Below are 121896 nucleotides of genomic sequence, written 5' to 3' on the forward strand. Positions count from 1 at the left end.
CATGTGAACAAGTGCAGCTAACGGTGAGAAGGCTGCAGAGCAGAAACCCACACAGCCCATCTGCTGCAGGAAGGAAGTGCTGGTTGGCTCTCAACAGCTTTTTATGAGTCCTAATAACCACTGAGAACAGATTCACATCTGCTGCTGTACACACTCATCAACTCCTCTCCCTCTCTGGTCTGGTTCACTTTACAGTTCACACTTGGTGTTGATGAGAGCCAACAAGTCCTCATAGAAAACTGACAAAAGGCTTCTTTGTCAGCGGCCTCCAAAACAACACATCTGAGTGTTTTCTGATCTGACGCCTCAGCGGTTCATGTCTGGTGAGGACGTGTCTGTTACACTATCTGGTTGGAGGAGCTCGTTCATGCAAACACATTCTTGTTCATGTTCAGCAACTCAAAGAGCTTTTTGATCAAATAGTCCAAGAAGTGAGGAGCTCCAGGAGCTAGACTCAGGAACTAAATCAGGAGCTTTAGTCTGTTCCTGTCAGCATTTTCACAGCACAAACAACTGTCAAATAAAGGCTTTAAACACAGAAGCTGTGCTGTGATGTCATCATTTACAGTTTAGATCAAATATTCAGCTTGAATGAAGAATGGTTTGATTTGTGTTCACCACCTGTTCAGAATATTAGAAAATGTTTCCTTCACACAGGAAATGACACCACCTTAAATATTCTGTGAGGTTACTCTGCAGAATAGTTTATAAATGTAATGTGTTCATATCATTTTCTGTGTTTTCTATAACTTTGTCATATCTTCACATTATTTAGGTGGAGGCCTCAGATCAGCCCTCTGGGTTTTCTGCCTCTTCCTGCACTGTTAATTATCATTTTTAAATTGTGCAAAATAAAACTGAAACGTCTCAAGAAAACACTGATATGAATCCAGGTGCGACGTTGAAGGTACAAATATAACATTCTCCTCTTTTTAATAACATCCACATCAAAGATGTTCAATGAAATGATTCACAGTTTGTCTCATCAAGAAAAGAAAAGGCACAAAAATGTTTTGAGGTTATTTTATTAAAACTGGGCATTGAATCAAAGAAAAAGACAAAGAGACAATCACAAAGAATAAAAGTACTACTGTTATTACTAATGAAAATAAGAATGAGAAAACGGAACTTTAGTTGTAAAACAGATTTTTCTAAATGTTCTGAACAGTCAATAAAACTGAGTTCAACATTTGGATGAAAAACAGGAAGTTAAGCTGAAAACATGAAGAAAATCAATAGAAATATTCAATGTTGTGTCTAAAATCAGCTTCATATTATAAAACTAGTGACAGGTGTTGTGGGTGTTCTCAGTCAGCCTGTTATCTTCTGATCACATCTCATTTGTGGATTCAGAGTGAATATCTTCTCCTCTCCACCCCAGCTGAGCTGCTGCTTAGAGGCTGTTTGAAGGGACCTGAGACGAGAGATGTGGAGCCCTCGTCTCAGGTCCCACCTGCTCTGAAAAATGTCCAAGCTGCCGTCGAGTCAAATCTGAAACAGGCTCAAAGCTCCAACACAAACAGACGACGTGTCACTCACAAAGGAAAAGACAGTCTGGATGAAGGCCCTTCCCTCGTCCAAGGCTTCATAAAATGACACGGGTCGGTCCAGTGAATTACAGAACCCAACCTGAGCTGAGGTGGAGGCTCAGGAGAGGGAAGCTGTCAGGTGCATTTTCATGGACAGTGAGACCAGTGATGAGGAATTTATGTGTGTGTGTGTGTGTGTATGTGTGGCACTTGTATCACTGTTATTTGGGCTGAACCTCTAACTCCCTCTGGACTGATTGCAGTGGATTCAGATCACCTGTTGCAGGTGTGAAGGCTCCTGATTAACGAGTGAGAGCAGCTTGGGTCGTTCCCCTCACAGCCAATCAGGGTGTGACGTTGCCCTTTTGTGAAGGCTTAAGAGAGGTGGGGGATGACACCCAGACCGGTCTGATCCTCCTTCTGGTTCTGTCCTGGACTCACTGCAGACCTCATCCAAACACACTGTCAGTCAGAACCTCTGCTCTGTTCAGGTTCTGTTCACATTTCTCTGCTGTCCTTCTTTTTTCTAGTTGAGGGAAATTGTGAGCGTTCTACATCCGAGTTGAGCGACCATCAAAAGTCAGTGCTCCACTCGGTCGCCTGCATCAGAGCCGAGCTTATTTGTGCAGTGTTGCTGCCTTTCATCAGCCTGGCGCCTGCAGGTTTCTTCTGTTGTTTGTCTGAACTGAACCCTTCATATCCGAGCCCCTCTTTACACCTTCACCAAGTCCCATTTCATTTCATCAGGGACTGAAGAGGCAGTAAAAGAAGTGTGTTTCAGTTTCATTGTCCCCTGAAGAGGCATTTTTTAATCATTACCAAGTATTAGTGACCTTTCCCCATAATTATATACACGACTCAACATGAGTCAGGGGTGTTGGGATATTTTACTGTTTCACTGGACTGTTTATTCTGTGACATATCTGAGTTTTTATTTTGTGTTTTGTGAAAATCTTTGGTCCCCAGAAATAATGCAATATTCCAGAATCCAGCTCTGGAAATATACTGTTGGTAAACTATATATACCTATATCCCAGCATCCCTCACTAATGTTGAGCAGTGTATATTTGTGGTTTAGGCTGTTTTCAGTCTTTTTCCTGCCAGTACCACCACAACACTTTTCTTCATCTGATCTGTATCATCAACATTTGTTCTCTCTGTAACCGGTGGGGGCTAGCGTTGTCTGCGTTGTGTTTTGATGAATAGGTCCAGACCAGGATATCTTTGGAGGAGATCTCTGTTTATTCTGACAACAGGTGAATAACAAAAATCAACTTCAGCTGCTACACAAATTAAATGATACAGAAACATTTCAGCATGTTCACGATAAGTTTAAGATGACAAACAAACTTGTAATAGTCCGGCTAACACACAGAAATGTCAGACAACAATGCAGCTCACCTCTCCTGTGAAGCACAACAGCACAAAGGGGAGAGGCTATCATGGGAAACATAATATATAGGGGGAGCCACTAAATGAACGTAGGGGTTCAGGACCTGAGTCTGAAACGTTCCTCATATCGACTCTGGAGGCCTCACATGTCAGCTGAACTATTAACTGTTAACTATTTACAGAGTTTGTTTCATTATAATACAACCAATTACATATAAATATGTCACTGTGTTACACATATTACCTGCTGTATAACTGACCTTGTTATATCTCCACATAATGACGTCATCAACATGTTCTCATAAAACTGGCTGAAATGATGATGCTGCTGTTTTTGGATCTTTTGATTTTGGATCAACAGAACCACTGAATGAGTGGGTTATGGGTTCTGTGACTACACACACACACACACACACACACACACACACACACACACACACACACACACACACACACACACAAACAACTTGTCAGTCGCATCAATTCAGTGTTTGTTTGTTTCTTTGAGAAGAGGAAGAGGATGAAGTGTCAGTCTGAGAGAATGGACTTCTCACATTCTGGACTACAGGGACCAGCTCTGGACTTCAGTTGGTGGACTGTCTCTTGTTTGCGAGGATCATCAGCAGAGAGAGTCCACAGCAGTACACCAGACTCTTCGCTATCAGCACTGTGTAGAGCACACAGAGCAGCATCACCTGGTACTGAGACGGCCCAGAAGCTTCTGGTGGAGTTGATGTTGGAAGAGCTGGAACCTCTGAAACAGAAGAGAGTCCAAAAGAAATGTCAGTCCTCTGCTCCTCTGCTCTCTTTGACAGTGTCTCCACATGAAGCTGAATCACTGCTGAACACAGTCACCAAGCCTTCATTACCTTGTTCTGTTTGGGCCTCCACTGTGCCCCCCTCGTGCTGGACGGAGCAGCGGTATTTATATGTATAGAGAGCGTCCCCGTCAACCAGCAAGATGGCGGCGGTGCGTCCCGACTCTCTGAGCTCCAGCTGCTCTCCCTCAGCAGGGAGCCACTTCTCCTCATTCTCCTTTCGTCTGTTCCAGGAGAACTGGACCAGAGGAGGAAACATGGCTGAGGCCACACACAGCAGGGAGCTGTTCCCCTCCAGGTGGGCTCTGGATGCTGCTGGGTACACGCTCACCACGGGCTTCACTACCTGCTCACCTGAAGTTTGACAGCAGCAACAAGCAGCACAGACACACATTGACACAGTCAACAGCAGCTTACAGCACTGCACTGCATTCAGTGTGATCCTGGAAACTACATGGACTCTGATCACTAAACTACTCATCAATACAGCACAAAGTCCAACACATAGACTGGATTCACCTGCTGCTGTTATTCAGAGTATTTAAGGCCTTTACACACCGGGGACGACACCGATAAACAGCACTAATATGAGAAATACTCGCCTGCGACTGGTTCAAAATATTCACACCAGCAGCAACGTGAATTTGTATATTATCACATTTATGTTAAAGTTTCCACACTTTGTCATATAATACAGACTGATGACGAACAGAAACAACCAACAGGTCCGCCATTCTCATCAGCTGTGACCTGACGTCCGTTTCCTACAACATGATTGGTTGATGTCGTCATTAGCGTCGCCTAAACTCAAAAAATTGACCTCGCTGTGAAAAAATGATGTCGCTTTTTGGCCGTAGTACTCGTGACATAAACATCAGTTCAAAATGAATCGCAGGAAATAAACTCCTCCAGTGTGTAAAGACCTTAATCTAAACAATCTGCAACAAATTGAATAGTCAATATTTTTAATATGAAGGAAATAATTGATAAAAAAGATGAAGATAAAGCCTACAGTATTAACTTCCATAATAAATTAGAGACTTGTGCATGTTATATATACATATTCTCTATAATACTATATTTATACACGCAAATTAAACATATATTCTATTCATGATGATTCATCATAAATTGAATATATTCTTAATGTTATTTGCTAAATATGAAATTGTGAATCTGTGATAATAAATATATTTTCTACTGTAATGTTTTTTTCTGTTAATTTTTATCTGGTCATATGTGTTTACCAGCGTATAATTAATCAGTGTGAAAAATAAAAATATTCATTACAATATTTTTCCTTTTCCTCATTTTTATATTTTCCATCATACGTACATTTCATACAAATTGAATGTATATCAGAGTCCTGCACGGGTCCAATTTTGGAAACCCGCACCCGCCCCGCCCGTCAATAAAGACACCCGTTACCCGACCCGTTATCCGTCATTACAGACATCCGACTCGGCCCTTGATGATGTATTGTCCACAATTTCATATTCTCCACTCACCAACTTCAATTTTATGTCGTCCATTTCGCTCAGCAGCTAACTGGCGCGGGCGGCTCAGTGGCCATGACGTTGTTTATTTAGCTGGAATAAGTCAAGTGTCACGCACACAATAAAATGATGAAAATATTTACCCGCCGCCCCGCCCGTGTTAGTTCAGTTCCGCCCGTGCCCATACCTGTTAATTTATACGAATATATTATTTAACCGTCAGAAACTGTTTTTGCGGGACTGTATATATAAATATATGGTGTCAAAGACAGTATATGATTTTTAATATACATTCATGTAGTAAATATACTATTCATGTAGTACAATATATGGTGGTAAAATTGTAAAAATGCTGTTGCTAAATGTATTTCATATGATGACGAATATTTTCCGTTATAACGTATATTTTCCAAAATATTTCCACGTATACAAAAATATATATTACAATTGTAAATATACTTGTATACACTACTAAATACGTTGTGTATCAAACTAATTACCATTTTAAAACAATTTTTACAATATTACACAAATATATATCCACCACCATATATAATTTAAAATATATTAAAATCAAATACCACACAAATAAAGAGCAGGTAAGAACCAACAAATAAGACACATTGACTGAGACGATCAAACACTGGAGATGTGCAACATTCATTAATCTGCATTTGAATGTGAATTTTCAAATCAACTGTGGAGGTCTCGACTGAATCTGTGAGAGTTTGAAGAATCCTGCTCATCTCTTCAATTCACTTTGATTAACTGAAGATTGAAAAAGTCGAGCGATGAACAGAGCAGGAAAATCCTCCACAATCATTCATGTAGAATTTAATTTCTTTCAGGAGAGAGAAGAAAACCAGCATGAAGTTTGACTGAACAGCAGCTGACGAGGAAACAGAACGGAGCTCCGACATCACTGCTGAGTTTCTCTCATTACTTTAAGATTAAGTGAACATGAGCGAGAACATGGACGCACAACAAACTTGAACAACTTGTCCAATAAAACTAGTGAAGGAAAATGAAAGTTGAGTCTTACCTGTTACATACAGTTTAGTTCCTGAGCCAAAGATGAGGTATCTGTTGGAGTCACTGGATCCTCCCACAGTGAAACACACTGTGACAAAAACCTGTCTGCTGTTGAATGTGTCAGCTGAGCTCAACCGGTCCAAATAATCCACCACCATCAGATTTCAGCTCCATCATGTGTTTCTCTAATCTTCACATATAGTTCACAGTGTATATAGAGATGATACAGATGTCTGTGTGTAACATCATGTAGAAACATCAGTGTGTTATTATAAAGACTCCTGTCAACATGCATACAATGATTCATATCATCATAATGTAAATATGATGCCAGTGAACAAGAAATGTAGACAAATCTGTTATATATACATACACACATATACAGTGTGTGTATAGACACAGTCATAGATAGATGTGTGTGTTTTCTGTAAATTAAAACTATGATGAAAAATATTCAAAATGACAAAATGCATTTCAGTTTCATCAGCTGATAAAAACTAAATAACAATGCGACAGAAGGACAAATGGACAGAAGAATGAATGAATGTATATTGAACAACAGAACAACCCCTGGATGATCCAGGGGTGTACCCTGGCCTTCGCCCTGTGAGAGCTGGATTTGGCCCCAGTAGCCCCGCAACCCCCCAAAAGGGGGGATGAAAGCGGCAACACCCCGCGACCCCAATAGGGACATAGCGGAAAGAAAATGAGATGAGATGAGAGATGAACAACAGATATATGACATATATAAGTTTCAACACGTGCTGGAAGGCTTTTATTGTGAAGGAGCTGCAGGAAGTTTAGATGAGCATTGTGAGGGAGGGATGGACTTTATTCCAGCAGCAAGTCAAAGAAGAAGAATCTTGCTGTGTTTAGGTTTCAAAGCAGCTCACTCTGCTGTGTTTTCATGTGTATAAAACAGTGTCATCAGTATAGAGGCGTACATTAATGCTGTCACACTGTTGGGGAGGATACATTCATATTAATATTGTTTATGTTGTAAAACATAAAATCTATAATTACACAGATTTGTCATGTATTTTATGAAATACACAAAAATGTCAATAAAATTTCAAACACAGACTAAAATTACATGTCTGATATAAAATAACATGACAAATATAAATGTAAATAACCATGAAAATGTTTCAAAATTAAATTATTTTTCCAAATGTATCATAAACATTAATTTTTATTTGACAGAATAAACTGTTACATTCAGGTTTAATACTGTAAGTATGTTTATAAAATATAGTCAAACTAGTTACAATTAACAGTAAAATGAGTCTTGGTTCTGTAGTTTTGCATAGATTAGTTTGTTAAATGGAAGATATTTTTTACATTATGGATATGAACTCATTAAAAACGTTAAATGTGGTTTTATGAACTTTCTAACAATGAATTTGGCAAAGTTAGAGACACCGCCTGACTGCGCTCCACCGTCTGCTCAGCTCTGATGAGCGTTCTCCTTCAGACGGTGACAACAAATAATGTAATTAACTAATAATAATAACTAATAATAAAGTAATAACAGCACCCTTCTGCAACTGTAAGCCTGATTACCAGAGTTTGAACAAATTTAAAGGTAGTTAAACTGTTTGTGGTCTTAATTAAACATTTAAAGGCTAAAAAACAAAAGACGATCTAATGTGAAATTTAAACTAAACTCTAAACTTTTTTTCTGTTGTTTTACAGTATTTTCTAGATGCCCTGGCTGCTGAAGTATTTCCTGTTGTTTTTATAGTTTTTACGGTGTATAAGCTGAATGATGAGGGGGCCCGATGCTGACCCTTGTGGAACACCACTGAGAGTTCATTATTGACTTTAACTTGCTGCGTCATGTTTGATGAAGACGAAACAGAAAAGTTCAAGTTGAACGTTCATAAAGAAGAATTTCATCACTAACTGCATCAGATGTTTGGTTCAGTTCTGAAACTACAGCAACAACTCTGTCTGCATTGTAGAGTCCACATTTAGTTTTCTTTACAAGGTGTGGATGAAAGTGAGTGATGCAGGGAGCTGATCTGAGGACAGTGGATGTGACTTGTTCTCTCTTTCAACCTGAATTCTGCAGAAGATGATGAAAACTAAAACACATGCAGACAAAAACAGTGTATTCAGCCACAGTGAGACCAAACAGACTGTTTGGACCATCATGGAGAAGAGGATTATACTGCATGAAGGCTTTGACAAGTTTCTTTGGATGTTGTGATGTTTTGTTCCACTGTAAGAAATAGACCACTACAATCTATTTAATTTGACTGAATCTGAGCTGATCATGCCTCGAAGGCTTTTACTGTGAAGGGGCTAAAGGAAGTGTTTGTGTTCAGAGTTCTGCCTTCAGCTTGTGACTGTGGCTGAGATGGAGGTGAAATATGTGAACCTGGGCTGTGGTTTACTGCTCTCTTCCTGTCACAAACACTGTTTGACATCTGTTCATCTGTTGGTTTTTGTTCAGGCTGCTCGGATCATTTCTCACTGTGGGCGACATGCTTATAACAGACGCAGTAGTAGGTGGCTGAATGGAGGAGCTTGATACCCATGATCGTCAACTCACAGCCGCGCAGCTTCCTCGAGGCTGAGAAATCAACCTGCTGAGGATGATTGTAGCGAGAATAAACTTTCCCATCCTTCAGATCAATACGTAGAATCACTGTGAGTGGTTCTGTTTCTGGCTTCTGGTACCAGTAGACCTGTTTTTTATCACACTGCTCAGTTCCTCCACAGCTCAAGATGACGTTTTCACCAACTCTCCTGGTCAGTGATAACTGGTCCTGAGTCAGCTGTGCTTCCATGGCAACCAGCGCTGCAGAGAAACAGACAGATAGATGAAGGTCAGTGTGACAGTGTTTGTTCCAGGTGGACTTTGTTGGCTCCTGATTGGCTGGAAACACTCACCTGAACACAGACAGCACAGAGCAGCAGCTGGGAGGAGAAGCATTTTGTGCAGTGGTGTTTCCTCTGGTGAACCTGGGGAGAAGTGGCGCTCTGATGCAGCTGAGGCCAAACGAGGACAAGCTGCCAGATCAGACGAGGGCCACGTGGTTCCTAACAGGTCCTCAGAGCTCCCATCAGCCCCTGCGGCCCACAGATAAGGCCGCTGTCTGACAAAAGGCCTTTTTCACAGCACACATTTTGACTTGTCATAGAAGGAGAAGCACAAGTGTTACTCATAACATTACAATGACTCAGCTCTGTTCAAGTGTCCCAGTCAGCCATGATGGTGTGACAGTGAGCCAACAGGAACAAAACCAGGACCCTGAAACTGAAGCAGCTAAATGGAATTCAGCCATCAGGATTTTATTGTTTACACCAGAAAAAGGCCTCATTTTAAAAAGATTTAACCCTCGTGCAGTCATAGTGGGTCATTTAGACCCAGTGAGCGTGGATTAAGAATTGCAACCATCGTGAATCCTTGATGGGTCAGAAATACCCCCCCTGCTCCGGATAGAAATTTTTAACCTTCGTGCTGTCAAAGCGGGGTCAATTAGACCCAGTGAGCGTGGATTAAGAATTGCAACCATCGTGAATCCTTGATGAGTGATTAAAATTAAAACTAAAATGTTATAAATAATAATAAAAAAATCCCAAACTTTATTTTTTGTCTCGTGTTTTTATTGTAAAGTTTATACAGAACTATGACCAATGACAATTGTAAGGGAAATTCTCCTTTGTGAGGTAGAGAGTTGCTAATTCTCTGAAGAACTTCAGAATCAGTATCATGAATCAGATCTCTTTAATACATGCAGCATGGAGAGCAGACCTGAAGTGTTCTCTCCCGTCTTCCAAATGTTTCTGACTTAAATACAAAACAGAGTGGGGGGTTACAACATTTCTTTCCAGAACAATGACCCCTTGATGTTTGGTGGATCGTCTCTTTCCCAGGACAGTGACCCTTTTGCTTCATTAGAATGTAAATGTCATCTACCATCTATCTTCCTATAACACCTCAGACGAGAGGCAATTGTCTCTCGTCTGACTCTATGACACTTACAGCAAAAGGGGTTTCTCCCCTTTTGTTCTCACATCCTGATATGGTGTTTACAGTATATTTCTTACTGAATGGAAAACTATTTAATTTCTCACACAAGCTACATTAATGTAGATAGATAGATAGATAGATAGATAGATAGATAGATAGATAGAGCGTGTCAATCAATCAATCTGTCTGAAAATTCTCAGCAGCACACTCAGCGCAGTATGGTAGCGAACAGCCTTTGCACATATATTTCTTACACCTGCAGCACAAGGTGTGCGTTTTGCTGTCCTTTTTCCATGGGCAAAACTGACACCTCTTCCTCGCCCCGGTCGGGTTATCTGCTCCTGATGCGGCTGCTGCGGTTACTGCTGCATTCCCTCCCTCATTGCGAGATCTAGATCTAGATCTAGATCTAGCCCTCTGAATGCCTCGGACAACTGCTGCTGATGCTTCTGTGCGCGGGAGACGCTCCCTCCTTTCAATCAACGGAGTCACCAGCGCCTTTCCCAGCTGCTCTAGGAACACCCATCTCTTGTTCCGCTTCTGACGCATCCAGTCAGGGTTTATTTCTCTCCATATCACAAAAGCATTGTAGGAGGAAACGTCGACAATGTTGTGGAAAATGACCAAGGGCCAGCGAGCCGTCATCCTTCTACAGCTGTAGGTTCCAATCACCTTGTCGAGGTTATCTACACCTCCTTTGTTGCGGTTGTCGTCTAGTATGATGACTGGCTTTCTGTCGTGGCGATTGCTGACTTCGGCCTCCGTGTCCTTTGTGCTCACCAGTAGCACGTTTTTGTTTTTCTTGGGCACATAAGAAACTGCAGCAGTGGTTGACGTGAAGGCAAATTTCAACGAGAACACCGCTCTTCCCTTTGGTGAGAGCAGCGCAAGTGGGAGCTCAGGTTTGTTCTTTCGAACGGTGCCAACCATGGTCATTTTCCGTTTCAGCAGCTGCTGTCCGAGTTCATAAGAGGTGAAGAAATTGTCACAGGTGACATTGCGATCCCTCAGTCCCTCCGTGACATCAAGCACAACTCGCATCCCCTGGTTCTTTTCCGGGCCTCCTCCTCCTCCTCCTCCTCCACCTGCAGCAGCGCTCCCGGTTGCGGTCTTCCTCCCGGTATACACTTGCATCTTCCAAGCGTAACTGGATTTAGCGTCACATGCCACCCATGATTTGATCCCATATTTTGCTGGCTTGCTGGGCATATACTGCCGAAAAGCGCAATGCCCTTTGAACGGAACCAGTTGTTCGTCCACCGTTATCTCCGGCCCGGGGTTGTAGAGGTATGGCAACCGCTCAACCCACGTGTCCCAGACCTCTCTTATGGCCGCCAGTTTGTCAGTGGCACGTCTCGCGGGTCTCAACTCACGGTCGTCGAATCTCAGCAGTCCGGCGGCGGAGGCGGCCGCGGCGACGGTGGCGGAGACTCAACGTCGCTTTCCCCCCTCCAGTCATTTCTACCCTGCTGCTGTTTATCGTATGGTATTGAGGACCATTTGATTTTGCCATGTTTTGAGAGAAAACTCTGTCTCTTCACTTGACTGCTTTCTTGTCCTCCTTGTCCCTCTCCTTCCCTTTCTCCTTCTTCTTCTTCTTCTTCTCCTCCTCCTCCTCCTCCTCCTCCTCCTCCTCCTCCTCCTTCTTCTTCTTCATCCCATTCTCCTTCTTCTTCACATTTCCCTTCTGCTTCTTCCCCTCCTCCTTCTTCTTCTTCCCCTTGTCCTCCACTTTCCTCTCCTCCAGAACATGACACATTGTGCTCGGGGTTACATTCCTCACCATCCTCTTCACATTTTCCTTCTGCTTCTTCCCATTCTCCTTCTTCTTCCCCTTGTCCTCCACTTTCCTCTCCTCCAGAACATGACACATTGTGCTCGGGGTTACATTCCTCACCATCCTCTTCACATTCTCCTTCTTCTTCCCATTCTCCTTCTTCTTCCCCCTGTCCTCCACTTTCCTCTCCTCCAGAACATGACACATTGTGCTCGGAGTTACATTCCTCACCATCCTCTTCACATTCTCCTTCTTCTTCCCATTCTCCTTCTTCTTCCCCTTGTCCTCCACTTTCCTCTCCTCCAGAACATGACACGTTGTGCTCGGGGTTACATTCCTCACCATCTTCTTCGTCAGACACGTCCTCTGCTTGTTCATCACATTTAAACCATCGTGGGATAAACATGGCATACTTTACTTTATCATCACCATCATCATCATCATCATCATCATCATCAGAGAATGCTGTTGTAGTTGTTGTTGTAATGCTGACAAGGACTGTTTGTAGTACAATTTTCCCCCATTGTTCTAACACTCCTTCAGGGTAGCCTGGTATTTTTCAATAGTTTTGTGGGATGCGATTCAACTTGCTATAAACTTGATCTATTCAGACACACACCACACTTTCATTATATCAAAAGTGGTAATTGTGGTAAGTAATGAAAAGAAAGGCACAATAAGGCGAGACATAGTTTTGTTTTTGTTTTTTTGAAAAAACTCTTTATCTAACACTTTATCTTTTACAGACACTTTTTTTTTGGGAAAAACTCTGGGAAACCTTTTTCATTCTTCATCCCTCACAGGATGGGCAGACAAATGTAAACGGACAAAAGGTTACACAGACAGTTTGAAACACAAAATATCAAGAGTGTGATATACAGGAGCTAGTACAGTCGGTGATTTTCAGCCCACATTCGTAATGTCCTCTAAACTCCACCAAATTTTTTCCTCAGCTTTCTTTGTGTCAGAGGTGGGATATGTAGAGTCAACAAGTCATCTCTGCTCCATGAATTTGTTCTGCCCTGTCACTGAACCAGATGCTCACCTTCCTGACTGACCAACTGTGCTGAGTGGACTTAACTGGTTTAGTGGAGGAGAAAACAGACACATGGCTTGGAGATGACTTTATGACTCCATAACTCGAACCTCTGCTGACTATCCAACCACACCTCAGTGTTTGCAACTGACAGAAGAATAGAGTCATTTTTATTTCATATGCATAGGGGAGCTTACTTGTGCCTCTGGAGCCCAGGTGCTGTCCTCATCATTCAGCCTCGCCGTGCGTTAGGCGTGGTAAGGCAAGGCAAATTTGTTTTGTATAGCACTTTATTTTTTACAAACACTTTGTCTCATTGGGGTTCAGACAGCATCCTAACCATTTTCTGCCCTTAGACCCACACATCAACTGAGGAAAAAACTCTGGGAAAACTTGTTCTTTTCTTTCTTTCTTTCTTTCTTTCTTTCTTCATCCCTCACAGGATGGGCAGACGTGCAGTGGACGTTGTAAACAGAGAAAACATTACACAGACAGTTTGAAACACAAAATGTCAAGAGTGTAATATACAGGTTGATTCTGGACAGCTCCAGGCCTGGACAGCTCCAGTGCTGAATCCGGCCCCCGGGGGACTTGAGGAGCCGTCCGCTGGAATCTTAGCTGCTCTCTGTAAAGATGGAAGTGTTAGAGGAGAGGAGAGGAGAGGAGCCCAGATTCCACTCTGTTCTTGTTAGAAGAGGAGAGGAGGGGAACAGGAACAGAGTGGAATCTGGGCTCCTCTCCTCTCTCCTCTTCAAACACTTCCATCTTCAGCTGGTAGTTTGCAACGTAGACTGGAGAGGCTAGTGGTTTGGTGTCTGTAGCTTCGACATCCTCAATCTTCTACCACCTCAGTCTTTTCCATGATTTATACTCACCGTTTTTGTTGCAAACTCACACAGCTGTAGTGTTCCTTTTTTGCCCTCCTTGGGCTCGTGTCTTCCAAGAGACGATGAGCTCTTTAGTCTTCTCTTTTCCGCCCTCTCCGGGGCCCGTGTCTTCGCAGAGAGGAGCGCTGATTCTGGACAGCTCCGGTGCTGAATCCGGCCCCCGGGGGACTTGAGGAGCCGTCCGCTGGAATCTTAGCTGCTTTCTGTAAAGATGGAAGTGTTAGAGGAGAGGAGAGGAGAGGAGCCCAGATTCCACTCTGTTCTTGTTAGAAGAGGAGAGGAGGGGAACAGGAACACAGTGGAATCTACCAGCTGAAGATGGAAGTGTTTGAAGAGGAGAGAGGAGAGGAGCCTAGATTCCACTCTGTTCTTGTTAGAAGAGGAGAGGAGGGGAACAGGAACAGAGTGGAATCTAGGCTCCTCTCCTCTCTCCTCTTCAAACACTTCCATCTTCAGCTGGTAGTTTGCAACGTAGACTGGAGAGGCTAGTGGTTTGGTGTCTGTAGCTTCGACGTCCTCAATCTTCTACCACCTCAGTCTTTTCCATGACTTATACTCACCGTTTTTGTTGCAAACTCACACAGCTGTAGTGTTCCTTTTTTGCCCTCCTTGGGCTCGTGTCTTCCAAGAGACGATGAGCTCTTTAGTCTTCTCTTTTCCGCCCTTTTCCGTGTCTTCGCAGAGAGGAGCGCTGATTCTGGACAGCTCCAGGGCTGAGTCCGGCCCCCGGGGGACTTGAGGAGCTGTCCGCTGGAATCTTAGCTGCTCTCTGTAAAGATGGAAGTGTTAAAGGAGAGGAGAGGAGAGGAGCCCAGATTCCACTCTGTTCTTGTTAGAAGAGGAGAGGAGGGGAACAGGAACAGAGTGGAATCTAGGCTCCTCTCCTCTCTCCTCTTCAAACACTTCCATCTTCAGCTGGTAGTTTGCAATCAGTGCAGCCTGTAGGAACGTGCCCGTGCCGCTTATCACAGACCTGACCGTCATTACGACCCCAGGCACCGCAGGGATTGGGTCGGACCTCAGCACTGCAATCTGACAAACCTAATGCGAACTGGATGACAAAGCGAGAAACTTGTTAGGTTTCCCAATTTAAAAGCCTTATGTTTGTGTCTGTATTTAACTGCACATGGGCAATTTCTGCCAGCTAAACTCCAATCGCAAAAAATAACGCCGGAGTGCTATTTTCCGATCGCAACCCTCGTATCGTGATATCAATTCTAAGCAAAAAAATCGTGATTCACATATTTTCCAGAATCGTGCAGCTCTAATTTATACTCACCGTTTTTGTTGCAAACTCACACAGCTGTAGTGTTCCTTTTTTGCCCTCCTTGGGCTCGTGTCTTCCAAGAGACGATGAGCTCTTTAGTCTTCTCTTTTCCGCCCTCTCCGGGGCCGTGTCTTCGCATAGAGGAGCGCTGATTCTGGACAGCTCCAGGGCTGAATCCGGCCCCCGGGGGACTTGAGGAGCTGTCTGCTGGAATCTTAGCTGCTCTCTGTAAAGATGGAAATGTTTAAAGAGAAGGAAGAGAGTAGAGGAGTCCAGATTCCACTGTGTTCCCGTTCCCCTCCTCTCCTCTCCTCTCCTCTCCTCTCCTCTCCTCTTCTAACAGGAACACAGTGGAATCTAGGCTCCTCTCCTCTCTCCTCTTCAAACACTTCCATCTTCAGCTGGTAGTTTGCAACGTAGACTGGAGAGGCTAGTGGTTTGGTGTCTGTAGCTTCGACGTCCTCAATCTTCTACCACCTCAGTCTTTTCCACGATTGATACTCACCGTTTTTGTTGCACACTCACACAGCTGTAGTGTTCCTTTTTTGCCCTCCTTGGGCTCGTGTCTTCCAAGAGATGATGAGCTCTTTAGTCTTCTCTTTTCCGCCCTCTCCGTGTGTTGCACTGCACTAAGGAAAGGAAAGGCATAATAAGGCAAAGCGTAGTTTTTTTGTATAGCACTTTATTTCTTTTTACAAAAATTTTGTCTCATTAGAAAGCATCATAACAATAGTATATTTTCTGCCCTTAGACCCACACATCAACAGAGGAAAAATCTTTGGGAAAACTTACTTTCTTTTTTTGCCTTCACTTTTTTCTCCCTCCATCCCTCACATGGAAGGGCAGTTGTGCAGTGGACACTGTAAACAGAAAAAAAGGGGGGGGAAAAAGAAAACGTTTGAAACACAAAATGTCAAGAGTATGTTATACAGGGGCTAGTACAGTCAGTGAGTCAACAAGTCATTCTGCTACATGAATTTGTTCTGCTCTGTCACTGAACCAGTTACATTTGTTCATTAGCTCACCTTCCAGCCGTAGTTCATCTTTCCTTCGACTGGCCAATGTCTTCACGGAGAGGAGCTCTTTAGTCTTCTCTTTGGATCTATTCCTCAGCTGGCTGTTTGAAACAGCAGTAGAGTCAGTGTTTTGCAGTCCTGCTGTCCTCAACGCTCCGCCACACTTTCCTCAGCTTTTAGGTGGGATATTTCTGTGCCATGTATTTGTTATGCTCTTACAAAAAAACAGCTAAGTCCAATCAGCACAGTTGTTCAGTCAGGAAGATGAGCTAATGAATTTGTGAATGCAACTGGTTCAGTGTAAGAGCATAACAAATATGTGGCACAGAGTTGACCCAACGACTTTACAAGTCAGTGGTAGGGGACAGTGGGGTAATTTGCGCGAACCCCATATCATCCATTTCACTCATCCTGCAAAGAACAGAGAGAAACATGACTTTAGGGATAATTTCATTTAAGTAAAAAAAAAAAAAGGTTTTTTTTTTTTAACTTCTGAAGTTAAATTTCTACGACCAATGTTTTTTCGATTACAGTTTAAACAATTATAGACATCTTTGAAAACAGTTCACACATATTTTTAGTGCTTTGCATGATTCTATGCAGTGGGGACAGGCATGCATGCCTGTCTCTCTCTCTCTCTCTCTCTCTGTGTGTGTGTGTGTGTGTGTGTGTGTGTGTGTGTGTGTGTGTGTGTGTGTGTGTGTGTGTGTGTGTGTGTGTGTGTGAGGCGGGGGAGGGGGGACACACTACAGGCACCAACAGCTCCGGTCGTTGTAAGAAGCGAGCGAGGAAGGGAAATGGGAAATGTGAAATATTTATTGTTATCAATGGCACAATTTATCCCAGTGTAGTTTCTCTAATGGAACAACTTATCTCCCACTGGGGGCAAGCTGTGGCGCAAAAGCACTTCTTTTTTTTTTTTCTTTTTTCTTAAGCTATATTTCTCAAACAGTTTAGTTTAAGATACAAAGGGATTTTTCCCAGGGATGCACAAGATCCAGAACTACTAAATGTACACATTTTAGTTGGAGGCATGCATCACAGTAACCCCCTTGCTTTAAAGGCACATATAGTAAAAAAGGAAAAAAAATAAAATAAAATAAAATACAAATATATAATATATATACTACTTACCCCACTCTCTCCTATGCAGTTCACATGGTCGGTGTCCTCACACCAAACTTTTCCTCTTTTTTCAGTGGATCCATTCTCCATACTGGCTGTCTGCACCTCTACAGCAGAAGAGTCACTCCACCAAACTTGTCCTCTTCTTTCTCTGGATCCATTCTCTGTACTGGCTGTCTGCACCTCTACAGCACAAGAGTCAGGGCAGGGGGGTTTTAAGCACTTTCTTCACGGACTGAGAGAGCAGAGTTATGCAGGCTCTTTTCTCCACCTACTCTCCTTTGCTCTGAGTAGTGCATCTGTGACACCTCCCCCGCCGAGGTAAAACGAGCCAATTCTCTCTCCACTACCATGGTTGGGTCTGGCCTCTTTCTCCCAGATGACAAAGACGTCTTCTCTGTTTTACCCCTGTTTCACTTTGGAATTCCTGTCTTGTTTTCTTATGTGGTGTGTAGGGCTGGGCGATATGGCCTCAAATCAATATCACGATATATTGAGCAACTCACCTCGATAACGATAAATGAACGATAAGTACAAAATCCCCCCCCGACGCCTAAAAAAAAGGTAGTGTCACTTGTAAACAAATAATAAATAATGTAATGAACAAAAATGTCAATAAAACACTGAAACTATTGCAAATAACACTGCCATGTGACAGGTGACAACTTTAAACTCTTTTAAACAAATAAGAGCACTGATGATTAAGAATAAGAGGGGCTTGAACAGGGCACTTCAAAAAGGAGCAGCAGACTTGGTATCCTGACCTGTTTACTCAGACTAGTGTTGTAGATGTGAATCTGACTCATGGTTGCATGTGGTCACTCTACTCTACACACTAGTGTTTACTCCAGGTTCTGCTAAGAAACACTAGCATGTTTACCATTTCAGGTTTCAGGCAGGATCTGAGGCATGTAACAATGTTTCCTCCAGAACTGAAAAAGCCACTTTTAAGATTCACCGTAGTTTCGTTTCCAGGTCAAACTCATTTACAATGGAGGTGCACGGGTCAACTTTTCTGTAGCATCAAAATCGCTATTTTTAAAACACTAAGAAGACTCGACACAACATGAAACTTTGCTCGTAGTATCACCAGGGTCCCTACACCTGAACACGAGCATTGAGAACATCGTTTGTGGACACAAAGTTTGCTAAAAAGAAGGTTTTTGAACAACTCACGTTAGCATTAGCAGTAGCAGTCCTGCCAGTCGCGATGCGCCGATCCCCGAGTGCGGCGTAACATGAAGGAGAAAGCTCCATGTTACATCGGGGATCGGGGATCGACGCATCTCGACTGGCAGGACGGCTAAGCTAACGTGAGTTGTTCAAAAACCTTCTTTTTAGCAAACTTTGTGCACACAAACGATGTTCTCAATGCTCGTGTTCATGTGTAGAGACCCTGGTGATGCTACGAGCAGAGTTTCATGTTGTGTCGAGTCTTCTTAGTGTTTTAAAAATAGCGATTTTGATGCTACAGAAAAGTTGACCCGTGCAGCTCCATTGTAAATGAGTTTGACCTGGAAACGAAACTACGGTGAATCTTAAAAGTGGCTTTTTCGTCGTAATTATGCTTTTACACAAAGGTTTGACTCGTGTTCATTCACAAAATGCCGAGGTTGAATTTTGGCAACAGTTACACATGAATATACCAGTAGCCTACCTACACACACACAGCCAAACAAGACAAAAACAACTTTTTTTTTTTTTTTTTTTACACACCGAATATACCGACATGGGCAAAATGACGTCGGTTATCGTCATAAATTTCGGTATCGGTAAATTTTCGGTTTATCGCCCAGGCCTAGTGGTGTGGTCTGTGTCTTTGTCCTAAACCTGGTATCCTGGCTGTCTGCGTTTGAGTCTCCCTTCTCCACACATCCTGACACTCTCCTTGCTCTGAGCAGTGCATTTTTGACCCCTTCCCCCTCCGAGGTAATGCGAGTCAGTGCTCTAAAACTACCATTTTTGAGTCTGGCCTCTTTCTCCCAGATGACAGAGCCATCTTCAGGACAAAAACTTACAACACAAGTTGGTTTGAAGGATTTGCATGTTACAAGTTGCATGTTGCATGTTATTATTATTATTATTATTATTATTGAGAACAAAAGATTAAAAACAAAAGGATACACAACTCAACACGTTTCAGGTTGCTTTGTTCATTTTTATTTTTTCAAGGAAGACCAAAAAAAATAATACAGCACTTCGTGTGCCACAGATTCATCGCTTTGTCTTTGTTCTCCAAAAAGGGCTTAGTGCTGGGGAAGACGCCGCTTGACCCACTTTAACCTGTGATGGAAACGGCCACAGCGAACAAAATGGGAGCTATAGTAAACCAGAACGTTGAAGTGAGGCCACTGACTGGAGGTAGTAAGAGAGAGCACATCTCTCCCACTTTAGCGTCTCTCCATTGGCTTCCTGTAGGATTTAGAATAGACTTCAAAATCCTTCTGCTGACTTATAAGGCTGTCAGTGACAAAGCTACATCTTATCTGAAAGACCTAATTTTCTGTGCAACCGGCTCTCTCCATGGGTCAGAGAGACAGACACTCTAACTAAATTTAAGTTCAGGCTTATAACCTTCCTCTATGACAGGGTTTATAGTTAGGGCTGGTTCAGGTAGCTCTGAACCATATACTGCTACAGGTCTAGACTGCTGGTGGGACACATCTGGTTACATAGAGCCCTGTCCTCTCTCCTCCTTTCATTTTGCAGAGTTAATGCAGAGTGAATTGTCATTATCATTATCTGCTGCACCTTGGAGTTTGGCCTCGGTCTCTCTCTCTCTCAATTCAATTCAATTCATTTTGCTTTATTGGCATGACTGTTACAAGAACTATGTTGCCAAAGCATCAAGAGTCAATGAAAACAAAACAAATACAACTCACAGAATCAAATATATACAAATATAATACAATAAAAAATAAAAATAAATAAAAAATATATATATTTATACTGTATACCTTATGTGTGTGTGTGTGTGTGTGTGTGTGTGTGTGTGTGTGTGTTGATGAAGTGCTGTCTCTCTCTTATACACAGATTGGGTGTCATTAGACAGTAAAAAAAAATATATATATATATATATATATATATATACAGTTCATATTAAATGATGATAATAATAATAATAATAATAATATATAAAATAAAGAAATGAAAAATAACAACAACAACAATATTATACCATAGCAGTAATGGTTGTGGTTAGCATTTGTGTGTTTCTCTAGTTTCATGGCAGAGTGTTACGTATTGCGCAGCTAATTTTACAAATGGTGGATCTTCTCCCAGACAGACTTTTAACAGCTCATCACATGTTTTTCCCTGATATGTTGGATCTGCTGCAGTGATCTGCTGTAGGAAAACCTCTCTCTCAGTTTGGTACAGGGGGCAGGAGAGGAGGAAATGGGCCTCAGTTTCTATTTCTCCTGAAGAGCAGTGTTTACAGATTCTTAATTCTCTGGGCTTCCACTCTTTCTTATGCCGACCTGTTTCAACCTGCAGCTGATGGTCGCTGAGTCTGTACATTGTTAGTGTTTGTCTTTGTTTGGGGTTTTGTATGCTGACCAGATATTGTGCTGGAGAATACTCTCTGTCCAGTGAGCGATAGCAGTCCAATTTATTGATGGATTTGATTTGATTTTTCCAATCGTCAATGTAAGTCTTTTTATTCTCTTTGTCTATAGATATCAGATGAGTTTTGGAGAGAGTCTGGAGGTCTTGGGTTTTGAGGTGGCAGGTTTCTCTGGTGTTTCTCAGAGGGTCTGTCTCTGGACAGAGGCTGTTACTGAGGAAGGCTCTGTGGTGATAGGAATCAGGATCAGCTTGTGCTAAGTGAACCTGGAACTTAATTGACCTTTTGATCATGTGTAGAGAGAGAGGAAAGTGTCCCAGCTCTGCTCTACATGCATGGTTTGGACAGTTTCTGTGGACCTTGAGGATTTCCTTGCAGAATTGGAGGTTAAGTTTCTCAGTGGGTGTTGTGTCCCATGAGGTGTGCCTCTGGGTCATCAGAGGGCCCCACACTTCACTTCCATACATCAGGATGGGTTTTATTACACTGTTAAATAGTTTTAGCCAAATTGTAACTGGAGGATTGAATTTATATAGTGAGCTTTTGATGCTATAGTAGGCCCTGCGTGCCTTTTCTGTGAGGGAGTTTATTGCTTTGTCAAAGCTGCCTGATGAACTGATGGTGATGCCCAGGTAATTATATTCCACTGTATGCTGAAGTGTGGTCCCTCTTACCCTGAAAACATGTTTGGACTCCTGTAACCTTGCCTTTTTCTGGAATACCATGACTTTGGTTTTGTCAAGGTTGATATCTACCGCCCAGTTTTGACAGAACGTCCCCAGCAGAGAGAGGTTCTGCTGTAGGCCCTGTTCTGTTGGGGACAGTAGAACCAGGTCATCTGCATACATGAGGAATGTGATGTCTTTGCCTTGTAGATGTAATCCTGGGCTTGAGGACTGTTCAAGAAGAGTGGCCAGTTTATTGATGTAAATGTTGAACAGAGTGGGAGACAGGTTGCAGCCCTGATGCACTCCTTTTCCTTGTTTGAAGAACTCTGTTCTTTTGTTTCCAATTTTAACACAGCACTGGTTGTCAGAATATTTGGATTTGATTAAATCATACATTTTACCCCCAATTCCATATTGGAGAAGTTGTAAAAATAACCCGTTGTGCCAAATTGTGTCAAAAGCCTTTTTTAGATCTACAAAACATGCAAATATCTTTCCTTTGTGTTTTCTGTGAACATGCTGTTGGATGAGTGTATGCAGAGTGTATATGTGGTCAGATGTTTGATGTTTGGGTAAAAAGCCAATTTGGCTTCTAGACAGAATATTATGTTCAGTGAGATAAGAGATTAATCTGGAGTTGAGGATGCTACAGAAGAGTTTACTCAGGTTGCTGTTAACACAGATGCCCCTGTAATTGCTGGGGTTATACCTGTCTCCATTTTTAAATACAGGAGAAATGAGACCTTTATTCCAAACACTGGGGTAATATCCAGAGGCCAACACCATGTTGAAGTGTTTTTGCACGGCAAGTTGGAGTTTTAAGTTACTGTGTTTCAGCATCTCTGAGTTAATGCTGTCTATACCGCAAGCTTTTCCATTTTTAAGGGTTTTGATTTTGTGCTGTATTTCTTTAATGGTGATGGGGTGGTCGAGGGCACATTGGTTGTCCTTCACTGTCCTTTCTAGTTCTTTCAGTCCGTCTATTGTTAAAATGTGGTTATGATTCAGACCCTGACACTCTGGATTTTTATAGAGGTCATCAAAGTAATCTTTCCAGATTTTGCCATTTTGAATTGGGTTGGTCTCTGTACGTGGGTTTCTGTTGATGTTTTTCCATAATTTCCAAAAGGTGTTGTCATTTATGGCTCTTTCAATTTTGTTGAGTTCTCTCTCCATATGATGCATTTTTTTCACACAGAGGAGTTTTTTGTATTCTTTCAGGGCTTGGACATATTCAAGCCGTCCTAACGGGTCATTTGGGTTCCTGTGTTTTCTGTTTGACAGTTTTCTCAGGTTCTGTCTGGATACAGCACATTCTTTATCGAACCAGCGCTCTTTTTGTTTCATGCTGGATTTTTTAGTTTGTGATATTTTTAATTTAGATTCTTTTGCCAAATGAGTAAATATTGTATTTAAGTGATGTGTGGCCAGATTTACATTTTCTCTTTCAGGCTGATATTGGGTGTTGAGAAAAATATCAATCATGTTGTGAATTTGAGCAGAGTCTAACGCAGCGGTATAGGCAGCAGTGCTCTCCTCTGTCCACTTGTATCTCCTCGGTAGAGGAAACAGCCTTGGCTCAGGATTTGGATTTATGGTGGTTGACAATGACTTTTTCAGAAATAAGGTGATCTGGCTATGGTCTGAAAAGGGCTGTAGTGGTGATACAGTGAATGCATTTATATATTGTGGTTCATTGTGTCTCCTCCTCAGCTCTGTCTCCTCCTCAGCTCTGTCTCTCCTCCTCAGCTCTGTCTCTCCTCAGCTCTGTCTCTCCTCCTCAGCTCTGTCTCTCCTCCTCAGCTCTGTCTCTCCTCAGCTATGTCTTTCCTCCTCAGCTCTGTCTCCTCCTCAGCTCTGTCTCTCCTCCTCAGCTCTGTCTCTCCTCCTCAGCTCTGTCTCTCCTCCTCAGCTCTGTCTCCTCCTCAGCTCTGTCTCTCCTCAGCTATGTCTCTCCTCCTCAGCTCTGTCTCTCCTCCTCATATATAGTGGATGAAACATAGGATGTGCTTCCCCTTCCCTTTTGACCATACTTATTCATGTGTTCAGCCAGGAAAGGATCAAACTGGGAAATGACCTCCAGAATGCCAAGAAAGTTACCATTGTGTGGTGATCCAATAAGTTCATCATCACCACGGAAAGGCAACCCCCTTTCACTTAAAAACTTAATGACAGCCACGACACGTTTCAGCACCTGGCGCCAGTAGCGCTTCTCTCCCTCCAGTTGTTGCACTAGTTGAGCGTTCACAGTCCCGCTCCCGCTGACAGATGAGCGCCGAAGCAATGCTAGCATACAACTACAATGCTCTGTGCTTTTCTCATGATCCCGCACACGTTCAGGGTGTTTCCAGTCAGAGAAGGCACTAACAAATTGATGTGTCTTTGTTGAAAAGAGCATGCAGGCAAAGCAATAAATGTTACCTGTAGATGGTGAATATGTCATCCAGTCACAGGAAACTCTTTCCCCATTTGGTAAACGGATCGTTCGTGAAGGAGCGCACTTTACCGCCCAAACCGCCGAGTTGAGGCCGGGTATTTGCTCGTTCTGTTATGAAACGCAGCAGGTCCACGATCGATTAGGACAGAGCGAGCATTTTCGTTAATTTCGCCCCACAATGCCGGATCCGACACCTGGTACATCCACTCATGCGAGCTGCCGGTGTAAGTACCGGATGTGCTCGGGCTGCCAGATCGGCTCACACCGGTGCTGTGACTGCAGCTAGCAACAGGCTGACACTCGCTTCCTCCGGCATCTTCCTCTAGCTCCGGGTTAGCTTGCAGGCAGTCCTCCGCCTCCACAGTGTCATCTTCGTCCTGATGTTCCTGACTCCGTTTGAAGAAAGTTTGGATGGATGGCACACTTCTCAAAAAAGTTGCCTCCCTCTCCTCCTTTCCTCTTACGTTTTCGCTTACTGCAACTGCTTCGTTCACTCATTTTTTTTTCTCCCACTACTTCCCCATGATCCGGTCTGTTCAGCACTGTCATTGATAGACAGTGGGTGTTCCCATGGTGTCCACACTGGCACTTGACCAATTAAATCATTGTCTTTAGTTTAAAAAAAAAAAAACAAGGGTGTTTTTTTATTGGTTATACATGGTGTCAATATCAGTGAGTAGAAGAGAAACACGCATTTCCATAGTTTTCCCTAAGTCTGGTTGGGCCCCAGGTTCACGTGGGCCCCAGGTGCACGTGGGCCCCAGGGCCTGTGCCCATAAAGCCCATTGGATAATCCGGCCTTGCAAGCCCCCGCCTGTCCCTCTTCCTCCTCATCTCCATCCCACACTCCAGCTAGCCACCATCTCATCGTTCATGGACCCCCAGCAACACTTCACTGTGATTTGCACAGCTAAGCTACACTGGGAGATAATCATACGCCTTACACATCTCTGGACCTGTACCTGGTATGTTACACCATGACTCCTCAAACAACTGAGACCTTTTCTTTTCGGTCACCTACATCATTGGTTTTCTCTTCTTGCCAAACATGAGGCTTAGATGGATTCCTTTCAAGAACTTTAACCTGCAAACCCAGCTCCCGCCCCACTAACACTACTGTTGCACTGTGCACAAGTGACTGTCAACCTTAACTTCAGACCATTGCTGAAGAGCAGTGAAGTTGAACAGTGTCTTATGTCCTTACTTATTAATTCAGAGCTCAATATTTGTTTCTTATATTTTGTTTCATTATTGTTTTTTCCCTAAAGAAGAGTTTTATAAACCTAGAAATATGGACTGTTAAAAGAATGTTCAAGTCCTTTTCTCTTGCGCTTTATTATATCATTGTGAGTGTCCATGTTATGATACAATATGTACACTACATGGGGTGGGCTTTGGCTCTGGAGCAAGAGGGGTTTATCGATGTGTCCTGTCATGCCATGTGTTACAGTGTCATTAAGCAAAACACTGAACCCCATGTTGCTCCTGATCAGCCAGTTCTTGCACAAATATTTTATCTAATTTAATTTATTCATTGTTTTCTTTTGTCAAATTGACTCAAGCTCTTCTGCATACAACACATTTCTGATGTTACAAATCTTAAAACCTGCCACTGATCCCGATACTGTGTTTTTACTTGATAATTGCACTTACCTGTTATCAAAATGTAGATTAACCTTAATCAAACTAATAACCATATTACTACATACAAAGGGATGACATACGTACATACTACTTACCTTTTTACATAGCTACAGTGCTTGAACCAGAAAAACATGATTTGTCTTAAATTTAATATAAGTGTCTTATACCTGTAGACACCCTATATAAAATGCTTTTGTGACTCAGGTAGAAAATTCGCAGTATTCACAGTTGTGCCCTCCACGTGCTGCATGCTCAGCCGTCCTAGTAGGGGATCCCTCAAAGACTTGGCCTACCTAAAGGTTTCTTCCTTTTCCTAATGAAGGTTAGTTAGTTAGTTTTTCCTGAAATGCTTTGCTGGTCGAAGCCTGATGATGCATTTAAGACTAAGTCATCTGTTGTAATACCTTGCTAATACCTGTTATTTGTTCCTTATAGTTTCTTTAATAAATGTATTGAAATGAAATTATATTTCTTACATAACAAGAATTACACAACAACATTTTTTAATTAATTTATATTTAAATTTAACTTGTCAGTCCCATTCAGAGTATTTGATTCACTCTCACTGACAACATCTCTTCATACTCCTGTTTGGTTCACAGCTAATATTCTATTTTTAATCCTTCATTCTCACCCAACTATTAGGAAGCTTCATTGTCTGCAGATGAGACTTCTAATAAATTCAAGCCACCAATTCAGGTTGGCCTTGCTTCTCAACAAACCCTAAATTATTTCACAGTTTTTAAATATTCTGGACATTATTCAAAGGTTTCACAGCCAGCAATGCGCATTTGGTAAGCGTGCGTGTAAGACATTTTATTCGATTTGTACTTTAAGTTAAGAAACATGACTTTGAACAGCCATTTCCTCCTGTTCATAACTTCTAATCCTTACATTAAGTAGCAAGACAATACAGACAGACAAGGCCTCTTTGAAATCACCAAATCCAGCAGTTTATATAGCAGTTTATGATTTGTGTGTTTTATTGTAATGGCTTGTGGCCTTCTTTGATGCCTTGATGCCATCCAAGGCCAAGCTGTTCCGGGTATTGGTCTGAAGCAACTTCTACAACAGGTGAAAACCTTGCCAGGATCATTTAGGACATTCGGTTGAGGCTGAATTTGCCAATATCGGGCCTCAGAGGTCAGGCATATGATGGAGCTTCAAATATGGCTGGAAAGTACTCAGGTGCACAGGCTGTTATTCAGCGAGCACAGCCACTAGCACCTTATATACACTGTGGAGCACACTGTGTCACTTTAGTCACACAACAAGCTTGCTCAGCCTCATGTGTTGTGCAAAATGCACTTGAGTGGATACATGACCTTGGCACATTTTTTGGGCAGTCTGGTAAGGTGAAAGACAAGTTTAAAGCCATTGTTGCAGCTGAAGGGGAAGGGCCAGCCCTGTCCATCAGGCCTTTGTGTCCCACAAGGTGGACTGTACGCTCACCTGCTTTCCGTGCTGTTCTCAGCCAATATGGGATGGTAAGTGCACTAGATGAGATGGCTGCAAGTCATTCTGAGTCTGCAAGCAGGGCAGAGGGCTTACGTGTTCGACTGCAACAGGGTAATGTTGTACTGGGACTTCTGCTTGCTTTAGATGTGATCAGTGAACTAGAGGTTCTAAACACATCTCTCCAGAAAAAGACTCAGACAATGGAGGGCATGCCCTCTGCAGTCTCCTTGGTCCAAGACAGCTTGAAATCCAAAAGAAACACAGAACACTTTGAGGCAGTCTTTAAGGAGGCAGAGGACAGGTGTGGCAATCTGTCTCTAGAGCCCATTGATCCACCCAGCACACATAGGCCCCCTAAAAGATATTCTGGACGGGCTCCTGCATACACACCTGGATCAGCTGTGGATTTTTACAGAGTAGAGTTCTACCGTGTCCTAGACACAGTAGATGCACAAATTACTGAGAGGTTTATGCAACCAGGCATTCAAACATTAAAAGAACTGGAAAAGTCACTCCTGACTCCCATTACAAATGATGCAGCAGTTCGCAAATATCCTGAACTGAAAGAGGAAGACTTGAGAGTCCAACTGGCCATGTTTAAAAACAAGTACAAGGTCAACACAACTGCAGATGCTGTGCATGCTTTGAAAGAAATGCCCCCTGAAGGCCGTGGCCTGTTTGATCAGGTATAGACACTAGTGAGATTGTTGATGGTGGTGCCCATATCATCTGGTGAGGCAGAGCGCAGTTTTAGTGGCTTACGCAGATTGAAAACATGGTTGCAATCAACCATGACTCAAAAACGACTCAATGGCATTGCTGTGTGCCATATTCACCAAGAGAGGCTTGACAGACTGGACAGACAAGAAATTGCCCAGCAGTGTGTTCAGGGTAATGAAAGGAGGAGAGATCATTTATGTCATTTAAAATGTGAATTTCATTTACAGTATACATACATACTTATTTTTATCTATGTAAATATGTATGTTGTCTACACTTCTGAGTTCATACACAACTGTTTAAATAAAACATATTTTGCATAAGGCATGAAGTTTTGGTGGGTGATTGGCATTCCAGACAAATAGCAGTTTCATCATGTATGGCTAGTGTTGATCAGGTAGGCCTTTGTTTAACAATGTTCATTGTTGTTTATCCAAGATTTCAAAAAAGAATTCTCCAATGGCTTTTTAAAGCAAACCATTGGCCCATAGGCTGTTACGAAAGTAACTACTTGAGCGCTAGTTAAAGCCCAAATTGTCCAAAACCCATTTTCCACGTTTTGGTACCATGTTCCTGCACTAATGAACCAGGTGGGGCTGCTGCAGCAAGTCAAAATGTCAGCGTGTGAAAGGCCATCACTGCTGCTGGTGGTCTGCTTTTAATGGAAGTTGGACATTTGAAATGAACAACATGTCAGCTGATTTTGTTGTCTAACAACATTTGTATGTTCATAACTCAGAAACTCAGCGATGGAAGAAGTAATTTGTTCCTTTGTGAACGTAAAAGTACTGATAGTATACTGTGAAAATACTCCACTACAAGTAAAAGTCCTGGTCTGAAAGTATCATCAGCAGAATTTACTTGACGTATGAAAAGTAAAAGTGCTCAGAAAACTGATGTTTGTGGATTAATATTACTGCTGCATTAATGTGTATGTTGCATTTTACTGCTGTAGATGTTTAAGGTGGAGCTCATTTAAGTCCTTTACATGCTGTTGGCTGGTTTAATCTACAGCAACATATTCTATAAAGAACATCATGTGTCAGTGTGGCTCTCCTGTGAGAACCACATATCTGTTTTCAGCTTTGTGACGATGCATTTTCAGCTGATCCAACAGGGTTTTAAAGAGTTTATTTAGCTGAAGAACATAAAGGAACACTTCATCTTTACAAATGTAAATGTAGTGGAGTAAAAGGTACAATAATAACACAAGCTGCCTACTTACTAATACACCTGGCTATACCATGACCTGGATGACTGAGAACCTTCATCAACAACTAACTGCCTTTTCACAGCACTGAGATCAGAGTTTCTGGGTCATGTTAAGATTCTTACAGTTGTTGGTTGCTTCAGAGAGCAGCCAAGCTGTTAGCTGTAGCCATGTTGCTGCAGTAACAGGCCTACCACAGGGAAACACTGGGAGGGGGTGAGAAGATGTCTGCAGGATTCTCACCTGTAGTCTTTGTACTGGGTCAGACTTCCTCCGTTGAAATAGCTAGGTGCTGCCTCATTGTTCATCATACTGAGGATCCTGTATGCGAAAGGAATATGGAAGAATAAAACAGGGAGGGATGATGATCACGGTCATATGCTGACTCTGCAGTTCCTCCACAGACTCACTTTATATTTGGGAACTTTCGTCGGAGTTCTTCCACAAACACGGGCAGGTTGTTGATCTTGTTCTTGTTGACGCACAGGGTGGTGACGCTGGGCATGTAGGGGAACTTGATGTGAGAGGTGTAGTTGTTACAGTCCAGGATCAGAGTGCTCAGCTTCTCCAGCTGACCCAGCAGAGCCGGGTTCCAATAGGGATTGAATGAAGGAGAACACAGCCAACTCAACCTGCTCACGTTTGTCACTGACCACATGAGCATCAATACACTGTGTAAATGTATGAACATGTGTGATTGACAAGGTGCTGCATTAAATGACATATGTGCAGCTAATCTAGTAATAATAAAGAAGAAGAAGCAGCAGAAGAAGAGACAGGTGCTGCCCATACCTACGCTCCTTCAAGGGCTGTGCTACTGGCTGTGAAGCATTGCACCTTCAAATACAACCATGTGTAGAGGAGTGTTGTTGTTATGGATATTGTTATGATTAGGGAAGAGTATCCCCAGTTCTCTGTCTATGTATGTACCCGTATCTGTTGTTGTATAGGCTTTGTTTTAATTTCCTTTTGATGATTGCTTTTATTTCTAGCATACATTGCATAGATTGATGGCTAATCAATGCAATGTATGCCTTTTTTGTTTTTATTTATTGAGCATACATTGCATAGATTGATGGCTAATCAATGCAATGTATGCCTTTTTTGTTTTACACGGGTTCTGTGGACAGCTATTTAATTTGTTACTTTACTTTACTTTGTTACTGTGGACTGTTATTTTGTTTGTCAAATAAATGAACACTGTGAGTATTTCATTTTTCTTTTTTGTGTGTGTATAATATATGACAGGCTACACATCACATTGACATAAAGCCTACATGAAGTGACACCAGAAACATGTGGCTGTTCCTAAATAAAGCGAAAACGTCAAAATTTTGGGGGAAAAAACCTTCTGTCGAACACTGATGTAAGAAACGTGTCTCTACAGAGCTGGATTAAGGAAGTGATTAGCCTAGCTTAGCATAAAGACTGGAAGTAGTTAGCCGACATCTTGTAGCTAGTTCTTCACTAACAACAGGAGCTCTTCTGTAGCATCTCTGGCTGCAGTGCAGGTTTCCACACATGATCAGTGAGCACAGACTGTGGCTTTGTTATCTGTTCGAGGCTTTTATAGATGAAAAGCCGAGTCAATAATCATGGTCAGTGATGAACGGGTGTAACTGGCCAGCCTCCAAACATCTAAACCCAAATTGGGAGAGCAAACCTAATCAGGATATCTGATCTTTCCCCAGAAAACATTTTATTTCTTTCATTCTAGTGAATTTATGGAGGTATTTTGTTGCAGTAATGTGGAGTCAGGAGGACTGGGTGGAGAAATGGGATTTTCAGAAGAATCTGGAGGGTTGGCAAGTAGCTACATCTACAAACACTGTATGAAAAGTAAATGAAGGAGAAAAACACAGTAATCAAAGACAGTGGATCCTGCAGGACCATTGTGTCCAAAAAACAGCAAACTAGATTTCATTAAAGTAGAAAAGCAGCCTGGACTGATCATACTGATGCTTCTCCTGACACCTTGGCAGCTAAATGAAGCTACTAACTAACAAAAGAACTAACATAAGTTCTGTCGGATGAATAAGAGTTAGGATCAATACCAGCGTATGAAGCACTGTTACAGCATCATGTCTGTCTGTCTGTCTGACCCTGTGCCAGGGAAGTTAATGCCAAGTTGTTTCATTAAGTTGTTTCTTATTGATTTGTTACCACACAAATCTCATCAGCCTCGCTTTTATCATGTCAGTAGAGATGTACTGTCCTTACACTCACTGACGTGTGTTTTCCACTGTCAAAAGTTCAGACTGTGTGACACTCAATCAGTGTGTGTCAGCTGGCCGCCCTGTTAAATGACATGGTCATTAGTGAGCTTTAGTCTGGGTCTCTATTTGTGTTTTTTATGCTAAATGAGGCTTATCATATCCTGACTCAAACAGACATGAGATCAATATCAATCGTCTCATCTTCCTCCCAGAAAGAAAGCGAATAAGCTCATTTCTCAAAAGGATTAAAGGTCCAGTGTGTAGGATTTAATGGCATCTTACTGTGAGGTTGCAGATTGCAACCAACTGAATACCCCTCCTCTCACCCCGGGACTTTGAACTATTATAAGTTGAGATAAAAACAAACACCAACAGCTTACATTCAATTTGAGACTGGTACATTTAATGATAACCTGGACATCAATAAGAGTACACATCATATTTCTCAGGGACATCAGAGTAACTCTTACCTCATACTATGGTGTCTATATGCTATCTTACACAGGCTAATGCTCAGCAATATAAGAAAAAAAGGGAAAAAAATACAGAAACAGAAAATAATGATGAACTCTGCAGTCACATGATGTGTTACGTCCCTGACAGCCCTCTTTATTCTGCATCTTATCATGGATTACACACTGAGAGACATTATCATTGAGGTTAAGATAGCGCTGCTCTTTATAGTTAAAAGCATTCTGAACACTGTTTAGCCCATGCCTTGCCCGTAGCCCCATGTCTGCAAACACTGTAATGCAAGTGAGTAGCTGCTAATGCACTTAACATGTTATCGATCAGCAAAGTACTCCATTCTGTTGAACACTGGTGGTGAATCATCAGTATGTAAATCTCAAAACCTAAAGGACCTCCTGACTGACGTTCCAAGAGCTGCTCTCATGAGTCATGCAAAGAACATTTTTTGGATAATTTACAGCAGAAACAAAACCATAACGTTGTGAAGCACTACAATATAAATCTGCAGCATACACACATCAGGGACATATCTGTTCAGTTTTAGTTAGACTTACCGAGCTGAGGAGGATCCGGTGTGTCTTTTCAGTGCATGCAAACCTCTGAGAAGTGCTTACAGCTCATATAAAAGGCTCTCTTTCATACCCCGGCTGTAGATCACATGATGGGGATAATCACATTGGCGCTGAACCTTGTGGTTCCCAAGACCCACTCGCCCCAGATCTGAACAACATTGATAGAGCTGAATTTATCCAAACGGGGACAGCAACAACACCGCAGGCTTATACCCAATGAAGTAATGTCAACTTTAAACAAGACGTGTGCCCAATGACAGAACATGGCATATTATATTATATAAACTGAATGAGCCGAACAGTATGCCTCTGGTAGAATACTGTGTGTCAGTTAGGCCGGGGTAATCTGATTAAACACAAATTAATTTAGGAATATGTACAATATAAATTAAAATATTAAAAGCCTTAAAGGAACAGTTCACCCAAACATTTTAATTCAGTCATTACTGTCACCAACTGACGCAGTGAATTCGAGGCTTTCGGGGCCCCTGGTGGTTGAGGGGGTCTGTGAGTATCTGGCCTCGGTCCTGTCTGAAATAATTATAAAAGATTCCGGTGAGCTTTACATACACAACAATACTTTCAGTGGTTAATTAGAATAAATGCAGTGTAAACATCGTCACTTGGTTGAGCAGGTTACTTTTCAGACACGATTGTCGCCAAGTTCATTATTAATGATATGAACAGTTCCATCAACGCTCCTATTGATCCTTAAAGGAAAGCTGTCAGTTATTGCAGTGTAAATGTCCTGAGGATCAGTCCTTGCTCCTGCAGCTCTGCAGTGGATCACTGCTACGTCCACTGCTGAGTTCAAGTTTTAACCGAACACACAAAGCGATGACCTCTGCTTGTCTTGCAGTCCCTGATTTGCCACTTTGCCCTCCTCCACACCAGAACACACTTTTTGTTCCCCTTCATTTTGGAGCGGGGGGGTGTCTTCCTCCAGTTAGTGTAGCTGACAGGCTCTCCGCCTGCCCACTCCCAACGTCCTCGGCCTTCTCTGTCGTTCAGGCCTGAAACAAGAGGAGAAGAATCAGTTGGTCACAGTAAAGAAGTTGTACTCACACAGTCCCACTACAGTGCGTTACAGTGTTGAATATTATAGATTCTCATGTTGACAAATAACTAAATTAAGTACTTTTACTCATTACTGCTTATTCATTGACATGATCCAAAAGCCAACTGTGAGTTAAAGCAGTATAAACATAACACAACTAATGAGCATTCACGTGGGTCACTCCCTAATAATTCAATCCAACAAGCATCATAGATACTGTTAATACTGACAAGACAGTCAGCCAGCTCATGTGGGATGGATTGAATGTGGATGTACATGTACATATGCAGAATATGTACAGAGTTGATATTTATCATCTAGGCTCTGACTGTGTCACTCCCCACAAGGAGACACTGACCTGGGCACAGCAGGGATCGGGGAGTGACGATGACGTCTCAGAGTCTACAGGTGGATGTTGGGGTGCAGGTGGAGTTTTTCAAATGTTACATTAACAGCAGCAGTAGCAGCAAGTGGTTCATGTCACCTATCATATCACACTGACCTTATAAAGAGGATCAGGTTTCATAAGTGAGGTGGGCTATTTTTGAAATGTTAAGCTTCTGTGCTTCAGTGCTCCACACCGGAGCCCCGCAGGGCTGTGTGCTCAGCCCCCTCCTGTTCACACTGTGCACTCCCAGACATCAGGAGAACTCTGAAGTATGCAGACATCTGCAAGTCATTTGCTTGGACAAAGTTACTTTTGGTTGAGCTACATGTTTAACAAGGCTTTATGTGAACAAATCCAGCAGATTAGTGTGTTCTGCCATCAGCTGGTAGCCACTCATTGTGTGCTGCTGCCTGGTAATAGTGACAGAAGCGTGGGTAGTTGGATTGATGACGTTAGACGGTGGCTCCACTTCCTGATTAAGGTTCCTTGTGGATTATTCCGATTTCAGAACTAGAGAATAAACTTGATATTCACCACATTTCAAATGATGAAGCTCTGTGTAACTAGCACAGTCAATCAAGGGCTGCATTTAATCATTACAGAGCAGTTACAATCATAAAACGTGAAAAATATATATAATTCTATGTTTTATAGGTATTCAAAATGAATTTTTAATCATCAGACGAGGAACAATAAATACCAATCACTCATAAAAGGGACAATATTACCATAACAATAATATTAATGAATCAACAGTAATTATAATAATGATTAAATCAATGACTGTTGATCCACTTCTGGTGACCATCTTGGTCCTCTGCACGTCCACTGAATGTATGTTCAGTGTCTGTGACAGAGGCCCTCACACGGAGTAAAGGCTTGTGTATTTTATATTCAGTTTTGTTCCAGTTGAAGTTGAAGTCTGCCTCTACTGTTGGAGCAGCTGAGAACTACACATTTCCTCCTGACATCTTTGTCTAAAGTAACATTACACAGATAGTGAAGGTAAAAGCAGAAAACTGTTCACTACTTTGGACAGCTCTCATACAAATGTGTAGAGAGATGCCACAGCAGTGACGGCCACTTGTATAACTCTGGTACTTTGAGAATAAAAGTTGATGGAGCGTCCCTTTAACATGAGGGACTCTGTTTTCCATAACAATTCATTAAAGGAATTTTAAATGATCTCCGAACCAGAATTCTTATTGCTGTCTTGCCTGTAATGAAATGTGGCGACTGACCTTTGACCTCAGCTCATCTAATAGGATCCACTCCTAAGTATACATGTGTTCTGGCATCATTTATTCCTGTTGTTGTTGATGTGTGAGGAGCCTTAACACCATACAGTGGTGCCGGGGTTCGGGATAGGTTGAGCATTTTTCAAATTTTTCTGTTTGTCCCAGTTGTTTAATATTGTTGTTTCACTTTAATGTTTGTTTGTTGTTTCTTTTTCTCCTCCCCTTGACTTTAAAAAGTGAGAACACACGTGCATCATCCCATCCACACTGGACATGTTATTTCTGAAAGAAAATAAAAATAATAAAAAATGAAGCTGAAAGATGTTGCAACAAATGATCCAGATAAATACCTATCCAAAATGGTTTTCTTCCACTAAAGTCCCACAGCCAGTCCATGTCTACTTTAGAGAGAACGCTTGCAAGCGTGCCTTTATATCTGAAATCAAGACGACAAGAGGGAAAGCTGTGTAATCAAAAGAATCATTCACAGTGCATATCATTCTGATGATATAGTTCTTATACATGACAGACAACTAATCAGAAGCATGTGTGTCCATTAAGTCTGTCTCAGTTTCTCAGGTTCTCTTCGAACACGCAGCTCCATGTTAACCTCACCTCTCCCTGCAGGCCCTGTTAGCTGTGCTCCATGTCACCTTGTGCTCCGTGCTGAGGGTGTAACAGTGGCCACGGTGAAAGGTCCAGCCCTGGGGACACGTCTGAGCACTCACCAACTGGGTTTCAGGAGAAAATGGGGACATATGGTGACATTTGTAGGCAAACATGATTGATTACAAATGAGTATTTAGGAAATCTTTAGAGACATCAGTGTTTTGTCTAAGAAAGACAAAAAGTCACTCCAAAAGTATCATCTACACATTTTTCACATGGAGCTCCACAGGGCTCTATCCTCCATCCACTACTTTTCAGTTTTTTAGGACAGTATTGATTTTTTTTATCACTCCTGGTGATCTGCGGCCCTTTACTCTGTTGAAAAACTACATTTCCAACATTCATTTATGAATGTTATTATCCTAGTCAGTGTTTTTTTTATCCGTTTGCTGAAAAAATAAATGTAAAGTATTTAAAAATGTGCTACTTTGGCTCTTATGCAACATGGAATCTGCAAAGTACCTTTTGACTAAAATCAATAATACACTATTGGAGGGAAGAGTAGGATGTATCGGAGTGGAAGTATCAAATGGGAAAAAATGGAAGTCCAAAACCTCAAAATTGAACTTGAGTAATACTCTTGAGTAAATGTACTTATTTACATCACATCACTGAATCATTTGAAGATGACGGTATTGCCGAGGTCAGACATTTTCTGTTCCCCAGAGATGCAAAGAAACTAGTGCATGCTAGTAGCAGGTGGAGTACCTGATCAGTTGGTGCCCAGGGTTTCCAGGACACACCGTTGCAGTGAAAGAGCTGATTGGTGGTCTGGTTGAAATGCAGGAGGCCGATCAGTTCTGGCACACAGGGCTTGGGCATGGTGTTGTCAGCTGTGGCCTATGGAGAATTCATTTGGTGTTGCTTTAACTGGAATGCATTATATTTATCCACAATAATGACCCATAAATCAATAACTAATAAGCAACAGAAAGTTTGGAACTTCTCTTAAAGAAGTGCTCGTGGCTGATCACAGAACTGAAGATCATGGCAAAAGAGAATTACTCTGTACTGACTCTATAGGACCAATAACACACTCACATGTCCTTTAGACTGTGAACTTTTTCGAGGTTTTGAGATCTTCCTTTGATGGTCCGACTTGGACCCAGTGAGTCCTGCTGACGCCTGCTGCTGTGCTCCCCTGCTCACCACACGGATGTTTGCCTTTCTGCCCTTCCTCGATGGCGAGGTGTCGTCTTCTACCTGCATCTGCATGATCCCATGATACTGGAATGAAAGAAACCACATAATTGAAGACATTTTGGACTTATAAGTTAAATGTATTATTATTATTATCATTTTTAAAAAGGTAACGTTAGTATCCACTGCTGCTGCTGTGTACCGTGTAAACGATGTCTGTCCCGTTGTGAAAAACTGATGAAGGTGCAATCTGAAAAATGAAACAGCACCAGATCAGAGATCATTTTAATCTGTGTGGAGGGTTTTAAGGGCAGAAGTTAAAATAAAAAAAAACATAAATAGATACTCATAAAATTATATAATAAAATGATTAAGCAAATGAACAAATTGATAATTATGTAATTTGCACTTGTCACAGTAGATATATATATATATATATATTGCTAATTAAATGAGACAATTCATATGTAAATGTTACATTTATTTGTGTATTTATTCTTTATTTATAGGCCTATGTTTATATCTATATGTTTACACATTTGTATATTACGTTATTCATCTGTAAATTAATTTATGTACAAGTGAATAACACAATATAGTTATTCATTTCTTTATGCAAATGTGAAAAACAGAAGATGGAAAGATCTTAATTTTTCATCTATTGATGAAAGTCCATGATAGCAGTGATAGACAGATGTGTCGGCCAATCACACACCAAGAATTTAAGGAGTAAGGACTGCCCTTTACCAAACAGGGTCCAATGACTTCCCAAATGGTTGTGTGGGAGTCCAGTCATCTGGTGGCGTCAGGTGAGCAACAAGTCAAGCTATGTGTAAACTAAAGTATATATCAATCAATAAATAAAATCAATGAATTGATAAAAATAAATGTGTGAATAAAGGAATAATATATTAAAATAAATGTATTTATTAAATATTCATTTGGGCATTTTATTTTATAAGAATATATTATCAAGCATTAAATTATGAAATTATTTATTCAGTCATTTATTTCAGCATTTATTTACATAATTATGTCTGCATTTATATATTTTGTTTTGGCCCATGAATCAGAAACAAAGCTGTGATGAAGGGGATATGTGAGCGTGAGTCCAATCCAGTGCTGATCTTCAAGAACAGGTACTCACAGACTTTGGGTTACCCCTCACTTTGAGTTTCTTCTTTGGGACAGGCCTGGAGACGCTGTCTCCACGGGTCCAGATGACTGAATCTGTGCCGAGGGGCAGTTTCTCTAGTTGGATGGATCCGTGCTGGGGGTACGTGTCTGACCGGATCTCTTTTCCTCCAAGAACAGGAGGCTCCCGGTCGTGGCTCAGCTGGCACCCTCCTGTGGTGGATGTGTTTTAACAGTCATTTCTTTGGGCAAATATCAACTCACTGGGTTTTTAATCCCAATAACTGGCGCCATCTTGTGATAAAAAACATTATTGTTTTTAAATTTCTATGCTATGGCAGGATTGTACATCACATACTGTACAGTAATTTGAATGTTTTTCTTTGGTAAGTTTCAATGCAAAAAGAGAGAAGTTTGCTTTTACCTCTTCCTCCCGTCTTCCCCCCGGACTCCCTGATGGTGACCTGAGCCGTGTGGATGCTGCTGATCACCGTGCCCTCAGGGGAGACCAGCAGCACTTCAAACATCTCCTCAGCCTCCTCCAGGTTATCCTGAATGATCTCAGCGTGCCAGCTCCTCTTTGACACTCCTGCACACACACACACACACACAAACATGTTTACACTCTGCCTTGTCTCGGAGGCATACTTCTGTGATTCAGCATTGCACAACATAAAGTTCGGTCACTGGTCAGACGGGACAAAAGCTTTTAGCCACATGGTGTGGCCTTCATCAGCAGATGACGTTTGGTTCTTCTCACATGACCTGACTGTGGAAGTGTGACTATATGAAAGCATGTGGTTGTATATGGAGGTGGTAACCCTGCCTGGATCAATGTCCTCCTTCATCTTTCTTTGGATGTTTACTGACTCCTGATCAATGACCTTTGACCTCTCCCCAGTGGATGCTGGGAGTGGCTTTAGTCTGCTATTCACAGACAGCTGATGTCTGATTCTGCTGTTCGTTTAGTCTCCTGTCTCCCGGGTGTACCAGCAGAGGAGGTTTTGGACGGTTTGTGGTGACTCCTTGTGAACTGAAGACGTCTCACTAGATGTTGACACAGTCCAGCCATGTAAGGAAGTCTCACAGTGGGACTTGGTGGCGCCCATCGGACCTGTTGTCCCTGTATTTATTCCCCTGCCTCACCGCTGTTCCTTTATGTTGTAATGTCAGAGTCAAAATGAAGATACTGGTCTGAGTCAGTGGGTTTTCTGTACACTGTAGTCACAACACCTTCACAAAAACACAGGTGTCACCATCCTCACCCTGTTCACCCAAGAACATGACATGTGGTATTGATATATATATGGTATCGATCACAATTAGACAAAAAGGACCCAAATTCAAGAAACCTGCTCTAGCACTAACAAAACATAAAATGAGCAGAATATGTCTTCTTCAACAAATTATAAAAAAATGTTCATCAATAATTTATAGAGCCCAAAGTGACGTCTTCTTCAGTCCAAACCTCAGAACTCATTATTCACTGTCATAACTGACCGAGAAAAGCAGCAAAGCCCCACATTTAACAGCACAATACACGCTTTTTACATTAATGACACATACCTGGATCAAACTGAATGAGGGAAGAAGGGCTTATGAGGAAATCTTTTCCAGCAGTCGCGGTCACCTCTTTTACCTGTGGTACAGAAACAGGAAGCAGAAACAGGTCCTATAATCTGCAAGGAAGAGGCCAAGTATCAGGTGACTGACGAGGGAACTGGTTTGAGTACCAACCTTCACAGTGATGTATGAAGACTCTGCCAGGTTTCCTCTCCTGATGATGTCCAGTGAGACGGTCCCCTGCTCCTCACACACAGAGTACTCAGGCTGAGACAGCTCCACGCTGGACCAGCTGAACTCAAGTCTGTAAAGACAAGGTCGAGCACAGTGAAGACCACACTTTTACTTCAGATGTGATCAAATCCAGTATTGTTGGTGTTGTTGTTACATGTGAGAGGGCCCAGTGTTCCCTAAAGGATCTGACACTGTGAACTCCAGGCTGTCTGACAGAGACTCCCTGTCAGGGTTGATGATGTAGACGACAGTCCTCTTGTTCAGCTCAGTCTGCAAGAAGCGCTGCGGCACAAAAGCACCTGCAGGAGCAAAGGAGAGACGTCATTTCTCATTCCAAGCTAAGCTGTGATCTAGATGGAAGCCAAATGTATTCTCCGACCTGTGGTCCCGTTCTCTAGGTAACCAAAGTAAGGCTGGCGAACGATGCAGAATATCAGCTCTTCCTCTCTGCTGTCGCTGTCCTGGGCCTTGAGCTCCCGAGATGACAGGAAGATTCCATATCGTCCGTCGCCTAAAAGCTCAGCTTTACAAAGAGGAAGCAGCTTCACAACCTCAGGAGGGGATTTATCCAAAGGCTTGATCTGAAATTATACACAGTTTGTTACTAAAAGAGATTGGTTCACATGAATATCTAATATAAGAAAGAAAGTTGTTGACTAATGAAATAACGTGACAGAGCCTATATGATAAACACACATTTAAAGGTCCAGTGTGGAGGATTTAGGGGCATCTAGCAGTGAGGTTGCAGACTGCAACCAACAAATTAAGTTGTGGAAGCTTACAGAAGATCATTTGTTTGCCTTTGTTTTCTCCCAAGAAGTTTTATTTAACAAGAGTGTTTTGGGCTCTGTTCAGTAAGAACGAGATGCTAACAGTACCGATATTTCAGTGGAAAAGCATGTGGACAGTGGAATGTTAAAGTCCTACTGGGCAAACTTAATTTCATCTTTGGCCATGCAAAATGAAGTTTGTAGCAGAAGTTAGCATGTTCAATGGACTACAAGGAACATTATACTGGTTATGACACAGTCTCGATATAATACTGATGCTTCTATATGACCTACATAAGTAAACAAGACCATCAGTGAGACAGTTGGCTGGTTTTATACAGTTATTCTCTCTGCCTGTCACCTGGTCACGTTCCCTGTGAAGTCAGATGAAATCATTAACATCATGCAGACTGGAAACGTTTAACCCTGGCCATTTAAAGGATGCAGAGCCCACAGGAGATTTTTATTTCTGACATCATATTTTGTGATTGTGGCTAATACTGCTAATACTAATTTTGTGACCCAGCTTTGACGTCTGCATCTGACTTTCAGTCTATCTATGCTGCAAAATAGTGATACCAAGAAGCTTCCTTCGGTTCATGTCCAACTGTTTGACTTCCTGGACAGAAAAATGGAGGCTAAGGCCCAGGTCAGGGGTTAAAGTTCGTCTTTGCTTTTGTTGTTTAACGGTGGTTGGCAAAATACTTTTCAGTGCATTACTGCTACCTTCTGGTTCGGAGGGTTAAAGTGGATGACATGAGAATTCAGCATTGTCACGTGTGACCAAGTGTCTGCTGTCTAGGGACTCTTCTGAACATTTGATTAAATACATTTCTAGAGGAATAAGGCAGCTAAAGGTAAAGAGGCATCACACCTGGGTACCCTAATGTCTTCTCATTGGCTAACAGACTTAGGATCCCTGGATTTGAGTTGTGCAGGTGTCAGGGTACATAATACAAGCTCTATCGGGCATGTCCAATTGTGACTTGCTGACGGTGCTGGGAGAGTCGTGACAAGACTCTAAACACACAAATACACCCTCCATCACATACCTGGATTGTGAAGAACACAGGTGCCGTATGTAAGCGCCCGTCCATCAGGAAACCCTGACTGGTGCTGTCAGAGGCAGTGAAGGCGAACCGGTCGATCTGTGACGGCCCTGCATCATGTTTATATGTTACCTCCAGCTCCTGGATGTTTCTCTGGGTGAAGTTTGAGCCAGCAGTTAGTGTGGCACCACCTAAAAGCAGCCTGCCATACTGCGGAGGCTGGAGGAGGACGAAGGTCAGGGCACCGGGTGGAGTGTCAGGATCAGACATGGCCAGGCAGTCTGGACCCAGGATCATGGAGGAGCCCTGTGGCACTGAGAGGCCCTTGTTGGAGGACAGAGACGGCAGGACGCGATCCACCATCTCCACCGTGATCTCAAAGCTGCCATTTCGGCTGGTCTTACCATTACTGACAACAAACCTGCCGAGGCATACAAGAGACTGGCTGTTAGGTGGTCTGAACACTGGTCACTGTAAGGAAAGCATGTTTCACACTTTAATCTGTACTCAACACTTTCACACAAAACAATATCAAATCTGTGTTAAGTCCAAAAATAAAATGAGAATCTCAGCTGCATTGTGAACTTGAGAAGTTGTAACTTGAACAAGTTTTACATTGGCTTCTACACTCACTGAAAGGTTTCTGTGGGTGTGCTGGCTCTGTTGTCGTGCACGTAAGCCACAACGTTGGCTGCAATGTCCATCTGGCTGAAGGTGGAGATGGCCAGTCCAGGGTGCTTGATGTACTCTATGTGTCCGTGAGGAGGAGGGTCGGTGATGACATACAGCAGCTCCTCAGGCTTGTCCGTGTGGTCGGTGGCTAACAGCACGTCTGTTGTGAGAACCACGCGGTCCCCACGGCTGACGTTCACTGGCTTCACAAAGACGGCAATATTTCCTGAAAAAACATGGAGGAGGAGGACATGTTTAAAGATTAAATCTGTGTGAAGTGACACGGGGAGACACGGCGTGGCCCGGCACTCCCAACGTGTCTGCCGGAGAATGTAAGAGTACCTTTCTCTAGATCTTTGACTGAGATGTGGAAGTGCTGCGGCGGTGATTGATTCTTCCCATCCAACAAGTGGAAGACAAAGAAGTCCTGTGTTTTAGCACCGTGGACGCCCGTGTGCACGTAGCGCAGAAGGTTCATGTCCACCTTCTCCTGCGTGCAGTTTCTCCCGGCTGTCAGCGTCACCCAGTCTTGACCCTCCTGAGACAGGACCAGTCACAGTGAGGAACACAACACCTCCCAGAGTCACCCCAGTGCTTACAGAGACAGTCTGCTGTAGTCCAAAATGACACAGCCTCAATGACAGGAGATATAATGTATGTCTTTAAGTTCTGTGGCACTGCACCAACCTTCAGCTGAAGTATCCCTTGTGCAGGAACACTCTGGAATATGTACATGACCTCTGAAGAAGGAGTGTCACTGTCCTGTGCGAACAGTGTGACGCTGGATATAAGCCTGGCCTCTCCCAGCTCCACCTCCAGCCCATTGTTCCTGAAGGACAGAAGATGGAGACAAGGTTCACGTTTATCTTCTACATTCAGTCGTGTGATGAACTGTCATGAAGGCGTCAGTCGGACCTGATGACGCGAGGCTCCTCGTCATTCACCGGCACCACTTCAACCATCACTTGTCTGTGGAGGTGGTGCCTGCCGTCAGTCAGCTGGATGGTAAAACTGTCCTCCGTGTTCTCTGAGTCATCGTGCACGTACATTAGATCCATACCTAGGTGTGTGGTTTTAGAAGATCAGTGTTCATGCACATCTTGGATTTCTATGTCATTCCGTCAGGTAGGAAATATCCATCAGAGTGCACCACTACTTATAAAAAACGCGGAGTTCGAAGGATGACAATGACTAAACTGTGACTAAAACTAATAAACATTCTAGTAAAGTTTAAGACTTATTAAAAAAGGTCTGCCAAACTGAACACTGATGTAAAATTACCATTTGTAAGATCTGTCATTGTGAAGTCGACCACCGGGGACTGAGCACCGGCCTCCCGTCTCCTGGCGGCCGGCTTTTCACCGCCGTGGTTGACGATGCTGCCGTGCTGCGGGGCTTTGACCACGCTGAAGCGCAGGATGTTCTTGGGGACATCCAGATCCATGGCGTGTAAAACTGACGAGTCCAGCTGCTTCATTTCTCCTTCACGGACCTCATCACAGAAGGACATCAGTGAGTATGGACCATGTCTTGTGTGCAGAATCTGATGGGAATGTTTCATTTTGGCGCTAAAACTTACTGTGATGTTGCGAGCCACAAACTCTGGGATCTCATCGTTGGTCGGGTTAATGATAATGTAGAAGGGGACATGGGCAGAGCTGTGTTTGCCGTCTGATACACAGAGCATGAACTGGTCAGCTGTGGGCTCCATCCTCTGGTGTCTGGACTGAACGTAGTTCACATGACCATCAATGATGTCTCTGTATGAAAAGGAGGCTAGGAACAAGGAAGAAAGTATAAATGATATTTTGGTCTCATATATCTGATAATAATAGTGTCTATCATAATGCTTACCTATGCTTATGCCTGTGTTGCTTTTCTCAAAGCCAGGACTGGGCAGGACATTTTCAATGTAGCCAAACTGTGGCGGAGAAATCAGACTGATCACCAGCTCGTTCAGGACCGTGTCCACATCAGAGGCCTTCAGGTGAGATGCAGTAATCGGGGCGGTCCCACCCTCATCCACCATGAAGATGTCTCCTACAGACAAGACATCAAGACATTAGAAATCCTTTGACGAATACAGGTACAGGTGTCAGACAGTTAAATTACTTCAACCTTTAAATTCTTTTCAGTTCATGCATTTCAGTGTGAGTGATTCTAGTTTTGAAAATGGCGGTTGTGTGTTTAAAATGTGTGTAATTTGCTTTGGGTAAGAAATCCTCCAATGTACACGCAAGATCAGCATATGAACTTTGTTTGTTTCATATAAAATATCTCCAGCCTGATCCTTTAAAAGTGATCTCAGTTAGGTGAAGTCCAAGAACAAAAACATTATGAAGTTCAGGCAACATCAAGAATGACTGGCTGCCTTTCATACCTACAGCAGAAACAGAGCAGCATTATCACACCGGTGTGTCCATCTGGTGAATTTAACTCTAATATCAACACTTATATATGAGGAAATATATGAGGCTTTTTTGTCCAAAACATGAAGCTAACAGAGGTTGACTGTGGGGACAGCTGTGTAGAAGTCTAGAGGAGATGATGGAGAAACACATTAAAACCCAACATATCTGTGTCGTGTGACTTCTGTTGAAGAAATGCCTCCAGAAAATGAAAGAACACACTTCAGAGAGGAGGTCAACCAATCATCTCCCATTGACTTAAGCACAGCTGTCACCACAGTCTGGCTGAAAAGGCATATTGCAGTGATAGAGGTGTTAGGTGCAAAGTCACAGTTGAGTGAGGGAAATGTTAAACCGACCCAGACAGTCCTGAGAAGAGTTCTAATGAACACATTAAGTGAAGACACCTGGAGGTCGACCCTGAGTGAGTACAAAGTGGTGAGTTACTTCCTTCTATTTGTCAGTGAAGCTCCAGCTCAGAGCTGCTCCTCTGGACACCAGCTGACTGCTTTAGAAATGGCCCACCTGTTGTAAGTGAGGGTGGCTGGCTGTCGACCGGGAACACTGTGACGTGGAGGTCGTACACAGGCAGGCTGTGCTGAGCCGTGCCTCTGGTCCTGCTGGGTTTTCCTCCACCACAGCATGCAGCAGACTTTTCCGTGTCTCCGTCAGAAATAACAAAGGTGATGGTGTCACGGCGAGGAGTGAGTCCAATCTCCAGCCCTGAACCACAGTTATATACAAAGCATTTAGAGACAGTCCTAACTGTACTCTACTATCCCCTCTTTTATACTTTATCAGTCTCCTTGGGGAAATTCAATGTTTTGAATTTAAATGTTTTGAGTGTGGCTATTCAGAACATCTTTAGTCACTTCAGCCCACCTGTGTGTTTGTAGGCGATGATCCCTGCAGTGATGTCGGCCTGGATGAAGCGATCGACGATGACACCGCTCCGGAGAACCACACCATGATACGGCTGCCGGGCGATCAGGAAGGTCAGGGTGCTGTTGTCGCTGTCTGCATCGGTGGCGTAGATAAACTCTGCTGTGATGACTATTTCCTGTCCCTCTGCACAGCTGAGAACCGGCTTCAAACCAGGAACCAGCACCGGGACCTCGTCGTTGACGGGTTTCACCTGGAGATGACGTGAAACAATGAATGGTTCATTTGATTTTCTGACGGCAAAGAAGGATCATGAGTGGACAGCATTCAGACGGTGCATTCCTAAAGGAAGCCCATTATTTTGTCAGATGAGAAGAATCACCTTCACTTGCAGGACAAAACTGACTGGATTGGTGCCATCTGTCGCAGTCAATTCAATGTTGTCCTCGACAGTCTCTGAGCTGTCGTGACTGTACCTGAATGACAAATGACAGACAGAATTATGATGTGCACTCTGATGTAATAAACAATCTGACCATGTGGAACATGCAGATGAGAGAATCTGATTACTCAGCTTCCTGCCACCATCTTGCTTTAAAACACTTCAGATAACAGCTGCTGACACTTGGCAACTATCAGGCTCATCTATCACATGATTGTTCTTATGAACACACAGATAAACTGATATTGGGATTTTCCACCTGGTGAATGATTATGGGAGATGGTAATATTCTTAATGTGGGACCTGAGCTCACATCAAGGTCTTCTTTCAAACACTTGATTGGATGATTGTGGTCTTTTACATTGATTTTTACAATCACTGCTTTCATCAATAACTTCTTTATTTGTGTACTTAATGAACTAATGATGTTAGTTTAAAGTGGTCCTAGTCTTTCTTTAACTTTCTTTGTGGCCCCTTTGGAGCAGAACTCCACAACAAGCTAAACTACACACACGTTTGACATAATGTGACTTTATTAAAGGTCCATATTGCAGAATATGAAAGTTCCTGTCTTTTTTTAATATAAAGCAGGTCTAGGTTCTACATAAATACTGTTAAAGTATCAAAACTTTAATCAACAGAGAAGTGTTCAGTACTTTTTAACAAGCTATCAGCTATATTCTGCCCTCTAGTGCTCATGTGGTTAGTTTTGTTGACAGTGTCAGAGAGCAGTATGTCTGTTCCTCTGCTTTTTGTTGAGGCTGTAGACGTGGTGTTGTACTGACCGGCATTTTAAAGGTGTTTCCATAAAGAAAAAAGAAAAAGCAAACGCAAACACCTATTATGTAGTGTTGTTAAGATGCAAAATGATACTAGGATCCCAAGTCCCCTTAATTTACTGAGTGAGCGGCCATGTATGAAATGATTTTTAAATCAGGTTTTTCCCCCCATTCATATTCAGAGCGTATTATTTAGGCGTCAATACCACATGAAATGGAGAAACAGTGAAGCAGGATATCTGACCTAACTTTAAGGCTTTTCAGGTCTTGCACAGTGAAAACGTGGCCTGGTTTGAGCGGGAGGCCGCCAAGCTGCAGAGCTCCATGCTGTGGGTCCCTCTGAAGCTCCACCCGCAGGACTTCTTCCATGGAGTCCACGTCTGACAGCAGCAGGTGCTCAGGGCCGAGCCAGCACTCCCCTCCCTCATCTACAGTCAGAGGGTTGGTAATGACCTGCAACAGAACAGATCAACACTTTTTCTATATATTCACATATCCACAAGGAAGGAATTAGTTAAGAATGATATAATTGTATTTTCCACCTGTGGTGGCTGGTTGTCCACTGGCACCACAGTGATGTTGAAGCAGATGCCAGTGACTGTTTTGCCCAGGTGGTTGGTCACAGAGAGGATCATTTGGATATACTGGGGGTAAGGGCCGATGTCCATGATGGGAGGCATGAAGGCGACTTTCATGAAGTTCACTGCATGCTGGACGCAAACCAAAAGGAAAACAATGGATATGTTGTGGATAAGCTAGTCTCACTGCATGGACCGCTAATGTATTCCTGAATAAAAAAAACAGAAAGAATCACCTGTGTGAAGAGCCTCAGGACTGGTGCATTGGAGTCTTTGGTGAATTTAGGTATGCTGTCGACTAAGAACAACCTCCCTGCGTCAGGACTGCTGCTCAGGAGGACGACAACACATTATTCAGACAACTGTTCCACTGTTTGGTGTCCACTGTGCTTTCTGAAGGTGAGGACATACTAACCTATGAGGACCGGAGTAGAAAGGTGGAGTGGTGACTGTGTATGTGAGCTCACTGTCTGGAGACTCCTGGTCTACAAAGTGAAGCTGTTGTCGTGTTATATGGAGCACCTCTGTTTCTTTGATCACAAGACATCGGCTGGACCCAGGGACCTCTTTAGGTGGTTGGTCTGGGACTGGCTCTATGTGAACCATCAACACCTGCACCACAAGGACACCAGCATAGATCAGATAGCAAGTACAGTTCTGTGTTGACATAATTCAAGTAGAACAATGAAACTCTACAACAGATGTTTCTCCCATTGATTCTCCCTTTTTGTTTTAGCGAGCTACCTTCAGTCAGTTAGTCTGTCGGCCTTCCACCACTTTGGTTCATATAATTTTTTCATTTTATTTCATACTTCTGGATGGATTTCCATGAAATGTGTTACTGACATATGTGGCCTGCAGATGTAAACCTCACTGTACTCGAAAAAGCCAGCTAGTGTAAACCTGTGTAGACGCTTAGAGGATTTGTTAATGATCACTCAGCATAAATTGAAATGGTGTCTTCTCATCTTGTCCTGTAGTGGCTCACTAAACAACAGTATTGTCAGGATGTGTTGTCGTTACCCACTTGAGTCTCAGACAGGTTGGGGGGGTCGTGGAAATCCGACAGCACCACCTCAAAGGAGTCATCAAACACCTCATTTCCTAGATGTCGATAGTAAACCATGGACTGAGACAGGTCTTTCTGCAGAAAGTGTCTGACAGGATAACCTGGATTCAAACCAACAGAAACATGATTTGGTTAAAAACACAACTGAGCTCCATGTTGGACAAAATAAAAGATAAAGTCCCTTCTTCTGACCTGTGAGCCCCGGTCCTGGGATTTTCATGACCTCTCCTGCCTGTGGGGGGCGGGTGATGTTAAAGAGGATGTAGTCGTCGCTGGAGTCCATGTCTGAGGCCTGGAGGATGGAGCCTCTCAGTAAAGCCATCTGGCCCTCTGACACCTCCAGCAGCATGTTGGTGATGAGGAACGGAGGGCTGTCGTCCTTCGGCAGGATCTTGATGGGGAACTTGTGTCGGGTCTGATGGTGGCCGTCAGTGATCCGGAAGATGATGAAGTCTTTGGTGGAGTCGCTGTCGTCGTGGTGATAGCGAACCACGCCTGCTTTGATGTCATTGACGGTGAACATGAAGCCCTTTCCACCTGGATTTGACGGTAACAATCAAAAACAAAAGTCATATTTCAAAAAAGCATTGTTTCTTCTTTTAATATACTGTGAAAGTTTGCATTTTGTTGTACGACCCTGTGATCTAGAATGCTAAAATAAATCAACCTTGATCCAGCTCGTGATAGATTTACATATTTGCAGTAAAGCCAGGCAGATTTAACCTAAAATGTATTATGATAGCTTAAAATGACCTAAACAGAGGTAAGCAGACAGAGTGTGTGCTTGTTGTGTCAGTACCTCTGACAGTGAGCCGTCCGTGCTGCAGGCCGTCCACAGTGATGATACGAACGGCGTTCAGGTTGTCGTTGTCCACGAGCTGGAGCTGCTCCCACATGATTGGCCTTGACTGACCCTCTAACAGACTGAGACCTGGGAGACAAATTGTTCATAGAGGGAAATATTTTGCTAAGTACACAGTAGATGCCAAGTCTCTTTCTGAAGGATACCTACAACACCAGAGAGTCAGATTTCTGGTGCAACTATGCGTGTATTTATGCACCAGACATAACTGCTATCTCATGGGATAGTTAACAATTAACAGACACATTAAAACATTAGCATTAATGTGCGTCGCATTTCTCTGCTTTTTGGTTTTCGTGCATTGTAGTGTGGTGATGATAGCATACCCATGTTCCAAGACACTCTGGGTGCATTCGTATCTGCGTTCCTCACGGACACGTGAACAGTCATTGATTGGCTCTTCTCAAAGAAAAAATCGTGAACCTCAAATTCCACCTGTATGGGAAGATTAGGAAGAGCTTCATAAACCACTGACAACACCAAGCTAACTGTTTTATGTACTGACTGTACAAAGTAAAAGAAGGAGTGCTACCTGGTAAGTTCGGCGCTGGCTGTGCGAGGAGTTTGGAGGTTGATACCCGATGAGCATGTCATTGAGATCGAGCCATGTAAAGGAGGAGACTGGGCGAGTGTGGTCGGACAGGTGGGTGATGAAGCCGTCTGCAGGGGGTTTGGTGATGTTGAAAACCAAAAGCTGTTTGAGAGTTTCCTCATCCTCAGCGTCTAGTGTAGCAGTGGAGAGTGGCGTGAGGATGAACTGGTCCACCTCCAGGATAAACATGGACATGAAGGACGGTTTGGGAGGCTGGTTGGGCATTGCACCGATTATCCGCACTGGAATCCAGGCCTGCTCAGACTGCACAGAGAAAACACAATGACCAGCATTTCCAGGTAAATTTCCCATGTTTTTGTCTATTTAGCATCTCTTCTTTAAAAATGGGCAGAGGTATGATGTCCATCTTTTATTTAGTGTCAAAATAAAGTCAATAAAAGAGCAAATGTGAAAAAAAGGGAAAATTTGTAAAAACAGGTCAAGACAGGGTAATTAAATAAATAGATGAGTAAATAACCAAATAATATCTACAACAGTATCTGATCACCGACACTAATACTCACAATTAAATACCAGTATTATGTGCTGCTATCCCGTACATGTTATAGCTGTAACTCAAAACTACTCAACAAAAGGCCAGTGGATCAAATATACTGCGGTAACACTCATTAGTACCATGTCTTGATACAGTATACTCACAGGTAGTAAAAAACAAAGAAATACAAAGTTGTTAGCATTAACACGGACAGATGACCTGATATATGCTGCCACTCCGGGTGTCCTTAAGGTCCAGTCTGATTGCGATGTAGTCTACGTCTGGCGATGGAGGGTCTATGTGCTGATACCTCAGCCCCGTCATTAGGAAGTCGTCACAGGGAATTTTGGTAAACTTCAGCAGCTTCAGACCCTTCAGGCAGTCCTCAGATCTACACATCGCTCTGGCTTTATTATCTAAAAAGTTACACAAGCATTGAGAGATTCACTTTTTGTCCTCTTGTTTTGCTTACTGAGTGTGACATCTAGATAATGTCATCGTTCTGTCACTAAAAGGACACTGCATTTTCATATCAACTCATCAGAATGTTGAATTAATAAACAGAAGAAGTATCTGCTGCTGCACCACCAGACTACAGAGCAGCTTCACTCCTCATCAATGAATGACTGGTTTATTTTTCTGACTTCATGATTATTTTTGATTCATCTGTATAGTCTAAGTTTTGTTGTGTTTGTGTGTCTGGTTTAGGGAATATACAGCAGAAATGTCATTCAATAATTTTGTGGTGCATAATGACAGTTAAATGAATCTTTAATCAGCTCTCAGCCACACATTTCCATAGTTTACCTAGCTGCTGACGTAAGTGGATGAAGCTCTCTGGCTCATCCCCTCTCTTCATGGCTTTCTCTGGCTCTCCGGTGACCAGTTGGCCGTGGGCTGGCAGGTGGGTGTCGTGGCCACTCAGATGGATGCTACACTCCAGGCTAGACCTCCTCTCATAGTGGAAGGACAGCACATTACCATCCACGACATCAGAGAGACCGTAGAACTCAGGAACCTCCAGGGATTTGGGCCCCAGCTTTATGATGCTGCATTCAGGTTCCATAATGTCCACATGGAGAGAAAACACCTCCATGTGTGTCTCTGTCTCTGTGAACCTGGTCAGAAAAGCACAAGACGATCATGCTCCCACAGAGAAAAAAGGAAATAAGCAGATTTCCCATTTGAAGTACATGCAGGTGTTGCACCTGTACAGTCGAAGCTTGACAGTGTCCTCCTTTAACAATGGACAGCCGTTGTGGACGTACTTCACCTCATCAGCCAGATAGTGGCAGTCAAATACCTGAACAAGTCAAGGGAGAGATCTTCATAATCAAACACAATGAGTGAGTTAGAATCACATGAACATTGCTCAGCTGACCTGATATGTGCTAAACATTAGTGGAACTAGTGTTAGTATCATCATAACTGACACACCAGCAGCACTTTAGGCTTTAGCAGCGTGAGCTAAGTGGGCTAAGCAATAATAATAGTGCTGTTAGTATTCACACAATAAACTGAATCTTCATGAATGAATGATACGTTGTACTGATCGCTCTGAGAAAGAGGATCATCCAGGTGGAAGTTAAACAAAAATATTTAATACTAACATTAGCCACCCAAAACTTCTGGTTTACCAAGTAAAGGTTGTAGCTGAACAACACCTGAGTGTTTTAAATTGAGTTAGGGTGCACTGCGTTACGTAACTTTTGGTTTAACTTTTAATGTGTAAGAGGAAGAATCTGATATTTCGTAAGTCCAGCTTTTTAAAACTTCAGCGTGCAGTGGTTTTATAGTAGTTTCCATTATATTCTGACTAGAAGCCAAAATCAGATTTTCAGTTAATCTTGATCAAAACTACTTCACTGTCACGTCTGTGTCTAGGCATGAAGAAACCACATGGTAACAAAGACCAGATACAAGATCAGATTTGAGATCAGATATAAGATCAGATTTAAACTACATTCAGTTTATCTGCAAAGGAACTAATAAATACCAAATCAAGAACTAACAGAAAGCTTTATTTAATTCAGAGGTCAGATGAACATGAAGTGTCTCATTTGTCCATAGGTAAGAACACAATTCCATATATTTGGAGAATAAAGTTTCCAACAATAAATGAAGAATGTGTCATAATGGAGCTTTTCCTTTGAAGGAAATCTCTATTTTCCCTGTAATCAGGACTAAATTACACAGTTGTTTCCAGGACACTTACCAGGAAATGACAGACCTGTAAATGATGTTTTTGCTGGAATGGTTATTATGATGAATGATGTGAGAACAGACAACTAAATAACTACTTACCAGTCTCATGTAGTTCCAACATACTACAACCATGAAGCCACACACTGACCAAGGACTGTTTCTGATGAACTCTGACCCTAGATGGTGCTACATTGACCAAAAACTAATTATTATGATCCTTATTGCATACATAAACTGGGCTGGCAGTGAGGACTTGGATCAGTGGCCACGGGGTATGTCATGAAATTAGATTTAAAGTCAGTTGGAAATGAATTGAACTGTGTGGTGTCAGTGGCTCGATTGTCTCCAACTTAACTCAAAACTGCTCAGGTATGTGAAAGGTGTAAATGATGTGTGGGCTTATCAATGGCAAAGGGAATGTTTTAAGTTTTTGTCTAGATTTTTTCTGCTTTAAGCATGAACAACAGCTCATACTGGACATTCAGCAGGTGACTGTATCTGTCAGCACAGTCATTAGAGAGGAGACAGCCTGTCTGACTGGGAAACAAAGGAGGAAGTATGGAAGTCCACCTTTTCTTCCCCAGAAATACCTTTTCTTTTCTTGACTGAATGCTAGGCTGCTCAGAAAATGAAAATAGATGTCCAGGCCACATGTGTATAAAATAAAAGTCAGCAGTAGAAGTCCTAAACATGGCTTTTCACACTACACTTGACCTAACCTAAACCCAGTGGACACAAAGCCTTTCTTTTCACGATCATATCACAAAGGTTTAGTCTTGACAGTAATGTATTTTGTAGGAGACTTGGTTATCCATCTGTTTTCCTATTAATACTCTATCAGTTTTATTAATGAACTGTTTCCCTATCCTGGCAACAAAAGTGCGATGAACATTTTTATGATTATGTTTACACAACTCAGATTACTTGATATAAATTAGGAAAAGATTGTGTATTTGGTTAAATATTGAAAAAAATGTAAATGCTAATTTGAAGCCTGAGATTAGACGTGTTGTTTCATTATTTCACCAAAATCACAATCAACCAAATACATTGGAAAAAAACTTTGCCAGGATAATATTCCTAAGTTTCCTAAATTTTGATTAAAATTGTGACACTTCACTTTTCACTTTTTTTTCTTTTTGGTGTTTGTTGTTGTAATACTCATTCCGGCCACAAGTGCAGGACTACCCCATGCTCTAAACAGGCCCAAAAGTACTCGTGTTTTCTTCCATGAGGGTTTCTAAAGATGCAGTATGTAAGAACTTTAGTGAAAAAATTTAAAAATCCACTAAAATGATCAACAAATTGTGAAGAAATAACAGTTTGCCGATTGTGTTGTCTATCTATTGGGTTGCATAGATATCTACTGATGTTAAGTTAGTCCAGCCAGCCCGGACCCATCCCGGTCCAAAGCTCCTGTGCTATATGTTTTGAGTATGAGTCAGCAGGCCAATTCTTACATACTGCGCCTTTAATTTCTCTCTGCACTCCAAACACAACATACATATATTGTGTGTTAGCATGTAATATACTATTGTCATGCCTTTCCTGAGCAGAAATGTATTTTATTGGAGAAATTAAAACTCACTTGGAAGAAAATATGATATTTTTTTTCGCTTGTTTGACAGACAGAATTGTAAATGTAATGGAATGTAATGTGTTTTTTCACCTGTTCTTTGGTCATACACACAGGAAAGACATTTAGAAAATCTATCACCAGAATTCTCTCTCCTGCCTCTCTGGGCCTCAACACAAGGTTTTCCATTCACCTCTGTATTTCTTGTTATCAATTTCATCTTTTAAATCATTGGCTCCTTCTGACAATTTCATTTGTTTTCGTCAGGTGTCATGTGCTTTGGTGGTGCTAGAGGTCCATACATCATACACTGAGGCGTACAGCTGTGGGATCTTTCGGGCCAGTTACATTTTGTAGCAACGTAAGCTGGAAATGGTGAAAAATAAATCAGAGCTTACAACCCAGCACCAAGCTCTTGTCATCATTACATCAACACTGATAATATATGACATAGTTTCTACATGTTAGCTGTCAAACAGTGCTATGGGAGCATAACTACTTGGTTTTACTCTGCATGGTTAAGTGCCTTCTGTGGTTTTCATGAGAAGAGGATCTTTCCATTACCTGAGGCAGGAGTTTTCCCACTCGCTGAGTGATGGGCTCATTTAACACCACCTCCACTTTGCATGCATCCTTCTGACGGGGAATATGGAATTGCAGGTCACCCTCCTGGAGGTAGGTCGACTGCCCTCGTTTCACCTTTAAACCCTTATTGACTTTCACAAGGGAACAGTGTGATGAATGGGTCATTGCCAGCAGAAGCACTGGAAACAAGGCCCAGGCCAGTGTTTGACCCCGTGAACCCATCACTGTCAGTCACAAGCCCACGTCCTGTAAGGTCTTCAAGGACCGGCTCCAAACAGAGGCAGGATCACTCTCAGAAACTCACTTCAGACGGGGACTTCAGCAGACCACGGGATGTCTTTCTCATGAGGAGAAGCTGCATTTTCCTCTGGTTGTCGGTTGATATTGTGTTTTTGAGCTTTTTACCAGGTCGCATGATCGGCCAGGAGCTGTAAAAGAAATGAAACAAGATTCTGATTGTGTCATTTACGGAAGCCCTAGAGGGCCATGCATTCATACATTTTATTTCCTCCGTTTTCCCGTGATAACGAGTTAATTTCATTTGTTTTCTTGAGATCTCGAGTTATTATCTTGAAATAACAACTACCGTTGATAACGGGATAATTTTTCTCGAGATCTCGAGATAACGAAGCTTTGTTTACCCGAGATAACGATAAAATTAATTTGAGATCTCGAGATAATGACTGCAATATGATAGGCCTGAGATTATGGAGACGCCCGGGACCTCGTAGCTGGTCAGCTATGTAGTTAACGACAACATCAGGCTCACTTAGATTGCGCCGCCGATATAGCTGAAGCCTTGCTAACCCTCTTTTTAGATTATGCACACTTATGTGTATATTATCTGTAATAGCAAGGCACAATGCTATTTCAGCCTGTGTCAGGCCTTGATGGAAAAGATATGTGACGTGGTGATCGATATGCTCCTGCTCCTCTGACATTGCTACACTGAATGATGTTTCCTGCAATGATTTAATATACTACACTATCGTTTTGTTTTCTCAAGATCTCGAGAAAATTATCCCGTTATCTCGGGAAAATGGCAGTTGTTATTTCGAGATAATAACTTGAGATCTCGAGAAAACAAATGAAATTAACTCGTTATCACGGGAAAACGGAGGAAATAAAATGTATGAATGCATGGCCCTTTAGGGCTTCCGTAGTCATTTCTTACTGGTACATAAAACAGTTTACTGTAATACTATCTGTCATATTATTCCTTTCTAACAGAAAAAACCAGTCAGTGCAAAACAAGTCTGATTTTCACACTCCTCTTAGCTCTATTTTGGTCTCCACCTTCTCCTGACAAAAATATCAGCTAAATGGTCCATAATGTTTACCAGCTAACTGCTAATGTTGTTGGTTCTTCTGCTTGGTGTTGAGCAGGTGGTGTAGTCTAGGTTTTAAGAGCCTTTTTGGAAAATATTGTGCACATATTTACATTCTGTCAGAGAATAAGATGAGAAGATTGACTAGAACGTGATTAGCCAAGCTTAACATTCCCACAGCAGGGGTCACAATTGGCCTGGCTCTGTCCAAAGTTCCCTTACCAACACCTCTACAGCTCACTAATTAACTCTGCCAAATCTATACACTTTTGTGGTGTTAGGTTAAGTTACATGCTGGAGCTATTTTTTGGCAAACAACAGTAGGGTGCAGTGACTGTGTTGCCTTGTGAAGCAGCTGCCAGGCTTTAAGCTCTGAGCTGGTGTCTGAACCACAGTGGTTTGGTCCAGTCAGTGTCCTCTGAGGAACTGCTGGCAGCGACGGGCGCTGTTGAGATGTGACAACCAGGGAGAGAACTGACTGCTCATTTGAAACCAACAAAAACAACAATGGTGGCACCTAGAGAAGTTAGCATAGCTGCTGCTGTAGCATCAGTTACATCAGAATTGGACAGTTTACAGTATTTTAATGAAAGAAGGACAAAGAACAGCACTGAAGGCTTTTCTCTATGGAAGACATGTTCGCTCTGGCTTGGCAAGAGTTTGATTTACCAACAGACTCCATTGGTAGCACTCTTCTACTGTTGATCTGACTGGTTAAAGTTAGCCTGTGATAGACAGATAGTTTCAACCAATCACCTGCCACCTTTTATTTTAAAGGCCTGCCCTTTTCCAAACAAAAAACAAAACCTGTGCTCCCTGAGTGTATTGGACAGATCTAACTAAAGCTGGAGGAGCTCCACAGAAGTGCTGGACGGAGGACTTCAATGTTGTCTGTCAAGAAATAAATCTAGCACATTACTCCTCATGAAACCAAGAACAAATCAGTGAGCTTTAGAGGTGCTGGTAGTTGTATTTCTAAACTTTGGACAGAGGTGGACTCGCTATTTTCACCCGCTTCCAGTATTTATGCTCAGCTAGCCCACCTGACTCCAGCTCTGTGCTTAACACACAGACATGAGACTGATATCAATCCTCTAATCTTACTCTTGTAATGAAGCCCAATAAGTGTACCTCCCAAATTATCGTTGTTTTTCTTCAATGTTATGTTATTGCAAATGCAAAACAGTAATAAGATAGCACTAGGCCCCGATCACACACATTCTCATCACGAAAGGCGCAACAGCTTCAAAAATGCATTTGAAAAGCTTGTCCTGGGCAAAAACAGTGTGGTAAAACTGTGGAGTGGGGCAGCATGCACAGCAGACCATCATATGCAGTTAATGGAAAAGGCAGTGGGACACCAAAAGTGGAACTCTGCACATAGTACCATAGAAAAACAGTGGTTAAGCTGTCAACACCTCTCTAGCACCATTGTGCTCTAACACCATTAGACAACCACCATTGCTGAGGAAAATGTATCTGACATAACAAAACAAAGGTCTAGCTGTTTTTAGGAATTTCAATGCAGATATCTTACACATTATACAGTACCTTTAAATACCGTGTTCTATAAGGGCAGCAGCCTCCATGAACAGATCTTTATCATGACTTCAAAGTTTTATACTTTTTGAGAAGCAGCCAATACCACAAGAAACAATATAATTAAACTACGAGGTCTACAAGCTGAAGCATGAGCGAGCAACAATATAACCCCCCACATACAGAAATACACCAACACTGCTGTTTAATGACGACGACCGGAAAGTACATTTACCGTTCATTGTTTTTGTAATTATATGACAGAGAACAGCAATAATGAGAGTTTTCAACCAGCTTCAGGCATGTTCCAGACCTCTATTCATAGACTCCGTGACTTGTTCTGTGCTCAGGGTGCCAGGAAACATGTTCATTATGTACAAATGTTGGCCCTCTCCTGAGGCTAAACAGCCTCTCTGGTAATAGCATGATGTTTCTCACTGACCTTTGACCTTTACAGAGTCACCTTTCTCCCTATTTAATCTGTGCTGGAGTTACCACAATTATTAAAGCAGCAGGGGACAAACATCCTATAAAACCATCTTTAAAACTTCCTTCAGAATAACCTCAGGGGTCTTATATCGCCCCCCTTCTTTTTCAGTCATGGCATGTTTTCATTTTATGTTCTGTTTCACTGTTGGCTCCTTGTACCTAGTTTCTCCTTCCTCCCCAGGGATCAATATAGTTTCATCTTACCTCCTCCTAGACCCCACTTAGGATGTGCGATGAGTTGTTTTGTATTTGAGAAAAAAGGCTTTAGATGTCACCCTGCCACATTCCTTCAACACTTCTCTGGGACACCTACTCAAGACCTCACACAGAAAGCACCTTGGACAGAAAAAGCACCTTATAATCAGCCGCTGCATTGGGGAACATGTTACAGCCTGTCCCCGTGAACAATGCTTGTGTCGAGGGGAGCTGGAAAATCATGTTCAAGGAGCTGAGTGCACAAACAAGATTCCAAATGGCCACAGCTCCCTTCACCCTCACCTCCACCTCCGACCCCATCAGGAGTGCTGGCCATGTACTGCATCTGTCAGTCCTAATTAAATATTCTGTCTCATTTAGTTGATTTTCATGTTTTTACTACAATTGTAGGATTACATGTTTCATTTCAAAAGCTGCTGTTCAGCTGAAAACAAGGCTGTTCACTTACAGGCCCTGAAGAGCAGAAACCTTGAATGAATGTGGTTGAAGCTGATAGCATAACTCTTACTTCAAATGATCCTGTGTGACCTTTAGTGTGCAATATATCCAAAGTGCCAACGTGTATATTGCATTGTACAGCAAGGATGATTCCATGTCCAGTTGGGGGCAGTGCAACAAGCTTCCACCTGATGACTGGCCTGATATTTACTCTCCTTTTCACTCTGTTTTTGTCTCCTCCAACTTCTAAGTGAAATATCTGGCTGCTTAATACTCCACTATGTTCATTATCTTAAATTGTCTGATATTTGGTGCTGGATGAGTAATGAACAGATATTTGTTGAAGCTTTAGGGATGACAACACCTGCCAGCTGGAAACATAGGTAATGAGAGAGATGAGGGGGTTGATCTTAAAGAGGCTACAGGGCACAGTAGAGCTGGGGGGATTATTCTCTGTGTGTTTGTCATGACTCACCTTTTTCACATTACACAGAGTTATTTAATCCAAAGTTGATATAAAGACACTGATCAGTACAGCTTTGAAAAAACTCTTCTCTGCACTGTGGCCTTGTGATCAGCATTACTTAGCATCACAGTTTGAACTGTGATTTAATCAATCAATTAAAAAGCAACTGAACTATCAACAAGTTTCCTGCAGAGGTCACTGGGACACTATCACAGGCCAAACTACGCGTAACGATGGCACTTTCTAGCCTTTAGCAGCGTTAGCTCAGTGGGCTAAGAAATATTAATAGCTAGTAGTATTCACTCAATAAAGTCGTTAACCTACTGTAGGTCTTCATTAATGAATGGTACACTGCACCAATCGCTCTGAGAAAGAGGGTTTGCGTCCTGTTACCACGGAAAATGCCTGTTACGGTTAATTTGCATGAGGTATCATATGACCAGCAATAAGGTTTATACTGGTTGAAAGTGTAGGAAGGATTACTAGAGTATGTTAACAGCAAGTATACATGATATTAGAAAAGTAAGTGGAGACCACTCTCCACAGTCTGCAGTGTACTTGTGGTCTCTGCCCTATAGTTCCAGTGCAGACAGTCTGACAACCAGAAGATAGTATGAACACCAATTTTAGACAAAAGTATTCTTTTTTTAGAAGAATCTTTATTCCTCACATACAACCACACAATGTACATCGCAGTGAAACTGGTGCTCTGCATTAAGCAGTGGGCAGTATGGCCCCGGGCGCTGTACACTCCCTGATTCCCAACCTGTGAGCTGGGCATCAACTGCATAATTAACCCAACATACATGTTTGGACGGTGTTTGAAACCATACAAGCACAGGAAGAACATGTAAACTCCACACAGAAAGACTGATGAATTGATGAAAATAATGGTGAAGCTCTTACAAGACCCTGCCTCCCCAGAGCCACAGAGGACATAATACAAATGCTTTAACAGGATGAGCCCTACTCCTCAGAGCGTGTGATCTTCAAGTGTAAACTTTGTGGAGCGGATGTGAATCAGCTGGAGAGAGTGGTACCATACCATGCAACGCTGATGTTGTGTTTAGGTTGGGATTAGGGAGTGCATGCTGAACTGCCAGAAGCCTTTGGGAATGTAAATGTAGTCTGTCATTAGACCTGCCGTCTCTGACACTCTCCTCCTGACTGACGTGTCCGTGGAGGAAACAGTTCACTCCTGACATGTGAGGATAATTTAAGGTGAGGTCGGTGGTGTTAGTCTGGCTAGGATCTGCACCCACAGTACGGAAATAACACGGCTTCCCTGGATGCATCGTGTTGACATTATTCTGTCGAGCGACTGTAACTCGAAGCTCTGCCAAAACAGGAAAAGGATCAACTACAAACAGGGCCAGGACCCTCAGAGTGCTCCAGGCAGCTTAACATCAGGACCTTTCCCAGCGCTCCCACCTCCCATCTGCAGCCTCCCCACTGGGACTCACACCAGTCCAACTCTCTAACAGGACAATTTACTGAGTGCCGTTAAACTGAGAGTAAATATCAGTGACAAGCTGTCATTTGGTGTGACACAATGTTGGACGGGCTGTTATCTGCTAAAATGTGATCTACTCTCACCTCGATTGGACTTTGGTTCGCTCTGCATGTAGTAACGTACCAAGCTGCATGCTATGTAGACCAGGAGGGAAGATGTTGAAGTGTTTCTTCTTCAGATGAATGTCTTGAAAAATAGAAACATGACTGATAGTTGTACATCTCATTCTAAACCCAGAGGCTTTAACATGCTCCCATTCAGCTACGAGAGCATCAGTGAGGTCCGACACTGATGTTGGGTGATACGGTCTGAGTCACAGTCGTTGTTCCAGAAAGTCAGTGTCTGGCTGGTACGTTCCCCGCTGGTTAGTGTATGTTAACCGTTAGCTCGAGAGCTACGTTACTTGGCCAACTAGCCTTGTAAGTAGATACTAAGTCACCAAGCTTTGCACCACCTGCATCACAAGCACATGCTGACAAACCTCTCTGTACCATGTTCTGCTGTGACCAGGCCTTAAAGCAGGCCAGTGTACCTTATAATGAACAGCAGTCACTGTTGCAAGAAGTGGAAAATGACAGGAGAGTGCTAAGTGCTAAAGTGCATACAGTTTTTCTAACCTTAGCTAACATTAGCCAACAAGAGCTAGTGATCAGACTTGCAAAATACAGAGTGTAGGAGCAAAACCCCTGAGGAAGAAGACGATGTACATGCTGGTGGCATCAGAGTGACCGTGAAACAACAGAGTTCTAATGAAAATCCTACTTTACAATCTGGGCATGTGACTTATTACAGATTAAAGGGGCATTTAACAGGCAGGAGGGTCCAACAGAAAATACTGTTAGTTTGCATTATGGGACATTTAGGCTCCAGTTGACCTATATTTGGGTCTGACCATTCTTTTCAAGAATAGGCCTCTTGTGAGTTTATGGAAGTGCAAAATGAAATCACTTTGGTTGTTTGTTACGAATTGAAAAATTTTTTAGGGGAAGATAGAGCACGAGCCATTAGATAAGTGTAGAAATAAATATAGGAGATTTTTTTCAAACATTTCTTCACCAAGCTTCTTTGAACTGAAAAATGTACTATGTCCATGCTGATGGAAAGTCAGGTGAAGTTTCGTAGTCCACAAAACATTTCTGGAGCTTCACAGTAAAACAGCGTTGCAGCCTTCTGCTAAACAACCGAAGTAGCTGGAGACAAAAAAAAAACAACAACCAAAAAACATCAAATGTCTCCATACAGCTCGTCTGCTGTAATCCAAGTCTCCAGAAGCCCCAAGAAACTTCACCTGACTTCCCATCAGCATGGAGGGAGGAGGTAATAACTGAACTGACATTTTTGGGTGAAACTTTTCTATAGATTAAAGATTTGACATACACCAGCTGGGAAAAACAGAACATGTGCTTTCTGTCTGTTTAGCCCATCTCCTCCTTGCAAAGATAACATACCACAAGCAAAAAATAATAATCAAACGTCATAAAGGTCAAAAGCATCTCATAACTCTGCCCTCATAATAAGTAACCCTTCCATAACCCAGCAGAATTCCATCCTGCCTCTCCCAAACCACGATCCAGTGATGAGCACAGAGCACACAGCTGTGAGGGAATGTGATGTGTCACATAACAAGTGGCTTCGCTTCACAGCTGGGAATGTCCGTTCCATCCATTCACAGCTACGGCTTCTTCTTCTAATCTTAATAATGACAGGGTCCTTAGCAGCCAGCAATTTTCAAAGAAACACAAGCCACCAGGGAAGAAGAAGAAGAAGAAGAAGAAGAAGAAGAAGAAGAAGGTATTCTGCTGGAAACATGAGTGGACAAACGTTGGCTGCCGTCCAGCAGCACAGTCCAGAATGTGCAACAGAAAGCTTTAAAAAAAGCTCCCAAATACTTCCTAACTGCTGGAAACAAGAGCTGAGTACGAGAGTGTAAGCTCTGTGCACCGGTGCATTATACAGAGCAGCAGCATTACAGAAAGAAGCATGTATGTACAGTTTGAAAATCATTAGATTTATGAACACTATGTAATGACTTTTAGTCTGCAGGAGTTCACTGAGGCACCAGTTGATGGGTATGCAGAGTGATGAATTCAGAAAACACTAAGAGATTCAGTATCAATAGTATAGTTTGGGAAGAGAGACAGACAGACAGACAGACAGACAGAGAGAATCAAAACAAAAGCTACCAAAAAAGGAGGGAGAAGAAGAAAAAACCTCTTATTATGCTCTTGAGGAAGAAAGGTAACCAGCGGAGATCTCCACATACATTTAGACATGTCCTTACCTGATCTGCTCACATCTGGCGCCTCTTCTTCTTCCTCCTCCTCTGCCTACCTGCCTGCTCCCCTCTGCTCTACACAGCAGCTAGCTCTGTTGATTGAGTCTTGCTCACTCCTCAGAGACAAACTCCACCCACAGGAGAGTGAGATGAGTAGAGAGGGAGAAGGAGGGAGGGACAGAGGGTGAGGGCAGGAAGCGCTGACTGAGGACGCCTTCCTCCTCTTGTTGCTGCTCTGGAATCAGTAATCGGAGTGGAAAAAAACCTAAAGACAAACACTGGGCTCTGAGATCAAAGACTGGTCCAAAGTGCCTGCTGGTTTAAGGAACAGCTTTGTCATTATTGAAGAGAAAGAAGCACAGATAAAAGGCTGAACAGTGCACTAATGTAAGGAAAACACCAAGAGAGCTGAGACTGACTTCATGTACTCTACACACACACACACACACACACACACACACACACACACACACACACTGTAAAGACAGAGCACTGGTGTTAGACTGAAAGACATGAAAAACACACAGATTTTGTGAAATCAGAATCCTAACTCATTTTAGATTTTCCTCTGATGTCCTGTAACTTCTTCAACACGTCCTCGTGTCTAAACAGCTGAACAGGTCGACTCCGATGACTCCCACAACAACACGAGCACTGCAGCGGACCAGACCTTCGTCGCACAATATGCTCGTTGTTTGGTCGGGTTTAATCAAGACAGTTTGTAGGTAAGGTTTAGGCACTGAAACTATTAGGTGAGGTTGAGGAAATGATTGTGGTTTGGGTTAAAATACCTGTTACTTATGTAACTTCAGTTGCAAATGTACCCATGTTACGCACTTAACCTCAGTTACGTAACTTAACTGGTTCAGTAAGTTAAACAAAATTATCGTTGACTTCCGCGGCTTGTTTGACCCAACCATCCATCTCCCACGCCCTCCCTGTACAGACTTGCTGCCCTTAATACTGCTTTGCCTGACTTCCTCATTTGCTGCCTTAATATTTACTATGGCCATTAGAGGTCACAAAAACAAAGAATGTAAAATTGGTCTGTGGCCATTTTTCTGATCAGGAAGGCCTGAACTTTTTAAAACTACGCTAATCAATATTTTTATATTTATAATGGATCAAATGACTATGCTAGTAGCTATCTAATCTTGGAACAGAGCCGGTCTCAACAGTATGTCGTGTGCCTTGCTTGATATTTCTAATTAAGTACAGTAGTTTTAGAAAAAGGATCGAATATCGATGTTTGTTCAATGTTCATATATTTATGCCCATTAAATTGGCTTTTTTTTGAAAGTATCCAATGAAAAAATCCCAACTCTTCCCTTCAGGACTTCCTCCAGAGCCGCTCCTCCACACACTGCCAGAATACACCAACACACACTGCCAGCTCTCTCTGGCCAGCGAGGAAATATGTGTGGACAGCTAGTTCACTCAGTTCAACAAGCTCTCTTAACTTTTTTAGACAAAAAATAAGCAAATGAAAGACTTTGTTAAATGCCACAGTAATATAAACTCAAGCAAACGACCGTCCTGAACAAACAGACATAATAACATACCCTCAGTTGATGATGACTTAAAACTTATATATGTGAGTCTGAGCTGACAACTACTCAGTGGAAAAAAGCAAATCGTCAGGCATTAATGGTTTATCTGTTGAATTTTACATACACTTTTGGGAACTTATTGAAAATCCTTTAATTAACATGTACAAAGAATGCATCAGTCAAGGGGAGATGGTGACTACAATGAAGTAAGGCATTATATCCCTTATTCCCAAACCTGATAAGGACCCCTTGTTAATAGATAACTGGCATCCCATCTCCCTTTTAACAATAGATTACATGATCTTGGCCTTAGTACAGACAGGCTAAAGAAAGGGCTTGTTTCTATCATTGCTGAAACTCAAACAGGATTTATGAAAAACCGACATTTGTAATATAAGACGTATCTTAGTTTTGCTGGATTATGCAGATGCAGTTAACTCCAGGCACTTATATTGTGTTTGGACTTTTGACACAGTCGAGCACACATTTCTTTTACAGCCTCTCGAAGCAATTTTTGGTAGAGAGTTAAAAATGTCCCAACTGGCAGATGACACCATGCTTTCTTTAAAGGACAAGAACCAGCTGGAAAACTCTATTAACTTCATCAACCAGTTCTCCAATGCTTCTGGCTTCAAACTGAGTCTGTCCAACTGCAAAATGTTATCTCTGCATGACTGTGATGATTCTGTAATTGGAAATATCCCAGTGAAGGACTCTGTTAAATATTTGGGGATATTTATAACTAAAAACCTCATAGCTGGACAACATTTAGATTTTTCAAACAGGATGAAAAAACCTAAGGCTATCTTTAATAATTGGCTTCAAAGGGATCTATCTATCCATGGTAGAGCTCACCTGTCCTAACCCTTTCTTTATTTGTAAATGATTTGACAACATCTGAAGCTTACCAAATTTTTCTAGATTTTATATGGAAAAATAAGTCACATAGGCTTAAAAAAACTATTCTCTCCTGTAGTAAAGCAGAAGGCAGTCTCCTGGATGTTGTTGATACTGTTAATACCTTTACTGGTTAAAAAGATGTCTTTAAAACTCCAATTCAATTTGGGATTTCATTCAAAATCACATTTTCAACTAAACTGGAGGTCTTTGAAATATCCCAAAGATTCTGGAGAGACCTAGAGTCTCATTGTTTTGAACCCACTAACGTTGCCTGCTCGCTTAACCTTAAATAATAATGTATTTGCTATAATAACCCAAATAATAGCAAGATTGAGAATGTGATCAATGTCAGCATAATTTATGCAAAATTATTTATTCATAAACAGAAATTCTCCACATCGCTTCCCAAATTCTCAGTTTTCTTTTAGAACCAATCTCACTACTTAAATCACTTAGGTTAGTAAAGAACATAAAATGCAATAAATGTATGAGTAATGTCGAAACCTTTTACCCTGAAACCTCTGACTAATGATATCTATATTAATATATATATGTACCCATCAGTCTGTCCCCTTACTTTATTGTTCTCTTTTGATTTGTATCTTACTTTATGTTTTGTACATATATTTATTTGTATTATCCTAACTTGATGTCCTCTGTGTAACCTTATTTTCACTTAAATTTGATCGTATGTGCTACTGTTTGATTTACCTGAACTCATTGTAAATTGTTCTCTCTTTGTTCTGTGTGTGTTTGTTTGTCTTTTTTGAATGGACCTGGATTCTAATAATAAAAAACCCTATCTATCTCTAATATTTATGTACTGTACTGACTGTAGTGTTGCAGGGAGCCAGTGGGGGTCAGTATTAGCCCGGGAAATAATATGACCACTACAAACACATGGAACCATCTGCCTGTGTAAGTGGAAAGTGCCAAACGTTTTTTCTGGAAATCACACTAAACATTTAAACAAGAAAACAATGCTGTCAGCCAGAAATGATAAAACACCCTCAACCGCAATGACAGTTTCATTTCAACCTTTGTGTAAGATTCTCAGACCCTCCCTCTGAGGGTGACATCCATGTACAAGGCTACACCATGGAACAAAGCCAGATATACAGCTCAGCAGACCGGGACTGTACTGCTGTTTGTTCAGCTTCCTATGGCGTTCTTGTGCGTGTATACACGCACAACAGCATGTGATGGACGCTGGCATGCACACACACGGTTACATTACTCAGGTTTTTATACATACTGAGGTGATGCAGGCCTGCTGGGAGGAGCAGCATTAACAAGGAATTACAACACTGACCCACAACGCACTGATTACTCTCTCATGCATACATCACTAAATTATTGCCCTGATATGATCCTTCCTACGGAGGCCCATTTCCTAAAGTGTCCGACAGGTATAAGAGCCATTGAAAGCAGTGGTTTAATTACAGCACCCCATCAGACCTGATACACACCAGGTCTGATGGGCCTGATAGGATACATATCATATACCCATTTAAAATATAACTTTATTACTGAACTCTTGGACTCGTGGAAATATTATTTTATCAATGGTTCCAGACATTTGAATGGAAAACAATCTATTCTTTTCAAAAAAAGAAGAAAAAAATAGACCTTCTGTTCACTATAGAGTGTCACATTTTTCAAATACAAATGTTTTTAGTTAACTTAAAGAGCCCTTGTCAACCTTTCAATTATCATCTATGACTGCTGCTGACTTATTCCTGAGAGGGGAGTAAATGATATCCTCATCCTCTTTCAGAATAAAGGCTTGACCTTTATCCCATACTGTGACTGTCTTTCAAATTCGTCCTTTCATTTCTGTCTCCTTTTATTTACTTATTCATATATTTATGTTGTGTGTGTGTTTTCTGGGTTTTTTGTGGTGTCTTGCTCTGTTTCCATCAGCCCTACCCTGTTCCCACTGTGTTTCCCAGCCTATCAGCTCCTTCCCTGCTCTCTTGTTTCCTCCAGAGCCGTTGAGTAGAGAGAGTCATGACAATGGAGGATCAAAATGCCGATCGTCACGTGATTTCAGATGGTTCCAGGAAGTTCTAAATGGGCAATTTACATCAGATTAGATTAGACTGGATAGACTTTATTCATCCCACAATGGGGAAATCCACTTGTTACAACAGAAAAAGAGTCAGACAAATACGCATACAAAAAACAAACAAGTGAGTGGAAAGTGATTGTTCAGGTAGTGCTTGAGTTAAGCAGTCTGATGGCTGTGGGGATGAATGATCTGCGGTAGCGCTCCTTCTTACACAGTGGGTGTAAGAAGGAGCTGCTGAAAGAGCTGCTCAAGGCTTCCACAGTCTGGTGCAGGGGGTGAGAGGTGTTGTCCATGATTGACGTCAGCTTGGCTAACATCCTCCTCTCACCCACCACCTCTATGGAATCCAGCGGACAGTCCAGGACAGAGCTGGTCGTCCTAACCAGTTTGTTTAGTCTCTTCCTGTCCCTGTCCATGCTGCTACCTCCCCAGCAGACCACTGCATAAAGGAGCGCTGATGCCACCACAGTGTCATGAAATGTTCGAAGTGATGTCCTCTGCACCCCAAAGGACCTCAGTCTCCTCAGCAGATGGAGGCGACTTTGGTCCTTCTTGTACATGGCATCCGTGTTGTCAGTCCAGTCCAGTTTGTTGTTAAGGTGAACACCCAGGTATTTGTATTTCGCCACCATCTCTATGTCCAAACCCTGGTGTTCACTGGTGTGATCTGTGGTGTCTTCCTCTGGAAGTTGATCACCCTTTGTTTTACTGGTGTTTATATGCAGGTGGTTGCATTCACACCAGTCAACAAAGTCGTTGACCCCCCTATATTCTTGTTCGTTCCCCTCAGACACACATCCAACAATAACTGTATCATCGGAGAACTTTTGGAGTTGCAGTTCACGGTGTTGTGCATGAAGTCCAATGTGTAGAGGGTGAAAAGGAAAGGAGAGAGCACCGTACCCTGAGGGGCCCCCGTACTGCATACTACCACATCTGAGACACATGCATGAACACAAAGAGACAGACGTACGATGTTCGGTTGTTGGTAGTTAATACATGATTTACTGATTGATTGATTTACTGGGCTGTAGTATTTACAGCTAACATCGGGGACTATTCAGAGGTTCTTAGATCTGCCATTGCTGTAAACTCATTCTCCTGCACCTGGTCCCCTTGTTAGTTAAGCTTGTATTAAAGTCCAGTCATTAGCTCAGTTAGTATATTCTGTTAACCTGTTCCTGCTGTTGATTCTGAATAAAATGTCCGCCATTGATCCGCCTGCCGGCTGTCTCCTGCATTTGGTCCACCCCCTTTGCACACTTTAACTTCTAATATTATTATTTACCATAAAAATAATACCCATTTTCTTCTGTAAAATTACAATTATTATAACACTTTATCTATTTTTCTTAAAGTATCAAAACATCTCAAAATATTTAAACTTTATTCTCAACTCTTTTTTTTTCTTTCCTTAAAGCAGTTCAAGTCACAGTGGAGTCTTTCCAGTCAGTGCTTCAGCGCTGTGGCTGCTTGTTGAGAGCAGTGCAGGACTGTGGCTCATTACAGTCCATGGTAGACTGTTTGTCAAAAGGAAGTAACATTCCTCAACTTCAGAATGGTACTGCTTCACTAAGTCCTGACAGCCCCTGTGGTTCTTGCATCCCCATTAGCACACAGACTGTTACAGCAGCTGCCAGGTGGAAGATTCAGCAGCACATTAATAGAAAAAGAGGTACATATACAGGATATTTCCCATAATTAAATAAATATAATCAGAATGGTCCGAGGATTCTGTCTGGGAGTTTTTGATGTGACGTTGGTCTTCCTCCTGCTGTGCTCCGTCACAGGCTTGCTGCTGATGGATCAGCGCAGAGATGCAGAGGACAACCAGGAGCACAACAAAGCCATTCTGGAAATGCTACATATAGATAAAGTGTCTGCGAGCCATCAGGCTAAGCCCCATCCCTACATGAAGAGGATCTATCAGCGCTTGGATGCACTGGAGGCTCAAGACTTTGGAAGTTCAGATGGAACGCTGGTGCAGAGTTATCGGAGTGTTGTTGGTAAGGATTTGAACTGAATTACCATCTTGTGTTAAAGCAGGAATCATCTTCATTTTACTGCTGTTTTTCAATTATTGCACACTTTTCAATAGTTTTATTAAAACCTATCTAATCATGTTGATTGCAATAAAACAATAAAAGAACTGGCTAGTTAGCCTAAACAGTGTTGCAGCGTTGACATCCTTGCATTGCTGTGACATCATGTTTTGGGTTTTGGCCAGATGTGTATAATGCTTATAGCGTACCAAATATGGCAACCAACAGTGTCCAAATGTAATACTCAATACTGTATACGAATAAACAGTAAACTATAAAACAACGTGCTTTAAAGCTGCATTTTTTGGCCACTCGGGGGCGGTAGAACGAGCTGTAAACACAACTGACATATTACTATCATATAAAGTTGATGTGGCTTACCTGTTAGCAAGCACACTCACATCCAACAGAAACACAAGAAAAGAAGTACTCATTTGAACTCATGCTATTATCCACCTAGTGAATGTTGGTCTGATATTCACTCTCCTTTTTTAGCTCTGTTTTGGTCTCCACCATCTTTGGAAAGAATATCTGCTCTGACAAAAATAGCTACAAAGTGTAGAGTGACCTTTTTCACTGAAGGTCAACTGCTGGGAGAAAAGGTTGATGAGAGCAGTGTGAGTGAACCAAAACTGTGAAGCTGTGGGTCACACAACCAAAATAAAGAGCTGAAAGAGACTGAAAAGCTAGTGTTGAGGGAACTGCAGAGTTGGTGAAGACAACTGATGTCTGGAATGTGAAAAATTCATTTAAAAATGTCAAACTTTATTGCATGTTTGAAAATCAATGTATCACTCAGGTCCACATGATGCTCCTCCAGGATGGATCTGGTTCAACGTGAGCAGCCTGAACCCCTCCATGCTGGGTGCAGAGCTGGTGCTGTTCAGGAAAACCCTCCACCCCCAGCCCATCAGTGTGACGGTCACCCTGCACAGCGTCACAGCTTCACAGGGAGCTCTGAAGGAAAGCCCTGCCCTGGAGGAGAGGTTGTTGACCCTGGACCAGCGTCCCTTGTCTGGATATGATGTGTTTGATGTGTCAGCTGTTCTGGCTCTGAGGCCTCTGGAGGTTGTGGGCTTTCAGCTGCGTTACACAGACGAGAGTGGGAGTCTGGTCCTTCATGAGGCCCTGACACAGAGTCTGTACTGTCTGAACAGAGGCTCTCTGAGTGAACCCTTACTGGTGCTGTACCAAACACAGCCTCTCCACACCTAACTCTGTCACTGGGACCACTATTCTATGGTGTTGTATTAAAACATATCTTATCAATTCTGTTAATCCACTCATATCGTGGATATAAGCAGAATGTTTCAGCACAAACATGGCGAAGAGGTGAGGACATAATGTAATAACAGCGTGACTGAAGTGTATAACATTGAGGCAGACAAAATGACTAAATTAAATCCACATATATAATCTCCTTGAGTCCCTTTTTTAAAACAGTTTTACTTTAGAGCCCTAGGAACTTGTAAAGGCTGTTAGTCATTACTGTGCAATCTTGGAATGTGAGCATTTCTTTCAGAAAACGTAGCCTCTTCAAGTCTGTTCATCGCTCATCATAAAAATGATTGTGTGTCTCGATTTTCATATCAGTGTAGTTCAGTTAGCTTCCTTGTTCATGCTCACAGGAGGAGGACAGCATCAGAATATTCAGACTGCTGCAGGACCACAAACACAGATGGCCCACCTGAATGTGTGAATAACAAATGAAGTTTTTTAAAGACTGAGTCTGTATAGGACACAAACATGTTTCAGTTTACAGTTTGCAACAACCACAAATGACAGTAACTAAAAAAGCTAAACTGTGATGCCCTTGTGTGACTAGTGTTTCACAGTGACTCATATTTTCATCCTCAGTTTAGAGCTGCTGTAAACGTTGTTTTATCTAACTTCCTGTCCGTTTTGCAGTTAGCAATCACCTCCCTCCTCTCTACATCACCGGACATAGCAGCAAACAGGAGGATCCTGCTCTCCGACAGGACTTTATGGAGTTCTCTGTCCTGATTGGATACATTTAATAATTTATTTTCTCTTTTACTGCAGCAGCAGCAGGAGGAGAGGCATGGCTTACCAACCGAACACTCTATAACAGTGATTACTGTTGGAATATAAAACTGTTTAATACTTATTTTAGTAAAAATACCTTAATTACAGCAGCTTGTACTTTCTATTTATTGAAAATAAAGGGTTTGAATTCTTCCTTGAAGGTTATGCAGCAGGTGTCAATCAAATCAAAGATGAATAAATACCGACAATATACTTTATTATCATGTCAAATTCTGACATTTATCACCTTTAAATGAAAGGGTTTGGTGGCTTGTCAGCAGCATGTTAGCTTGATGAGGATGATGATGATGATGATGATGATGATGATGATGATGATGGGGTTTCTTTAGTGGCTTAAAGAGGAGTTTGAATTCTACAGTTACATTCGAACAATATTGCACTTCTTATGTTTTAAGGGCTGGCTACATTTAGTCTTAAATTTAAATGTTGAAAATGAATTTCAATCTAAATTGAAATGAATTTCCCAGCAGAATTATCCTACATTACCCTATAACCCCTGACCACAGGTGGAGTGCTGCTCCACCTTCATTCTCCAAGTGAGGAAGTGAAGTGTTCACACTTTGTATCATCCTGTTGAATGTTAAAATGTTAAAGTGAAGAATGACTAAAACTGCTTAGTTTGTATGGTATGTTTTGAACAAAGGTTGGCATCTTCTGCGCAGCTCGTTACATTATGTGAGATGTAACGAGCTGGACACGTTCAGGACGGTCCTGTCATTTAGTGTGTGTGAGTGTGAGTGTGTGTGTGTGTGTGTGTGTGTGTGTGTGAGGGCCAAGGGGCTGCATTTTACTGACCAACACACTCAGAATGATGATAAAAAATATATCCCATGATAAGTCATGATTATGAGAGAAAAAGCCATAATCATGAGATCAAAGGTAGAAATAATGAGAAATGAAATAAAACAGTTGAAATTATTGAGGGAAAATCGTAAATAAGAAATAAAAAAATCAGAATTACATTCGAAATGGATCATAATTTCAGTCATACTTGTGACTTTTTAACTCATAAATTAGACCTCAAAGTTATGGTGAGACATAGTGTATAACATATATTTATCAAGGCTATTTGTATGTGTTTAACTGGGTCATTGTGCTGCTAGACAACAAGGTTCTAACTGCTTGTCCTCCTCACTGCAGGCCTACATCACCTCAGCCTGTATCTCACACTGCTATCATCATCAGCATCAATACACAGGAAATGCCCCATCATTCCTCTGATATGATTGGTTACAGTCTCAGTCAATTCAATCTCTCCCCAGCCAATCACTGACGACCACCCGCAGCAGCGGTCCCGCCCTCTGTAGGCGCTATTAGCCCGGCCGTCGGAGGAGACTCCAGATCTGCCGCTTTACTTCGGCGACATATTTCCAGCCGTCCGTGTGTGAGCGCGTGCTGCCCGGCTCCCAACATGCTCCTCGTGTGGGTGTGAAGCGGCTGTGCGGAACCTTCGAGGCGGACAGAGTGAGATGCATCCCCGGGGCGCTGAACCTGCTCCCTCCCGCACACAAAGCCTGTGAAGCAGGCCGTGTTTCTCCTCTCACAGCGCGCTGATGATGCTCAAACATGTCGGGGAATCATTACAAAGGCCACGAAGTCAGCTGCTGCATCAAATACTTCATTTTCGGATTCAACATCCTGTTCTGGGTAAGAGGCTTTTGTTCTTTGAACGCGGCCTCTGCTCCGCTACAGCTCGGTTATTATCCTGCCCACCCCGGCCAATAGGGAGGAAGGCCGCAGTCATCATCACATCTTATCATGGTGCCGTTATCGGCCCGGCTCATGTTCACAGTCGCGTCGATGCGTTCGTGTGTGTGTGTGTGTGTGATGGAGGTTAACCCGGTCCAGTCATGTCCGGATCAGAGCCGCTGCAGGTCGGCCGACAACCCAGAGCTAATCGGCTTTTTGTGAGAGAGAGAGAGAGAGAGAGAGAGAGCTGAGCCTCAGAGTCAGTCTGCAGGCTTATCATTCATATCACACACACACACACACACACACACACACACACACACACACACACACTGCACGGACAGCAGGACAAGGTGATGCAGCCATCACACAGTTTGCATTTACACTGATATATATGTATGTTATATATTTAGACATGACGTCATTTAGTTTCTTAAAAAGTGATGCCCTCCATGTAAAGTGCAGTGGTCCAGAGATGTGTGGTTATATACCGCTGCTGGTCATCTGTCAGTGCAGACAGGTTCAAGGTTCTGTAAGGTTCTGTAAGGTTCCGACACTGTGTCCACATCAAACTCAAGGTCCAGGATGAAGTTAATTGTCATCATGCAACAAAGGATTGTATAAAACATGATCTGTCTTAGTCCACAAAGCTTCACACACAAACAAAAACTGTACAGACTAACGACTGAATAAAAAATATGCATATAAAATAATCTACTCATGGTGGAGTGTTGAGGATGAGTTGAGGAGTGTCACAGTCTGAGGAGTGAAGCTGCTCTGTAGTCTGGTGGTACAGCAGCAGATACTTGTGTATCTGTTGTCAGTTGGCAGCAGGGTGAACACACTGTGGCTGGGTGGCTGTTGTCTTTAGTATCTTTGGGCTCTGTGCAGACATCTCACTTCACTGATGTCACCGATGCTCTGTAGATCAAATCAAATCAAATCAAATTTTATTTGTATAGCCCAAATTCACAAATCACAGTTTGCCTCAGAGGGCTTTACAATCTGTACAGAGACGACACCCTCTGTCCTTCGACCCTCGATTCGAGTGAGGAAAAACTTGCCCCAAAAAAAATGCGGAAGAAACCTCAGGGAGAGCCACAGAGGAGGGATCCCTCTCCCAGGACGGACAGACGTGCAATAGATGTCGCATGTACAGAACAGATCAACGAGATCACAATGTATTCGATTATAAGCGATGGTTGACAGGAGTGAAAGTACATAAAGATGTATTACAGCAATAATAATGAAATGCACATGGAAATGTGATTACTAGTGATAACAGTAGTAGTGATTAATGGTAAGGATGGTATGTAGCAATGCAGTACGATAATAGTAGTGGAACGTATGTAACAGAGATGTGACTAATATTAGCGACAGTAGTGGAAGTAGTAGATGGTACCAGTGATGTTCTGGTGGTTCTAATCACCCTCTGCCGTTTTGTGTGTTTTGTCCGAACAACAGGTCCAAACCCACAGATGATCAGCTCACTGCGATGTAAATGTAATGTCAGAAGTGTGATCACTTTTGTTCCTCCAATAACTAATCGATTAATGCAACAATAGTTTCAGCTTTAATGCATTAAAGAGAGACAGGGCTCAGTTGTAGCATTTTCCATGAATTCTAAATTAAATCATATTTTTTGAAGTTGAATGTAAAAACAGGCCGGTCTCATGTGTTAGAGAGTGTTTGATAAAAAGAGTTTAAAGCATTACTCCACCAAGTATTCCATATTCCATTGACCAGCGGACACATATCCATCAAAATACCAACGAGTCACTCTGCGCTGTCTCGTTTAAATGAACCTCCCACCTGTTTGTTCCCCTCCTCCCACCTGAGCACCTTGCACTCAGTGCTCGACACCAAATTACCACAGAAACAGAAAATAGTTCAAGAAGAGGAAGATACCGACCTGACAGAGCTCTGCGGGTCCTGGTTGTTGCCCTGTCATGCTTAAAAAATGCCTTCAATGATAAGGTGATGACAAAATAGTTGCCGGTTTGTTTTCTGTTGATCAAATCTCCGTCCTGCAACTCTACATCCAGTAGAAAGCTGTTATTTATTATAGGTACACGTGGAATTGTTTTGAAAGGTTATTCTTCTAGGAACAGTGACTCTGCGGTTCATAATGAGCACATCCCCATATCTCACATCAGAACAAGCTGGGGAAGTTTTCATACATGTGATGATATTCTTTAAAACAGTCCATCTGTCTGCTGCTCGTCTCGGGTTCGACAGGACTGGAGGACGTGTTGTAATGTTGAAAAGAACAAATATATATATTTAATACAGCTGTTACATGTCACCGAGGGAGCAGTAAAGGTCAGAGCAGAGCAGGCTGACCGTCCTGATCCAGCACCACGGGGTCATCAGTGGCCTCAGAGGACATTATTGTATCTCCTATTTATTTTGGCAACATGTCACTCTGCATCAGCACATCCTCGCCGTGATTTGACGTGACTTTGTTTTACTTGCAGCTGCTGGGCATGGCCTTGGTTGGAATTGGACTGTGGGCATGGAGTGAGAAGGTGAGTTATTATTAGTGATAATGGACAATGGATCCATTATCCACAATAATCTAAGATGCAATAATATAATTATAATAATAACTCTAATATCGTAAGAACTTTATATTAACAATGAATCACATGTGTAATGTGAAAGGTGTAACTTACAGTGACAAACCCAGAGAATGGTGGCTCACTCTGCAGTTCCCCTCAGATCTACACAGTGTTTTAGCCTCTTTCAGCTTGTTGTTTTGGTTTCATGTCCCGCAAACTCTGCTCTCATTAGCTTTTTACATCAAGTAGTAGCAGGCAAAGTCCATAGAAATCCACTGTATGCTCTGTAGAGCAGATAGAGAAACTTACCAACTACCTTGTGTACATCATGAATGTATCATGTGGACCTGACTGTGGCGGTGGCGCTCAGCCATGCCTCCAATTTTTTTCCTCAGTGGCCATGAACAGTGAAAACTTCCCCGGCAACACAAAAAGCATTTTCCCCATAGAGCTGTGTTCTAACAGAGGGGCCTGTTAAACTGGTGACAGGACACCCAGAACTGCTTTCTGTAATGAATTTGGATCTGTTGAGGTTTTAGACGACTCTCTTCGAGTCTATAAAAGCGATGTGATAATCTGTGACATCATCACAATGTAAAGTCTGTTCGTGGTATGATTTGTGGCTGCAGCAGCTGTACTTCCTCTCTGAGCTCTGTCCTTGCTGATGTCACTGTGACCGTTCTGAACGAGACGCAGCTGCTTGTCTCAGACTCACTGTGCTCCGTCTCTCCCCTCCAGGGGGTCCTGTCCAACATCTCGTCCATCACAGACCTGGGGGGTCTGGACCCAGTCTGGCTATTCATGGTGGTCGGGGGGGTCATGTTCATTCTGGGCTTCGCAGGATGCATCGGAGCACTCCGGGAAAACACGTTTCTGCTCAAGTTTGTATGTTCCAGACTTTACTGTGCACTTTACACAGTGCAGTGATGAGGAAGTATAGAAACGAGCTGCTTGTCAATCATTCTGTGTTTTTTTCTCTTGTCCTGTAGTTCTCTGTGTTTCTGGGCATCATCTTTTTCCTGGAGTTGACGACAGGAGTCCTGGCGTTTGTCTTTAAGGACTGGATTAAAGACCAGCTCAACCTGTTCATCAACAACAACATCCGGGCGTATCGAGACGACATCGACCTACAGAACCTAATCGACTTCACTCAGGAATATGTAAGTGAAAAACAGAGTTGTTAATTCATAGCTGAGCATGCAGACCTTGGTCATGATAGTCCACAAAATCATATTTAGACAAATTCTATATACAGACTTTGTTCGGAGCTTTCAGCTGTACCTCATAGTCTTATATGGAGTTTGCAATGGGCCAGTAGAAGCCTTGAACCGTGTTGTCCTCTCTGTGTGTCTGCAGTGGGAGTGCTGCGGAGCGTTCGGAGCAGACGACTGGAACCTGAACATCTATTTTAACTGCACTGACGGAAATCCCAGCCGGGAAAAGTGTGGAGTTCCCTTCTCCTGCTGCACCAAGGACCCAGCGGTACGACCCCCTCGCTCCCTTCACAGTTCACAAGACGCTCGTTCTGACTCGCCTTTGTACATTTTAACCCGTCCACATCATTTCTGATTAGTCAGATGTTCATGTGTAAATATAATGCTTGTGTCCTGAGAGGTATTTAAAGGCAACACAGCACAGTGTGCAGCTGAAGCAGATCCCTCCGTGTTAAGTAAAATTGTCTACGTATTAAAATCTTCACTGTGTAATTAATGAGACATGTTTGTGTTGTTAGTCAGCGTGTTATTGTTGTTTTATTACTGTTCCCAGGAGTAGGACACAAACTACAATGTCTTGTTTCTGTCTCCAGGAGGACGTAATAAACACTCAGTGTGGATACGACATCAGAGCTAAACCAGTAAGTAACATGCATCTACCTGACTCACTCTTAATTCATTTCATTTCCTCGTCCCAGTGCTCCCACACCTGCCCCGCTAGTTTTTAATTAAGACTCAGCCGGATCCAGGTTTCATTTCTGCTGATTTATTTTAGGTCTTGATTTAGTTCTAGTGATTTCAGGTGGATAAAAGCTGCTAATAGCCACACTTTATGTTCATGGAACAGTTCAGTCATCATCTCCTCCCTCCATGCTGATGGAAAGTCAGGTGAAGCTTCATAGTCCACAAAACACTTCTGGAGCTTCACAGTAAAACAGCTGTGCAGCATTCTGCTAAACAACTGAAGCAGCTGTCGAGACTGAAAATGAGTCCTCATAAAATGAGATTGTTTTGTGCTGGTGATGGTCACAGGACTCGGAGCAGAAGGACTACATCAACGTGAAAGGCTGCGTGCCGCAGTTTGAGAAGTGGCTGCAGGACAACCTCACCTTGGTGGCGGGGATCTTTATCGGAGTTGCACTACTGCAGGTCAGCTGCGTGCACGTGTTTCCCGTCAGGATGATCATCTCTTACATCCTACTTTGAAAATGTTTCCATTCAATGTTTTTCTCTCTGCCACAGATCTTTGGGATTTGTTTGGCCCAAAACTTAGTGAGTGACATCGAAGCTGTGCAGGCGAGCTGGTGAGAAAATGATCTTCACTTTCCTACTTCAGTTCAGTGTCTCATCACCTCATACAGACAGAAGTGTTTTTCTACCTTTGAAACACACTTCCGTTGATTTGCACCCATCTGTTTCTGCTGTTTCCATTTCACAACATGATGCATTTCTGCTCTGTCATAGTATAAATGCTGGAAGTGTCTCTCAGGCCGGTTCTAGATACATTATGCCAATATGAAAAAAAAAGTTCCAATTCAATTTGTTTTATACATTAAAAAAGTAGATGTATTTTAAAGATACACTAATAAGGAATGCTCTGGATTAGTGGTGGGCATCAACCTCAAGTTTAGATCAGGGTAGAGTTTGTGTTTTTTTGCGGTGCCGACGTGTGCTTTGGGAGGAGTAGCATGCGTTGAAGTTCCAAAAAGAGAAACGTGGTTCTTTAATCTGCTTCAGACTAAATACTCCAACATTGCTCCAGCGTTCTGAGGTAGACACTAGCCTTTAACCTCAGAGTGTGAAAGCATAAAGGTCAAGGAGCTTAACTACAAAATAAACAGTGAAGCTACGTATAAAAGACAAACGTACAGGTCCACAGTTTGAACTCGGTAACAATCCATCCTTGAACTTGAGTTTTGAACCTGCTTTTTACGTTGCTGGTGTTGAGAACGTCAGACGGGAAATGGTTACCAGGCTCCAGACTAACTCTTTACTCTGGTTGCACTACACTGGTTGCCTCACTTTTTTAGTTCACCACATAATTACGTGCACCCAATAACACATTTTCATTTAATTTCTTAACAAATGAAGGAGCAGATAAATGTTTTTCCTCATTTAAACCACAGCACATGAAACCGTGGCAGTAATATTTTTATACCTTTGTTTTGATCTGACCTGAATATCAAGTGCAAACAATGAAAATGTTCAGTCACACACAAATGCTCAGATTTTTGTGTGAACAAACAGTCCCAGCCGGGGTTAGCACACACACAGGCTTTAAGAGAGTTCCAGTTGTCGTGGGAACAAGTCCATCACAGATGAGGTTGATCCTCTGGGTCTTCACTTCCTCTGATGGTGGGAGGAGATGAAGACGTTCGCGTTGGTTCTTCAGTTTGTCATACTGATGTCAGCCTTAGTGAGGGAAACAGTTACTAGTTACTGGATGTAACTTTAGTTCTATGAGTACGCGTTTAGCCCTTTAACTGAAAGCGATCGGAGTCACAGTAAAGCACATTATTTTGAACGTGCTAAAAAACAACGAGTCTGAGTCTAAACACTGACATTGATGACGGTGCTACAAAATCCAGGTGGTAGTAGAACATGACACCGCTGACAGTGATGTAACAGGTGTACGGCCCACCCCTGCTCTGGACAGTCTGGATTATACGAGCATTTTGGCATTGGTCACCCACCCTGAGAGGACTTCACAGTGTTTTCTAAACCCTTAGACGCAAAAGTCATCAGAACATAATAACAGTAGCAGCACAGAACAAGTGGTTCAATCGTGTTTTAGCTTTAAAAGCAAGGCTCGATGAGTGAACGTTTGTACCTGCTCTGGACAGTAATGACAGATACGTTGGAGCTGTGCCTCAGTTCTATCTTGTTCCTACGTATGCATCTCGTGCACTCTAGTGGTTATATCTTGAGAGTGCACTAGTTATCTTATTTGCTGTCTTGTTAGCACTAGATTTGTGTCTTGTCACTAGCTATTAACCAGTTTGAACAAGATTAATGTTTTTTGTTTGTTCAAGATAAATGAAATGGAATCTTTTGATTCAGCAGCTTCAAGTTGAGGATGAAAACTCTGAAAACTAAAATGAATTCAAGATATACTGTCTCTGTAAAAGTGCAATTTTGGCACAAAGGGTCCAAAGACCTTGACGTGTTGCTGTTTTAAAACTGCAGAGACACAGTAAATACCTCGCTCCAGCTGTTAAAACACGACATATTGTCAACTTTTCATCAAACGTGTGTGTGTTCATTAAGAAGATGTTGCTGAGGGAAGTGAAGGGTTACTGAGCTTTACCATCATGATGCAGAAACTCACCTCACGCCTCATTCTTCCTCCTCCATGCTTCGTCAGGGTGCCCCCACCCCTCTCCATGCGTCGACTCCCACCACACTCCAGCAAGAAAGCATCGGCTTACTACTCATGAGACACACACACATCTGCTGTATGTGTGTTTGTAGCCGGTGGGTGTGATGGCTCCATTTGGTCATATGGTGTGTTGTCTTGTCATTGCTGTGAGTGGGTGGATGATCTCTGTTGTGTGGTGTTGTGTTCTGTTTAAGGTCCAGATCTGTAAACCTGCGGCTGTTGTGTGTTAATTCTACCCTCACTGTGGTCCATGGAGGCAGGGGGTGTGCCACTGGAGACTGTCATTTGTCAGTGTTAAATTATATCAATGATGAGTTGATATGATTTAAAGATCCAATGAAGTGGGCACTGTGAATTCCTGACCTCATGCTCAACATAGTCATCATTAACCTCTTCTATCAAATCTGACCACCTGCCTCCATCACTAACCGCCCTCACTGACCCGCTTCAACATCAGCAGAGCAATCATATCATTTCTTTTGACTTTTACAAAGAGCAGTTATAACTTCATTCATTCAATTTGCATTCATATTCTACATTCAGAAATGAATGAGACACATTAACCTTACCAATGTTAATGACTGAGTTTCTTTCTCTGTCTTTTAAAGGTGATTTAATGATTGACTCTTAAAAGTACCTTTTTTTAATTCCTACATCTGCCTCACCACAGGTGCATTACTGTAGTACGAAAGACTTCTTTTAAAATTCAAAGAGCCCCCCAAAACATTAAAGTGAAACTCGCGCCAAAATGCAACCTAGGCTTTTTTTGTGAAGGAACCCAAGCCAAACCTTCATGTAAAAGCATAATTATGACGAAAAAGCCACTTTTAAGATTTACCCTATTTTCGTTTTTGGGTCAAAATCATTTTCAATTGCGTGCTCGGAGCAACATTACGGCAGCATCAAACTCGCTATTTTTAAAACACTAAGAAGACTCGACACAACATGAAACTTTGCTCGTAGCATCACCAGGGTCTCTACACATGAACACGAGCATTGAGAACATTGTTCAGCAGGCAGAAGCACAACATTAGCATTTTAGCTAAGGCAGGACCATTTAGTACAGCATCACCAGGGAGTCCTGAGAATGAACTGCTGCACCATGTGAACATAGCTTTATCCCTTAAAAGCTGGAGAAGAGACAGACAGTCTGATGAGGATTGACTCCACAAAGGAGAAACTCTCAAGACCTCGTGGTTCAAACCAGTTGAGGAGGATGTCTGCTGTGTTGAGTTCACTCAGACTGAAGTGGAGATCTGGACTGATGGAGCTCTAAGTGTGACAGTGTGACTGCATGTTGATGGCCTTCCTACATGTTCCCACTGAGCTGTAGAGCTGGGGTGGTTTGCATTAACAAGCCTTGCAGTCTTGTGACTTAGACAACAATCCTCTCTTTCTTCCACTGTCCGTCACTGTGACTTTGTCCAACTGAAGATGTTTTTTCTATTCCCGTCTTTTCTCTGCTTCGACTCGTAATCCTTTTTCTCTTCTCTCTCCAGCCTTTAGTTTAGACCGCTGATCCTTTGCAGAAATCTTTGTTCCAACCAGACCTTAACTTGTCTCTCTGCTTTCTGTTGTGTCCTGTGCTTTTATTTTGAAAGTGTAACAGCACACACAAGCAGATGATTTATATCTCACTCTCACTCTCTCCTCCAGTTTCTTTACCTAAGGCTGAAGCAGCACTTCAGCTCTAACAGGTAATGTGTTCTTTTAAAGACGTTGAACTTTGCTGTATAAATCACACGCAGTGCTTTAAAGGATCTCATGAACATAGAGAGGAATGTTAATTAGATCTTGTCTCATTTGTTTTGGCAGCTCCAGGTCTTTGAATGCGTCTCCGTCGAGGAGCGTTCAGAGGACTCCGCTGATCACCTGCACTGTTGTGTTCACTGAACCAGCACCTTTTATCAAGGCACTAATATGTGAAATGCTCTGTATATAACACTGTGTGTGACTACTGTAAAAAGATCATTGTGGAAGAGGATGGTTAAACATGCACTACATACAGATCGTCACAGTGCTCCAGTTTTGATAGCTACATGTAGAAAGTAGGAGTTTTGATACATCTTTTTGATATTAGATCAGTATTTTTCACTGTGGACATAACGCTCCATCGCTGCACCCATCATGTAGGACTGTGAAATAGTCATGTACAAGAAACTGAGGATGTGCTTGTTTTAAAGTTCAGTGCTTGCTTTATGTACCTTTTTCACTGCTGGTGGTATGACGTCACAGGTAGGATATGTGCACTGCTTCAATAACACTTTAAGGACTTCTGTGTGTTACAGCAGATTCCAGGATTTCTTCAGCTACATAAGTCTCATGTAATCAATAACGGGAATTATTTTTGAGCTTTACATTAAAGGAACAGTTCACCCAGAAAGTAAAATCCAGTCATTATCTCCTCCCCTCCGTGCTGATGGAAAGTCAGGTGAAGTTTCGTAGTCCACAAAACATTTCTAAACAACTGAAGTAGCTGGAGACTTGTTTTAAAACGGGAAAAAAACAACCAAAAAACATCAAATGACTCAAGTCTCTGGAAGCCCTGAGATTTCAAATGGATCTAAGAAGATGCTATTAGAAGTAGAAGTAGATAATGACTCATTTTTGGGTGACCTGTTCCTTTAAACAGAGTTCTTGTTGCTAAAGCAATGACTTTAAAAGCTAACGGTCCCCCAGATACCAACTCATGCAGCATTAAAGAGGAAAGTGCTACACATGACTCCAGCTATCATAATGAGTTACTACTCAACAAATGGCCTCCTGGGAGGGATCACAGTTAATGTAGAGCTGGAGCACACTGACTCCCATTACTGACGCAGACTAGACAGGACTGTAGAGCTCCACTGTGTGCTACAGACCATGGTCGGCTGTGCCACTGAATCACATTTAAGTGTGGGTGTTGAACCTCATCACTAGTTTGGTATTGACTGAAGTGTGTCCGTTGCACTGGGCACTAAAACCAGGCACTAGTCGGATACTTTCAGCAGATACTGACTTGATTCTTGTACGGCAGCTTGAGTTTGATGTGAACTATGGCTTCTTTTGTTAAAGGATAGGTTCACATTTCTTAAAGTCTAACTCAATACAATAATACTAATTACCGAATCAGTTTTTGGTCCTCGTTCTGTATAACAATGCTGTCGAAGATGAAGCCAATATGAGGCTTCAACTATCTGAGCTTTCTGAGTTGGGGCACCAGTGATATTGGTGTCTGAACGGAGTCTGGAGTATACTTAAAGACACCCCAGCCACAGTCTGTTCACCCTGCTGCCATCTGACAACAGATACACAAGTATCTGCTGCTGTACCACCAGACTACAGAGCAGCTTCACTCCTCAGACTGTGACACTCCTCAACTCATTACCATGAAATGTATTTTTGTGACTTGATTATTATGTATTAGTTTGTCTAGTTTTGCAGAGCTTTGTGTCTTTAGCTCACAAAATTACTCATAATTTTACCTTTTTACAATCTTGTGTTGTATGATGACATTCCTCTTGGATCAAGCCAGTGTCTCTGCCCTGCAGTCAGGTGTAAGTTTACTGCTGGTGTTTTGTCACAGCAGCTAAAATAATCTTAACTGTGGAAGATAAACGTGTGATTTGGCTAACATGGATTGTCATGTTAGCTTCAGTTATACTTTCAGATACATTTCTATACAGAACGAGGACTAGACTTTGAGCTGACAGTGTGTTGTCTCACATGCTGTCAAAACAAATGCACACACTAACCAGATCAAGATCTTTATGACAGCAGGTAGCGGTGCTCATACCGTTCTGGTCCACAGGGGCCGCCAGAGCCAACAAAAATGAAAGCTCCGTGTTGCTGCTTTAATGTACATGTGGCATGTGCGTATTAAGATGGGCTTGAGAAATCTCAATTTATCCTTTAATGAAAAACATAAGTAGTATAGGTCTAATGTCCCGTCACATTATTTCCCACATAAAGAAGTCATTGTCAGTCCTGACAGTGTGGAAAGCTCTCCCCAATTATTCAGATTGTTGTAAACATTTTGTTTTAGGGGGTGAAACCACCTTCAGGTCCAGATACATATATGACTGACATGTACAGTATGTAGCTGTTTCCCCACTGTCAGTTCGTTTCCATTGTTGAGGAGGTTGTATTTTACTCACCAGGTTTCACAAACATGAGCCAAGAAACAAGTCATTTGCCCCGTGGATATAGTGGGAAGGGTATTTTTGAACATTTCTGCCCTTACTTGAATGAAAATCTGCCATGATTGTCCTTTACCACTTGTACTTTGATGCAGATCTGGTCAGTATACACAATAATGAATGAACAGAATCCTTAAATCCAGCCCAGAGATGAAATCTGGAATTTCAGTGTTAAGATGTTAACTTTTATGAGTATTTCTTTTGATGGTTCAAGGTGATTATCTGCTGAAAGCATGCGTCACTTGTTTTGTTTGTATTGACAGTATTTGATCAGTACAGTAAGTCTCTGCAGTCTGGACACACTGATACTGTGAGATACATTCTCAAAAGTTTGAAGCTACTGAAAAAGGGATCACTGTTTTTGATACTAAATATTTATTGTACATTTAATTTGGTTTTCTAACTGCTCCGGTGTGTCGGACAGCAAACATTCAGCACTAGCGAACCCAGTCGCTCCACAGATAGAGTGGATGTGTCAGGTGTAGGAGGCTGTCAAATGCCCTAATGAGCTGTTCTATGGTCCTACTGTATAGACTTGTCACTCATCACCACCTTTACCACTTCCAAGGATTGTGTAGATGGTCACATTATATCCCACAAACATTGTAATGTAACTACCTCCTAATTTCCTCATTTCATGTCCTGTTCAAATTGGACTGATTTTAATATTGAGTCAAATTAATTAATAAAGGTTACAAAAAACATGGATTAAAGTGGTTTTCTTTTTTTCTTTTGGTCCATATTTTTGGCACCAGGAGCTGACTGATTTGTTTATGCATGGCACTTCCCACACATCGTCTGTCAGTGTTCCTGGACATCTTTGCTGTCTGTCGCTACTGATATAAACCAGGATAACTCGTGTTTATTCCAGACGACTGGACTCAAGAAAACACTTGGAAACAGGACATGTTTCATGAAGTGGACATAAACATGAACATGTCTAAAAACACTGTTTATTATCAAATACAAACTACCACTCCAATGTTGGAAAAACTCTACAATTCAGTCCGTAAGTGCAAGCCAGAGTATCCAGCTAATGTATGTACAGCAGGTATTATTCAGGTTATGTGGTGAGTAAACACAGACTGCAGCTGAGCTCAAATTCATGTGAACAAAGTCAAATGTTCTATCCACATCCTGTCTGGACACAGTAAAGCACAAAGCTCTTTCTAAAGATGGCATACAGAGTCAGTGGAAAGATGTGAGTGGACTGTAATTGAGCCATGGTGGAGCGCATGGCACTTTTTAAAAGTGTTTCAAATCCAGCATTCTCAGGCTTTACCAAAGAACCTGAGTTCCTGCTGACAGGCATAGACGTGGTCGCAGTGTCTGTTGCTAGCTACATCACAGCCGATAAATTAAACCAAGCAGTTGTGGGCAAATTTATTTTAATAATGAAAGGCAAAAATTCAGTGAACACACCTTAACACCACTTCATACGGAACCCCCAAAGGGTCACAGCAAGGATTTTTTTAGAAATACTTCCTGTCACGCTGACAGAGACTTTTGTGTTTTACTGTTCAATCACCTCATAAAAAGAAGATAAGCGGGCTATTTCCTAGCTGTATGTCCTAGTAAAAAAAAACAGCCAGCCATGGAGCTGATGAGGCGGCTTGTGTGCCGTTGCACAGCCGGTAAACACACCGGCACTTTGGCTGTCCTCCCGCTGCGTCACCACCCAGCCTGTTTGCTCTACCTTACTTTCTTAACCTTAGGTATAGCAGACAGGCCGAGTGAAGAGTGGCTCTGGAGGACGAGAGACTCCAGAGCAGCAGAAGACCGGGGGACTGGCTGAAGAGCTTGGTGCGTCTGATAATAATAACGCGGCTCAGAAGTAGCTGAAGGGGAAAAAAAGTATATCGAGGAATGCAAAAGTATTTCTAAAAAAAAATTCTTACTGTGGCCCTTCTCACCGGAAGATATGCAAAAGAGCAAAGATTGTTTCAGTTTTTCCCAATGAAGAGGTCCTTCCTGCTTCTAATAAGTGCTGCATCGTAGACAACTGGACATGTTTCAGTTTCTTGAGACGTTTCGCCTCTCATCCAAGAGGCTTCTTCGTGTGTCAGCTAACCTCCACAACGACCCTCCAGTCAGCAGTCAGCATGGACGAGGAAAGACTCATTTACAAGGTTGATCCACACAGCAGCCTTTTTACACAGATATACTCAAAAAGGACGAGGTGCAAAGTAAATCTGGGAGCTGTTGGAGTTGAAAGTAAGTGAGCCTTCCTCAGCTAAATAAAAACAAGGCTGACAAAAGGTTATGAATGATTTAGACACAGCAGGTGATGAGCTGAGAGTCAGGGCAGCAACCCTTAATAAATGGAACCGTGTCAATTCTACGGTAACCTATGAAAACCTCTGTGATCTTCAGGATGCACCTCGGCCTCCAGACTATTTTCAGCCCGGAGCACGGCTCCAGTACGTTAACACGTTTAAATGTCGTGGTAGATTTTGGACAGTGTATATAATTAGTGCCACAGGAAGTAAAAAAAACAAAGAAGACAATAACAGCACTAAATATACACTATTTTGAAGACAAAAGTTTGACTGCATATTTAGCTAACGTTGGAAGCATGCTAGCTGTGTAACAGAGTGCATGCACAGAAAAAAAAACAGAATTTCAGGTCTCTTGTGCGTGTGAAGGCGTTTCTATCAAACTGTACAGAAATGTATTTCCTTCGTTGAACACTAAGGGGCGTACGTCCTTATATAATAATAATGGACAAAAAATAGTGTGTGGAAACGAGACGTTAAGCTTCGTGGGTTGTGCTGGAAAGAATTAAACATGATGATCTGAAAAAGGGACAACAACATCCATTTGACTTTTTATTGATGATGTAATAAGAGAGGACACTTCACTGATACTGTTGGAATAAAGACATCAGCCATCACCAGCTATCATCTTTTAATTATCTGCTGAGTTACAATCCTCCAAATGTACAACTCATGACATTTACAACAAACATTTAAGTTTATAGTATTTTTACGCAGTTACTATGGATACATCTCCACTGGCATGTGTCTTCAGAAGAGCACAAATCTGATAAATAACCATTCATACCTTTAAAAAAAGCGTGGGCCCAGACCGGCAGACACACCGTGGCATGTTAACAGAGTGTCGGTACAGTGTCGGACATGCTGAGATGAGCATGTGAGCAGAAATCCTTTGACTAGAATAACCAGCTGTCGTTCACACAGAGAGCCCCGTCTCCGCAGGGCGTGGTGCTGCTGTGGTGGTGGTCGGGGGTTTGAACAGCACGCGACTGTGTCTGCGTTCAGTTACCCGTTCTCACAAGAATTTAGACTTTGTTCCACACTGCCTTCCCCAGGTAGTACATTCACAACACACACATACAAACTGTACACACACGTAGGAATGATGGCTGCTTTATTTCAGACTGTAAAATGACACTCTGGCTTCCTGACGGAGCACAACAGCGCCCCGATAGGGCACTAACGTGTTACGATACGATCACGGAGTGAGTCTTGATCTTCGGCTGTAGTTCCTCAGTCTACTTTACTGATATTAGTCTCATTACTACTTTGATTTTAACTTATCTTGTTCTTGGCTGCTTTTGATAGTTTATTCAGTCATCTCCTGTCCATGCAAACGTTAAAAAGAATTCACCTTGTTAATGTTTTCTTGATATTTGTCCTCAGTGCAACAAAAAATCATTTCTTTCTGTCGAGAGTGTCAAACAGCGACAAACTGCGATGCATCGAGTGGACTGATGTTAAATAGGCAATCTTAGCACCCTATAAGATGAGGAAAAACTGCCAGGTGGGTGAAAGTAAGCGGCTGATCATGTCAAGACATGTCGCTAGAAAGGTGTCACCAGTAAAACCTTTGTTTCCATATGGTACTGGTGTGTGCTCCTCTCTTCTGCTGCTTGTTGTTTTTTAAGACATTGAAAACTTCAACTTTTCAGTGTAAAGCATAAAATCGCACCATTTCTCCTTTAATTACATTTGATCATCCACCTGCGCACCACGCCTTTTTGCACGACGCGCTTTTCCATTTCATTAGCTATTGCGTCTGTAGCAACAAGACTCAATCTGATTGGGACCTAATAAAAAAAGATTACTCTGACCAAGACAAGTCTCTGTATTTGAAGTCAATAGCAACCATGTGACAGATTTAGCAAGGAGCCCGTCTTGTTCACACTTTTCTTGTCCTTGTTCATCACATTTTTTTGTTACTTTGCACCCAGCTGACATTGTTTTTAGCCACCTTATCTGTTGGCAAGAAGACTGCCTATCATATGCTAAGTTTGTATTTACGACAATCTTCCTGTAATCTTTTTAAGGAGCTGTTTGTGAACTTCCATGATATGCAGTCTGATCGCTCTGGATCAGGTCTAACGGAGCTCCTACACAGGTTGAACATCTGTTTAAGGTTTAACTTATTAAGCATTGCAGTATATTTCCATTTGGATAGACATGCTATCAATTCCCTGTTTTGTACTTGACTTCATCTGCACTCGTCTTGGAGTTGAGCTGGACTCACATAGGTAGACTTGACTACAGCCCTGCTCTCCACTCTGTCTGCTTCACATAGTTCTTACATGGTTCTCTCTCAGCGATGGGTGGAGACTTGTGGTGCCTCTAACTTCACTGTACAGCTGTTGGAGCACGGGGGGAATGTGTGTCTGGACTGTTGGATTACAAATCTGATAAAATCTAATGGATCCAAGTCTTAAAGAATAAGTGCAAAAGAAGGAGTGTACAAGACTGGAGGTGTCAGTGGAGGAAGGCTGTACTTTGGAGTATGCAAGCGGTAGAGGGGTCAAATGAACACGGTCACACCTTCAACAGGACTAAAACATGCACAGTTTCTAGTCAATTTATACTCGAGCTACATGGGACACGACTGGGCACATCATGGATGGCTGCTTTTCTTAAAAATGAAAGAAAAATCACAACAGGAAGGGTTTTTTTTGTTCTTTTGTGCACATTTTTCACTGGTGGGTTACCGGCGGATGGTATCACAGCTATGGTCGTAAAAGAGTGTCGTCTCTTATCTATTGCGTTAGGCTGTTTATGGCGCCTCAGCTCCCGTGGAGCTACTTGTAGCAGAAGATGCATGCACAAGTAGAGGTGGGGACCAGGGTTAGACTGATGAGTCAGGTTGAGGAAAAACAAAAACTGATCGTAGTTAGTCGATGGCGTGTCCACCTTTAGGCAAAGCACTCCGCTGAGCATTTAAGGGGCGTCAGTCTGTAAAGCCTGAAATGAAACGTGCCTCACCCTGCCTTAAGGACGTGCTAACCCACCTAGATTAATCTCATTATATGGCTTTCAGAGGAGAGTTTTGGTGTCCCACAGAAGTTTAAAAACAGTTTCAGAGGCTTCAGAAGTATTTGATTCTGGGCGAATTCTTTTCATTCAAAATAAAACTGTAATTAGAAAATGCTCAGATTTAAAGATTTGTGTATCAGCAAAAAGTGTTGGTGTTCCAAGCCAACATCAGTCTAACCCAGGTGGAGGTGGGCGGGGCAGACGGTCGGGGGTAGAGACATGACGTATGTCTGGCTGGCAGTTAACGCGACATGGTACCTTGGCACATGACGATGGGGCACGGGAGAGCAGTCATGAGGTGTCATTGGGTGATTAGGTGGTCAGGCAGGCATTTGGGTGGATGGGTGTGGGTGGGGTTGGACACAGTCATTTAGCTCTGGGCAGTTAATCGCTGCTCTGTGAGCGACGCCTGGTGTGACACCGTTTTGTTTTCGTGAGCCCTCAGCTTGGACACCACGTCAATGAACGCCAGGCTCTGGACTTCTTTGTGGAGAGGCTCTAAAAACGAGGAGGAGGGGATCATCAGAATCTGGTAGTGGAGTAACAGCTCAGTACAACAACAGAGTGATTTTAAATCTGTTAAAGCATATGTAGGTCTCACCTGAGCCCATGACTGCACAGATGAGGATCATAGAGTTGTACTTGATCTCTGGGGCACTCCTCTCATCTGACAGCAGCTTGTGAAGCACTGACACCAGGCTGGCTCCAACAAAGTCTTTCTCAGCCGCAACTGAAATCCAGAAACAGTCCACAGAAAGAGTGAATGAACATGATGACATGATTTCGTTCTCTAGAGTATGTGCTAAGGAGAAAAAGAGCAGGTTTACTTGAGGATATAATAAATTATGCAGGCCTAAATGCATTCTGCTTCCATCCACAGAAGCTGCTGCACACAGTTCAGGTCTTTGTCTAGAACTAATTCAAACTATTCTTTTTTAATAAAAAAATAAGTAAGATCTCTTTTCTTTTAATGTGACTCAGACATTTAAGTTATGTATCACACAGGCTAATTTCTGATAAAGAGCTTTAAGAAATTACAGATCTTGAACAGTGCTAGAGGGCTCCATTTTGTTTCATATTGCATATTATCACTAACAATTAATACATGCTGTGGATTCAAAATGTGTCCTTAATTAAGAAAACAAAGTTATCTGACTGTTCAAACTCCTTCAGAGTTGGCAAAGTGTAAAAGTGTGTATCAGACAACTGAATCATGATTTGGATTTGTCCATTTTTGCTCTTACCCAAATCCAGCCCTGCTATGAGACCCAAAGCCACCAGTGCTTCATTCTGCATAATCATGTGCTCACTAGTTGCCATGGTAACTAAGTGCTTGACGCCTCCTCCCTGGATGACCGTTCTAACGACTTCCTGTAAGCCACAAAGAAAATCACTTAAACAAAGCAATCCTGGGTAACTTCAGACAAACACATGCCAGTAAATGACAGAAAACAGTGAATGTGTATCTTTTATATAAACAGTTCATGTCTTTGTCCTGACGCAAACATTCATCATGAACTGTTAATAAAGACCTGCAGTGTCGGACGTGTATGTGTAGCATGGTTTCTCACCTTGGACTTGCTGTGTCGGATGAGGGCCGACAGGAGCCTGTTGGACTCTCCCATCACTCCTGCGTGATCTTTGGCTTCACACCACTCCACTAGCCTCTCTACCAGTTTGCCATTGGTTCCCAGCTGGTCTGCAGCTTCAGCTGAACCAACACACATGAGAGCTGATGATGATGATTTTTAAGGTCATTTTTGCCAAAATATACCCAAGCTGCATTTCATTTGATTCAGTTTAATTTTTTCAAAAAGCTCAGATGAAAGTTTTCACTACTTTTCTTTTTAAGAAGAGGCACAGCAGCAGTTGACTGAACCTCATTTGGATCTCACTCTGATTATGAAGACTTTCTGTACATGAAACCATCTGTCCACTGTCAGGCCTTGAGCAGCAGTTACCATATTTGTGTGTCTTCATGACTCAGAACTGAAGCTCTTGTAGTCTGGACTGCTAAGCTCTTAATTATCAAACCAAAGCTAAAACAGAGCTGAGCTGAAAAGACTCATTATTGCTTGAAATTGGACCGGCTTCACAGTCAGTAATGTGCTGACAGGGTCCATTTGTTTGCTGTGAAGATTTTCATGCATTATGCGCAAAGATTAAAGTGAGAAAGATGATATGTCTACCTTGTGTATCGATGAGCATACGTAACGTTCCCAGGAGTTTAAACTGGACTGGAGGCATCTCTGATTGCAAAAACTTCAACACCACATCTGCTACTCCAGCTGACAGCATCTTGGATTTGTTTACCACTGGAGAGAGGAGAGCAGCAGACAGCAGATTAAAAAATTAAAAATACAAGCACACGATTTTCACCAATTATCAGACCATTCTCTGCATGTATTTTATGCTTCGTCATCTAGGCAACACATCTTTCATCTCTCTGACCAATTACTCATCTTCTCAACTGTTTGCTGGAGCATAATTGCAGTGAACTTTTAAAGTAAGTAAAACATGCTTTACAAGGAGGTAGAAATGTCTCCTAGTGGTAAAAATATTATAGTATGTTTTTAAAAACACAACAAAAACAGAATATTTCTACAGAACACATAAATCATAATATCTGATTATAAACTGTGATGTTATTTTATAAGAACTGATGCATCCATTTTTCCTTTATAATTAGAGGACATTGTTTAGAAAGTTTCATTCAGTTTTTTTTTGTATTGTGATAAATATCTCACCATGAACTACATATATGTGATGATATATGAGGTATTGATATTGTGTCATCCCTACTTATGACCCACTACAAGTGTGTGGCAGTGTCTGTATTGGCAGAGACCCTGCGCTCAGCTTGTATTTGCTGAGTATTTTGCTGTGTGTGGGATGTTTCTGGGTGTCAGCCTTTGGGTGGTGGTTTGTATTCCCAGCCAATAATGCAGCAACCAATGTTTTTTTCCCACCAGCACCAACAAGCACCCGTCTCCACCTCAAACAAGTGTGTGCTTCATAATAAAAACTTTAAATTACAAATCATCGGTGGCTTTTATTGTAAAGAAGTCATAGGAAGTGATAAGTATGTAACTGAATTAGCAGAGCCACTTTGTTAGCGGTGATTCTTCAACAGTACTCGGGGATCGAGACAAGCACGTCTCAAACCGAGTCGAGCCAGACTGGCAGTTGTATATTGAAAAACGCCACAGGTTACATTCTTTCCTCTGCTCTGTTTGTTTGACTGAGGGCAGGGTTGAGCCACCCACACACAGACACACACACACACCCACACACAGGGCAGAGAGGCCGAGAGGACAAAATATGTGCCTCAGCTGAGTTCAAACAAAATGGGGCTGTGCTGCAACGTGGACTGATTATTTGTGCTTTACAACATAACCACCATGAACCGATTACAAAATGAAGTCTTATTTCTCTGATTCACTGCTTTGTTCACACTAATGCAGCCCTCTCTTCATTCACTCTCTAGCTCGCTCTACCACCACTGCTCCCTCTCTCTTTCACCCACAGAGCAGGCGAGCAGAGGCCAACTCTGTATGGTGTGTTTACAAACAGGAACCAACGAATAGAGTCCCAAAGACACACCCTTCCCGGTGGACCTCATGGGATGTATTTCAGAAAAAAACTTGTACAGCAGTCAATTAGGAGAGACAAACACTTTTTTGATCCTGTCTGAATTATGCCATGAACTACACATAAGATGTTTGTCAATTTAAAAGATTATTTTCCAGTTTGTTGTTAATAAAGTAAATAATGTATTTGTCTCTTCATTTACTACCATATATATTTTTTCTGAAAAAAGGTCCCATGGTGTCCACCAGAGGGGCGTGACATTGGCTTTCTATTCTGCACAGTGTGCCTTTAAGAATAAAGGGAAAACAATTTGAAATATGGACTCAGTTGCCAGTTTAGTAGGTACAGCTAGCTAAAACTAATGCAGTCTATTATAGTAGTACAGCGAGGTGTTGCTGTTATTTTGTCTAATATACTTACCTGAACCTTACTGATATGAATGGGATGGACAAATTAATAGAAAACACCCTCTCTAAAACAGTTTCAACCTAAACTGAAAATTAAGACCTTACTAAGGTTTAGATTTAGACCAAACTAGTTTTAGCTCAGTGTACCTAAAAGTGTTTGTGCAATGTGCTTCTAAGAGAAAAGTTCCTTTTAAACACTGTAAGAGCATGTTCTCTTCATGTACTGTCAATAATGTACAGTATATGTGACAACAATTGCTGACTTAGACTAGAAATGATCGATATTTACAGATAGACAGTCATATCCACATCATACCAGCGTTTACGATGTATGTCACAGTATGTCTCAGACCTGAAGAGAATACACACAACAGGTGATGGGCAGTTTTTTTTCCTGTGTACTCTCTTTTTCTTTCTCTCCCTCCCACTTTCTCAATCTTTCAACGGGGGAAAGGAAAATCACGTCATCATATTCATCGTTAATTTTCAAAGTCAAACTCCATGTAAACAGATAGGGCAGGCAGGAGCTGTGCTGCAGCAGCAACGCTGCCTGAATGAACACAAACAAACACGAGTGAGCAGCAGCGGCTCTTGCAGCCGTCACACACTACACAAGCAGCCAGTGTGGCCAGCCTGTAGGTTTGACTGATGTAGCAGCTCACCGGGTATGGCCAGGTTCCGCAGGGCGCTCAGTGCGGCATGTTGAACAGTGACGTTGCCCTCTTCAACGTGCCGGTCCAGCAGCTCCAGAAGCTTCTGCACTATACCAGTGTCTACCATGTGGATGCAATTCCCATCTACACAGAAATAAATACAAGAGAAGGAGACACCACGATGTTGTGTTAGGTCTTACACTTCCATGACCCTGTAATGAATCCTGTCGTATATTAGATCAATAGAAGTGATGTCATCACTTTTACAAATACTTCTTTGAGGTTTAGTTATCCAACATCTACTGTATGTCCAAACTCTTTGGACCACTTTATTTTTGTCACTACACACTTCTCTCTCAGCTGAGACATAAATTAGATTAAAAAAGTGTATTGTTATTAGGGTTCAAGCCTGAAGGACTACTCATTTGCCAAAGACACACAGTAAGTCCAAGTGACTTAACATTTAACACACCAGTCCAGGTGATGGAACTTTACAAAAAATCCTCTTGGAGCATATAGGTCCACCATATTGGATGTGTGCTAATTAGCATTAGCTAAAAGTCATCTACTTTTTCAAATTTGACTCAATTGACACCAAATTTGGTGTACAGCATTGTGGGACAAAGATATACAATTCAATTACAAATGAGTAAGATCAGTTGAGAAACATCAATATCTATCAATCAAAGTACCTTCACAAAAGGTGTGGCTTAGAATAAATTGGCCATAACTCATGAAGCATTGGTCCTGTCATCATCAAACTTGATACATATGTTCATGCTGTGGATGGGAATAGGTCGCAAAAAGCATTTCTAGCACAACCCATAGGGGGTGCCACAAATACCAAAATCGCATATCTCAAAATCTGCGCCACTTAGTTTGGTTTGCATACTCCAGTTGTGATTATTAACCAGAATCTGAATTACCATATTGATTCGTGCAAGAGGGCATGGCCTATCACCTAATAAACAATAAATTGGTTACACCATCATAAAATTTGAAACATTAACATGAACATTTGAAACCAACTCATTGCTTTTGGTTTTAATTTCAGCAGATTGGGTGTCTTGAGCATAAAACAGCTTGAATAGTCACCTGCAGCTATATTTTTCCTTTGTTGTACACTATTGTTATTTGCTGCTGCGATGTCCTGCTTTACAAGCAGGGGCGATAAACGTTTTGGTTGGTAACTTTCCTCTGGGAGCTCATCTTACTACAATGTGTAGTAAAACTTACCGTTGCGGGCAAAATTAGCAATGGCCAAAGCCCCAGCGAGCTGCAGCTGATGGTTATGAGATGGAATCCAGGACAAGACCCTCTGGAAGACGCTGCCCTTTCCTCCCTCAAACAGCTTCTGCATGGACTCATCTACACAACAGAGGAGAGACAGGTTACTGGACAATTCTACTCAGTATGTCACTGACAGCAGTCAGTAAGCCTTGATGAATAACTTCACGGATACACAGGGGTGTGCCATCTGGCCAAAAAACATTACAAACCATTAACCTGCATCTTCGATCCATAATTCATTTTATGATCTTTATGTCAATTTTGAAATGTCTTGAAGACTAATGCCTGACTTGACATATCTTAATTATTGTATTAAATATAGTGTTGATGAAGGTTCTCAGTCATCCAGGTCATGGTAAATCTAAGTGCTGTATCGTAGGCAACTGGACGTGTTTCAGTTTCTTGAAGACGTTTCACCTCTCATCCAAGAGGCTTCTTCAGTTCTAACTAACTGGAGGGGAGCTGCAGGCTTTTAAACTCTGTGTGGGAGTGTCCTTACAGAGTCGTTAAGGACACGTGTGAGCTCTGAGTTTCAGAGTCGTTAGGGTCACTTGTGGGTCATTGACCCAACCGGCCTTCATGTGGCTTGCTTGGGCTAGGTGAGCCCAGGTGTGAATGGTTGTTAAGCTGTCTGGGGAGGGACCTAAGTACTGCATTGTAGGTGGGTGATAAGTAATGTCTTAGGCCACCTCCTCTGTTCAAAGACTGTCATTCCAGTTTGACATAGATTGATTCTTTTTCTCCTCTTTCAAACCATCTGTCTTCTCTGGACAAGATGTTTACATTGTTGTCCTCAAAGGAATGATTTTTCTCCTTCAGATGTAAGTGGACAGCAGAGTCTTGACCTGAGGAGTTGGCCCTCCTGTGTTGTGCCATCCGTTTATGGAGGGGTGGTTTTGTCTCCCCAGAGTACAAATCTGTGCAGTCCTGGCTGCAGTGGACGGTCTCTACCTGTCTCAGCCCGATAGAACCCTAAACCATTGGGCTGGTCATTTTTGGCCAAGATAATAAAATTATGTTGGCAATCATTCTCTGCAAGGCCATACAACAATGACAGCAATCATATCACATCCATACAGGGTTAGTAGTATATACAGCTGTTTTTTTAAACACGCACTGCTATCGGATCGGTACTCAGAATCAGCCGATACCCAAAGCCCAGGTATCAGAATTGGTATCAGGAAGGAAAAAATGGTATCAGGACATCTCTAATGAAAATAATCTTGGGTTGCAGCCCCAGATTGTTGGTAGTCCAGCATTGTCAGGTGATCTGACAGACTCACAAAAGAGAAAAATATCATGTAATCTCAATTTTGCATTAGATGATGGTTTTAACAGCACACTATAGTCAGTGCCTGCATATGATGAGAGCAGACAGAATACTGTCGACCGTCTTTAAGTGGACTTATTGAGCACTAATGGAACATGCTGACAAATCGTTGCTTAATCACTCATTAGATGTACAGTATGAACGGTTGAATAATGTTGTTTCAACATACAAGAATCAAGATGAACATCTGTAAGACTGGCTACACTGACTCCACTAAGTGTATATTTATAACACACCATGTTCAAGTCTATTCCACTGCAATAAAATATTTTCATAAAGGCTGAATTATTAATCGTCAAACCGCAGCGCTGGACAGAAGGCCGTGTGCTCTTATATTTATAGTCACACAGTATGTGTGTGGGTTATATTTTCTGGCCATAAATGAAGTCAGTTTGGGGATAATCTTCTCCACTGATGACCATTTGGCTGTAGGATCTGTGCTGCTACAGTAATCTGACAGTTTGAACAAAGTATGAATTTTTAATTACTGTTACACAACATTTCTTTTTAAGTTTGAAAATGGGTGCCTGTTCATACAGTATGCCCTGGAACTGGATTAATATGTGTTTTTGAACCCTAATCCACATCTTCTTGTAGCTGAAAAGACTGTTAAATGTTGTCCAACAGAACATGTTGATCCTGTGAGGATTGTGGTAGAAATGGTGTTATCAGGCGTTAAACATTGGCCCCACGTACTGGACAAGCCCTGAGGTGTTTACCTCCAAGCAGCAGGAGAACCATGAGGTCAGAGGCAGTCTTGAGCTGGGCGATGTCCTCCTCCCTCTCTCCATCTACAGTCTGAGCCACCACCTCCAGGAGACACTCCACCAAGCCCGCCTCCACCAGCTGCAGCTTTATCACATCTGGCAGGAGGATGAGACAGAACCACAGTGAGCAGTTAGGTGTGAAACACACTGCTGCTGCAATGCAGTGCTGCATACGATATTCATCATGTGATATGCTTAGCACACATGGTACTCGTCACAGCCCCGCATAACAGCAGCACATAAACATTAATAATATAATGTTTCACTATACAACATTCTATTATTAGAGTTTATGTGTTATGTGCTGTAAATCACTAAACTGTTACCATCGTCACATAAACTGATGATGTACATCCATGCCTGACAGGTCGAGTCTGTCCAGTTGTTAGCCACTTTCAGAGGCCAAGTTTGGCCAAAACTGCTAGTTTGTAAAATGAACCATCTACATAGATTAAGCAATCCAACCGGTCGACCTCTAGTGGATACAGAACAAGGTTTCTCTAGAGTAGACTTAAGTAGGACGTTGTCCTGGAGACTGACAATGTGGGAGCACCCAGTGTGCCTGGAATGATCATAACAACAGGCATTAAGATGCTCTCTGCTGTTGAAACACACACGCACAGACACACAGACACACAAGCACGCACACACACACACTGACATGTTTGATAAAGAGCAGCTGAGCGAATGCAGGAGCCGTCTGCCATGACTGTGCAGTTAGCAGCTAGCCTGGAACGCATGACTCACACTTGGAGGATAATTTACTACAGAGTAGGTGGACATCAGATCTTCATCTAAAGGCAGGAGAGAACACCGCAGTCTCTCACTATTTGGTGATTTGAATCTTTGGACTTCCCATACAGAAGACAAGGCATTTTGCAGAACTTAATAATGATTAAAAAATAATAATAATAATAAAAAAGAAAATACCATTTTCTGCAAGTGGAGCCAGAACCTCAAAGATCATCTCCTTCTTCTCGTGCTCTGTCTGCTTCTGGAAAAGACGAACCAGCTCCTCAGCGATATTGGTGGAGGCAAACTGCTCTTTGCTGGACTCTGAAAATACCAGAGGAATATCACAGGCATGTCATGAAGGAGAAGAATTCCTCTCTTCTAAATGGACATCTTTTGTGCAGTCCATTAAGATAATGACTACATTTTCATCATGTGTCAAAGCATTTCTAGTCCCTGCAGGAGGAATTATGAATCATGTTTCATTTGAAAGATTAACTTAAATCTGCTTTTACAGTCAGAACTTGCGTCTTCTGACCGAAGACCGAAGTGAAGTCTAGTTTTTGAATGTTACATTTATTCAGGTGTGCTGAATTAACACTTGTTAACCATAACACCATAATCTGATGTTGTTAGATGTTGATCATGTAATCAACATGTCTGGTCACTGTGCACTTAATTTGACCCTCATTGTGAATTTATATAGTTCAAATTCTTCCGCAACTTATCTAAATTGCTTTGTCATTTTTACTACACTCCCTGTAGTGTATTGTACACCCATGTTCGTATAAGTATTGTAAAGCAAAGTGACAAACAGTAAATGATGGTACATCAAGTTTAAGAGATCCAGGTAGGATGTCGATGATGCAGTCTACCATGTTGGAACGGTTGGAAGGTTTGTCAGCCTGACTGAACAGGTATCTTTACTTACCAAGCTCAGCCAAATTCCCAAAGGCAATTAGACACATTTCTGTCAGGGCTGTGTTGTGGGAATGGATACCTAGCAGCTTCACCAGAGTGGGAATCACACCCATATTTATCAGCTGGGCTTGTAAGGAATCTGCAAAAAACAAAGACACAGAAACACTTAGTGTCAGCCAGCTGTCCTAAACAGAAGGTAAAGCTGAGGAGACCGAGAGACAAACACATAGGACATTTGATTTTTACATGAAAGCTCATTTGTTAAACTTAAACAGTGAGCAGGGGACCTTAAAGCAGGACTATGCCAGTTTTTTTTCATCATTCCTTCCTTGAAATGAAAATATAAATGAACTGGTAACAGAACAAACCATTGTTCAATGTAATACACTGTGGAGTTTTTTAACTACATCCTTAAAGCCTGGTCACACCAGAGTGGTACAGCAGGATTAATCTAGCAAGCTAACCCAGAGATTCTGAACTGATCTGTGAACTCCACCCTGGTATTGTTCACCATTATACACTATTTCATTCAATAAAAATTACTGACGATGGGAAAAAAAAGCTCTCTAAGCAAACAAGCTTGCTGCAATCGGTTAGCAAACTTGTTAGCTGAGCTTGGCAGCTAACCGGACAATAGGTTCAAAGTTTATTCAAACATATTTGTAAAATTGACTCCTGTCTCATAAATGTCTGCAAACCATTTATTTTTTGTGGAACAGTATATACAACTAAAAAAAGAGGAGGTTTTAAATAAAAGTGAAGGGGGACACACAGCTGATAAACTATGATAGCTTCCTCCATTTTGGATTATCCTGCTCACCATCCCCTCAAACATCAACATGGTCAATGCGACATGCTAGGTGCAAAATTGAACTTGACATGAGAATAGTTAGCAAATTTACTTTAGCCCCAGTTGGAATCCACTAATCGCAGCGATTCTAATGAAATGAACATAATTCACTGCTAAATTTGCCATTTAAAGAGCTGGTGTGACCCAGTCTTTGCTCAGAACAAGGTCGAGGCCCCACTGTATGTATGACATTAGGGTGAGTTGGAAACAGTTCCAGAACCTTAAAAGAAGTGTAGATGCATCTGCCATTTGGTGACAAGAAGTGGTAGAGCTATTAGATACATCTGGAGATCGTAAAACAAATGTACTTTGATTTATTTTGTATTCAAAAACCAGAGTGAATGAATCAGTGGTGGAGGGAGAGTGGATAAATGAGCAGAACAGAGGAGGGAAAGAAGGAAAAAGTCTGGTTGAAACAATACTCAAAAATATCATTACTGGATGTCAGTCAGAACCAACAGTACCAGAACCAGCTAAACCCTTAAAACCATGTAACAGTAAGTAGAGAAAGCCAAGAAAACAGACACTGTATGTGCTATTAGACATCAATAAATCATTATGTACATTCATTCAGCCTCTACGGAATTTTTATATTGTGTGCCATAAAACAAGAATGGAAAATTTGATGGATGGCTTGATGACACACAGCAGTACGAGAGTGCTCTACTTCCAGTGCAGTTTTTTGGAAAGGCAAGAGGTGAAGAGGCAGAGAAAACACAAAAGTCGTTATAACTCCACTGCAGTACTTTGTATTTCTACTAACTGATACAACTGTTTCCTGTTGTACAGATCTTAAGATATTGTTTTTGCTCACTTCTCATATTGTATAATCAGACAATATTTACATCGAAATATATCAGTTTGGCTTGTTGAGTAAAAAGACTTTGCAGTACAGAAGAACACACACTGGTATGATTTACACAATGTCGTCTCTAGTTCATATCTTAATCACAATTCTTTAAAAATGCGAATTAAACAGATTCCGACCCAAAATGTTTACGTTAAAATATAAATATTGACCAAAATATTTTTAAACTCTCTAATATCTTTAAGGATCCTCATCAGAGACTGTGTGTGCTGTGAATATTTTCTAAAGAGACTCCATTAAACCGATGCAGCAGATTTAGTGTTAGTACGTGTTGAGTTGTATCAACATTAGCTGGATATGAAGAGTCAGCATGATGAAAGCTGCTGAAAGCTGCAGAAAGCCATAAAAAATCATCCGTTCTGTTAGCGCAACCAACAATCCCATCACCCAGCCAAACAGACGAAAACCATCGTCCAGCGCCAAGAGACACCTTGGCAGGAGTTCTGACTCTGTCAGATCACATACTTGCTGCTCTCAACAAGCCTTGTTATCATAAAAGACACAAACTGTAGCATAGCCCAGAAAAAAAGAAGGGACACAGTGGAGAGGATGTTCACCAGTCTCACCTTTTTGGGAAAAACATCAGTCAAGCCACTTCGTAGTAAAAACAACAGTAAGTTAATAAACAGTAGTGCAGATACATTATAAAGATAGACACATATGGAAGAGAAAGCATATTTCATGTGAAGCAGGCTGAACAGCAACCTTTTGAAAGATGGGAGCAAAAACTATTTAATCTTCTTACAATAAAATGATGGTTTCTTTGGTTGAAAATCTGTACAAAGCTAAGAAGATAAGGCTTACTTTGACTTAACTTAACACTAGATCGTTATCAGACAGTCACAAATGTTCCTAAAGGAATAGTTCAACATTTTGGGAGATGAGCATAATCAATTTTTTTTAATAATGGATGAAAAGATATCAATCTCATGTCAATGGTAAGTGCAGAGCTGGAGCAAGAATGTGGTTAGCCTAGCTTAGCATAAGGAGTGAGACAGCTAGCCTGACAAAGTTCAAATAATAACACTTAAAGCTCACTGTGTAACACACTGTCTCTTCTTTGTGTTGTTTAATCCAACACAGAAGTGCTGCAACGGTCTACAGCCATGCAAAAAGCTCTTAAGAACAGTTCAGCTAACTGCAAGTGTTGAGTGTTAGCGCAGCAGTGCGTTGGTTTGTGACAACACTACATTCTCGCAGTCAATGCTGACATGTTATTGCATGTTTATCAGATAATGTTTCCTATGGTCGCCACCTTAGTTTAGAGTGTTAGCATGCTGACATTTGCTAATTAGCACTAAACATATAGTACAGTTAAAGCCAACAGGAATGTTATTACATTGGCAGGTATGACGTAGTTTTGTACGCTAAACAGAAGTTAGCATAGAGTTAAAATAGTTTACCACTTACGTCCATTTGTAAAGACGGACTAGTGAGTAGATGAGTCTGTGTTTGGAGCGATGACGTTTAATGTTCCCGACAACCTCTGCAGTCTCATTTAGAAACTTGTTAGCAGCCGCCACTTTTAAGAAACATTAACGCTTTATGATTTACGTGTGACGTATATACTGATGTATTTTATGTCGTAGAACAATATGTGAAAAAGATTATATGTTTTTGTTAACAACAGACTTCATTTCAGGCATCTGACCAAAACCCATTCAGAAAAAACATTGACTTTGGGATGAGGGAACCATCAGTGACTGCAAAACTGCTTACTTATTTACAGGTTTTGGGAGACCTTGACCTAAAATGAAAAGTCTAGGGATTGCCAAACCTTTTACAATTCAACCTAAAGAGAACATGAATCTATGTACCAGATGTCATGGCAATCTAAACAATAGCGATTCAAACTTGATGGTGGAGCTATAGGAAAAGTTGACCATGAATTTCTGTGCAAAAGTTTGCGCCAATTATCTTGTAGATTTCTAAATATTCCACTGGAGAAGTGACAACCTTGCCTTGTTGGTGGTGCCACACGAAAAATCAGGGTATACCGAAATGATTATAGTTGTCCGAAGACCATGAATGTCATGGCCATCCATCCATCCATCCATCCATCCATTCATTCATCCATCCATCCATCCCTGAGATATTGTAGTCTGGACCAAAGTCATGTTGCTAGCATGCTACAAAGCAAGGAGAGGCGCTAACTAATGACTATGCTCTACCTGCAGTCTATTAACAATACAACTTAAACAACTGCAGGGTAGAGGGATAGAGGGTACTGCTATTATGACAGCTGACTCTCAGCAAATAATAATTACTGCAGATTACCTCTGAGGTGAAGCTGGAAAAGCAACAGAGAGCATGATGAAGGATCAGGAGAAAGGTCAGTCCAAGAAAGAAAAGCACAGAATCTTCTGGTTCACTTCAACCCTACCGCCTTATGACAAAAAATTATGTGACATCGTCTGTGTGTAAGAAAGAGAACACCCGCTGATTAGTTGAGATTAGTCAACAGTTGTTCTTGGGGGGAAGATGGTCATTACCATTATCATTGCTATAGTTCATCAGCATGCCACAAAAGACAGTCAAGAGCTTCTCATTTTCCGGCTCAGTATTTTGGTAGAGGGATTTAATGTGTTCAGCTACTATCTGAGCCCCTCCTGCCAGGTCAACTGCACTCCTGCCCTCATCTGCAAAACAAAGAGGCCAGGACACAAATCAACCACAAAGCAACGGAATAAAAGTAAAGAAAACAAAAATAACCACAACCTGAAAAATACATGTGAAAGCAATGTTAACAAGCAGCACAAAATATACAAATCAATGCAAACTGAGTACAATATATACAAATCAATGCAAACTGAGGCTATAAAACAGTCAGAATGCTGAATAAAATAAGTGTAAAGGAAATAATTATGACCACAACTATCTGACATGATGCAAATCCAAATGTAGGTCCTGCGTGTGGTGAATAAGGATTTACATGAGGCTCATAATCCATCTGAAAAAGCCTTTTTACCATTAAAATCCATCTAAAAACCTTGAGTTGGATTTCTTCAATGTCACAATTACTGCTGGTGCTCATAATTAGTCCCTTTGCCTCTTTTATTTGTCAGAGTATCTGTGGCAACAGAATAAAGTTAAAGCTCTCCCTGCACAGTTTACAAGATACATTTATTTTGTTGCAACAAAGAACTGAAGATCAAAAACAATCAACCAAAGCCAAATCAAAGAACTGTAAAAAAAATAATATAACAGACCACTGACAACTGATATGTTTTGTATAATCAAGCCTCTGTTCGCTGTGTCCATGTCTAGATCATACTCCTTTGAAGAGCAGTACACTTTGAGAAACAATGAAGCCACAGTAGGGATGACTGTCTCTCTGGGAGGGCTTTGTCTGGGAGAATATCTGCCAAAGGAAGCGTTACATGAGTCAGCCTTCTCAGTATCAGTGCGTCTGCTACTTTCATTCACTGGTGGCAGCATGCCACGCCTGAGCTCTCAGCAACATGCCAGTGCCATGTGTATAACATTTCCTGTTTCTGTTCTGCTTACATGAAGCTGCTGTTGATGCTCACTCAGATACGTTTCATGTAAAGGCTGTGATAGGACTCCAGTCCCTAGATCAACTAGAGTGGAGTGGCTGGTGCTAACCTTGTGCTAGCTTTAAAGGGTTATAATTTATGGCTAGACCTAGCTTCCACAAAGGTATTAGGATCATGTGGCAAATTGTTTAAGACAGCTCCAGTCAATGGGAAGTAATACTAACCAACACTATTTCTGCCTAAACGTCTGTTAGTTGTGTGAATGGCATGTAAGGATGCCACTGTCAGCCAGATCTCCTGCTCTTCTGAGCATTCATTGAGGGTTTGACATAAACACTGAAAAGTTCAGAGTCTGTTTTGGGTTTGAACCCAAGAACACACCTCAAAAGGCTCAAAAGGCTCAAAAGGCCTGACCTCAAAAAGCTCAGAGTTACAGTATGGTACATAACGTCCATAATGACAGAGTACCCTAGTATCTCATATTTAGTCTGACCAATTACAGGCCAGCAAACATTATCAGTTGATGTCAGCTCTTTAAAAATACATTTATATCTGTGTAAATCAGATGATACCTCTTTCATAGCTTATCTTCCAACTGTAAAATGTCCAACCATGGGCATACAGTCTACATGTACTGTGGGCTATACATGAAGGGCTATCACTGTGTCCCTTGGAGTGGTGGGGCCACTGATCCATCCTTGTATGACCTGAACAAGGGTTGGGTTCATTTCTCTGAAGTAAGTCAAGCAGTCTCACGGTTGATGGACTGGTTCAAGGACAGCATCTCTACTCACAGCCAACAAATGGAAAGTGTCCAGTTTGTTGATATCTCCCTTTTCTGTGCCAGTTTTGCTGGCTTTATCAACATGTGAACTCCAGGGTGACAGTTTGAGTGTGAAACGTCTGTGATGAAGGTCAGCACCCCTAAAGCCTAGTTTATGCTTCTGCGTCGCGGCGACGGCGGAGCTACGTCGTCGACCCTACGCCGTCATTGAGCATTCGAAGTTCTGCGTCGAGGGAACGCGTTCAATTCACCGCCAAGCCGCGAGGGGGGGGGGTGGGGGGATTGGTTTCGGGGGGTTCTTGCTCTCTTGCACTGCAGTTGCGGTCAGAGCGGATATGCTGTGTAGCATTCTGGTCACAGTGTGGGGCTACAAGCTACATGCTGCACAACACCAATACTCCTCCTGCCCTGCTGGGATCTCACAAAGCATGGAGTTCACAAGCAATAGGAGACAAGCATGCAAGCAGCAGAAGTAACTGGCGGTGTTGTTATACTGTTGACCGGAAAAGCAACTGCCGGAATGACGGTCTGAGCGGACCAATCCCAGTCCTTGCCGTTCGCGTCTCGACGCGTCGACGTGACGCGTAGTCAGGATTTTTTGGAGGCGCACGTCAGGCTACGGCGCAGGGTCTGCGTAGGGGTCTGCGTCGACGACGTAGCTACGCCGTCGCCGCGACGCAGAAGCATAAATCAAGCTTAAGTCTAAGGCCATGGCACTCTGCCAGAAAACAGTGGATTACTCCCTCCAGGTTAGAAACAAAATGATGCCCCAAGTGAAGCAGTTCAAATATCTGGGGCTCCTGTTCATGACTGAAGGTAAGATAGCTGGAACCGTGCAGCATTGGCAGTGATGCAGGTGTGGCACTGGTAATGGACCATCATGGTGAGAAGTGAGCTGGTTGAAGCTCTCAATTGCCTCATCTATGGTCATGGGGTTGTGTACAGCAATTTGTGTTGCTTTAATTAACAAAAATACAATCATACAACTCCTCTCCCTTTTAGTGTGTACTGTTGACTGCAGCACCACCCTCAAGCAGTCAATGTGAGCTGTTATCCCCAACAATTCATCAAGTGAAGAATACAAGACATGCAAAAGAGTTGTTGGAGAAGATAAGGGAGGCAGTGGAGTCTTGGAGTGTGGCTATTCAGAACAGGCAGAGACACTTCAGGGCCCTGACTCACCAGGCTCACGGTCAGCTGTAGGTGAGCATCTGTGGCCCTAGATTTTGCGGTGTGTCCCGCACCATTTGCACTAGTCCGCGGCTTTTCGGCCAATTGAACACACTGAATCGGCGGCGGAGCCTGTCGATGAGAGAAATCACTCTGATGGGCTGTTCAGCTAAGTGGATCGGTGCACGAGAAGAGAAACAGAAAAGAAAGGGAAAGCCCCTTCAGTCTGTTGCTGTAGTATCCATGATTTCACCCATACAGTGGGGTTTCTCCTCATTTCTGCCTCCGCCTCTTCGCCAGCGCCATTTGCAAGTATCAGACAAATGGTCTCGATTAGAAGTGGTTATTTATGGTGTAGATGCAAACGCTGCTTAATCAAAACAACAGTTTGTTTATCCGGGTCTTGTGGTTTCCCTTTTCGAAGGACGAATACAAATAACTGCCACCTGGTGGTATTTCCTCTCACACGGGCGGAGAACATACAAGCTAGCTGGCTGTCAGCTGTAGTCTTGGCAGTGTGACCAAGTGCAGCTTTTGGGCTGAAGCACAGCTGACATTAGGGGACACAACAGTCAGCCTTCATTGCCGTTAGGTCTTTGATGTTGGTTTGGTCTGTCTGGGCCCTTAAACGTTTATGAATGACATGTAGCACAACTTAGCTTGTTTCAGGCATAGTGAACCCTTCGGGGACAGGGAGAGGAGCTTGTACATCTGGAAGGAGCTTGGAGTAGAACCACCACTGTTTCAATTTGAGAGGGATCATTTGAGGAGGTCCGGCTATCTGATTATATTATAAATACATTTATTATTATATTACATTTACAATCATCATCTCAACCCTGATCAATAAAAAACGGGGCACTTCAAGATTATGTCTGAATACACAACACTAAAAATGTAGACATCTTAAAACTCAAAGAGCATTTTACGACATTTTTGACATACAGTTTGTAGGACTTGACTGAATTTTTTCTTTGTAATATACATGTCATCGAATTTAAAAGAAAAAAAAAGATTTCAATGTAAGTCCCTACGAAATCACAGCTCATTCAACTCTGATCATAAGCCACTTCCTGTCTACTCAATGAGTGTGTACTGTCTGTGTAATGTACAGACATTAACAGTACAGAAGATCCGGTTTTACCTATTTTACTGAAGCAACTGAGGCGACGTCTGCCATCACAGTGTTTCTTTCTTTAAGGTAGCGAGCAGCTGCTTCTCCACACTCACCCAGAGCATCGATCATAAAACCATGCCAGCTCTCCGAGACCCCCCTCCACTCAAACAAATGTCACACCCCTCCAGATTCCACAGATGCCCAGCTTTTTCTATGAGAGGAGAAACTATGCACCAGAACTGACAGCTGGGATTAAAGCTTCTAAAGCTGGCTGCAAAATCAGGCTTAAACTCTGCTGCTCCTCCCTGAGGTCACTACTCAAATACTCCACTGGTACACTCACTAATGAAATTTCTTTGAACTGATCTCAAAAGGTGCCACATGTAGCATTCTCAAATGATCACTTTTCTGTCAGATCATCTGTGATATCGTTTGTGACGTTTTTAGTTTGCATATGCCTCACACATGGAGTTCATATGCATCATGGCTTATTATCACATGTGAAGCTAAAAACCAAGACAAGCGTCTTCCTTTATTCCAACCTCAAACAACTGAATAACCAAGGTATGTGTTAAAGGACAAAGTAGACACACTAAAATGCTGCAGATCCGTTTGTGTGTGAAGCATCTGGAACACACTAAGTATGGATATCATGCCATTCATATACATGTGTGCAGATATTGCATGTTGTACTGTCATTGCCAATACGTAATTGTATAGTTCAGTATACTTTCATATATATACAACAGTAGAGTATAACAACTGTAGTGCTCTCTGTGAATGCAGTACTGCAGCTGAAACACATGGTTAAACATCAAAGCTTTGTCTACTGTAGCCTAAAGCAGCATCTTTTTATTACTTATTTTCTATTAGCTCTCTGAGATGGTGATGACAGGGCTCATGAGGGATTCAGTGTTCCCTGAGCAAAGCAAACTCCTACTTACGGCTGTCATAACAGATGTTGCCAAGAGCTCGGCCAGTCTGCAGTAAAACCTCCTGGTCGGTGGAGTTTAACAGCTGAATTAGAGGAGGGATGAGGCCGGCTTCGACGCAGGGACTCCGCATGAACTCTGAGAGAGTGAAAGGTGTTGGAGAACAGGTCAGTATGAAACTGCGCACAGATAAATGTACTTAAGGAAGATAGGAGCTTTGAATTGCTGTATTTGCCACATTTTTCCTACAGTTACTGGGAGTCTCTGTAGTAAATGTGGAGCCCTACATGGCTAAGAAATGCAATGTCTTGATCAAATGAATTGCAAATCAACAAATAAAAACAAAACAAAAACGTGACATGACACTAGTCCAAGAAGCAAAAAGATGAAAATGAATATGGAAAATCTGACATTGCTGTGACTGTTTAACTTAGATTTCTTTTAAGCCTCCACTCAATGTTTGAGCTGCATAAAGCAACTTCACACAATAAAGGACCCAATGTCAAACATCTGCTGGTTGCAGCTTCTTAAATGTGAGGATCTGCTGCTTTTCTTTGTCATTTATGGTGAGTTGAGTCTTTTGGTTTTGGACTGTTGATTGAACAAAAGATGCATTTTAAAGATTTGTCTTTTGTTTCTTTGTTTTTGTTGACCTCATCAGTCTTCACATTGGATTTTATAATCTTGAGGTATCATCTGTCGTCTGTCTGCTGGTCTGCACGGCCAAACAACTCTTTCCAACCTTTGCTAGAGTTCTTCTAAGTTTATCTGTTGTTGAAAACATTTTAATGTCCAGGCTTGGGGAGGATATTAAATCATTCTATGTCAGAAGGAAAAAGTCTAGGACTAAAGTCAGACCTAAGTTCACACCTCTGATACTTGCCATTGGCCAGTACCTGATTTGCATGATCAAATATAATGCAGAAAAATAACCATATATGGGTCGATTCATTGCAAAGCCAAGTGAACTCAATGGTCAATATGGTTAACGTAGTTGTCAACTTTTAAATTAATGGGTAACTATATTGATGATCATTAATCTGTTAGTACTTCTAATGAAAAAAAGTCACAATTCTCTGATGTCAGCTTGTTAAATGTAAATATTTTCCAGTTTCTTTCCTCCTCTATGACAGTAAACGGAACATATTTGGGTTGTGGACAAAAAAAAAAAAATTTGAGGACGTTGGCTTTGGCTTTGGAAAACACTAATCAACATTTGTCACCTTTTTCTGACATTTTATAGAGAAAAAAAACAAGTCGATTAATTGAGAATGTAATCGACAGATTCATTGACAATAATCGTTAGTTGCAGCTGTAGTCCCCACTTAGTCAGACTGTTCTGTACCAGTGACCAAACCATAATCAGATTTCATTTGGAAAATCATGTTGGATTTTCTCAATTTAAGGAGGAATGAGACGCCATTCTTTGTTGTGATGCTAATTCATGCTTATTATTCAAATGTGTTTTTACATTAACTCTTGCCTGGTGCAGCTTTAAACAATCAAGTCAGTTCAAACTGTCAGACAGAAAGGGAGTTGTCTTTGGCCCAGCAGTCACTTGGCTGCTTGCAGACATTTCCGGAAGCAGTGACAGATAAATGCCAGCGGGTTGTTGCCAAGCCTGGCAAACTGCTGGGGGAGTGATCATTAGCTGCAGTCTTGCAAGCTGCTAAAAACCCATTCATTATCCTAACCTTTTCTTGCCCCAAGTTCTATTCACGTCTGCTTTTTCTACTTTAAAAGCTTCTCCTGCACTCACACAAAGGCATTATGGAAAATGGAAGCTCTCTGACACTGCAGTTATGCAAGCTTTGAGTCCTTACACAATAACCTCGCAGTTGGTGACAGCTTAGCTCTGAAATGCCAAGGAGGGCTGCTAAAACCAGCCCTGCTCTGACATGGCCTGTCATTCAAAAATATTACTGTTTGGTACTTTGAATATTATAATTCACAGAAAAGTGCTGAAACATTAGTGACTACCAAGGTCGCTGTGCTGTCCCACTGAATAATGTATTTATGAAGAAAACATGTGAAACAAAAAGGGTGAGAGCGAAAGAAAGTGTAAAAAAGGAATACTGACGAATGGGAGAACAGAAAGTCAGGACTGTCCTGGGTGGATGGACTTGGAAACCGAACCTCACCATTTTTAGCCACCTCAGCTATGATGTTGGCTACTTTAGGGGTGCAGGAAGACTGGGGGTTTAGCAGGGTGGGGAGCAGGGGAAGAACGCCCATCTCCTGGATCTTCATACTGGCCTCAGTGTCTGCAGGAGAAAAGGAGAAAGAATTTTAATCACATTAAGGCATTTCAGTCATACAAGGATCCAACAAATTATTAATATCAGTGCTACAGACATCTCATTTTCTAACTAGGGCTGGGTGATATGGCCTTCAAATAATATAGCACAGTTTCTAGGGTTTACACTACATCCAGTATATTTTGATATTACGACATCTCCTCAAAAGCACATTATAAATGTTAGGATTGGGCAACAAGATCATATATTACAATATTTTTGACCAAATACTACAAGATCAGTATGATGTGTATCGGTACTTACACTACTAAATATTATCACAATGAGATTTTTGATCAATAATCATCAGTAATGTGGATATAATGACTGAGTAGGTAAGGACAAATGTTAGAACAAGTAGAACAGTCTGAGTTCAGAAAATGATATCAGCTAACTGTAATGCAGCCTTTAAAACCAGGAAACAACAACACTTGTGTCATATCACCATATAATGATATCCAACATCTAAGACCATATATAGCTTCATATTACAATAATGATATGATATCAATATATTGCCCACAGTTATTTCTAACAGAAGGTTGTTGCTGGTAAAAACAAATATTACGGTTTATGACATGACCTTGAGTCAACTGCTAAGGGTTGACTTAACTAATGTATTAAACAAATATACTTCATCTATACTTTATGTGCCGCTTGCTCACTCATGATACTACATGATATTAGGGGTGGGTAAAAAAAAAAAACAATTTACATAAAAATCCCGATTCTCGTCTCCCAAGATACAGAATCTATTTGCAAGCGGCACAAATCGATTTTCTAAATCTGAATTTATAGTGTGATGATGGCAAAAAGGCAGAACTAAACTCAGAGGGTAGTGCAGCACCTGGACAATTTACAGCATGCACACGCTAGAGTTATCTTTGAGTTCATCTTCAAAAAAGGCAGTGGTTGCAAGCATGTCTGCTGTATAATGACTGGATAATCACCTTTGCAACATTAACATTAAGCATGCCACATGTCTGTGCTGGACTTTTAATGCTATTAACACAGCAGAGCATCTTATTTTGTTATCCACATACACACATGCTTTCAAATAAATGAATGAATGATTTAAAGCTGTTAACTTTTTTAATTAAAAACGCTTGCAGATCACACAGTAAACTGGAGGTAAAAAAAAAAAATAGTGCCCCCTTTACTATTCATTCAATCGAATTTTGAATTAAGAATCGCTTTGGACTGAAATTCGATTCTGCATCGGCTCAGACACCTAAGAATTGGAATTGAAATCGAAATATGTTGGAACAGTTGTCATTAAATTTGGTTCTAACATTCATGTCCCGCTCAGGATGACTTTAATTACTTTGTGTTTGACTTAACTTAACAACAGTCCATCAGCCTCTGCTGTGCTTTGTGTTGATTGATTATAAGCAAATGTTAGAATGCTAACATGCTAAACTAAGATGGCAAACATGATAAACACTGTGCCAGTGAACATCAGCATATTATCATTGTGAGCATTTTAAAATGCTGACATTAGCAATTAGCTCAAAGCACTGCTATGTCGCTAGCGTGGCTGTCTTGTTTTCAGGTTATCTGAACTATTACTTCCAGCGTTATCCTGTGTCAGTTCATGCTGTATTCAGATTGATTATAAACATGGTCGTAGCAGCAATCACACTGTGAATTTGTGATGCTGTCAGAATTGGATGTTGGCTGATGGGTGACCGTTTTGGATTGACGGCCAGACGACTTCACCATATTTCTTTCTCAATTATGAGATTTTGTCAAGGACAGCACCTAATCGCACAGTGTACACAGGCATTTGTTGGTTTGTCCACTAATAATTAATAATTAGACTGAGCCAGTATAGTCAGAACGGGTTTGAAAAGTATTGACTCCAGTTAAGAACAGATGTGCTCCACAGTCTGCAGGGAAAGATTTACTCATTCAACAGTGAGATGTCATTACTCAGCTGTCTGACAAAGACTTTCACACTGGCCAGTGGCTTCAGGCACACTAGCAGCCACAGCTGTCAATGGCCCATTTACAGTGCACATACAGAGATTCAGATATGATTTATCAAATTACTGGCCACATTAAACAGAGGGTTTAGAAAAAGTCAAGACTTTTATGGAAAACTTAGAAAAGGAGGCAAGGGTCTTTCATCACACAAAGTGGACTGTAAATCACGCTCTACTCACTGTTTTTGGCGAGTGCTTTCAGCAGGCAGTCCAGGCAGCTCTCCACGCTGTCAGTGGCGCTGTCTGTAGACGCTAGCTTCAGCTTCTCCAGGGCTTCACTTAGGTTGTCTGAAAACACAAACATTCAATGAACAAACATTGAAAGGGCTTTCATTTAGGGAGATGATTGTGATGAGCTGAGAATTAAACAGGGGGAGAGAGAGCCATTAAGGTCATGTGTGAGTCATTCATAGTCCAGCGAGGCTATGCAAAGCTCCTAAAGCCTTTGTCCAGATACTTGAGGAAGGATAATTATTGCAACTTTGTTGTCACACGAGTCCTTCTAAAATGGGCAGCTGATAAAGGTAGACCAAAATTCAGACACCCATAGCAAATGTACAACTATATTAATATTGCAGTACTTTCTGAGGCTCTGTGATAGACTGGCAGCCGGCCCAATGTGTGCTGGGACAGGTTCCAACCCCCTGAGAGCCACTCCTGATTAAGTGGTTAAGACAATAGATTAGCCGGAAAACTGAACATCTTCTGACATCTGACAAAAACGTGATGGGATCTTCTATTGTCATTCAAGACTGTGTTTGATATTGATGTATAGTAATTTTCCACCAGCCACAAATGCTATTCATTACTTATTCAAAATATCTGAGTCGTTAGTTTCAAATAAAAATAGGGAAATAACTGTTACAAGCACACTCCCTGCTTGAAGAGACTCAAGCCTCTACTCAAAGAAAGGCTTCAGACGTCAATATTCTACCTGCTGAAAAATGTCTGGAGGTCATGTGTGCACAGCATCAAGTTAAGAAGTTAAAGGGCTTTGGTGTTAGAATATTCTGCAGATTATTTATAAGGCACGTGCAGAATGTGTGCCAACCTACAATTTAACATCTTGGTATGGGCGTCTCAGTTGTAAATATAAAAATGCCCTGGACAGAGTGGTCGACAAAGCCAGTAAAATCACTGGGAATCAGTTGTATTCTGACACATGCTGCCCACCCACTGATCAGTTTGAATCGGTGCCCTCTGGGAGGCATTTCATGATGCCTCTGGCAAAAACAATATTTACAAAAAGTCCTTCATTGCCATTTCATTTGAAATATGAAGCATGAAACAGTATTGTTTTTAATGTTATTTTATTTTTCAATAGTTTAGCTTGCTTCCACTCATGCCAACCGACACAATGATGAAGAGCACCCAATCGATTACATATCAATATTATACTGTACACTTTTATGTTGTTTTGAATGTTTGAGACCACATTTACACTTCATCATTACTCTGTCTTAGTACAGTGACGGGGAAAAAAGCCATTCCAGCACATACCCTCATACAGACAGTGAGACATGCTCTTAGATAATTTATCTTATGTCAGATCAGTTGAACCATTGAATGATCTGTGTGGGTGACAGAGCAGCATGAGTGAGAGTTTACTTGGTACACCTAGCTAAAACTTACGTGCCAGTGCAAATGAAAGTGAAATGCCTTTTTAGTAGGTGTGTCACAATTTCGACTCTTAATCGAGAAGTGTTTAAAAGGAGTATTCAACTTCAATCATCGAAATCAAAAGCAGAATCAGTGATTCTTCCATATCCTAGTTTTTTCTCTCCACCCCGCCTCCTCACACGTGTCCGAAGGAAAAAAAACAACACTCCAAAGACGACACAGCTGGCTTACTAATAGCCTGCAGCTGTACTTCCAACCGCTTATCCTGCGAGCACGAAGACATCCTGCTGACTGCTACTGGGGCTAACTCCACCAGTGTCACAGATGTTGCTTTATTTTCAAAGATCCTTTATTGATATGTTTGGGAAGAACATTTACCTGCAAAGAGCCACCAGGATAAAGTCAAGCTGTGGATGTGAAAAGCAACAATCTTTTGAAAGAGGAATTTGAAAATGGAAATGAAAGTTGTCATTGGACATAAAACCAATGATCTGTTGATCTTTACAAATCCAGATGTGAAGAAAAAAAAGGTCAATAATCGATCTGATTTGTAAAGTTACAATCGAAATTTAGGTCAAATCATGGATATTTTCATGTGACATATGCCAGTCTAACAAAACAGTATACCAATAACCAAAGTGGATACTTTTTTCTTCAGAATTTCACTCAATTTCTTGCTGCATGAATGACATTTCCCTATCACTGCAAACTGACTATCTAATGGCTACCTACACCTTTTATCAACCCATATCACTGAGCTACCAAGCTAACTTCTTGTCAAGAGCCAATAATATGAAAAAACCTTAAGGGAACACCTTGGGCCCTATTAAGACCGTCTGTAGTGCGTTTAGGACATATCCGAGTCCATTTTGCTAGTTAACTGGCGGATAATCGGGGTACAAAGTGAGGCACACGGCACAAGGAGTTGTGTTTAAGCTCTGAATTAGTCACGGGTGTGTTTTGGGAGAACCTAAGAGTGTCGTCACCCATTCCCATGCCACCCAGAGCCAGGTGTACGAGGACCTGGCACCTATTAAACAGTAGCAATCATCCTCGCTGAGGGACAGGGATGTGGTTCTCTGCTGCTGGACCCTCTGCCCCGTCATTTCAAAATCATCTGTCCCATCAATAACTCTGTTTGACTGCATATGAAACAAAATACACTGATACTAAACTGAGTAGGAGGAGGAGCACTGATGCGTCCCTCTGTGTGCGCGCAGATCTCATTCTGTGCATCAGGTGGAACGGGTCATGAAAATGATCATCCTGATCAATAACGGGTGGGATGAGAGAGGTAAAATCATCCTTTATGAAGAAAATATTAATGATATCACCTGCAGCGATCCTCCAGCAGCAGAAACCATATGTGGATCTCTACATTAACATGCACATTTGCACACAAGCAACAGCTGGTAACTTTATTGATTATTTCAAACTCCTGACTTGCCGACAGGGTCAATTAGTATTTCATGTTAATTCATGTTCTGTGTGATCTAGACTCTATACATAGCTATGTACAGGCTGATGAAATACGATCATGTACAACATCTACGCTATATAATGGTGGACAAATGCCTCTGAAGCATTGTTATATGAGCTACTACGATGACTATTCACTGGGTAGGTTCAGCTGGGTTTAGGTTGCATTTTCACTCCGCCTACACCTAAAGGTCACACACAGTGCAGATTCATACAGTAAAATAGTTTGGAGTGAAGCAGTTGTCCTGATAAATCCTGACATCCTGTCTAAACAGATTTATTTTACAAGCTAAAAGTTTCATTTCTGTTTATAACTACAGCTTTTAGTTTTGCTGGTTAAATGTGCCATGATATTTGTTAAAATGATGGACACAGCCTCTCAAATCATCAGAGCGTATGAAGGGTGTGAACCCACCTGTGTAGGCGCATCTTACTGTCTGAATAATGAGCTCTTTAAATATCAGGAAACAGACTGCGCTTTTGACTTCAGACCAGCTTTTTGTTGCCGACTGACCACACCTCATTTTAAGACCAACACGCCCAGAGGCCGCACAGGTGGGCGTGAGTTGATTTGCTATTTACACAACGCGGCGCTGGCAATGATACTCGTGCTGCGCTGTGCACCGCTTTGCGCCGAGTGTAAGATAGAGCCCCTTGTCTGCTTGAGTTTATAGTCAGCTCCTCTACTGTATATGACTGCTGAAGTGATTTTCTTTCTTCTTCTCTTTATTTCATTAGATTAAACTGCCAGCCATGATCACCACACAAACTGAATCAGTGATAAGTGCTGCACATCATCCATCACATGCTCTGACAAACAAATACATTATCATTCCTGTTATTCCTATTCATCAGTGAAAGAAACAAAAACCTTACTGTCCGTTTGCTCATAGCATCATATGCTATGTGATATATAGCAAGCCAAGGGTGCAGTAAAAAGCCTTTATTAGTAGGGCATATCAGAGTAAAGAAAATGAAAAAGAAGAAAACAGAGTGGGTTGGACCAACACTGGGCCCTCCTCACTGGAGGGGAGTCACCCAGAGAGAAATGTCGTGATCCCTTTAACAATTATTGGAACTACACGTGCATAGCACACAATATACCACCAATAAAATGTAGAAAAGAAGTTAATAGTCACAGTGACACTTATATCCATAACAATAATTAAAACATAACATCAACAATCTATTTCCTCGTTAAGACCTGGATACAACAAAGCATCCAATAAGACTCTGTCTAAAGTAATTCATTAAGACGATCACCACCTCTAATAGACTGCTGCCCCCTCCATTTTCAAAAGGCTGTCGTTGCCATTATGACCATTATGGAAATGGCAGACAAATGGTAAGCTACATGGTTTTTAGGGCATATATGTGTTCCGCCACTATTCGCCCACTGCAAAACATTCACATGGGCAGCTGACGCAGTACACACATATCTGCATATGCTGACAGTGCTCCAGGGTGCAACTATTCTAGTCACACATGTATCCAAAAACCTGTTAAGACGACTAAACATTTTTCATTGGTCGCAACGGTGCACTTCAGCAGGTCAGACTAAGAAAATGTGTATAATAATGTTTTTGTTATTTCCATTACTTGTCGCGTGTGCTGGGATTTTAACATTTATTTTTATCTCGCTTGTCTTGAGATCTACAATATGTTTTCTGTAGTATAATACTGAAGGAATTGGTTCGGAGGTTGGACTTAGGATACAAGTGGTTTGCATGCATTTAAAAGTCCCAATAGGTCTCTTGAGCCAGTGGCCTCCTCAAGGACATTATAATTATACCTGGACACAGCCATTGAGGCAAAGTCTTTCATTTCTATGAAAGCTGCTCGGTGGTGCATGAAGCCAAAATGACGCCACTGTCTTCAGCATTGTGGGGCCCATAGAGCGTGTGCACTAGAGACTTGCACCGACCGGTGGATTGGACCGAATGGTTAAAAATTCTGACAATGAAACTAGTCATTTCGCGGGGGGTTGTGAGGCTCAAAAAAATGTATTGACCGTTTTACAAACGCTTCTTTCACAATGTTAGCTTATGGGGAAAAGTCTTTTTGGGCCCCAGTGGATCACGTGACAATGTAATTACACAGTTTGGCCACTACGAAAACGTGAGGCTCGTCCTGGGGGCCTGGGCCTCCTCTCCTCGCTTGAAGATAACTGTGTGTAACTGTCCTTTATGTAGGGGACTGGTTTGTAATAGAAGGTGGGGGGATTCAGTGAGGGAAAGCTCATTTAGACAGAATGATCCACCTGATCAGCTGAGACTTTTTGCTCATGTGGAAATAGTGGTATTGTATGATCTGTCCAAAAAGCATTTAATGCTGAAAATAAGCATCCAGCACGCATATCCTCCTCACACTTTGAAATTGACCACATTGAATATCATTTTTGAGGCGGTGAGGGTGAAAAGACCATTCTCATAAATGTTTAATAGAGCTGCATTTCATGATGTCATACAGCTGCTCAATATCTCAAGTAAAGAGACACAGCTCTTCACTTGATCTAGACTCTATACACAGCTATGTACAGGCTGATGAAATACGATCATGTACAACATCTACGCTATATAATGGTTGACAAATGCCTCTGAAGCATTGTTATATGAGCTACTACGATGACTATTCACTGGGTAGGTTCAGCTGGGTTTAGGTTGCATTTTCACTCCGCCTACACTCTACCTTGTCCACACAGCCTGCTTAGGACTGACCCGTTGGGTTCGGTCCAGAAAGCGCTCTAATTACTCCAGAGGCTGACACACTACTTCCTTGTATATCTTATTGATTGTCTTTGGAGAGCACAATTTATTTTAATTATTTGAAATGCGAGTGGGAATTTTCACTGCTGTCATTCCAGCATTGTGCCTACAAACCAGGTAATCATAGATTGCATAAGGATTGCAGACACTGTTGCAGTGACCTGGTTGTTGCTGTCAGTTGCTTGTGCACTGCACAACCCACACATCCATCCCCCCACGATAGCTGCCTTACATCAAATGACAATATGAGTGGTCCAGCCTGGGATTAAACCTTGTGAAATACCTCATAAACTGTCAAACAGGTGTTGCTCTGGATGCCATTCAGGGATGAGACTGCCTCATATGGGCAGTGGCTTTCAAATGTGATAGATGGAGAGGTGATATTTATTGAATTACAGCATGCTTTAATGTCAATTTGTGTTAAACTCCATTCAGAGACAGGACTACTACAGCACCAGGCCTGTGATCAAACGATCAGCGTGTGCTGATGTGTGCAACATCAGTAACCAGTAGAAACAGTAACGTTACAGAGAGCGATGCAGTATACACAGCAACACAAAGTGGGCTGCTGGATCCTATTGCATAACAGCTGTGGAGATGGAGGAGTGCCATCTACACCATCAACAGCTCTGCCATTTCAGGGGATGTGCATTCATTTAGCAACTGGGACCTTAAAGCCATTCAAGTCCCAGCTGACTTACATCGGCGAGAACGAAGGCAACGCCAGTACACGATGTTTCCAGAGCAAGCATCGTTAAAAGGAAAAAAGCCCGAGCACTCAGAGCGGACAGTGGATGAGAGTGAGGGCAGCTACCCCACCCGACTGCTGAGGCTGAGGCACACGCACGCGCACGTACACACCAGCCAGCTTTACATTTGACTAACTAACGTCAGTTTAATTCAACACAAACTCTGAGGGTGACACAAAGTGCCACAGCAGCATTAATGCACGACACACAACGTCAGCCATCAACCATACGTGTCTTCTTGCAAACGTTGTCATTAAAATAACACTGAGTGGTTTAACTACAAGGTAAAAAAAAAACAGTCCTGGTTAGCTAACTGCGCTCTGAGTGAGCAGGTTAGCTAGCTGTCTACTCACCCATCTCAGCAGGATGTTGCTACGGAAAATAAACCGGGTTGTAACGCTCTCCGGGTCAGCTGGAAACCGAGTTGTACTAGCCGGGAGGCCGTGCTCTCCCCGCACTGCTCGTCCCTTAAACCGCCTTAAACTGGTGAAGTTAGCGGGTTGAGCTTAGCTAGCTAGCTAGCCAGTTAGGTAGCGACAGCAGCCACCGGGCCGGTCGGGCAGTCCCGCTCAGATGGATGCTGCTGTACAGCGGCCTGTACACCGGCTGACTACCAGGCTAACACATCTGACTTCCTCTCATATCCGCACCAACAGTCAAGACCTGCTGGATGGCGCTCCCCTGGACGACTGGCTCACACTGACATGCCACAGTCAAGTCAGCCAGACGGGACCGAGAGTGGGACTTCCGCCACAGCCTTCAAAATAAAACGCACGATTCATGGGACACTTCGCCGGAAGGTGGCAGCCTGAGACCTGTCTGAAGATCTACAGGCACAAGCCAGAGGCTAACCACATATTTAGTTAGACGCTGACTTTTACCATAAAAATGTTAACCAGGCAGTCCGAGAAATGAATCTTTAGCCAAGCAAAACATCACCATTTAAATTTGTCATGCTTGTTTTAAAGGAATGGGACCACCACACAGGTCGAAAATACATCTGAGGGGTCACAACAGAAGATTAATGGGTGAGGATACATTAGATATAGCTAAGTTACAGTGATGGAATGTAACTAAGTACATTTACCAAAGTAATATATACTTTTTACAACACTGCAAATGAAGAGACTACAGCCCAAAGCAGAGAAAGGTCTTTTACTGGCCTTTCTTGACAGTTTAAAGCACATTTCCAGCAGTGATGTTGGGTGTGGTCAGAAATGTGCTCTGTTCTACCTGTAGCACACCCAGCAGTGATGTCACAGGAGTCCACCAGGACTTCACTGCAGCAAGGTGAACTGTTCATCCACTGGACATCAGCAAAGACAAGATTTTCACAGTAGAGTACAGTAGAGTACGTTGTTGCTGTTGGCTTCTAAAATGTCTGTTAAACTGTAAACTTAGCAGAAGCTGCTGAAAGAGGAAGAAGAAAGAGGAAGATGATCGAAACCAGCTGCTCACAATTTTTCCATCCCATTCCATTTTTTTGTCAAGTGGTATTGCAGTTGGGAGCACAGGCAATGTTCAAAAGTCTCCTTGGTGATGTGTTTAAGAACACACAGCCAAACATATGACATTGTAAGGCTGTAAGATTCAAAGCACCATAACAGCTCCTGAAAGGACCATGAGGTCAGAATGTTTAGTCACCTGACGTTACCACGATCTAGACTGAACGCTCAATCTCAAACTGGACCTCTAATCCTACCATTACAAGTGATCCTACAAGTGATGTGTTAATCAGCAGTCTAAATACACACCAGTTACTGAAAATCAGCCAACTGACATGGTGCATTCTGTCCACAGAGGGGCGCTGTGATACCAAATGATACCGAAAAACCCGCCCAGCTTCATGGACACAGAATATTCAGAAATTCTGAATATTCTGTGTTATAAATTCTGAATCAGAATTTGAAAGTCTTTTCCTGTAGTTTCTTTGTCTCTTGTTGTGTTTATCATGTCTTCCAAGGTGCCTCACATATTTCAGTAAAAATGTTGAAATGCGTATTATTTCATTTTCTTGATACTTCTATTCCAGGGCTAAATATTGTGCTTTTTACATTTACCTGGCAGCTTTAGATACTAGTTGATGTCTCTAGATTAAGATTTTACATAAAAACATGTGTCTTAAAATACATCACAGTGTTAACAGTTAAATCAGTGGTTTCCAACCTTTT

The 121896-nt window shown here is 42.0% G+C and overlaps 4 protein-coding genes across 7 annotated transcripts; 2 read left to right on the forward strand and 2 right to left on the reverse strand.

The window, feature by feature from the left end:
* Positions 1-31656: 31656 nt before the first annotated feature.
* On the reverse strand, positions 31657-63044 carry frem1a (Fras1 related extracellular matrix 1a). Of its 2 annotated transcripts, none has more exons than XM_084344288.1 (37): positions 62977-63044; positions 54686-55134; positions 51549-51643; positions 51148-51458; positions 50560-50756; positions 49785-50108; positions 49579-49687; positions 49190-49321; positions 48583-48927; positions 48349-48491; positions 47737-47933; positions 47558-47648; positions 47286-47453; positions 46988-47196; positions 45905-45998; positions 45523-45775; positions 45166-45363; positions 44087-44272; positions 43812-44008; positions 43514-43724; positions 43148-43292; positions 42920-43061; positions 42575-42770; positions 42194-42458; positions 41564-41981; positions 40121-40322; positions 39896-40040; positions 39682-39811; positions 39511-39583; positions 38369-38533; positions 37979-38157; positions 37013-37060; positions 36712-36897; positions 36379-36510; positions 35617-35732; positions 35352-35437; positions 31657-33331 (listed from the first exon to the last, which is right to left on the reverse strand). In XM_084344288.1, exons 2-37 carry the CDS (start codon positions 54926-54928, stop codon positions 33129-33131), a joined length of 6534 nt encoding a protein of 2177 aa, XP_084200414.1. In that variant the 5' UTR covers positions 54929-55134; positions 62977-63044; the 3' UTR covers positions 31657-33128. The 2 variants fall into 2 exon arrangements, with proteins under 2 accessions (XP_084200414.1, XP_084200413.1); XM_084344287.1 differs by having other exon boundaries at positions 37958-38157.
* A 6167-nt stretch (positions 63045-69211) lies between these two features.
* On the forward strand, positions 69212-70748 carry LOC311251314 (uncharacterized protein; the record flags this gene model as incomplete). Its single annotated transcript, XM_084343695.1, has 2 exons — positions 69212-69497; positions 70333-70748. 2 exons carry the CDS (start codon positions 69212-69214, stop codon positions 70746-70748), a joined length of 702 nt encoding a protein of 233 aa, XP_084199821.1.
* Positions 70749-72577: 1829 nt separating this feature from the next.
* Positions 72578-85329, forward strand: tspan5a (tetraspanin 5a). 2 transcript variants are annotated; one of them, XM_084345073.1, is made up of 11 exons: positions 72578-73247; positions 75767-75817; positions 76589-76735; positions 76840-77010; positions 77207-77332; positions 77658-77705; positions 78097-78213; positions 78307-78368; positions 80429-80538; positions 82100-82140; positions 82259-85329. In XM_084345073.1, the coding sequence occupies exons 1-9, from the start codon at positions 73167-73169 to the stop codon at positions 80499-80501; spliced, it is 876 nt and encodes a 291-aa protein (XP_084201199.1). In that variant the 5' UTR covers positions 72578-73166; the 3' UTR covers positions 80502-80538; positions 82100-82140; positions 82259-85329. The 2 variants fall into 2 exon arrangements, with proteins under 2 accessions (XP_084201199.1, XP_084201200.1); XM_084345074.1 differs by lacking the exon at positions 80429-80538 and having other exon boundaries at positions 72619-73247.
* A 2182-nt stretch (positions 85330-87511) lies between these two features.
* Positions 87512-120463, reverse strand: rap1gds1 (RAP1, GTP-GDP dissociation stimulator 1). Of its 2 annotated transcripts, XM_084343411.1 has the most exons (15): positions 120079-120463; positions 113293-113400; positions 110972-111094; positions 108843-108968; positions 103823-103969; positions 99623-99751; positions 98890-99015; positions 97912-98055; positions 95809-95940; positions 94582-94716; positions 92111-92236; positions 91493-91632; positions 91166-91292; positions 90523-90651; positions 87512-90419 (listed from the first exon to the last, which is right to left on the reverse strand). In XM_084343411.1, the coding sequence occupies exons 1-15, from the start codon at positions 120080-120082 to the stop codon at positions 90292-90294; spliced, it is 1824 nt and encodes a 607-aa protein (XP_084199537.1). In that variant the 5' UTR covers positions 120083-120463; the 3' UTR covers positions 87512-90291. The 2 variants fall into 2 exon arrangements, with proteins under 2 accessions (XP_084199537.1, XP_084199538.1); XM_084343412.1 differs by lacking the exon at positions 103823-103969 and having other exon boundaries at positions 120079-120462.
* Between the last annotated feature and the right edge of the window lie 1433 nt (positions 120464-121896).

This window comes from Pagrus pagrus, assembly GCF_965226575.1.
Source record: "Pagrus pagrus genome assembly, chromosome: 22".
In the NCBI taxonomy this organism is placed as follows: domain Eukaryota; kingdom Metazoa; phylum Chordata; class Actinopteri; order Spariformes; family Sparidae; genus Pagrus; species Pagrus pagrus.

Bases quoted from the DNA above. Each gene is read 5' to 3' on its own strand.
- frem1a (XM_084344287.1), bottom strand. From the start codon at position 54,928: ATGGGTTCACGGGGTCAAACACTGGCCTGGGCCTTGTTTCCAGTGCTT. The intron at 44,273-45,165 runs GTGGGCCATTTC...TCTTGTCTGTAG, and splicing joins GCCACCCTCACTTACAACAG to GAGACATCTTCATGGTGGAT. The intron at 39,812-39,895 runs GTAACAACAACA...TTGTCTTTACAG, and splicing joins AACACTGGGCCCTCTCACAT to ACTTGAGTTCAGCTGGTCCA.
- tspan5a (XM_084345073.1), top strand. From the start codon at position 73,167: ATGTCGGGGAATCATTACAAAGGCCACGAAGTCAGCTGCTGCATCAAA. The intron at 75,818-76,588 runs GTGAGTTATTAT...TCTCCCCTCCAG, and splicing joins TGTGGGCATGGAGTGAGAAG to GGGGTCCTGTCCAACATCTC. The intron at 78,369-80,428 runs GTGAGAAAATGA...ATGCTTCGTCAG, and splicing joins GAAGCTGTGCAGGCGAGCTG to GGTGCCCCCACCCCTCTCCA.
- rap1gds1 (XM_084343411.1), bottom strand. The intron at 111,095-113,292 runs GTGAGTAGAGCG...TTTCTCCTGCAG, and splicing joins GAAAGCACTCGCCAAAAACA to ACACTGAGGCCAGTATGAAG. The intron at 95,941-97,911 runs GTAAACACCTCA...TCTGTTGTGTAG, and splicing joins GGTTCTCCTGCTGCTTGGAG to ATGAGTCCATGCAGAAGCTG.